We start from the raw sequence: 144179 nt of genomic DNA, 5'->3' as shown, positions 1-144179 counted from the left end.
ACTAGAGGTGAGATATCTGCATTATTATCAGGATTACAAGAAGAAACAACAACTAGAGGTGAGATATCTGCATTATTATCAGGATTACAAGAAGAAACAACAACTAGAGGTGAGATATCTGCATTGTTATCAGGATTACAAGAAGAAACAACAACTAGAGGTGAGATATCTGCATTATTATCAGGATTACAAGAAGAAACAACAACTAGAGGTGAGATATCTGCATTATTATCAGGATTACAAGAAGAAACAACAACTAGAGGTGAGATATCTGCATTATTATCAGGATTACAAGAAACGACAACTTCAGGTGAGATATCTGCATTATTATCAGGATTTCACATTTCTCATATTCATATTTTTGTGACATCACTTTTATTATTAAATAATATCTGCCTTTTATAGACTCTGTGGAAGAACCTTAAACTGGCTTTAAAAAGAGAGAAAGCAGAGATCAGAAGAGAGAGATTTACTACTGGTGGTGGACCACCAAAACAACACAACACTGATGAATTGAGTGACTTCCTGTCTGGAATAATAGAGCAGCAGCAACCTCTGGATGGTATACCAGATGATGACCAACCTCTGGATGGTATACCAGATGATGACCAACCTCTGGATGGTATACCAGATGATGACCAACCTCTGGACGGTATACCAGACGATGACCAACCTCTGGACGGTATACCAGACGATGACCAACCTCTGGATGGTATACCGGATGATGACCAACATCTGGATGGTATACCGGACGATGACCAACCTCTGGATGGTATACCAGACGATGACCAACCTCTGGACGGTATACCAGACGATGACCAACCTCTGGACGGTATACCAGACGATGACCAACCACTGGATGGTATACCAGACGATGACCAACCTCTGGATGGTATACCGGATGATGACTAACCTCTGGATGGTATACCGGACGATGACTAACCTCTGGATGGTATACCGGACGATGACCAACCTCTGGATGGTATACCGGACGATGACCAACCTCTGGATGGTATACCGGACGATGACCAACCTCTGGATGCTATACCAGACGATGACCAACCTCTGGATGGTATACCAGACGATGACCAACCTCTGGATGGTATACCAGACGATGACCAACCTCTGGATGGTATACCAGACGATGACCAACAGGTTTGAAGAGCCAGCACACAGTGAGGGTGTAATGTGAACAGGTTGGAAGAGCCAGTACACAGTGAGGGTGGAATGTGAACAGGTTGGAAGAGCCAGTACACATTGAGGGTGTAATGTGAACAGGTTGGAAGAGCCAGTACACAGTGAGGGTGGAATGTGAACAGGTTGGAAGAGCCAGTACACAGTGAGGGTGGAATGTGAACAGGTTGGAAGAGCCAGTACACAGTGAGGGTGGAATGTGAACAGGTTGGAAGAGCCAGTACACAGTGAGGGTGTAATGTGAACAGGTTGGAAGAGCCAGTACACAGTGAGTGTGAACCCTCCATATCTGCTATAACATCCCTGAGAGAAGATGCTGCCACCACCTTTCAGCAGAGAACAAAGAAGACGACAATACATGAAACGTTAACCAGAGAATTTCATGAGAATAAAATGAAATATCTGAAGGAAGAACATGAAATGAGAATTCTACAGGTTGAATTGGATATGAAGTTGGATACATCTGCTTCAGTCATGGACACATCTGCCTCAGCCACATCTGCCTCAGCCATGGATACATCTGCCTCAGCCATGGGTACATCTGCCTCAGTCATGGGTACATCTGCTTGATGCTGATCATGGGAGGATCAGGACAGTCATGGGTACATCTGCTTGATGCTGATCATGGGAAGATCAGGACAGTCATGCTGCTTCAGGTAGTTGTGCAGCACAGCTGTAGCAATGATCACCTTGCAGCAACTTCTTGGCTTGAAACCAAATGTATTGCACACTGGAATCGATTTCTCCGTACTCCAAATATACTCTCGACCATCCCTCTCGTGTGGATATGAGCTCTGTTGTATCTTTGCTGCTCAGCTGTTGTGGGATGTATGTCTGGAATGAATAAAAAGTTACTCTGACCATGTTACTATATAGTAACTATTAGTAGACCATATTACAATGTAGTAACTATTAGTAGACCATATTACTATGTAGTAACTATTAGTAGACCATGTTACTATGTAGTAACTATTAGTAGACCATGATACTATGTAGTAACTATTAGTAGACCATGATACTATGTAGTAACTATTAGTAGACCATGATACTATGTAGTAACTATTAGTAGACCATGATACTATGTAGTAACTATTAGTAGACCATATTACAATGTAGTAACTATTAGTAGACCAGGTTACTATGTAGTAACTATTAGTAGACCAGGTTACTATGTAGTAACTATTAGTAGACCATGTTACTATGTAGTAACTATTAGTAGACCATGTTACTATGTAGTAACTATTAGTAGACCATATTACTATGTAGTAACTATTGGTAGACCATGTTACTGTGTAGTAACTATTAGTAGACCATGTTACTGTGTAGTAACTATTAGTAGACCATGTTACTGTGTAGTAACTATTAGTAGACCATGTTACTATGTAGTAACTATTAGTAGACCATGTTACTATGTAGTAACTATTAGTAGACCATGTTACTATGTAGTAACTATTAGTAGACCATGTTACTATGTAGTAACTATTAGTAGACCATGTTACTATGTAGTAACTATTAGTAGACCATGTTTCTATGTAGTAACTATTAGTAGACCATATTACTATGTAGTAACTATTAGTAGACCATGTTTCTCACCCTAATATCCACTGTCACCAGGTAGTTGTCCACTATGTTGTCCTCTCTGAAACTGAGACCAATGAAGAGTTGAGGGAAATCCTTCAATCCTGAGTTGCACCTTTCCAACGGCCAACAATGTTTGACAACTATAAATGAGGAGTTCATCCACCCTGAACATTGATGGAAAACCAGTTGTTATGGTTACGGTACTCCTCAGCATCAGGAGTTGATGGAAAACCAGTTGTTATGGTTACGGTACTCCTCAGCATCAGGACTTGAAGGTAAACCAGTTGTCATGGTTACGGTACTCCTCAGCATCAGGAGTTGATGGTAAAGCAGTTGTTATGGTTACGGTACTCATCAGCATCAGGAGTTGATGGAAAACCAGTTGTTATGGTTACGGTACTCCTCAGCATCAGGAGTTGATGGACACTTGATGGGAACATGACATCCATCTAACCAGCCAATCACTCCTGGGAACTGCCCACATTCAGATATTCATATTGCACTTTATAGTTGGCTTGACCAGCAGCATCAGGAAACTAGATGTAAAGACTCCTCCTGCAGACTTTATAGTTGGCTTGGCCAGCAGCATCAGGAAACTAGATATAAAGACTCCTCCTGCAGACTTTATAGTTGGCTTGGCCAGCAGCATCAGGAAACTAGATGTAAAGACTCCTCCTGCAGACTTTATAGTTGGCTTGGCCAGCAGCATCAGTAAACTAGATGTAAAGACTCCTCCTGCAGACTTTGTGAACTATTAAACACACAGTTGCTTCACTGGCACCGACACAAATCACCAGTTTCACAATGAAAGATTCCAGATGCCAAAAACCTCAGTGATCAGAACTTGGAGAGAATTGGGTGAAGGCCTTCCTCTTTGAGACAGAGAGGAAAGTCTAGGCTCAAGCAGAGATATTATCTCCAATGCATTTTCTTTGTACATACTAAAGCGGTCTCTAAGTAATGTAATGGATTCCTCCTATCCACAAGTACTGGTCTGGCTGGCCTCTGTAGTGCATGTTGGTCTTCATTTAGACATTCCACATAGTCCAGGCTCCCTCACAAACAGCACTAAACAGAAGTTAAACCTGCCTCTTTGAAAGATTCATTTAATCTTCCATTTAGTCCTGGAGTAGCTCTAATCCTCCCTCTTGCAATCGGCTTTGATTAGTCCAGAACAGGCTAAATCGACCACTATTTTAAGATAAGTCTGTGCAAATCGCTTTGAGTTAAGACAGCTCAAACAAGCATTTTAGTCTGGGACTAAGCTTAAGCCTTGTCTGTGAAACCGGCCCTGAGTGTTTTATATAATATGACTAAATGTGTTTATTTCTGTGTTGCAGGGGCAGTCAAGAAATGGAACAGCAAGGCCACAGAACATGACATAAGCAGAGCTGTGGGAGACCACCTCAAGCCCCTGGTAGAGCCGGGGGTGGTGTTTACCACTCCACCACACCTTCAGCAGGCTGGAAATGTGGGATTGATCTGGTTGATCCATTTGTTTGTTTCAGTTTCTAGTAGTTGAATCCTTTGACATATTGTTGATTTCAACATTTTTAATTTTCAACAAATGCACTGGGTTGGTTGAAAAGTGATACTAAACTTACATACCATGCACTATATTGACATTGTGGAAGATTTGTTTATATTTTGTTGGTATATAAACGTTTTTATTACGGACAATGCCATTCATACAAAACAAAACCATCAATATTCCAAACAAACTCAAATATAGGCATTTTTTAATTCAAAACTAAACAAAAACCCGATATCAAAAAACTCAGGGGAGCATCTTCCCTCCCCTTCATGCCTACAAACTACATTTCTAAAGCCCTACCTTCCCCTATCTCCCAGTCACTATTCTATCCCCTTAAATCATCTAAATTAACCCCAGCCCTAAACCTCCCTTCCACCTCTGCCGGGCAGCATGCTGCCCCCACTTCCTCTTCATCCTCACCCTCAAATTCGCTTCCACCCTCCTCACTATCCCCTCCATCCACCAATCTCTCCCTGTCTTGACCATGTCCTGCCTGGCTTCCCACAGCCCCCGTTTAAAGAGGCTTATGAGAAGCCGGAGCAGAAACCTGTCCCTGACCGTCCCCCTCGCTCTCCCTACACCTCTCTCTACCCTAGCCCAAGTTAAAACAAAATTCCCTTTCACCCTACCTAACAACAGCCGTGCCCATACTACTCCAGCAAAGGCACAGTCCCAAAAGGTGCACTGTCTCCTCCACACCACAAGATGGTCTTGGACAGGTGGGGGATCGCGCCAAGCTATGCCGGTACATGATGGAACGTACCGGCAAGCACTTGTGGAGGCTCAACCAATTCAGGTCCTTGAGCTTGTTGTCCATACCTTACCTTAACTAAATCCCACCACTCTAACACCCCCTCACACATGGAACGGAGGTCTTCAATCCCCCGAAACTAACCAGTAAAGGCTTCAATGAAAGCTCATCCAGCACATCCCGATCTAATTTCCAGTACCCCCTACCGAAGAGGCTGACTGGTGACCTCACCTGCAGGAGCAGCCCGTCGGGATCCGAAAATAACACAGGCAACAGCTGCCTAGACAACTGACCCAAGGACCTGGACAGAAAAATATAGTCAGGCCTTCATCAACCCCCCGGGAGTTGCACCAAGTGGAACCAGCCATTGTAGGAGTAGTGTGCAGGCCTCCAGCAACCAGACCATGGAAGCCATTAGCCCGGTGATGGCGCCTGCACTGCTATCCCCCCCACCCCTAAATCTATATTAAAATCCCCCCCACCCCTAAATCTATATTAAATCCCCCCCTACCCCTAAATCTATATTAAAATCCCCCCCACCCCTAAATCTATATTAAAATCCCCCTACCCCTAAATCTATATTAAAATCCCCCCCTACCCCTAAATCTATATTAAAATCCCCCTACCCCTAAATCTATATTAAAATCCCCCTACCCCTAAATCTATATTAAAATCCCCCCACCCCTAAATATATATTAAAATCCCCCCCTACCCCTAAATCTATATTAACATCCCCCCCACCCCTAAATCTATATTAAAATCCCCCCCACCCCTAAATCTATATTAAAATCCCCCCTACCCCTAAATCTATATTAAAATCCCCCTACCCCTAAATCTATATTAAAATCCCCCTACCCCTAAATCTATATTAAAATCCCCCTACCCCTAAATCTATATTAAAATCCCCCCCACCCCTAAATATATATTAAAATCCCCCCTACCCCTAAATCTATATTAAAATCCCCCCACCCCTAAATATATATTAAAATCCCCCCCTACCCCTAAATCTATATTAAAATCCCCCCTACCCCTAAATCTATATTAACATCCCCCCCACCCCTAAATCTATATTAAAATCCCCCCCACCCCTAAATCTATATTAAAATCCCCCCCTACCCCTAAATCTATATTAAAATCCCCCTACCCCTAAATCTATATTAAAATCCCCCTACCCCTAAATCTATATTAAAATCCCCCTACCCCTAAATCTATATTAAAATCCCCCCCACCCCTAAATATATATTAAAACCCCCCCCTACCCCTAAATCTATATTAAAATCCCCCTACCCCTAAATCTATATTAACATCCCCCCACCCCTAAATCTATATTAAAATCCCCCCACCCCTAAATCTATATTAAAATCCCCCCCCTACCCCTAAATCTATATTAAAATCCCCTACCCCTAAATCTATATTAAAATCCCCCCCACCCCTAAATATATATTAAAATCCCCCCTACCCCTAAATCTATATTAAAATCCCCCTACCCCTAAATCTATATTAACATCCCCCCCACCCCTAAATCTATATTAAAATCCCCCCACCCCTAAATCTATATTAAAATCCCCCCTACCCCTAAATCTATATTAAAATCCCCCCTACCCCTAAATCTATATTAAAATCCCCCCTACCCCTAAATCTATATTAAAATCCCCCTTACCCCTAAATCTATATTAAAATCCCCCCCCCCCCCTAAATCTATATTAAAATCCCCCCACCCCTAAATCTATATTAAAATCCCCCCTACCCCTAAATCTATATTAAAATCCCCCTACCCCTAAATCTATATTAAAATCCCCCCCCACCCATAAATCTATATTAAAATCCCCCTACCCCTAAATCTATATTAAAATCCCCCTACCCCTAAATCTATATTAAAATCCCCCTACCCCTAAATCTGTATTAAAATCCCCCACCCCTAAATCTATATTAAAATCCCCCCTATCACCACTTGCCTATTTGTGGCGCAAAGGGGCACCAAACAGTCCACCACCTCCTTCCTGTCTGCCGCCACCTGTGGCCCGTACACCCCCACTAATCTATATCTGCAATTCCTTAAGGTGACATCCACCCCCAAAACCCTCCCCTGCAATACCACAAATGAACCCTCAACCTTTACCTCCCTGTGCCCACACAAAATCCCTACCCCCGATGAGTGCAACCCCCCTATACCCCAAACTGACTCACCTTGTCCCGCTCCCTCCTAAATCTATTAACATCCCCTCCATCCCTCCCCCCTACACCCCAAACTGACTCCCCTTGTCCCGCTCCCTCCTAAATCTATTAACATCTCCTCCATCCCTCCCCCCTATACCCCAAACTGACTCCCCTTGTCCCACTCCCTCCTAAATCTATTAACATACCTCCCCCCTATACCCCAAACTGACTCCCCATGTCCCACTCCCTCCTAAATCTATTAACATCTCCTCCATCCCTCAGGTGAACCTCCTTTAAAAAACAAAAGTCAAAACCCACACCCTCTAAATAACTAAAAACCTTCCTCCTCTTAACAAAATCCCTTAAACGCTTCCATTTAAACTAACAAAAGTTATAGTAGGCTCCATGAAAAAAGTTATCAAATCAAAAACAACAATCCCCCAACTACTAACCCCCCCAGGAGTCTCACCCGATGCTCCCCTGCTCCATCTCCACCGGCAGGGACGCCGTCTCTCCTCCCGACGTCCCCCCCGTCTTCCTCCATCTCACCAACCCAGGATGCAGGAAGGGTGTTTGGCTCTTGAGTGCTCTGCATCGTGGGTTGACCACCAAACTTCTCCACTTCCCCAGCCCTGTATCTGGTTGGGTAGAGAGTAGGGGAGCCCGTGTCCCCAAACAGGAACTGCGACCCCCCCTCAGTTGACCAGCCCTGAGCCATGCTTGGTGTATCAAGCTCCACCAGGAGTTGAGGGGCTGGGGAAGCCAGCGAGGACACAGAAGTTTCTCCCGCCCCATCACTCGCTTGGCCACCCCCATACCCCCTTCCCTCTCGCTGTCCGTCGAGAGCCCCTTCCTCTTCCCTCTCTTCTTTGGCGATGGCGGTAACAGGGAGACATCACCCCCCTCCCCGCAAGCTCCTCCACCATTCCCCCCATCTCTTCCACGAGGGCGCTCGACATTCTGCTGTCCCCCCACTCCCTCTCCCCCTCTCCCCCCTCCTCCACTGGTCCTGCCACCGACTCCTTCTCCACCACCTCTCCCTCCATTGCTGCCCTCTCTGGCTCCTCCACTCCCTTGCTTCCTTCCACCTCTTTTCCCTCCTCTCCTCCCAATTCTGCTGCTCCCGTGCCTTCTCTGTCCCCCTCTCCTCCTCCTGCTGCCGCTCTTTGCTCCTCCTCCTTCCGTGAGGCCGTCCTCTCTGGGCCTGTGCTCGGTTCTTGGTCTGGGCCTCCTCCCCTTCTTCCCCCATCCCCCGCTCCTGCTCCCCCCCCCCCAGCCGCAGACACGTTTGTCCTCTGACGAGCCGGGCATTCCTGGGACAGGTGTGCTGACGAGCCATACCCGTGGCACGCCTTGAGCTCGTCACAGTCCTTCGCCTTGTGCTCCCCAGATCCACAAAATCTGCACTTTCTTGTGCTGCACGAGGATAGGATGTGGCCGTAGGCCATACAACGCCTGCAAAACGGGGGCTGACATGCATAAAACAACGTCCCCCTGTCAGCCCCCAGGGAGAACAGAGCTGGAGGATGAAGGTAGCCGCCCAGTCCCTTTGGGTCCTCCCTGAGGAGGGCCTGGAAGTCTCTCCTCCCATTCCAAAAACCCAGGGAGTCCTTGAGGTGCCTTGCTGAGGAGATGTCATCCATGTATCTCCCCAGAAAGCCCCTCACCTCCTCGTCCTTGACGGACGGGTTATAAATGTTCACAGTTACAATCCTGAAATTTTTTGCTGTTTTTTGCCAAGCTGGTTACCTCGTAGTGACACATCGGCCTCGCACCTCCCACTTCTCTCACCTTTTTCAGGATCTCTTCGTGTTTTTCTTCTGTGTGTAAAGCCACATCATAAGTTCCCTTCAACGGGTAACCTTGGAGGCAAAACACATCCTTCCCTGTCAGTTTAAGGATCCACATCAAGATAGTCCTTCCAAAAGTTTCACGTCCAAATGGCTCCATCTCCTTGTCCTTCCACGCAAAGCGAACCGTATTCGCCAGTCCGATCCCAGGGACCGACCTATTTGAAGAATGTTGCACCATCTCCACTCCCACTCTCTTCCAAAAAATGGAAAACTGAAAAGAAAAGCAAAAACGGCTGAGAATCGTTATCCCCCAAAAACTTTTTTACCGGCCTCCGGGCTTCAGCTTTCAGCTAAGAGGTTACGGTACCTCAGTACCCAACTTGAACTTAGCCACACAGGAGAGAAGCCTTATAGCTGTGATCAATGTGACAAGAGATACTCTCATTCATGTGGTCTGATTAAACATCAGAAAATATATGCAGGAGATCCACAGAGTGTAGAATGACCTCCAACACCAGACCTGGGTAGTAGAACACAGAGTGTAGAATGATCTCCAACACCAGACCTGGGTAGTAGAACACAGAGTGTAGAATGACCTCCAACACCAGACCTGGGTAGTAGAACACAGAGTGTAGAATGATCTCCAACACCAGACCTGGGTAGTAGAACACAGAGTGTAGAATGACCTCCAACACCAGACCTATATACATCAAATCACATTTTATTTGTCACATACACTTGTTTAGCAGATTTTATTGCAGGTGTAGCAAAATGCTTGTGTTTCTAGCTCCAACAGTCCAGTAGTATCTAACAAGTAATATCTAACAATACACACAATATAAAGGAATGGAATTAAGAATATATAAATATTTGGATGAGTGATTTCAGAGCGGCATAGACTAAGATACAGTAGAATAGAATACAGTATATACATATGAGATGAGTAATACATAGACAGATACAGTAGAATAGGATAGAATACAGTATATACATATGAGATGAGTAATACATAGACAGATACAGTAGAATAGGATAGAATACAGTATATACATATGAGATGAGTAATGCATAGACTAAGATACAGTAGAATAGGATAGAATACAGTATATATTAACTTCCGGTTTGGAGCGAGCAGCCGCACCACGCTTCGCTCCACAGGTAATATTACACTTCACTACATTACAACGGCTTGATTTGTTTGATCTGAGCAATTCTTCTTAGCTAGCTACATAGCCGTCTTTGTATCAAAGATAATTGTGTAGTTTAGAGTAACTGAGTAATTATCGAGGCTAGCTATCTTCGTCCTCCTAACGTAGTCAACACTGCTAGCTGCTAGCTAGCTAGTCATCACTGCTAGCTAGCCAACTTCTACCGACTAGCAGCACTGCAGAAACTATTACATCGTAACGACTAGATTAGTGTGGTGTTAGTGTTAGTTAGCCAGCTACATAGTTGTCTTTGCTGTCTCTGTATCTAAGATAATTGTGTAGTTTGAGTTTGAGTATTATCGAGGTGAGCCAGCCAGCCGCGACGCGGCGCCAGACTTACTCAACACACCATTACTCAACACACCATCATTAACCCACTGCCAGCTAGCCAACCGTTACTGACTAGCAGCGCTGTAGATACTAATACTTTACAACGGAACGATTTGACTAGTGCAGTGTTACCTAGCTAGCTACTTAGTTGTCTTTGTCATAGCTTGATAATTGTTAGCTAGCCAGCCATCGAGGTTAGCTAGCCAGCTATTTCCGTCCCCCGCGACGCCATTTTTCCTAACCCAGCCAACTATTACCGACGAGCAGCATTGTTGAAACTAAATACACTACAAGGAACGTCTTGATTAGTGTTATGTTAGCTAGCTAGCTACAAAGTTGCTTTGTATCATGACAAGGTGTAGTACTGAAACTACCGAGGTTACCTAGCCAGCTACACGTTCAAAGTCAACAACGCAGCCACTGCTAGCTAGCCTACTCCACCAGCCAGCAGTACTGTATCATTTTAGTCAATAAGATTTTTTGCAACGTAAGCTTAACTTCCTGAACATTCGAGACGTGTAGTCCACTTGTCATTCCAATCTCCTTTGCATTAGCGTAGCCTCTTCTGTAGCTTGTCTACTATGTGTCTGTCTATCCCTGTTCTCTCTCCTCTGCACAGGCCATACAAACGCTCCACACCGCGTGGCCGCTGCCACTCTAACCTGGTGGTCCCAGCGCGCACGACCCACGTGGAGTTCCAGGTCTCCGGCAGCCTCTGGAACTGCCGGTCTGCGGCCAACAAGGCTGAGTTCATCTCAGCCTATGCTACCCTCCAGTCCCTAGACTTCCTGGCGCTGACGGAAACATGGATTACCACAGATAACACTGCTACTCCTACTGCTCTCTCCTCGTCTGACTACGTGTTCTCGCATACCCCTAGAGCATCGAGCCAGCGGGGTGGTGGCACTGGAATCCTCATCTCTCCCAAGTGGACATTCTCTCTTTCTCCCCTGACCCATCTGTCTATCTCCTCATTTGAATTCCATGCTGTCACAGTTACCAGCCCTTTCAAGCTTAACATCCTTATCATTTATCGCCCTCCAGGTTCCCTTGGAGAGTTCATCAATGAGCTTGACGCCTTGATAAGTTCCTTTCCTGAGGATGGCTCACCTCTCACAGTTCTGGGTGACTTTAACCTCCCCACGTCTACCTTTGACTCATTCCTCTCTGCCTCCTTCTTTCCACTCCTCTCCTCTTTCGACCTCACCCTCTCACCTTCCCCCCCTACTCACAAGGCAGGCAATACGCTTGACCTCATCTTTACTAGATGCTGTTCTTCCACTAATCTCATTGCAACTCCCCTCCAAGTCTCCGACCACTACCTTGTATCCTTTTCCCTCTCGCTCTCATCCAACACTTCTCACTCTGCCCCTACTCGGATGGTATTGCGCCGTCCCAACCTTCGCTCTCTCTCTCCCGCTACTCTCTCCTCTTCCATCCTATCATCTCTTCCCTCTGCTCAAACCTATCTCCTGATTCTGCCTCCTCAACCCTCCTCTCCTCCCTCTCTGCATCCTTTGATTTCCTCTGTCCCCTATCCTCCAGGCCGGCTCGGTCCTCCCCTCCTGCTCCGTGGCTCGACGACTCACTGCGAGCTCACAGAACAGGGCTCCGGGCAGCCGAGCGGAAATGGAGGAAAACTCGCCTCCCCTGCGGACCTGGCATCCTTTCACTCCCTCCTCTCTACATTTTCCTCTTCTGTCTCTGCTGCTAAAGCCACTTTCTACCACTCTAAACTCCAAGCATCTGCCTCTAACCCTAGGAAGCTCTTTGCTACCTTCTCCTCCCTCCTGAATCCTCCTCCCCCTCCCCCCTCCTCCCTCTCTGCGGATGACTTCGTCAACCATTTTGAAAAGAAGGTTGACGACATCCGATCCTCGTTTGCTAAGTCAAACGACACTGCTGGTCCTGCTCACACTGCACTACCCTGTGCTTTGACCTCTTTCTCCCCTCTCTCTCCAGATGAAATCTCGCGTCTTGTGACGGCCGGCCGCCCAACAACCTGCCCCTTCTGAAAAAACCTACACTCGATCCCTCCGATGTCAACAACTACAGACCAGTATCCCTTCTTTCCTTTCTCTCCAAAACTCTTGAACACGCCGTCCTTGGCCAGCTCTCTTGCTATCTCTCTCAGAATGACCTTCTTGATCCTAATCAGTCAGGTTTCAAGACTGGGCATTCAACTGAGACTGCTCTTCTCTGTGTCACGGAGGCTCTCCGCACTGCTAAAGCTAACTCTCTCTCCTCTGCTCTCATCCTTCTAGACCTATCTGCTGCCTTTGATACCGTGAACCATCAGATCCTCCTCTCCACCCTCTCCGAGCTGGGCATCTCCGGCGCCGCCCACGCTTGGATTGCGTCCTACCTGACAGGTCGCTCCTACCAGGTGGCGTGGCGAGAATCTGTCTCCGCACCACGTGCTCTCACCACTGGTGTCCCCCAGGGCTCTGTTCTTGGCCCACTCCTATTCTCGCTATACACCAAGTCACTTGGCTCTGTCATATCCTCACATGGTCTCTCATATCATTGCTATGCAGATGACACACAATTAATCTTCTCCTTTCCCCCTTCTGACAACCAGGTGGCGAATCGCATCTCTGCATGTCTGGCAGACATATCAGTGTGGATGACGGATCACCACCTCAAGCTGAACCTCGGCAAGACGGAGCTGCTCTTCCTCCCGGGGAAGGACTGCCCGTTCCATGATCTCGCCATCACGGTTGACAACTCCCTTGTGTCCTCCTCCCAGAGTGCTAAGAGCCTTGGCGTGACCCTGGACAACACCCTGTCGTTCTCCACCAACATCAAGGCGGTGACCCGATCCTGTAGGTTCATGCTCTACAACATTCGCAGAGTACGACCCTGCCTCACACAGGAAGCGGCGCAGGTCCTAATTCAGGCACTTGTCATCTCCCGTCTGGATTATTGCAACTCGCTGTTGGCTGGGCTCCCTGCCTGTGCCATTAAACCCCTACAACTCATCCAGAACGCCGCAGCCCGTCTGGTGTTCAACCTTCCCAAGTTCTCTCACGTCACCCCGCTCCTCCGCTCTCTCCACTGGCTTCCAGTCGAAGCTCGCATCCGCTACAAGACCATGGTGCTTGCCTACGGAGCTGTGAGGGGAACGGCACCTCCGTACCTTCAGGCTCTGATCAGGCCCTACACCCAAACAAGGGCACTCCGTTCATCCACCTCTGGCCTGCTCGCCTCCCTACCTCTGAGGAAGCACAGTTCCCGCTCAGCCCAGTCAAAACTGTTCGCTGCTCTGGCACCCCAATGGTGGAACAAGCTCCCTCACGACGCCAGGACAGCGGAGTCAATCATCACCTTCCGGAGACACCTGAAACCCCACCTCTTCAAGGAATACCTGGGATAGGATAAAGTAATCCTTCTAACCCCCCCTTAAAAGATTTAGATGCACTATTGTAAAGTGGTTGTTCCACTGGATATTATAAGGTGAATGCACCAATTTGTAAGTCGCTCTGGATAAGAGCGTCTGCTAAATGACTTAAATGTAAATGTATATATATATATGAGATGAGTAATACATAGACTAAGATACAGTAGAATAGGATGGAATACAGTATATACATATGAGGTGAGTAATACATAGACAGATACAGTAGAATAGGACAGAATACAGTATATACATATGAGAAGAGTAATACATATACAGATACAGTAGAATAGTATAGAATAAAGTATATATATATGAGCTGAGTAATACATAGACTAAGATACAGTAGAATAGGATGGAATACAGTATATACATATGAGGTGAGTAATACATAGACAGATACAGTAGAATAGGACAGAATACAGTATATACATATGAGATGAGTAATACATAGACAGATACAGTAGAATAGTATAGAATAAAGTATATATATATGAGATGAGTAATACATAGACTAAGATACAGTAGAATAGGATAGAATACAGTATATACATATGAGATGAGTAATACATAGACTAAGATACAGTAGAATAGGATAGAATACAGTATATACCAGAGGTGGGACCCGGTCATTGTTTTACAAGTCATAAGTAAGTCTCAAGTCTCAGCACTCAAATCAAGACAAGCTATGGGGAGCAATCGGGTGGTGTAGGCTTGTACACAATCACCCAACCTTAACACACACACACCCTCTCTGTGTGTGGTTACAGTAGGCTAACACATGTCAATGGTTTTAGGAACAGCAGTAACATCAGGCAGGATTTATACCAACAGCCTAGCCAGTTGTAGCTCAATCTTGGGTGCAATGTTCACGTTCCTGCACTGACTGACTGTGTGGAGGCTCATTGATTTAATGTTACGTTAGCCTACATGCTATACTAGCAACAAAAACATTTATATAGCTGTCGGCTATATTAGCCACGACTTACCGTTCTTTGTGCAGCTTCAAATGTCTAACATAGTTGGAATTTGTTGCGCCTCCGTCTGTAATTTTCTTCCCGGATGTGTTGCAAACCGTTTTTTGTTGATACAGTGTGCTGCCATCCTGTTAGAAGGTAACAGATAATTTTATTACAATGGTTAAGATGGATTTTCATTGTGTTCCATGGTGTTATTTTCCCCCTAGTGGAGCTTTCTAGTACTTAGACTGTACGCAAACAGGAAGTACAGAATTCGTTCTGCGCGCAGAGAAGCAGCTAAAAACAATGAACGCTACGGTGCAGGTCTTTCAGTGTAGCTATTTCTTGTCACGCTTCAGCCTCGGAAAATATTGGTTTGTAAGTTCGATTCAAGCATTTAGCTGGTGATGATAATATTGTTATTGATAGAGTTGCTTACATATCAATGTTGGTTGGTTGCATTTACTCACACAAATTGCTATGCTTTTCACGTATGTCGTCAGTTGTATTACTTTGCTCGTGCGTCATGCAAACGAATTGTAAAACATACAATACTGAAGTTTGTTACTGTTTCTAGTGTATATGCCTTGTTATTCTACAGAGATGGTTGTACATTATTAGAGTAATGGAAAATAGTTATCCAATTACCATATGAGTAACAGTTAGCTACATGGTTTGGCGTCATGCCAGATGCATGGTACCTTGGCACGTGCTTTGTATTTTCATGCAACTTCAACTTGAAATGTCTAATGTACAGCTACAGTATGTCGATTTGAATTGAATACTAAAGTATATTCTTTTCTGTATTTTGCAGTTTCACAGCATAAACGTTTTCAATATTAATTCAAGAACAGTCACGCCTTGGGAGTTTTACTGAAGACTTAGTTGTTAGCTATCTGTCTAGTTTTGCATGGGAACGCAATTCAAGGGCAGAATATACAGCGTCGTCCTTATATCCGAAAATAATAATTACATCAAGTGTTCCAATGGTAAAACGTTAGTTCATTGTGACACGGTCACTTTGCCTGCTGTTTATTGCCACGTTGGGATGCAACCTTTTTTTAATATCCTTTTTTTTAATATAAATATAATTTTACCCACGTTTTTTCTCCTCAATTTCAATCTTGTCTCATCTTTGCAACTCCCCAACAGGCTGGGGAGGCGAAGGTCAAGTCATACGTCCTCAGACACACATTATAGCAAATACATTTTGGGTCTAAGTTAAAGGAGCTACAATTAGAATTGAATTTTAAAAAAATTAAGAACATCTCGGTAATATCTGCATTAATAGTGGAATGATCGTGTTTCACAATATTCCTTGACAAAAATATATATTTTGGGGTCAATAAAAAATCTCTTTCTGTTTGACAACAAAAGCCAGACTGGCTTCTGTTGTGAAGATGTGAAAACCCTCCCTCTCTGCCATCGGTGTCACTAAAAGCCGTGGTCATCTCCTTCTCAACCAACAATGGCAGACTGGGGCAAGTAGCCAATGGAGAAATCTAATCTTCAATCAATTTCAGTTTATGTGAGAAAACAAGTACTGAATAATGTAGGGAATTATTGTACCATCTAAATCGGTGTGAAATATATTTTCAATAAAAAAGTAGTTTTTACCGCTGTTTGAAGTTGGTGGACGAAACTGAAAGTAAAATAGTCTCCACTATAGTCCGTGCTATCTGGGATCCTTCAGACGTCCCTACCCCAACTGACCTCTCCACCATGTTACAGGGAAGTGTGATGGGGGAGTTTGGAATGCAGACTAGTTGATGCAGTTCACCATGTTACAGGAAGTGTGATGGAGGAGTTTGGAATGCAGACTAGTAGATGCAGTCCACCATGTTACAGGGAAGTGTGATGGAGGAGTTTGGAATGCAGACTAGTTGATGCAGTCCACCATGTAACAGGGAAGTGTGATGGAGGAGATTGGAATGCAGACTAGTTGTTACAGTCCACCATGTTACAGGGAAGTGTGATGGAGGAGTTTGGAATGCAGACTAGTTGATGCAGTTCACCATGTAACAGGGAAGTGTGATGGAGGAGATTGGAATGCAGACTAGTTGTTACAGTCCACCATGTTACAGGGAAGTGTGATGGAGGAGTTTGGAATGCAGACTAGTTGATGCAGTTCACCATGTTACAGGGAAGTGTGATGGGGGGAGTTTGGAATGCAGACTAGTTGATGCAGTCCACCATGTTACAAGGAAGTGTGATGGAGTTTGGAATGCAGACTAGTTGTTGCAGTTCACCATGTTACAGGGAAGTGTGATGGGGGAGTTTGGAATGCAGACTAGTTGTTACAGTCCACCATGTTACAGGGAAGTGTGATGGGGGGGAGTTTGGAATGCAGACTAGTTGTTGCAGTCCACCATGTAACAGGGAAGTGTGATGGAGTTTGGAATGCAGACTAGTTGATGCAGTTCAGCATGTTACAGGGAAGTGTGATGGGGGAGTTTGGAATGCAGACTTGTTGATGCAGTTCACCATGTTACAGGGAAGTGTGATGGGGGGGAGTTTGGAATGCAGACTAGTTGATGCAGTCCACCATGTTACAGGGAAGTGTGATGGGGGAGTTTGGAATGCAGACTAGTTGATACAGTTCACCATGTTACAGGGAAGTGTGATGGGGGAGTTTGGAATGCAGACTAGTTGTTGCAGTCCACCATGTAACAGGGAAGTGTGATGGAGTTTGGAATGCAGACTAGTTGATGCAGTTCAGCATGTTACAGGGAAGTGTGATGGGGGAGTTTGGAATGCAGACTTGTTGATGCAGTTCACCATGTTACAGGGAAGTGTGATGGGGGGGAGTTTGGAATGCAGACTAGTTGATGCAGTCCACCATGTTACAGGGAAGTGTGATGGGGGAGTTTGGAATGCAGACTTGTTGATGCAGTTCACCATGTTACAGGGAAGTGTGATGGGGGAGTTTGGAATGCAGACTAGTTGATGCAGTCCACCATGTTACAGGGAAGTGTGATGGGGGAGTTTGGAATGCAGACTAGTTGATACAGTTCACCATGTTACAGGGAAGTGTGATGGGGGGAGTTTGGAATGCAGACTTGTTGATGCAGTTCACCATGTTACAGGGAAGTGTGATGGGGGAGTTTGGAATGCAGACTTGTTGATGCAGTTCACCATGTTACAGGGAAGTGTGATGGGGGAGTTTGGAATGCAGACTAGTTGATGCAGTTCACCATGTTACAGGGAAGTGTGATGGAGGAGTTTGGAATGCAGACTTGTTGATGCAGTTCACCATGTTACAGGGAAGTGTGATGGGGGAGTTTGGAATGCAGACTTGTTGATGCAGTTCACCATGTTACAGGGAAGTGTGATGGGGGAGTTTGGAATGCAGACTTGTTGATGCAGTTCACCATGTTACAGGGAAGTGTGATGGGGGAGTTTGGAATGCAGACTTGTTGATGCAGTTCACCATGTTACAGGGAAGTGTGATGGGGGGAGTTTGGAATGCAGACTAGTTGATGCAGTCCACCATGTTACAGGGAAGTGTGATGGGGGGAGTTTGGAATGCAGACTTGTTGATGCAGTTCACCATGTTACAGGGAAGTGTGATGGGGGAGTTTGGAATGCAGACTTGTTGATGCAGTTCACCATGTTACAGGGAAGTGTGATGGGGGAGTTTGGAATGCAGACTAGTTGATGCAGTTCACCATGTTACAGGGAAGTGTGATGGAGGAGTTTGGAATGCAGACTTGTTGATGCAGTTCACCATGTTACAGGGAAGTGTGATGGGGGAGTTTGGAATGCAGACTTGTTGATGCAGTTCACCATGTTACAGGGAAGTGTGATGGGGGAGTTTGGAATGCAGACTTGTTGATGCAGTTCACCATGTTACAGGGAAGTGTGATGGGGGGAGTTTGGAATGCAGACTTGTTGATGCAGTTCACCATGTTACAGGGAAGTGTGATGGGGGGGAGTTTGGAATGCAGACTAGTTGATGCAGTCCACCATGTTACAGGGAAGTGTGATGGGGGAGTTTGGAATGCAGACTTGTTGATGCAGTTCACCATGTTACAGGGAAGTGTGATGGGGGAGTTTGGAATGCAGACTAGTTGATGCAGTTCACCATGTTACAGGGAAGTGTGATGGGGGGGAGTTTGGAATGCAGACTAGTTGATGCAGTTCACCATGTTACAGGGAAGTGTGATGGGGGAGTTTGGAATGCAGACTAGTTGTTGCAGTCCACCATGTAACAGGGAAGTGTGATGGAGTTTGGAATGCAGACTAGTTGATGCAGTTCAGCATGTTACAGGGAAGTGTGATGGGGGAGTTTGGAATGCAGACTTGTTGATGCAGTTCACCATGTTACAGGGAAGTGTGATGGGGGGGAGTTTGGAATGCAGACTAGTTGATGCAGTCCACCATGTTACAGGGAAGTGTGATGGGGGAGTTTGGAATGCAGACTTGTTGATGCAGTTCACCATGTTACAGGGAAGTGTGATGGGGGAGTTTGGAATGCAGACTAGTTGATGCAGTTCACCATGTTACAGGGAAGTGTGATGGGGGGGAGTTTGGAATGCAGACTAGTTGATGCAGTTCACCATGTTACAGGGAAGTGTGATGGGGGGAGTTTGGAATGCAGACTTGTTGATGCAGTTCACCATGTTACAGGGAAGTGTGATGGGGGAGTTTGGAATGCAGACTTGTTGATGCAGTTCACCATGTTACAGGGAAGTGTGATGGGGGAGTTTGGAATGCAGACTAGTTGATGCAGTTCACCATGTTACAGGGAAGTGTGATGGAGGAGTTTGGAATGCAGACTTGTTGATGCAGTTCACCATGTTACAGGGAAGTGTGATGGGGGAGTTTGGAATGCAGACTTGTTGATGCAGTTCACCATGTTACAGGGAAGTGTGATGGGGGAGTTTGGAATGCAGACTTGTTGATGCAGTTCACCATGTTACAGGGAAGTGTGATGGGGGGAGTTTGGAATGCAGACTTGTTGATGCAGTTCACCATGTTACAGGGAAGTGTGATGGGGGGGAGTTTGGAATGCAGACTAGTTGATGCAGTCCACCATGTTACAGGGAAGTGTGATGGGGGAGTTTGGAATGCAGACTTGTTGATGCAGTTCACCATGTTACAGGGAAGTGTGATGGGGGAGTTTGGAATGCAGACTAGTTGATGCAGTTCACCATGTTACAGGGAAGTGTGATGGGGGGGAGTTTGGAATGCAGACTAGTTGATGCAGTTCACCATGTTACAGGGAAGTGTGATGGGGGAGTTTGGAATGCAGACTAGTTGTTGCAGTCCACCATGTAACAGGGAAGTGTGATGGAGTTTGGAATGCAGACTAGTTGATGCAGTTCAGCATGTTACAGGGAAGTGTGATGGGGGAGTTTGGAATGCAGACTTGTTGATGCAGTTCACCATGTTACAGGGAAGTGTGATGGGGGGGAGTTTGGAATGCAGACTAGTTGATGCAGTCCACCATGTTACAGGGAAGTGTGATGGGGGGAGTTTGGAATGCAGACTTGTTGATGCAGTTCACCATGTTACAGGGAAGTGTGATGGGGGAGTTTGGAATGCAGACTAGTTGATGCAGTTCACCATGTTACAGGGAAGTGTGATGGGGGGGAGTTTGGAATGCAGACTAGTTGATGCAGTTCACCATGTTACAGGGAAGTGTGATGGGGGAGTTTGGAATGCAGACTAGTTGTTGCAGTCCACCATGTAACAGGGAAGTGTGATGGAGTTTGGAATGCAGACTAGTTGATGCAGTTCAGCATGTTACAGGGAAGTGTGATGGGGGAGTTTGGAATGCAGACTTGTTGATGCAGTTCACCATGTTACAGGGAAGTGTGATGGGGGGGAGTTTGGAATGCAGACTAGTTGATGCAGTCCACCATGTTACAGGGAAGTGTGATGGGGGGAGTTTGGAATGCAGACTTGTTGATGCAGTTCACCATGTTACAGGGAAGTGTGATGGGGGAGTTTGGAATGCAGACTAGTTGATGCAGTTCACCATGTTACAGGGAAGTGTGATGGGGGGAGTTTGGAATGCAGACTAGTTGTTACAGTTCACCTAACTTCCACATGGGGAGACATTCTACATGTAGCACCTTTAGTGCTGAATGAAACAGAGGTTCAGGTACATTTACCACATATGAAACATATACTAGTTGGCTGCTGCTACAGGCCTCCTTGTGCTGATGGGAAATATCTTGATGGAATCTGTCACATGTTGGATAAAGTATCTGATGAAAACAGGAAAATGTATTTTTGGGGTGATTTGAATATTGACTGGTTTACCACCACCAACTGTCCACTGAGGAAAAAGCTTCTTTCTGTGGCCAATGGTGGTAACATAACCCAAGGTGACACTACCAACCAGAATGTTCACTAAGTCTGATACCACATCATCAACCTGTATTGATCATATTTTTACCAACATGGCTGAACATTATTCTAAAGCTGTATCAGTGGTGATCAGAACTTGGTGACACTCAGAAAAACACAAATACCAAAGACTGATCCTAAAGTAATCTACCCAAGACCCTACAACAGGTTCAGTCAGGACTCATATACCAAAGACTGATCCTAAAGTAATCTACCCAAGGCCCTACAAGAGGTTCAGCCAGGACTCATATACCAAAGACTGATCCTAAAGTAACCTACCCAAGGCCCTACAAGAGGTTCAGCCAGGACTCATTTGTGGATGAGGTTCAGAATGTGCGATGGCTGGAAGTGTGTAGTGAGGATGATCCTGAAAGTGTGTTTATGAAATGATTTATGAGGCCCAAAACAGACTGACGTCAAACGATGCCCCAGGGATTGATGAGCTGAGAAATGTAACGGTTCAACATAATGATACCAAAAAGGTAGCGGACAGATCTGTCTGATGAGAAAAGTTATTGTAAATGAATCCTTCTAGTGACCAAGCTAGACCAGTTATTGTAAATGAATACATCTAGTGACCAAGCTAGACCAGTTATTGTAGATGAATACATCTAGTGACCAAGCTAGACCAGTTATTGTAGATGAATACATCTAGTGACCAAGCTAGACCAGTTATTGTAAATGAATACATCTAGTGACCAAGCTAGACCAGTTATTGTAAATGAATACATCTAGTAGATCTGGTGACCAAGGTAAAAAGAAAGGATATTATCATCACTAAATCAAGGCTGATGGAAAACATCTATGGACATCTTTGATTCAACACAAGTGGTAGACATGTTTGAATTCCTACCCATTATAACATTCATTACCAAAACCACCTGACATTGCAAATTACTTTAATTACTATTTGACGGGTCAGGTGGACACATTGAGAAATGAGTCCAACTGACGGCTCCCTGAATCGGACCGCAGAGTGAAGGAAAAGCAGCCAACAAGTGCTCAGCATATGTGGGAACTCCTTCAAGACGGTTGGAAAAGCATTCCAGGTGAAACTGGTTAAGAGAATGCCAAGAGTGTGCCAAGCTGTCAATAAGGAAAAGCGTGGCTATTTGAAGAATTTCAAATATAAAATATATTTTGAATTGTTGAACCCTTTTTTGGTTACTACATGATTCCATATGTGTTATTTCATAGTTTTGATGTCTTCGCTATTATTCTACTATGTAGAAAATAGTAAAAATAAGGAAAAACCATGAATGAGTAGGTGTTCTAAAACTATTGACCAGTAGTGTATGTAATAACACAAAAACATAACTGTTTGTCATTATAGGGAACCATATCGTGACTACAACTCAGTTACTAAGTCTTTAACCACACTGTGTTGTTACACTGGTGAGTAAAAACTACACCTACACTTTAACTTGTTGTCTGAAAATTAAAATGTACATTTTACTCAGCTGCGTTACCCACTCCAGTCAGCAGATGGCGGTGTGGGAATTTAAGGTAATGCTGTTAGTGTGACGTATAATCTAGTGGACGGAACGCTTCTTTCAACAGCAGCAACAGTTATTCAGCCACCTCGGTAGCTTGCTAGACAAAATAGCCAAACCAATAAAGCTCTTTAGACGCTTTAGTGTATATTAGCCACTGTGTTTTAAACCCACTTCTGTCGTCTAGTTAGTTATCCGTTTTAATTTAATATTTACTGTGTTTTTATTAGTCCGCTAGCGGGCTAGTTAAGTTAGCATTAGCCTAGCTAGCTAACTGTTAGCTAACATTCCCGACCATGAGCTCACTAAGCTACTCTCCTGCTAGATGGAGAAAGAAGCTCTCGTCAAAGCGGAGGAGGAAGAGGAGGCTGTTTCAATACAAAAACAAGTAGAGGGTGAGGCTGTTACAGTGAAAGAGGAAGAGAAAGACTTTTCAGTGAAAGAAGAGGCGTTCAGAGTGAAAGAAGAGGATGTTACAGTAAAAGGAGAGGGGGATGCAGTTTATGGAGTAAAAGAGGAAGAGGGGGAGGTGACTGTTACATCCAAAAAGGTGGAAGAAGAGGAGGAAACTGGATATCTGGGCCCGGTTTCCCAAACGCATCTTAAGGCATCCAATGGTTCTAACGGTGAACTTAGCCATAAGATGGTTTTGAGAAACCGTTCCCTGATTAACACTAGTAAGTACTGTCTTAAGTACAGAGGCACAAACTCTGCAGTTGTTGAACTGATGTGTGGTGTTAAAGGGGAAATCTGCAATTGCTACATCCATATCTAGACTTTATAATTGTTTATTTATAGCCATTGATTCTTGAAGAATATAACGCATGCCTTTTGAGTTGAGTTCAACTGTAATACCCCAGGCCTCCCGGGTGGCGCAGTGGTCTAAGGCATCACATTGCTGGCTGTGCCACCAGAGATTCTGGGTTGGTGCCCAGGCTCTGTCGCAGCTGGCCACGACCGGGAGGCCCATGGGGCGGCGCACCTGACCAGGTCACCAGGTGTACGGTGTCCTCCGACACATTGGTTGCGGCTGGCTTCTGGGTTGGATGTGCATTGTGTCAAGAAGCAGTGCGGCTTTGTTGGATTGTGTTTCGGAGGACGCATGGCTCCCAACCTTCGCCTCTCCCGAATCCATAAGGGAGTTGCAGTGATGAGACAAGACTACTACCAATTGGATACCACGAAAAAGGGGTAAAATCTAAAAATAAAAAAAACTGTCATTCCCCATCAGAACCCCAAATAAGCATTTTTTTACTCCAATGTTTATAAACTGACGTGGAAATATTCTGTCATTCCCCAAATAGACTTTATTACAAAGTAACAAGCCGAGCTGGTCCGTGGAACAACTGCCGGACTCAGTCTCAGTCCTATTATACAGTTTCATGCTTATACAAGTGTCATAGTCCCTCCCCTTTATGCTAATAACCATATCCCTTCAGCTTTACTCCACCATTGTTTCCAAATCTAAGTTCTTTCCTCTAGGGGGGGTTTCCCCTCCCCTCTAGTTCCTTGGATCAATTATATTGGTGTCGCGCCTATACATTATTTCCAGAAAATAATAAGTACAGATTACTATAGGCAATTATAATATTAATACAGATTACTATAGGTCATTATAATATTAATACAGATTACTATAGGCCATTATATGTTTAAGTACAGATTAATATAGGCCATTATAATATTAATACAGATTACTATAGGCCATTATAGGATTAATACAGATTACTATAGGTCATTATAGGATTAACACAGATTACTATAGGCCATTATAGGATTAAGTACAGATTACTATAGGCCATTATGGCTCAGTTGGTAGAGCATGGTGTGTGCAACGCCAGGGTTGTGGGTTCGATTCCCACGGGGGGCAAGTACAAAAAAAAATGTATGAAATGTATGTATTCACTACTGTAAGTCGCTCTGGATAAGAGCGTCTGCTAAATGACAAAAATGTAAAATGTAATCATAGGATTAACTACAGATTACTATAGGCCAATTATAGGATTAAATTGGGTCCTACAGTTGTTCTATGTTGATTTTTGATGAGGTTATGGGTCCTACAGTCAGTTTGTTGTTAGGTGAAGATATGGGTCCTACAGTAGGTCTGTGTTATTGCTAGGTGAAGTTATGGGTCATACAGTAGGTCTGTGTTGTTAATTGAAGATATGGGTCTTACAGTCGGTCTATGTTGTTAAATCAAATTTCATATCCAATCAAATGTATTTATGTAGCCCTTCTTACGTCAGCTGATATCTCAAAGTGCTGTACAGAAACCCAGCCTAAAACCCCAAACAGCAAGCAATGCAGGTGTAGAAGCACAGTGGCTAGGAAAAACTCCCAAGAAAGGCCAAAACCTAGGAAGAAACCTAGAGAGGAACCAGGCTATGAGGGGTGGCCAGTCCTCTTCTGGCTGTGCCGGGTGGAGATTATTACAGAACATGGCCAAGATGTTCAAATGTTCATAAATGACCAGCATGGTCAAATAATAATAATCACAGTAGTTGTCGAGGGTGCAACAGGTCAGCACCTCAGGTGTAAATGTCAGTTGGCTTTTCATAGCTGATCATTGAGAGTATCTCTACCGCTCCTTCCGTCTCTAGAGAGTTGAAAACAGCAGGTCTGGGACAGGTTGCACATCCAGTGAACAGGTCAGGATTCCATAGCCGCAGGCAGAACAGTTGAAACTGGAGCAGCAGCATGGCCATGTGGACTGGGGACAGCAAGGAGTCATCATGCCAGGTAGTCCTGAGGCATGGTCCTAGAGCTCAGGTCCTCCGAGAGCGAAAGAAAGATAGAATTAGAGAGACCATACTTAAATTCACACAGGACACCGGATAAGACAGGATAACTACTCCAGATATAACAGACTGATCCTAGCCCCCCGACACAAACTACTGCAGCATAGATACTGGAGGCTGAGACAGGAGGGATCAGGAGACACTGTGGCCCCATCCGATGATACCCCTGGAAAGGGTCAAACAGGCAGGATATAACCCCACCCATTTTGCCAAAACACAGCCCCCACACCACTAGAGGAATATCTTCAACCACCAACTTACCATCCTGAGACAAGGCCGATTATAGCCCACAAAGATCTCCGCCACGGCACAACCCAAGGGGGGGGCGCCAACCCAGACAGAAAGACCACGTCAGTGACTCAACCCACTGAAGTGACGCACCCCTCCTAGTGACGGCATGGAAGAGCACCAGTAAGCCAGTGACTCAGCCCCTGTAATAGGGTTAGAGGCAGAGAATCCCAGAGGAGAGAGGGGAACCTGTCAGGCAGAGACAGCAAGGGCGGGTCGTTGCTCCAGTGCCTTTCCGTTCACCTTCACACTCCTGGGCCAGACTACACTCAATCATAGGACCTACTGAAGAGATGAGTCTTCAATAATGACTTAAAGGTTGAGACTGAGTCTGCGTCTCTCACATGGGTAGGCAGACCATTCCATAAAAATTGAGCTCTATAGGAGATAGCCCTGCCTCCAGCTGTTTGCTTAGAAATTCTAGGGACAATGAGGCCTGCGTCTTGTGACCAAATCGGAAAGATAGGTAGGAACAAGCCCATGTAATGCTTTGTAGGTTCGCAGTAAAATCTTGAAATCAGCCCTTGCCTTAACAGGAAGCCGGTGTAGAGAGGCTAGCACTGGAGTAATATGATCAAATGTTTTGGTTCTAGTCAAGATTCTAGCAGCCGTATTTAGCACTAACTGAAGTTTATTTAGTGCTTTATCCAGGTAGCTGGAAAGTAGAGCATTGCAGTAGTCTAACCTAGAAGTGACAAAGCATGGATGAATTTTTCTGCATCATTTTTGGACAGAACATTTGATTTTTGCAATGTCACGTAGATGGAAATAAGCTGCCCTTGAAAGTCTTTATGTTCGTCAAAAGAGAGATCAGGGTCCAGAGTAACGCCGAGGTCCTTTGTCACGAAAATTTTGCTATCTCAATGGTTGAACTCAACTATCACTCAAGCTTTGACCAATTCCCAGAGGTTGTAAGGCTCTGGTTAATGAAGAATTATACAAAGTCTCAGTCTGCAATAGATCAGTCCTTTATTCAGAGAGCTCTCTGAAAATCATACAATGCACATAGCCTTTTATACCTCACATTTGGTTATATCATACACTTTATAAATGCCCCTCCTCACTAACTGTCGCAATGTTCTACTTTGATAGCTCTTTCTGTCTAACCGGGTTCCTCTATCTTCATGTCCGCAACTGACAAGTCTAGCTCAAAACCTCTGTGGTTTCGCAACGCCTGGCTTACTTCCCTTCTCGGAGCTCAGTCTTGCCTATTTCTTCAGAGAAATAGATCAACTTGTTTCCTACAAACCCACACACATGTTCCCTCCTAACCATCAATATTTCTCTAACCTACTTTGAAACACACTCACAAATGTTGAATGTTCCCTTCTATTATTCAACATTAACTCAATAAATGAATACTATTTACAAGTCTTCTCCAACACACACACATCATTATAGTCTTAACACGTCATACAGTTCTACAGTTTTCAGGGTGGAATACTTTAAACACAATTTATTCTATCAACAGTTGGTCTATGTTGTTGGGTGAAGTTATGGGTCCTACAGTAGGTCTATGTTGTTAAGTGAAGTTATGGGTCCTACAGTACATTTACATCATTTAGCAGTTGTTGTTAGGTGAAGTTATGTTAAACACTTAGTGGACAAACACTCATTGTCAGGCTGATGGCAAAGCTAGCCAAATAGCATTTTAAGTGTTTTTTTTAAGTATAAAGCAGTTGATTTTCAACAATAACAAACATATTCAGCAGGACATTCAAACGAGCCTTACAATTGTAATGTGAAATACACTCATAAGCAACCTGTAAATGGAGGCTATTTTTGCTGTCAGCCTATGAGAACTCCCCTGAGTTTTCCCCCATGGTGGTGAATAGACGCAGAACTTAATGTGATTTCCCTTGAGTAGCACTCCTGATCTTGCACTGATAATGCGCTGTAATATTCAGAATACCTTATGAAAACGAAAATCTTCGCTCACCATTTTTGCTCCATGCAGATACACTACATCCATAACTAGTGGTTTCCTCATTAGCATGGAGGAGTTTCTACAACCAGATTGCATGTGCATCGCCCTCGTGCTGCAATTTTAGCTAACACAGAAAGGGACCTATATTGGAGACCAAAAGTCATCTGGCACACTGCTTAGGATTTCAACAACTTTAATAACTTATTTCTAGCCTACAATCATCGATGTTACTACTAATGTGAAAACATGACAAAATATGATTATTGTTGCTCACTGTATAAAGACAATTGTCAAATTTAACAGACGTCAGTTGTTGTACAACTTCGCTCTTGGCATCGCTTTTTACTGTGGATTTCTGCTGTTGTGGACCTTTAACCATCTGTATGACTTTGTTGTTCACACAGGAGAGAGACGTGACTATCGTGGATCCTCTGGGGAGCCTCAACATCATGATGCTGACGAGGCAGAGAAGAGTCTCTCCAGTTCAGAACACCTCAAGAAACAACAGCAGAAACCCACAGGGAAGAAGTATCACCACTGCTCTCACTGTGGGAAAAGTTGCAAATCTTCATCAGAACTTAAAATACACCTGAGAATTCACACAGGAGAGAAACCTTTTGGCTGTGATCAATGTGGGAAGAGTTTTACTCAGCCAGACAGCCTGATATTACACCAGAGAACACATACAGGAGAGAAACCATATAGCTGTAATCAATGTGGGAAGAGTTTGTCAGCTAAACAACCTGATAGTACACCAGCGGACACACACAGGAGAGAAACCTTATGGCTGTGATCAATGTGGGAAGAAATACTCTGGTAAAAGATCTCTGATTAAACATCAGAAAATACATACACAAAGGAGTTGTTTCATGATATCAATGAAATAATGTCACAATGTAGAATGTTTTAACATTGTAGAAGGATTATTAGCCTCAGAGGAAAGATCCAGGCTCTGAATTGAGAGAGAACTATTTATGAGATTTAACAAAAAGTGACTAACAAAAAAAGTTACACTTACCACATTGGCGACTGTTGCGTTCCCTCTTTCTAGAGGCGTGCGTAACACCCTGCTACAACTTAACTCTCCATGGTGTGAAAAAGGTATGGGAGTGTAGGTGTGAGTAAGGATGACAAAAGGCAGAGAAATACCGTTTACAGGGAATTTATTCCTTTGCACGGTAAGTTTGGGGAAAAGGGGTTGGACGGAACCAAAGCAAAGAAAGTAAATATCAAAGCCCCCTCTCCTACCTTACCTGTCTACCCACTACTTACCTATCTAGCACCACCTGGTGCACTAACCAAAATACAGGGGATGGTCCGCCCAGCTCTTTCCTAGTGTGCATAGACAGCAAACTACTACGGGTAATGTATGCCCGCGGGCCTCTTACCTAAGCACTCCTTAGGTACCCCTGGGAACAAATGAAACAGAATAACACAAATGTACAAACTACTTCACAACAAAACCTGAGAAAACACTAACCCAGGACATTAAAGAAAACTCTGAGCACCAAACACAGAACATAACAATAAGCTTCCTCAGCAACTACTAACTCAGTACATACCCAATTCTCTTTCTGAGAAACGACCAAGATAGAGATATATATATATATCCCTCTGCCATCAACCTCCTCTCTCAGCAAATATCTCTCTGCAATCATCTCTCAGTGGTCATCTCCCTCTCTGAGGGACAGAACACTGGCTTATATAGCTGGAGAAGGAGTTGTTAATTGGAGACAGCTGCGTCCTGACTCAGCTCTCCAATCAGCAATGGGGCCGACCAATCAGCTGCTTGGAGAACTTCAGGAATCCATTACCTGAAACACACTCACAAATACACAAACTACAACACAGAAACTGGGGAACGTAACAGCCACACTCAAGGTACTAAAAGATATCATAACCGCCATTAATAAAACACAGTACTGTGCAGCCGTCCCCATTCACATCAGAATACATTGTGAAAAACTAAAATCTTTGCTCACCATTTTTGCTCCAGGCAGATATACTATATCCATAACTAGTGGTTTCCTCATTACCAGATATACTACATTCATAACTAGTGGTTTCCTCATTACCAGATATACTACTACATCCATAACAATCGGTTTCCTCATTAGCAGGGAGGAGTTTGTGCAAACAAATTGCCCTCGTGCCGCAATTTTATTAAACACAGAAAGGGGCCTATATTGGAGACCAAAAGTTGTCTGGCACACTGCTTAGAGTTTCAACAACATGAATAACTTATTTCTAGCCTACAATCATCAATGTTACTGCTTATGTGAAAACAAGACAAAATATGACTATTCTTGCTCATTTTAAGACAATTGTCAAATAATTTTAACATTCATTACAGACGTCAATTGTTGTACAACATCATGGCTACGCTTTTGGCATCAGCTTTTACAGTGGATTACCGCTGTTGTGGGCCTTTAATCATCTGTCTGACTTTGTTCACACAGGAGACAAACTTAACTATCGTGGATCCTCTGGGGAGCCTCAACAACCTCATGATGCTGAAGAGGCAGAGAAGAGTCTCTCCAGATCAGAACACCTCAATAAACACCTGCAGAGATCCACAGGGAAGAGAACTCACTGCTGCTCTGACTGTGGGAAGAGATTCACCTCATCAGGCATTAAAATTCATCAGAGAACACACACAGGAGAGAAATCTTATAGCTGTGATCAATGTGGGAAGAGTTTTGGTCAATCTGGAGAGCTGACAGTGCACCGGAGAACACACACAGGAGAGAAACCTTACAGCTGTGATCAATGTGGGATGAGTTTTACTACATCTGGCTCTCTGACTCTACACCAGAGAACACACACAGGAGAGAAAGCTTATAGCTGTGATCAATGTGGGAAGAGTTTTGGTCAATCTGGCCATCTGGTATCACACCAGAGAACACACACAGGAGAGAAATCTTACAGCTGTGATCAATGTGGGAAGAGATGTACTACATCTGGCTCTCTGACTCTACACCAGAGAACACACAGGAGAGAGAACTTATAGCTGTGATCAGTGTGACGAGATACTTTGATAAAAGATCTCTGACCAAACATCAGAAAATACATACATGAAGGAGTTGTTTCATGGCATCAATGAAAAAATGTCACAATTTTTAACATTGTAGTTGGAGTATTTTAAGGTTTTTCACAATGTAGAACCCTAAACGTTTGTCCCCTGTTCTATTGATTTCAACATGATATGGATATTAGCCTCAGGGGAAAAATCCAGCCTCTGAATTGAAAGAGTACTATTTATGTGATTTAACAAAAAGTGCCTAACACAAAAAGAGCTGTGTTACACTTACCATGTTGGTGACCCACTGGAATCAAAATGCAACACCTGAAAATGTAGCTAGCTGTTTTCTACAAATTGTCCTCTAACCAGTGATGTACACATTATTCCCAGATTCCGTGTGTTTTTTGAGCTGTTAGTTTTAACAGGAAGTGCAACCTCATCTCCCTTCTGTCACACAAATGATTTTAGCATGATATTGATGAGTGAGTGATGACAAATAAGTGTTGTGTTCCTTTGTTTAGCCACCCCTTCATTTAAATGCATCACTCCAAAATGTAGCTGACTGTCTTCTGCAGGTTGTCCTCTAACCAGTGAGGTAAAATATATCTCCCATTTCCATGTGTTTTTTTAGTTGTTTTAGTTTCAACAACACATGAACAACCTGATTTCCCCCCTAATGGATATCAGTGATTTATTGCTACTTGTCAAAACAACAGCATTTCTGGTGCTTGTGCAGTTTATAAGGAGCTTGTTTTAAAAATTACAAGTAATATGATTATTGTGGCAGATGTTTGTGTATATAGCACATTTTTTGTTTAGGTTTTCAATGTACCACAAACTGCATATTGGTTATTGATTTAGACACGATAAAACTGTGTATTGACATTGGGGATATCCCACCTAGCAACATGTAATTGATAAGACGTTGAAAATAAGACTATGCATCCAAATATTTCATATTTACTGTTCGTGTAACATTTAGTAATGATAATTATTTATGCAACCAACTGACAATTTTTTGTACAATTATATTGACATTGTTGCCCTGCTTTTAGAATATCAGGGTTCATTCTCAGATGTGCCAACCCAAATGTACTAGAGCATGACATTGGGGACTGGGCCCCGATCCAACAACATGCCTATCGAATTAACCCTGAAAAGAGAGAGAAGCTCCGCGGTGAGGTGGAAAGTTACTACGGATATTGCAGGAGTTTCCTCTTGAAATCAGACATGTCTGTGGTAAGGACAACTTGGTTGCTGATTGCCTCAAGGGTGGACAGTCAAAAAGTTTTGTGTTTTGCGTTTAGCTAGTGCGTTGCCATGGATCAAAATGTATTTTGACTGCACGTTTGTCCGTATTGGAGATGAGTTTTGTTTGGGCTCGTTCCAAGGGGACGAGAGTTCTAGAAGCTAGTGAGTTTTAGGAAGACGAGAGTTCTAGAAGCTAGTGAGTTTTAGGAAGAGGAGAGTTCTAGAAGCTAGTGAGTTTTAGGATTCTATAGAAAGAAAAAGGAGAAAAGATACGATTGTATATTATTATTATTTTTAATTGTTGACAGCCAGTAGACACCATGTTTATATTGTAGAATGTGAAGCATTGTAGTTGATTATAATGAGAAATGGAAGTTGGTGGTGAGCAAACTTGTCCAACAAAAATATAGGATATATTTGTTGTCTTAAAACCTCTTCACTATAGGAGGCAGTATTTTCACGGCCGGATAAAAAACGTACCCGATTTAATCTGGTTACTACTCCTGCCCAGAAACTAGAATATGCATATAATTAGTACATTTGGATAGAAAACACTCTGGGCAAAGAACAGCAGCAGAGTTTGTGAGTGGTCAGCCTGGGGACAGTGAGACTGAGATGCGCGTTCACGAGAATTCTCAATTTTTTTCTTTCAGCCTTTGAATGAATACAACGTTGCCCGGTTGGAATATTATCGCTATTTTACAAGAAAAATAGCATAAAAAGTGATTTTAAACAGCGTTTGACATGCTTCTAAGTACGGTAATGGAATATTTTGCATTTTTTTGTCACGAAATGCGCTCGCGCGTCACCCTTCGGATAGTGACCTGAACGCACGAACAAAACGGAGCTATTTGAATATAACTATGGATTATTTGGAACCAAAACAACATTTGTTGTTGAAGTAGAAGTCCTGGGAGTCCATTCTGATGAAGAACAGCAAAGGTAATCTAATAGTAATTCTGAGTTTACTGAGCCTCGACGTTGGCGAGTGTCTGAATAGCTAGCCTTGATGGCCGAGCTATGTACTCAGAATATTTCAAAATGTGCTTTTGCCGAAAAGCTATTTTAAAATCTGACACCGCGATTACATAAAGGAGTTCTGTATCTATAATTCTTAAAATAATTGTTATGTATTTTGTCAACGTTTATGCTGAGTAATTTAGTAAATTCACCGGAAGTTTTCGGTGGGTATGCTAGTTCTGAACATAACATGCTAATGTAAAAAGCTGGTTTTTGATATAAATATGAACTTGATTGAACAAAACATGCATGTATTGTATAACATTATGTCCTAGGAGTGTCATCTGATGAAGATCATCAAAGGTTAGTGCTGCATTTAGCTGTGGTTTGGCTTTGGCTGGGTACTCTCCTGACATAATCTAATGTTTTGCTTTCGCTGTAAAGCCTTTTTGAAATCGGACAACGTGGTTGGATTAACGAGAGTCTTATCTTTCAAATGGCGTAAAATAGTCATATGTTTGAGAAATTTAAGTTATAGCATTTTTAAGGGTTTTGTATTTCACGCCACGGTCTGCCATTGGATATTGGAGAGGCGTTCCGCTAGGATATTATTAAGGGGGAAGGTGTTACAGGCTTTGGTTTTTCCATTTATGTTTTGAGGTTGGACTTTAGCACGTCTAGCTCATTAGCACGTCTAGCTCGTTAGCACGTCTAGCTCGTCAGCACGTCTAGCTCGTTAGCACGTAGGACGCACTGATTGGTGTCACCTTGTTAGTTAGTATGTGTTACACCTGTGCTGGCTTGTCCATCTCGTCATGGTTGATTATTGCATCCAATTGTTAATATTTTAATCAATGGATTTTCCTCAGAATGTTCATTAGTCTTTCAGTTGTTAATCTTCTGTTTGTTGTGGTAAATATTTCTGTTTATTTTCATAGTTTTTTCCTGTGAAGCCATTGTGTTTCATCCATGTCTGAAATTTGCTATATAAATAAAGCTTGAATTAAATAAAGCTTGATTAAATAAAGCTTGATAAAAAAAGCTTGAACTCTTGCTAAACCAATGAATAAATATGTGCAAAAACAACATTTCTTGGTCCATCTTAGTATGAAAAACAGTATAAATTCATTATATCTTCCGCTATGTCAAAATAGTGCATGGTATGTAAGTTTAGTATCACTTTTCAACCAACCCAGTTCATTTGTTGAAAATGAAAAATGTTGAAATCAACAATATGTTGAAGGATTCAACTACTGAGAACTGAAACAAACAATTGGATCAAACAGATCAATCCTACTGGACATTGGGTTTGATTCAGACCCTGCCAGCATGGCCAGAGATGTAACTTATAACCACGGAACCACCCCAGACCTTTCATGCCTGACTAAAAGCACGTAAGTATTAGATTTACTGCCATGGTCTAGTATGTCACCGCCTCAGACACCATTCCCAATGCTGGCTGAGGTACGAGTAAAACATGACATATTATTTCCTAATCATTCACAATGCTGGCTGAGGTACGAGTAAAACATGACATATTATTTCCTAACCATTCACAATGCTGGCTGAGGTACGAGTAAAACATGACATATTATTTCCTAACCATTCACAATGCTGGCTGAGGTACGAGTAAAACATGACATATTATTTCCTAATTGTAAAAAAATCCCCACTCTTTAATCAACTAGTCTCTCTCTGTTTAACCAGAATAACAGGAGTTGTGACTTTCAAGCTGTTAGACTGTTAGTCCATAATCAACTAGTCTCTCACTGTTTAACCAGAATAACGTGAGTTGTGACCTTCAAGCTGTTAGACTGTTAGTCCATAATCAACTAGTATCTCACTGTTTAACCAGAATAACGTGAGTTGTGACCTTGAAGCTGTTAGACTGTTAGTCCAAAATCAACTAGTCTCTCACTGAGACAGCTTTGATGGCCCAATAAAAAAACAGTAAGTTTCTGCCAGCCAATGTGATAATTCCAGTGCAGTGCATGTGTAGAGGGATAATTCCAGTGCAGTACATGTGTAAAGGGTGTAGAGGGATAATTCCAGTACAGTACATGTGTAGAGGGATAATTCCAGTGCAGTACATGTGTAGAGGGATAATTCCAGTGCAGTACATGTGTAAATGGTGTAGAGGGATAATTCCAGTACAGTGCATGTGTAGAGGGATAATTCCAGTGCAGTACATGTGTAAATGGTGTAGAGGGATAATTCCAGTACAGTGCATGTGTAGAGGGATAATTTCAGTGCAATACATGTGTAGAGGGATAATTTCAGTGCAGTACATGTGTAAGGGGATAATTCCAGTGCAGTACATGTGTAAAGGGATAATTCCAGTGCAGTACATGTGTAAAGGGTGTAGAGGGATAATTACTGGAGACTTAAAATGCTGAAAACAGGTCCCTAGTGTAATGACAACAACATGGCTGCTTGTTAAAGAAGAGATGGAGAGAGAGAGAGAGAGACAGAGATAACCATATACATTGCACATGGACCATAAGAAATCCTGAATGTATTGAAATGCCTGGGCTCGCAGGGGATGTGTTAATTCATAACCCATCATTTATACCTGTTAATCCATAACCCATCATTTATACCTGTTAATTCATAACCCATCATTTATACCTGTTAATCCATAACCCATCATTTATACCTGTTAATCCATAACCCATCATTTATACCTGTTAATTCATAACCCATCATTTATACATGTTAGTTCATAACCCATCATTTATACCTGTTAATTCGTAACCCATCATTTATACCTGTTAATTCATAACCCATCATTTATACATGTTAGTTCATAACCCATCATTTATACCTTTTGCTCGAAAGGGGTGGTTCAGGCAGGCTGGCACGCTCCCTGACCTTACTTCTTACTTGGCAGGAACTAATGGCGATCCTTAATAAACCCCAGGAAGAGTAGCTGCTGCCTTGGCAGGAACACAGTCATGTGATACGTGGTATAGAAAAGTCCAATCTTAGGAGAGTACATGGGAGGCACTATACTCTGTGTCTGCAGGTGTCAATCTGGTCAAAACCACTGATACAGGAGCCCTTCCACCCTCTGGTGGGATGGATCATGTCTACAGAGAAACCTAGCTTCAAATACTTAGATTTGTGTCGGAGATAGAACCACAAGTTCAGGCGATGCTGCCAGTGTGACGTATAATCTAGTGGACGGGACGCTCCTTCAACAACAACAGCTAGTCAGACACCTCGGTAGCTTTCTAGCAAACATAGCTACAACATTCACGCTCTTTACACTGTTTTGGTGTATATTAGTCGCTGTGTATTAAACACACTTCTGTTGTATGTACTTGTTGGCCCATTTAATTATATATTTACGTTGTTTGTCAGCTAGCTGGTTTGCTAAGTTAGCTTAGAACTAGGCTAGTCGCTAATGCTAGCTAGCTAACATCCCCGACCATGAGTTCACTAAGCTACTCTCCTCCTGTTAAAGAGGAGGTCTGCTGGACGGAGAAAGAAACTCTAGTGAAAGTGGAGGAGGAAGAGAAGGATGTTACAATACAAAAATAAGTAGAGGGTGAGGCTGTTACCGTGAAAAAGAAGAGAAAGACGTTTCAGTGAAAGAAGAGGAAGACGAGTTCAGAGTGAAAGAGGAGGAGGAGAAAGAGGAGGATGCAGTTTTTGGAGTGAAAGAGGAGGGGGAGATGACTGTCACATTGGAGGAAGAAGAGGAGGTTGGAGATCTGTTTAACACCAGTAAGTACCGTCTCTGCAGTCGTTGAACCAATATGCAGAAAAGGGTTCTACACTTTAATGTTGTTCTGTAGGAATGGCTGAAGCTACACTGTAACGTGTAGAACATCAAGAGTGGACCATCAACAAAACGTTAACAATTGATCAAATGCATCCAATAACAATGCCTGAAATACTGTAGTCCTCAATATCTCCTATTAGATTAGCCCAATATGTTCTCTTAAAGGGGCAATCAGCAGTTACATCCATTTAGGGACTTATACATTAATGATATGTACCCATCTGTTTCTTGAAGAATTCACTTAGAAATGCCTCATGACATTAGTTCAACTGTTGTACCCCATCAGAACCCAAAATATAGGCTTTTATTTACTCCAATGTTTGTCAGTAAATATAAACAAACACTGTATATCCTCAAAACATGGTTAAAACTAGAATGTTGATATCATGGATGGTTACATTTCTCCAGCCCCATCCCTCAGCTTTTTACCCGAAACGGGCAGGGAGTACGCTTTGTTATTGTTTCTACTGCTGATTTCTGCCCCCGTTACTCCTCAAGGTCCAAGGACTGTATGTTATTTTCAGAGGTAGACTGGCTCTGGCAGCCAAAATAGTCAAATATTCCATCTAAATGTGAATCGATTCTCAATTGCGATACGTTTCTAGAAACATAAATCGCTGTACTTTCATATCACATCAAAATAATTTCACATAATACTTTCATATCACATCGTAACAAGTAACGCCACAAACGGTAAACCAAATTCATTTCTCGTCATTTCTCCTTCCTTCTGGCTTCTTTTTCTTCTTTGGACTGGGGTGTGGACCTCAGTTCATCTTTCAATCACCCACATGGGTATATACCAAGACAGTCGTGACGAGGGCACAACAAAACCTTTTCCATGGGTCCCCAGATCCTCAAAAGGTAATACAGCTGCACCATCGAGAGCATCCTGACCAGTTGCATCACCGCCTGGTATGGCAACTGCTCGGCATCTGACTGTAAGGCACTACAGAGGGTAGTGCGAACGGCCCAGTACATCACTGTGGCCAAGCTTTCTGCCATCCAGGACCTATATAATAGGCGGTGTCAGAAGAAAGCCCACAAAATTGTCAGAGACTCCAGTCACCCAAGTCATAGACTGTTTTCTCTGCTACCGCACGGCAAGCAGTACCGGAGCGCCAAGTCTAGGACCAAAAGCCTCCTCAACAGCTTCTACCCCCAAGCCTTAGGACTGCTGAACAATTCATAAAATCGCCACCGGACAATTTGTGCACTGCTGCTACTCGCTGGTTGTTTGTTACCTATGCATAGTCACTACGGCCCCACCTTCATGTACAGATTACCTCAACTAGCCTGTACCCCCACACACTGACTCGGTACCGGTGCCCCCTGTATATAGCCTCGTTATTGTTATTCTCATTGTGTTACTTTTATTATTACTTTTTATTTTAGTCTACTTGGTAAATATTTTCTTCTTCTTGAACTGCACTGTTGGTTAAGGGCTTGTAAGTAAAGCATTTCACGGTAAAGTCTAAGTTGGTGTCTTGACAGATTTGTAAAAAACGGTTTATCATAAAACACTATATATGTATTTTTAAATGTTGCTGACACCCCTCCCCAGGGGTGTCTCATTATTGGGATTCATTGCTGATTCCTACCTGTAGCTCACTATGAGGTGTCTAGTGATACAGGTTAAGGGCCCTGTTGGAGATTGGTGGTTGGTAGCGGAGTCGAGGGAACAAGCAGGGTTGGACACGGCCATGTTATTATCCCACACACAGTCTCTGTGGTTCATATGAACCCCATTCCTGGGAATTAGATTTGATTACAAATCTCCCCTGTCTGTTACCACAGAAGGGTTCCGTCTGTCCCATTCCCAGCTAGGTTACGAGGTGCTTTGTCACCAGTACCTATGACTGGTTGATAGGGGAGTGGTTTCAGTCTGTCCCATTCCCAGCTAGGTTACGAGGTGCTTTGTCACCAGTACCTATGACTGGTTGATAGGGGAAACCTCCATGCTTATTATAGAAAAAGTAATTAGGGGGAAACTATTTAGAAAACTGAAATAAAATAACAAACCTGTTTGAAAAATGAAAACTGTTCCAAAACTATCTTTGACTCCAAAACTAAATAGCCTAAAATAATAACCAGCATGAATTATGTTCAGTTTGAATAATTTATATCTTAACTTTGGGCAAAAATAGAATTGTGTTTTAACAAGTTTTTATGTGGTTATAAATCTTCTGAATCTGGTGGCTGGTAAATGCTGCCATGGGATGGCAATGTTTCAAATAGACCTAGCTTGTGTATCACTATCACTAGCTATCACCAGAAATACTTTAAGAAATGAGGATATTGGAAACTCCTTTCGTATTAACAGCTTAAAGAAAAGAACATTGGCATGAATTACCCTCCGTGAACAAGAAGCACAACATTACAAATATTTTCAGAGATGTGAGATAATTAACTTGTTCTCTGTAATATCGTATAGCTTTGCAATCGTAACATTACGTACTTTCAAGGATAATAGGCATGTTTCTCAACTCATAACCTTACTTTACAAAGGGATTTTGTGAGAATTAGCATGACAGCATGACAATGTGAACACGATTGGTCGACAGTCTCTTGGACGGGCGTTATATACGCTTTGACATTTTCTGAAATACTTTTTATTTGAAAAAGTTTTGTTTACTTGCCTGCCTATTGTATTTGGAATGCACTGTACTGTTCATCTCTGAAACTCACTGAGATAATTCCTTTGATACAGCAGTAGCAACACAGGGATATAACATCTACAGAAAAGACAGGAATGCTTATGGGGGAGGTGTTGCTGTATACAGTGCATTCGGAAAGTATTCAGACCCCTCGAATTTTTCCACATTTTGTTACGTTAAAGCCTTATTCTAAAATTGATTAAATTCTCCCCCCCCCCCCCCCCTTTCATTTAGGTCATTTATTTGGCACACCTGCATTTGGGGAGTTTCTCCCATCCTTCTCTGCAGATCCTCTCTAGCTCTGTCAGGTTGGATGGGGAACATCACTGCACATCTATTTTCAGGTCTCTCCTGAGATGTTAGATCGGGCTCAAGTCTGGGCTCTGGCTGGGCCACTCAAGGACATTCAGAGACCTCTACCGAAGCCACTCCTGTGTTGTCTTGGCTGTGTGCTTAAGGTTGTTGTCCTGTTGGATGGTGAACCTTTGCCCCAGTCTGAGGTCCTGAGCGCTCTGGAGCAGGTCTTTCATCAAGGATCTCTCTGCACTTTGCTCCGTTAACATTTCCCTCGATTCTGACTAGTCTCACAGTCCCTGCTGCTGAAAAACTTCCCCACAGCATGATGCTGCCACCACCATGCTTCACCGTAGGGATGGTGCCAGGTTTCCTCCAGACATGAAGCTTGGCATTCAGACCAAAGCATTCAATCTTGGTTTCATCAAGCCAGAGAATCTTGTTTCTCATGGTCTTAGTCTTAAGGTGCCTTTTGTCAAACTCCAAGCAGGCTGTCATGTGCCTTTTACTGAGGAGTGGTTTCCATCTGGCCACTCTACCTTAAAGGTCTGATTGGTGGAGTGCTGCAGAGATGGTTGTCCTTCTGGAAGGTTCTCCCATCTCCACAGAGGAACTCTGGAGCTCTGTCAGAGTGACCATCAGGTTTTTGGTCACCTCCCTGACCAAGGCCCTCCTCCCCAATCGCTCAGTTTGGCCGGGTGACCAGCTCTAGGAAGAGTATTCCATTTAAGAATGATGGAGGCCACTGTGTTCTTGGGGACCTTCAATGCTGCAGAATTTTTTTTGGTACCCTTCCCCAGATCTGTGCCTCGACACAATCTTATCTCGGAGCTCTAAGGACAATTCCTTTGACCTCATTGCTTGGTTTTTGCTCTGACATGCACTGTCAACTCTGCGACCTTATATAGACAGTTGTGTGCCTTCCAAATCATGTCTAATCAATTGAATTTACCACAGGTGGACTCCGAATAAGTTGTAGAAACATCTCAAGGATGATCAATGGAATCCGGATGCATCTGAGCTCAATTTCGAGTCTCAGTAAAGGGTCTGAATACTTATGTAAATAAGGTGTTTCTGTTTTTTACCTGTTTTCACTTTGTCATTATTGTGTGTAGATTAACCTCTCTGGACTAGGTGGGATGTTTGCGTCCCACCCTAGTCAACAGCCAGTGGAATCCCGTGGCGCGATATTCAAATACCTTAGAAATGCTATTACTTCAATTTCTCAAACATATGACTATTTTACACCATTTTAAAGATAAGACTCTCCTTTATCTAACCACACTGTCCAATTTCAACAAGGCTTTACAACGAAAGCAAAACATTAGATTATGTCAGCAGAGTACCCAGCCAGAAATAATCAGCCACCCATTTTTCAAGCTAGCATATAATGTCACAAAAACCAAAACCACAGCTAAATGCAGCACTAACCTTTGATGATCTTCATCAGATGACACTCCTAGGACATTATGTTATACAATACATGCATGTTTTGTTCAATCAAGTTCATATTTATATCAAAAACCATCTTTTTACATTAGCATGTGACTAGCATGTGACTAGCATTCCCACCGAACACTTCAGGTGAATTTACTAAATTACTCACGATAAACGTTCACAAAAAACATAACAATTATTTTAAGAATTATAGATACAGAACTCCTTTATGCAATCGCGGTGTCCGATTTTAAAATAGCTTTTCGGTGAAAGCACATTTTGCAATATTCTGAGTAGATAGCCCGGCCATCACAGGCTAGCTATTTTGACACCCACCAAGTTTGGTACTCACCAAACTCAGATTTACTATAAGAAAAATTGGATTACCTTTGCTGTTCTTCGTCAGAATGCACTCCCTGGACTTCTACTTCAACAACAAATGTTGGTTTGGTTCCAAATAATCCATAGTTATATCCAAATAGCGGCGTTTTGTTCGTGTGTTCAAGACACTATCCGAAGGGTGATGCGCCGGCACGTATCGTGACAAAAAAATTCCAAATATTCCATTACCGTACTTCGAAGCATGTCAAACGCTGTTTAAAATCAATTTTTATGCGATTTTTCTCGTAAAATAGCGATAATATTCCGACCGGGAGTCGTTGTTTTCGTTCAAAGACTGAGAAAGTAAAATGGACTCTTCATGTGCACGCGTGCACCCGTCTCATTGTTCTCAGATCGACCACTTACCAAATGCGCTACTGTTTTTCAGCCAGTAACTGCAGAGTCATCATTCAATGTTCTGGCGCCTTCTGAGAGCCTATGGGAGCCTTAGAAAGTGTCACGTTACAGCAGAGATCCTCTGTTTTGGAAAGAGATGACAAAGAAGGCCAAGAAATGGTCAGAAAGGGCGCTTCCTGTTTGGAATATTCTCAGGTTTTGGCCTGCCATATGAGTTCTGTTATACTCACAGACACCATTCAAACAGTTTTAGAAACTTTAGGGTGTTTTCTATCCAAATCAATTATATGCATATTCTAGTTACTGGGCAGGAGTAGTAACCAGATTAAATCGGGTACGTTTTTTATCCGGCCGTGCAAATACTGCCCCCTATCCCCAACAGGTTAATGAGGATTCAATTTTTTTACACCCTTTTTCAAATAAAGCTGTAACGTAACAAAATGTGGAAAAGGGGAAAGGGTCTGAACTTTCTGAATGAACTCTGTTTTATTTCATTTTTAAAAATGAAACCTTTATTTAACTCCCAATCACGGCCGGTTGTGACAGCCTGGACTTGAACCGGGGTGTCTGTAGTGACGCCTCAAGCACTGAGATGCAGTGTCTTGGACCGCTGCGCCAGTCAGGAGCCCCAAAATCATGTTCTAGTGCTGTCCCCAACTAGAGTCATCTGTTATTTCTACCAATCGATTGGTTGAAATGTTATATGTATTTTTCCATATATAGACACACCCCATGTGTTTTAATAAAATCAACTGTATGTACTGAACTGGTCTGATGCTTTAAGCTGTTTGATCAAATAATTAAGACACACAAATGACTGGAGGGAGCCAGAGATCAAGATAACCTAACCAGAAGGAGAAACATTCTGCCGTTATGCTCCTGAAGTTTCCAGTAATGGGCTACACCAGCGGTCAGCAACCTTTTCCATTTGGAGTGGCAATGTATCTTACCATTTCTACTGATCTGGTGCCAGTTACGATTTTCATATGTATATTTTACTGGAACAGTTTCATTTAATTTATAATAGTATCTCAAAATCATTGTCTGTAATTAATCTACATTTAATCTAAATCTGAATGAAAATTATACAAATCTAAAAGTAACTTTTATTGCCATTGCCAACTATGTAAAAATCGCCTACATAAAGCCAACAAATAAAAACATTTCACCCTGCAGGTAGAAAATATCTTATAAATCACATTTGCTGCACATGGCCTGTCTACAACGAACTGGAAACATCGTATCAACTATCAACTGGGTCGGCCCAAAACTTGAGATGGCAAGCTTGCAACATTGTATAAAATATTCTGGGCCCTCAGTTTCCCGTGCCAGTGAGTTCGGGACAGACACAGCTGTCGGCTATTTGTGTAAAGAATAAGAAGTAATCAGGTATTTTATGACATTTCCACTGGATCAGAGCATTACATTTTTCCCTTTCGTGCCAAGTGTTTATCGAAAGGGCGAGAGCTGGAAATATTTTACGAAAATACTTTGAGGAACTATTGTCATACGCAATTGATTTTGATTAGACTTTGTTTACTTGCTGTCTGAGGTGAAGAAAAAATTACTTTGAGAAGCTCCACAACTCATTAGTGGTGGTGCATTAAGACAATCAGAAATACTATCAGACATCCCCAAATAGGCACATTTATAGGCCTACATTTGCACACAGGCCAGGTAGACTAGTACTACTTCTATATACGTAATCAGGTGTGCGTCCTTACTCAACATTGACAGGAGTGTTTCAAACAAAGACAATGAATAAATTGACACAACTGACGCATCTTGTACGATCAGGTCTGGGTGGTCTGCCAGGGGCCATTTCATTTAGTATCCGTTTGGGTCGGCATGGAGAATGATTCTCTTTCCCCATAGTATTTTGTACTGAAGTTGAACGACTGAAAGGGAGTGTAACTTTGATTATAATTACTCTTCCATGAAGGAGGGAAACGAGGTACAACATCTGTTTGGCCCCACCCCTTCCTGGGTCGGTGAAGAGCGGTATTACATTTAAGGAATAAATCCGAGCCTCACTCTTATCACCTGTGGAAGGCGGGGCTTCCAGCGAGGTATGGACTTAATAGTATGTTGTACCTAGTTTCCCTCCTTCAGGGAACAGTAGTTATAGTCATAACATTAAGCTTGTCATTTGATAAACTTAAATACTGGATCTTGCTGTCGGACAGTTTTTTGTATTCAGATCTCTGAAATGCACTCTAACGACGTAACATTTAGTGTCTCCTTATGTTACGCTGGGAAAACAGTTTTCATGGGCACAGAAATCCTAAATCATTTCAGAGTTTGCTAAATCCAATGGTTCAAACTCAGTCACCTTAACTTTATTGACAACACCCAAATGGATACTGTGATTAACGTGGTTTTTCAATAATTACATAAAATACTTAATACTGTAGCTGTTAATTTATTGTCACATGTTCAACTATCATCAGCTGATCCAGGAAATCATTTTCTGAATGCCAGTCACATGACAAACATCACGACATGCAACAACAACCAAAGTGCTTCTTCATTCATTACTCTGGTAAAGACAGTTATGCTGTGCTCCACGTTGGATCCAACATCCCTAACAAATTGATGTTTATAATGTTATTGTCTGCTTGATTTACTGTAAGGTCTCGTTAGTCTGTTTGGACACAGAGATAATTAGCTCATAATGTGTAGAGAACTGTTCCTTGATGGATAGGCTATTGTACAACACACAGAGCTATTTTCCTTTATTCAGGACATTTAGAATGACAACACATTACAGAGTAGCCTAGTGGGATTATTCACAAAATGATCTGGTGATCAGGTTATGAAATGTCATGACAAAGACATTTTAGTTTCCATGTTTCAACTGAAATATGAAATGTTTTATCGTCCTCGGTCTATGTTGTTGTTAGGTGAAGTTATGGGTCCTACAGTAGGTCTATGTTATTGATAGGTGAAGTTATGGGTCCTACAGTAGGTCTATGTTATTGTTAGGTGAAGTTATGCGTCCTACAGTAGGTCTATGTTATTGTTAGGTGAAGTTATGGGTTCTACAGTAGGTCTATGTTGGTGTTAGGTGAAGTTATGGGTCCTACAGTAGGTCTATGTTGTTGTTTGGTGAAGTTATGGGCCAATGTTTTAAACACTTAGTGTCCAAACCCTCATTGTCAGGCTGATGGCAAAGCTAGCCAAAGAGCATTTTACTGGTTGAAGTGTTTAAATATAAATCAGTTGATTTGCGGCAATAACACAAAGTTAAATTGGAGATTCAAACGATCCTTAAAATTATAATCCAAAATAAATGTGAAATGCACTCATAAGCAACCTGTAAATGGAGGCTATTTTTGCTGTCAGCCTATGAGAACTCCCCTGAGTTTTCCCCCACGGTGGTGAATTAGTGAATAGACACAGAGCTTAATCTGAGTTTCCTTGAGTAACACTCCTGATCTTGCGCTGTAATATTCAGAATACATTGTGAAAAACTAAAATCTTTGCTCACCATTCTTACTCCATGCAGATATACTACATCCATAACTAGTGATTTCCTCATTACCAGATATACTACATCCATAACTAGTGGTTTCCTCATTACCAGATATACTACATCCATAACTAGTGGTTTCCTCATTAGCATGGAGGAGTTTCTACAAACATATATACTACATCCATAACTAGTGGTTTCCTCATTACCAGATATACTACATCCATAACTAGTGGTTTCCTCATTAGCAGATATACTACATCCATAACGATCGGTTTCCTCATTAGCAGGGAGGAGTTTCTGCAACCAAATTGTGTGTGCTTTTCCCTCGTGCCGCAATTTTAGCAAACACAGAAAGGGGCCTATATTCGAGACCAAAAGTCGTCTGGCACACTGCTTAGAGTTTCAACAACATGAATAACTTATTTCTAGCCTACAATCATCGATGTTACTACTAATGTGAAAACAAGACTAAATCTGACTATTGTTGCTTGACTGTCTTCATTTTCAAATTTAACAGACGTCTATTGTTGTACAACTTCATGGGTACGGTCTGGGCATCACCTTTTACCTCAAATAAACAGTGGATTTCTGCTGTTGTGGGCCTTTAACCTCTGCCACCCCTTCCCGTTCTGATCCCTGTGACAGGATTGCTTGACAAGATACATGGCGCAAAATTCAAAACAGCAAAAATCGAATAATTTCAATTTCTCAAACAATGAACTATTTTACACCATTTGAAACATAAACATCTCCTTAAACCAACCACGTTGTCCGATTTCGAAGAGGCTTTACGGCGAAAGCATAAAGTTAGATTATGTTAGGACAGTACATAGACAAAACATTACACACAGCCATTTTCAATGCAAGGACAGGCGTCACCAAAAGCAGAAAACCAGCTAAAATTATGCACTAACCTTTGACACTCTTCATCAGATGACACTCCTAGGACATTATGTTAGACAATACATGCATTTTTTGTTCCATCGAGTTCATATTTATATCCAAAAACAGCATTTTACATTGGCGTGTGACGTTCAGAAAATGTATTCCCACCAAAACGTCCGGTGAATCAGCATTACAATTTACAAAAATACTCGTCATAAACGTTGATAAAATATTAAACTGTTATTCAAAGAATTATAGATGAACATCTCCTGAATGCAACCGCATTGACAGATTACAAAATAACTTTACAGGGAAGGCACACTGCAATAATCCGAGTACTGTGTTCAGAAAAATACACCAGGCAATACAGATAGCCGCCATTTTGGAGTCATCTAAATGCATAAATAACATTAGAAATATTCACTTACCTTTAATAATCTTCATCAGAAGGCACTTCCAGGAATCCCAGGTCCACAATAAATGTTGTTTTGTTCGATAAAGTTCATAATTAATGTCCAAATAACTCCATGTTGTTAGCGCGTTCAGTAAGCTACTCAAAATGTAGGACGCGCGAGGAAAATGTCACGACGAAAAGTAAAAAAAAAAATCTATTTACGTTCGTTCAAACATGTCAAACGTTGTATAGCATCAATCTTTAGGGCCATTTTAACGTGAAACTCCAGTAATATTCCAACCGGACCATTCCTGTGTCTTGAAAAATGTTTTGGAACAGAGCTTCCTGTCTCGTGAATGCGCGCCACTGAAGTGATGTCCTTCCCTGGGTGACCAACTTCCCAGCCTTCTCATTCGGTCTCTGTTCATCATAGACGCCTCAAACAACTTTCTAAAGACTGTTGACATCTAGTGGAAGCCTTAGGAAGTGCAAAATGAACCCAAACTCACTGTCTGTTCGATTGGCAATGACTTGAAAAAAATACAGGCACCAGATTTTCATTTCCTGCTGGTATTTTTCTCAGGTTTCTGCCTGCCATATGAGTTCTGTTATACTTACAGACACCATTCAAACAGTTTTAGAAACTTCAGAGTGTTTTCTATCCAAATCTACTAATAATATGCATATTCTAGTTTCTAGGCCAGAGTAGTAACCTGTTCAAATTGGGTACGTTTTTCATCCGTCCGTGAAAATACTGCCCCCTAGCCCCAACAGGTTATAATTAACCATCTGACGTTGTTATTCACACAGGAGAGAGACGTGACTATCGTGGATCCTCTGGGGAGCTTCAAAAACCTCATGATGCTGAAGAGGCAGAGAAGAGTCTCTCCAGATCAGAACTCCCCAAGAAACACCTGCAGAGATCCACAGGGAAGAAATCTCACTGCTGCTCTGACTGTGGGAAAAGATTCAACTCTTCATCAAACCTTAAAATACATCAAAGAATTCACACAGGAGAGAAATCTTACGGCTGTGATCAATGTGGGAAGAGTTTTACTCTGCTACAAACCCTGAAATCACACCAGAGAACACACACAGGAGAGAAATCTTATAGCTGTGATCAATGTGGGAAGAGTTTTACTACATCTAGCAATCCAACTATACACCAGAGAACACACACAGGAGAGAAATCTTACGGCTGTGATCAATGTGGGAAGAGATTTATTCTGCTACAAACCCTGAAATCACACCAGAGAATACACTCTAAACCTTTTGGCTGTTGTCAATGTGGGATGAGTTTTTCTCAGCTAAGCAACCTGATAGCACACCGGCGGGTACACATAGGAGAGAAACCTTTTAGCTGTGATCAATGTGGGACGGGTTTTACTACATCTAGTTGTCTAACTATACACCAGAGAACACACACTGGAGAGAAACCTTATGGCTGTGATCAATGTGGGAAGAGTTTTACTCAGCTAAGCAACCTGATAGTTGAGAGAGAAGAGAGAGAAGCTCCGCAGTGAGGTGGAGAGTTACTACGGATATTGCAGGAGTTTCCTCTTGAAATCAGACATGTCAGTGGTAAGGACAACTTGGTTGCTGATTGTCTCAAGGGTGGGCAGTCAAAAAGTTTTGTGTTTTGCGTTTAGCCAGTGCGTTGCCATGGATCACAATTTATATTGACTGCACGTTTTTCCATATTGGAGATGAATTTTGTTTGGGCTCGTTCCAAGGCGACGAGAGTTCTAGAAGCAAGTGAGTTTTAGGAAGACGAGAGTTCTAGAAGCGAGTGAGTTTTAGGAAGACGAGAGTTCTAGAAGCTAGTGAGTTTTAGGAAGACGAGAGTATATATTTATTTAGAAATTTGTTTTTTCTTGTTTTTAATTGTTGACAGCCAGTAGACACCATGTTTATATTGTAGAAGGTGAAGCATTGTAGTTGATTATAATGTGAAATGGAAGTTGTTTTCTGTTGGTGGTGAGCAAACTTGTCCAACAAAAATATAGGATATATTTGTTGTCTTAAGGGGGAAGGTGTTACAGGCTTTTGGTTTTTCCATTTTATGTTTTGAGGTTGGAAGTAGGAAAGGGGGATACCAAGTCAGTTGTACAACTGAATGCATTCAACTGAAATGTGTCTTCGGTGCACTGATTGGTGTCACCTCGTTAGCACGTCTAGCTCGTTAGCAGGTATAGCTCGTTAGCACGTAGGACGCACTGATTGGTGTCACCTCGTTAGTCAGTATGTGTTACACCTGTGCTGGCTTGTCCATCTCGTTAGTGGGAAGGTGTTTCACCTGAGCTGGTCTTGGTTCTATTTAAGAGTGTCTGGCCCAGTGCTCCAGTTGTCTTGATACATGTGGAGAGTCAACACCTTTAGTTGCTCCACATTTTTGGTTTGCGTCCTGTCTTTAAGTTTGGTGTGGGTTTTTCTTTTGTTTTCCTCTTCTTGGGCAGATTTAGTGGGTCTCATGGTGGGTGTCTTTTAGGTCCAAGTTGTTGTTACTAGTCAACTTTCAGTGGACACCCCCATAGTGTCTTTCAGAGACCCTCCTAAAACCCCACCTGTTTAGTTGTGGTTGTTGTCAGTGACTCTTTGTTAGTCCCTCTTCAATTTAAGGGACATTTCTGGTTTTCCTGCGGGGGAATGTAACAACAAACAATGTAGTAAAACAAGCTTATATTTTGGGTTGGATATTGCATCCAATTCTTAGTATTTTAATCAATGGCATTTCCATAGGATGATCATTAGTCTTTCAGTTGTTAACCTTCTGTTTTTTATCCACTTATGTTTGTTGTGGTAAATAATAGTTTATTTTCGTTTTTTTCCTGTGAAGTCATTGCATTGCATCCATGTCTGAAATGTGCTGTATAAATAAAGCTTGTTTTGATTTGAACAAATTAATCCAATGACTGACCAATCAACAGACTCAAAATCAATGAACAAATACATGATAAAGAATAAATTCAGTGTATCTTCCTCTACGTCAAAATAGTGCTGTATGTATGTTTAGTATCACTTTTCAACAAACCCAGTTCATTTGTTGAAAATGAAAAATGTTGAAGTCAACTATACATCTAAGGATTCACCTACTGGAAACTGAAACAAACAAATGGATCAACTAGATCAATCCCACTTTTCCAGCCTGCTGAAGGCGTGGTGGAGTGGTAAACACCACCCCCGGCTCTACCAGGGGCTTGAGGTGGTCTCCCACAGCTCTGATTATGTCATGTTCTGTGGCCTTGCTGTTCCATTTCTTGACTGCCCCTGCAACACAGAAACACATTTAGTTATATTATATAAAACTCTCAAAGTAATGGATATGGAGCATCTATGGCCTCAGTTACACCTGGCATCTAAATGTGACTTCTGTTATCTGATCACTCCAAGCTGCATTAGGTTCAGATCTACCAGGATGATCCTTTGACAGAGTCTGGATGCAGTCAGGCCACTGAATATGCATCAGCAATGTAAAGAGATGGGGTGAATGAGTGGGGACAAGTACATTTGACACAAATTACCTTCATAATATCAAAGAACAAATGTGTGTGTCTGAGGGGAAATTAACTTTCATACAGCCAAAAGTGTTGAGAAATTACACCAATATCAGTGGACAATTTGCACTAATGTAAATAAACAGATGATGGAACATAAATATTTACAATCTAAACCATGTGTGACCTCTCACCTCTGGCTGTAGAAGTGTTCTTCCTAACCAGTCCCTCAACAGCTCTCTGACTGAGCTCCACCCTCACTGGGTCTTCAGAAGAGAGGAGGGCTGAGGAGGGATGGAAGGATGAATGGATCAGTCAGTCAATAAAGTGTAGAGCTGCTGTCTATGCTGTCTTCAAAATCACTATTTTAGTAGTTCATTAAAGTAAATTAGGTTTAATGACTGCTGAATACCAACTATCAATCACTTAGATCATGTATTTTCAGGTAGAGATACATCCTTGGGACATCCCTATCCTGTTGAAGTTTACATTTAAAATGGTTAAGGTAGGGGTTAAGGTTAGGGTTTAGGGTAGGGATGTCCCAAGGATCCCAGATAGCATTGACCATTGTGTATTCTTCTGTCTCTTTTACATAGCAGGTGATGGGTTCTGACTTCTGAACTTGAAAATATGAAATATCCTTATTATGTGAAATTGAATTGAAACAATAATGTCTGTTGATGCTAATATGATGTACAATATTCCATGATGTTTCTATATGATAACAATAGAGTAATATATTTAATATAATGTACAATATTCCATGATAACAATTGCGTAAAATATTTAATATGCCATATACAATTGTTTTAACAGTTTCACAAATTAATTTAATTTAACTTAATCATTATGATTCAACGTCCGTTCACCGTCTCACCTCATACTGTATTGCAGCAGCTGACTGCCCAGTTCAACATCAGTTCACCGTCTCACCTTATACTGTATTGGAGCAGCAGCAGCTGACTGCCCAGTTAAACATCAGTTCACCGTCTCACCTCATACTGTATTGGAGCAGCAGCAGCTGACTGCCCAGTTCAACGTCAGTTCACCGTCTCACCTCATACTGTATTGGAGCAGCAGCGGCTGACTGCCCAGTTAAACATCAGTTCACCGTCTCACCTCATACTGTATTGGAGCAGCAGCAGCTGACTGCCCAGTTCAACGTCAGTTCACCATCTCACCTCATACTGTATTGGAGCAGCAGCAGCTGACTTGATCGTTGATACTAATCATCATGTTTGAATCTGAGAGTAAATAGAGCCGACTACACTCTAAAAATGAAGGGTTAAACTGGAGTTGTTCTCAGATCCCCTAAGAACCGTAGGGTTCTTGGTCAATGAAAAACAGCCCAAAAAGGTTCTTCAAAGAACTTGTTAGAAGGTGGGTTCATCGAGGAACCTCCGTTGTTGCTGGACTTCTTGCGGGAACTCCGCAATTACAACTGAAAACGATGGTGACAGTTTGGATGCGACAACAGTTAAAAAGGTTAAGTTGGGTTGATGTTTGGCTCTGAATATGTCTCGAAATCATTTATTATAATAATATAACATACTAATAACGAATAACGAAGACAATGATGGTTTTCTGTGAATATCTTCCATAACATTACTATTTAACGTAAATATTAGAAAGCCGGGTTTGACCGTCGGCGTTGTATGAGCTACAGTACAGTACCGTTAGCTAGCTAGCTAACATTATGTCCTAACTAGGCACAACTAGGTTTGGATTATTTCCTCAACTATATTCTTTCCCATATATGCATCCATTATGGGTCAGCGGTCAAACGACCTCCACTCATCACTGTCAAACGCTCCCTGAAACATTTCAACGAGCAAGCCTTTCTAATCGACCTGGCCCTGGTATCCTGGAAGGATATTGACCTCATCCCGTCAGTAGAGGATGCCTGGTTATTTAAAAAAAAATGCCTTCCTCACCATCTTAAATAAGCATGCCCCATTCAAGAAATTTAGAACCAGGAACAGATATAGCCCTTGGTTCTCCCCAGACCTGACTGCCCTCAACCAACACAAAAACATCTTGTGGCGTTCTGCATTAGCATCGAACAGCCCCCGTGATATGCAATTTTCAGCAAAGTTAGAAACCAATATACACAGCCAGTTAGAAAAGCCAAGGCTAGCTTTTTCAAGCAGAAATTTGCTTCCTGCAACACAAACTCAAAAAACTTCTGGGACATTGTAAAGTCCATGGAGAATAAGAACACCTTCTCCCAACTGCCCACTGCACTGAGGATAGGAAACTCTGTCACCACCGATAAACCCACTATAATTGAGAATTTCAATAAGCATTTTTCTACGGCTGGCCATGCTTTCCACCTGGCTACCCCTACTGCAGTCAACAGCTCTGCACCCCCCACAGCTACTCTCCCAAGCCTTCCCCATTTCTCCTTCTCCCAAATCCATTTAGCTGATGTTCTGAAAGAGCTGTAAAATCTGGACCCCTACAAATCAGCCGGTCTAGACAATCTGGACCCTTTCTTTCTAAAATTATCTGCCGAGGTTATTGCAACCCCTATTACTAGCCTGTTCAACCTCTCTTTTGTGTCGTCTGAGATTCCCATAGATTGGAAAGCAGCTGCTGTCATCCCCCTCTTCAAAGGAGGGGACACTCTTGACCCAAATTGCTACAGACCTATATCTATCCTACCCTGCCTTTCTAAGGTCTTCGAAAGCCAAGTCAACAAACAGATTACCGACCATTTCGAATCCCACCGCACCTTCTCCGCTATGCAATCTGGTTTCAGAGCTGGTCATGGGTGCACCCAGGGGCGGAAATCCCGGGGGGGGGGGGGGGACGGGGGGGAAACGACCCCCCCATCCTGGGAAAAATATGATTTGTCCCCCCCAATATATCACTGTAAACATAACTATGTAATATAAATAATATTAATAATACGCAATGAAAGCAATTGTGCTGATTATAGACACTTAATAGGCATTTTTAAGTTTCAAAAGATTGCGACCCCCCCACTCTTTGCCTCACAATGGTTTGATCCACTGCCAGTTCCTTAGTTGTCAAGGTAACAGAGGGTTCGTATCTACTGTCTGAAAGGCACTCGATGCACGTAACTGACCGGAGGTTCATCCAGTCAATCGCGCCATAGCAATGTTTTGTTTTATGTTGGCAGGGTTCACACACACACTAGCTGAATTTGCAGAGCTAGCGTGCAAATATTAACTATTAAGCTAGCTAGTACCTATTCCATTTATGTGGTGTCGTCAAAGATAGAATCTTTGCTATCGTCAATTTATTCCAAGATCAGCATGCAGATGATGTAAGTTAGTGCTTCAAAGTCCCTGTGATAAGGTTAGCGATAAACTGAAGTCCAAACTGAGCAGAACTACACTCTCTTCTACCATTGTCTTAAATATATTTAATGGTCTCGTTGCAAAAGCTAAATTGTCGCAAGGGAACTTTTATTTATTTATTTTATTTCACCTTTATTTAACCCGTGTAGCAAAGATTATAGCAAACACCACTGAAACGGAATTGGTGCTCGCTAGCTTTGCGAATTCAGCTATTGTTGGAAGCCAGCCAATATGAAACAAAGTATTAAAATCACAAAAGGTTGCAGCATATGTTGTGTAAATGGTGAACTCATACAGCTGTCAACTCTTGTCACTGCAATCCGTTTCACATTTGCTAGCTACCTTTTAGATCGAAGCCCTAATAGAATGATAGAAGATAAGATGATAGAAGCCCATCTCCGACTGTAAATAACCTACACACTGCGTGTGTGTAGCCAGCCAGGTAGAAAAATGACAGAAAAAATTTAAAAGACGGACATCGGAGTATTTTTCAGTACACCAAAACGCAAAGTAAGAACCCTAGTAGCCTAATATCTCAAAGACTAGTTGATAAAATGTTCATAAGAATGAAGTGAAATGCTAATGGAAATGTTTCACGATGATGTCATTAGGCAGAGCAGGCAACAGATGGTACACAGACAGCAGAGCTGGGGACAGATATGCAGGGACAGACTGGCAGAGACAGGGAGTCTCAGGTAAGTTTGTTGAGTCTTTGTTTGGCAACATTATGAAAGCTTCTCAATTTTTTGGACTTGTAAAATAGGAACATAATTGGAAAATGCCATGGATACCCCCACTCTCAACTTAAACTGGTGACTGAACTAAGATTTGTTAAAGGCAATGGTATTGCTGTTGTGATTAGTTGTGTAGTTTTGGGTACCGGTAGATAGGAGTACGGCAAACACCTTATTTCTTTGGTTCCTCAATATAGATTTACCATATTACAATGTAGGCTATGTGTTACAGCACTACTTTTGGTGTTCCCCTCAGGAATTGCTCTTGAGAAATATTCATGTAATTGTCCCCTCCAAAGTTGATATCAGATTTTCGACCCTGGGTGCACCTCAGCCACGCTCAAGGTCCTAAACGATATCGTAACTGCCATCGATAAGAAACAATACTGTGCTGCCGTATTCATTGACCTGGCCAAAGCTTTCGACTCTGTCAATCACCACATCCTCATCGGCAGACTCAATAGCCTTGGTTTCTCAAATGATTGCATCGCCTGGTTCACCAAGTACTTCTCTGATAGAGTTCAGTGTGTCAAATCGGAGGGCCTGTTGTCCGGACCTCTGGCAGTCTCTATGGGTGTGCCACAGGGTTCAATTCTTGGGCCAACTCTTTTCTCTGTATACATTTCTCTGTATACATCCTCTGGCAGTCTCTATGGGGGGGCCGACTCTTTTCTCTGTATATATCAATGATGTCGATCTTGCTGCTGGTTAGTCTCTGATCCACCTCTACGCAGACGACACCATTCTGTATACTTCTAGCCCTTCTTTGGACACTGTGTTAACAACCCTCCAGACGAGCTTCAATGCCATACAACTCTCCTTCCGTGGCCTCCAACTGCTCCTAAATACAAGTAAAACTAAATGCATGCTCTTCAACCGATCGCTGCCTGCACCTGCCCGCCTGTCCAGCATCACTACTCTGGACGGTTCTGACTTAGAATATGTGAACAACTACAAATACCTAGGTGTCTGGTTAGACTGTAAACTCTCCTTCCAGACTCACATCAAACATCTCCAATCCAAAGTTAAATCTAGAATTGGCTTCCTATTTCGCAACAAAGCATCCTTCACTCATGCTGCCAAACATACCCTCGTAAAACTGACCATCCTACCGATCCTCGACTTCGGCGATGTCATTTACAAAATAGCCTCCAATACCCTACTCAACAAACTGGATGCAGCCTATCACAGTGCCATCCGTTTTGTCACCAAAGCCCCATATACTACCCACCACTGCGACCTGTACGCTCTCGCTGGCTGGCCTTCACTTCATAATCGTTGCCAAACCCACTGGCTCCAGGTCATCTACAAGACCCTGCTAGGTAAAGTCCCCCCTTATCTCCGCTCACTGGTCACCATAGCAGCACCCACCTGTAGCACGCGCTCCAACAGGTATATCTCTCTGGTCACCCCCAAAGCCAATTCCTCCTTTGGCCGTCGCTCCTTCCAGTTCTCTGCTGCCAATGACTGGAACGAACTACAAAAATCTCTGAAACTAGAAACACTTATCTCCCTCACTAGCTTTAAGCACCAGCTGTCAGAGCAGCTTACAGATCACTGCACCTGTACATAGCCCATCTATACTTTAGCCCAAACAACTACCTCTTCCTCTACTGTATTTATTTATTTTATTTATTTTGCTCCTTTGCGCCCCATTATTTATATTTCTACTTGCACTTTCTTCTACTACAAATCTACCATTCCAGTGTTTTTACTTGCTATATTGTATTTACTTTGCCACCATGGCCTTTTTTGCCTTTACCTCCCTTATCTCACCTCATTTGCTCACATTGTATATAGACTTACTTTTCTACTGTATTATTGACTGTATGTTTGTTTTACTCCATGTGTAACTCTGTGTTGTTGTATGCTGTCGAACTGCTTTGCTTTATCTTGGCCAGGTCGCAATTGTAAATGAGAACTTGTTCTCAACTTGCCTACCTGGTTAAATAAAGGTGAAATAAAAAATTAAATAAATAAATAAATATTGTATATCGTTTCCATAAAGCCAACATGGCTTTACACTCATTAATGTAAGTTTCCAATCTAGAGCAGTTCTCACTTTTGTGGTAATGAACAAATTAACGTTAGCTTCGTTAACCTCTTACATCTAGACGTTCCGCTAGCGGAACACCTGCTCCAATATCCAATGATAGGCGTGGCGAGAATAACAAATTCCTCAAAAATACAAAAACTTCAATTTTTCAAACATATGACTATTTCACAGCAATTTAAAGACAAGACTCTCCTTTATCTAACCACACTGTCCGATTTCAAAAAGGCTTTACAGCGAAAGCAAAACATTAGATTATGTCAGCAGAGTACCAAGCCAGAAATAATCAGACACCCATTTTTCAAGCTAGCATATAATGTCACAAAAACCCAGAAGACAGCTAAATGCAGCACTAACCTTTGATGATCTTCATCAGATGACACACCTAGGACATTATGTTATACAATACATGCATGTTTTGTTCAATCAAGTTCATATTTATATCAAAAAACAGCTTTTTACATTAGCATGTGACGTTCAGAACTAGCATACCCCCCGCAAACTTCCGGGGAATTTACTAAATTACTCACGATAAACGTTCACAAAAAGCATAACAATTATTTTAAGAATTATAGATACAGAACTCCTCTATGCAATCGATATGTCCGATTTTAAAATAGCTTTTTGGTGAAAGCACATTTTGCAATATTCTAAGTACATAGCCCAGCCATCACGGGCTAGCTATTTAGACACCCGGCAAGTTTAGCACTCACCAATATCAGATTTACTATTATAAAAGTTTGATTACCCTTTGTTGTCTTCGTCAGAATGCACTCCCAGGACTGCTACTTCAATAACAAATGTTGGTTTGGTCCAAAATAATCCATCGTTATATCCGAATAGCGTCGTTTTGTTCGTGCGTCCCAGACACTATCCGAAATGGTAAATCAGGGTCGTGCGCATGGCGCAATTCGTGACAAAAAAAATCTAAATATTCCATTACCGTACTTCGAAGCATGTCAACCGCTGTTTAAAATCAATTTTTATACCATTTTTCTCGTAAAAAAGCGATAATATTCCGACCGGGAATGTCCATTTAGCTAAACAGAGGAAAGAAAACAAAGCTTTCGGTTGACGTGGGCACGAGCCTGAGTCTCACAGTACTGTAACCAGCCACTACCCAAACGCGCTACTTTTTTTCAGCCAGAGCCTGCAAAGCCACGATTCAGCATTTTGCCGCCTTCTGAGAGCCTATGGCAGCCGTAGGAAGTGTCACGGGACAGCTAAGATCCTCACTCTTCAATAAACAGAGACAAGAAGAACGACACCTTGTCAGACAGGCTACTTCCTGCATGAAATCTTCTCAGGTTTTTGCCTGCCATATGAGTTCTGTTATACTCACAGACACCATTCAAACAGTTTTAGAAACTTTAGGGTGTTTTCTATCCAAAGCCAATAATTATATGCATATTCTAGTTACTGGGCAGGAGTAGTAACCAGATTAAATCGGGTACGTTTTTTATCCAGCCGTGAAAATACTGCCCCCTAGCCATAACAGGTTAACTAACTAACTAACTAACTAACTAACTAACTAACTACGGACGGTGACCTGTCCAGACAAGATGTTACAACGAACTGAATCGTCAATGGAGGTCTTCCTCTTTATATAGCCTGCTACAGCATGCAATACTATTAACTCACAAGGGGACATAACGTTACATGTACAATACTATCCCATTTTGGAAACGTTACATGTACAATACTATCCCATTGTGGAAACGTTACATGTCCGCCCCCTTGTGGAGGGAAATTCATATCTTAGATGGTAGCTGTAGATGGGATTCAAATGCATAATGGTATTAATACAGTGTCTAGACTACCTCTTTTGTGTAAATGCCCTTCAGAATCCAAACACAGTATTGCCACGCAGCAAAATGTGGAGTATAATCTTTCAAGTCAGCCTGATAAAATATTGAACAATTTGTGTACAAAGATATCTTGAAATGTGATATTAGGCCTGTATGGCAGTACTGTTACTGTATGGCAGTACTGTATTGGCTAGTGCTTTCTCCAATTTCACATTCAATTGTATGTCGATGCCATTTATCTTTCAATATTTATTTAATATATATATATATATATATATATATATATTTTAACGCTTGCAAGACTTTGACACATTTTCTCTTCATTTAAAATTCTTATAGGACAGAACATGGACACAATGCAATTGGGATCAAGAAGAAGGTACAGATATGTTGTAGGACAGCTGCATTTGAAGTGTACATTTAACCTACATAGCAGTCAATACAAACTGACATCTATTAGCATACAAATGTGTGCAAATGATATTTTCAGATCTTCTCAGAAATGAATCAGGTCCATGGAATGGATATAGACAAAAAGAGAATTCAAGGACTATCAGAGGTAGAGAGGCGAGGCAGGGTTGAGGACATCATCCTGCTATTTTGACAGTCCCTGAAGGACAATACAGAAGAGGGATTTGCTCTTATTCCTTCCCTTTCTCTAATGTATTTTGTATTAAAATTAGCAAGTGTAGTAAGAACATTGCTTTACTTTACTAGGACTGGAGACCACAGCAGCGATTCTGCTCTTGCCCTACCTCTTCAATGAGGACCCGAGTGGCCTTTATGTCCGTGACAAGGTATGCCTATGCACCAATCATCTGTTTCTTCATAAACATAGGTGTGCATGCTTATATAAAACTACAGCTGAACATTTGTTATGTTCTTTGTTAATTGTATGTGTATTAATCTTTTCTTACTTTTGTTGACACAGATTTCACCGCTCTTCACTCCTTTACTGCACATCAGCATAAATCCATTTCACCATGAGAGTGAAATCCTGCTGGCCTTTGATGGGGAGAACATCCATGCCCTCGAGGACGTCCCCATGGGACTTGGGGCTCTGCTATGGCTGGATTTTTTATTTTCCGTTAAATTTCCCAAAAATGTCAGAAAAACACTTATGTTGTTAAGTTACTGTGTTCTGGGGATCAGAGAAGTTGGGGTGAAGTTACCAGGGCCGGTCATAAAGATGGAAAACTTCCTAACATAACTAAGTGGATACGATATACACACTAAAGCTGAAAAATCTGTATTTAGCATCAAGTCTACAATATTGTTAGTTTACCATTTTTAATGTTGTTTTTATTGTACATAATTATTTTAAAAATGTTATGAAAAGCACTATACAAAGTAAATGTATTATTTATTATGGTCTGACATGTCTGCAGAAATGTTGCAATTTTGGAATGTGTTTTGTTTGGTAAATTGTTTTGTAAATATTAATTGACATTTGTGGTGCCACTAAATAAACAATAAATTATTTAAATCCATATTGTGAATATTATTATTAAAATATTTTTTTATAATGGAGGGAGGGTGGACAGGGAGTTAAAAAAAAATGAACCCCAAAAGGTTGTTTGAGGAACCATGATAAGGGGTTCTTCGGAAAACTTAAGGGTTCCCACAAAGTTTCAATTTGAAGAACCCCTAAAGGATACTCCAGGAACCTTTACTTTTTAGAGTGTACATTGATAAAAGTCACCTTGTCCGAGAGATGGTTACACAAAGCCCAATTTGGGATTACTATTTTGGGGCGAAATAGCGGCCACAACAGACAGACCTGATATCGACCATAATTCAACGTCCTTGGACGTCACGTGCTGAGTGGGTGTGACCAAAGTTATTCTGTTTAGCTACACTGTAGTACATTTTTACACTATAATAAATGTTTCTGATGCCACATCGCCCGTTTTCGAAGGGAGTCGTTGGTTTTTCAGGGGCAGTCGCTTTTGAGCTTTTTGTCTGAAAGTATTTTCTCAACTGCGATACCAACTCCAGTCAGCAGGTGGCGATGTGCGTCTTTCAGGTGATTCTGCCACTGTGACGTATAATCTAGTGGACGGGACGCTTCTTCAGCATCAACAGCTAGTCAGCCACCTTGGTTCACTCTAACTTTATGGAAAAAGGTTTATTCAATAAATCCAGCAACTCCTCTCATACTGGGAAGAACCCCCCCAGGCCTTCAGGGCAGTTTTATTTCAAATGTAGTACCCGGATGGAGAAAATCCAATAAGCGTTTTATAGTTACATCGTTAGGGTAACTTAACCTAAAGTGGACACACTCCCATCAGTTTCTGAGACAACTGGCCAGACTTTGTAGACTGTTTAATAATGCTTAACCCTCATCTTTATCAAATGATCCATTAAAGATACCAACTCAAAACCTACGTTCGTCTACATATGGGTTGTTTAAATCGTATCTAATTATATTCCCAGTATTACTTTATCAAATCTCTAGTAATCGATTATACACACATACAATTCGTCATATTTTCATATATTCACAGAATCCATATAAAACCTAAGTAATTCTCAGGTAGTCACGACAACCATTCCATTTGCTTTTTCAAGGACTCTCCACAGCTACGAAGCAGCTCTCCAAACATACTCCCAGCAGAACAAAAAATAAACTTTTGTTTCCCGGACAATGACCATGGGATCCTCAACGGTTCTCTAACCTCCCAGAGACCACAGCAAAATCAAGCCTCCCAGGAACTATAGACCTTCCGCTGCTTTCTAAAATATCATCCCGCTTATTATCCACATTACAATCATCTGATTAAGCATATTTCTATATGTTACTATCCAGACGACAGATTAAGACTCATTTCCACATTCACACAACTCCCATATCACATTCACACAACTCCCATATCACAGTCACACAACTCCCATATGACAGTTACACAACTCCCATATCACAGTCACACAACTCCCATATGACAGTTACACAACTCTTATATCACAGTCACACAACTCTCATATCACAGTCACACAACTCTCATATCACAGTCACACAACTCTCATATCACAGTCACAACTCTCATATCGCAGTCACAACTCTCATATTGCAGTCACAACTCTCATATCACAGTCACACAACTCTCATATCAGTCACACAACTCTCATATCAGTCACACAACTCTCATATCACAGTCACACAACTCTCATATCACAGTCACACAACTCTCATATCACAGTCACACAGTGCTATTCCCAAACATACCTAATCAATTAGTTGTTTTTCAACAATATTTTAACCTGCAGGAATATTTTCACATTTCTATCTCATGGTTAGTTCCTAGGATAATGTAACTCATACATTTACATCTTTCAATACTTCTAAAATGGTGTCCAGGTTTAAAATAATTACAGGTGCACCGTACTATCTTATACTATATCATAAATGGTCTTAACTAGTAAACACAGATTCTAGTTTTCATCCAGTTCACACAGATAGCTGACTCAGCCTCAAAGCCTCCAGACTGGGCCCTGTTTACACCTCCACACAGGAACACACACTCAGAGCCTCCTGACTGGGCCCTGTTTACACCTCCACACAGGAATACACACTCAGAGCCTCCTGACTGGGCCCTGTTTACACCTCCACACAGGAACACACACTCAGAGCCTCCTGACTGGGCCCTGTTTACACCTCCACACAGGAATACACACTCAGAGCCTACGAGGCTTTTCTAAAAACTCCACTTTGCATGTTTCGCTCACCTTTCTTTTTTTTAAACTACGTTTGAGATGTGGTATCCACGCGGCTCGCTGCCTCTCAGAACAAAGGTGGGTCCATTTGCTCCGTTCCCGAAGTGTGGTTTCCCTGAGATCCCAAGTTAGAGGGATCCCTGGTGCACCATTTACCCAGGTCATCAGGAGCGGTCACCAAGTCAAGATTCACATCCCCGTCGTCAAATGTGGTTAATTTCTTTAATATCAAATGAGGAGAGACAAACTTATCACACAAGTCAGAGTTACTCTAAAACTAAATCTTTATTCACTTATTAATAAGGGAGCAGGTCAATACAACACACAAATATAGGGTGAATCAATTGAGTGCTCTACGATAATGATGGCTGGTCGACGAATGACCCCCAGATGATTCGTTGAGAGCCACGAGACAAAAGTACAAAGGTCTTTTACAGCCAAGATACACCCCTTTCAACCTACATGACGAACAACAGATGTATAGAATGGGTCACAAGGTTAAGATTTGAAAGATACTTATAATTCTCAGCAGACAGTATCTGCTGTATAAACAGTACTCTTTGTGTAGAGACCAGGGTCTGGCCCTGGGGTCATCTCTCCCTGGTACCATATAGAACAGAAACATTAACTCATGCTCTGGAATGCGGTCTCTTTAGGTTTTATCACCCAAAAGACATTGTAAATCTCCTGTCAGTGTATTCTCCCAGAGGCCCATCCTCAGTAGAACACACAGACACAATAAGAAGCCTCTATTCTGTTGAATAAAACCACCATTTGATGCAATAAAAGTATTATATCATAATCTTGCAATTTTGCTCTCAGTGTCCACTGAAAGTTGACTAGTAACAACAACTGGGACCTAAAAGACACCCACCATGAGACCCACTAAATCTGCCCAAGAAGAGGCAAACAAAAGAAAAACCCACACCAAAGACATGAAGCAAACCAAAAAGGTGGAGCAACTAAAGGTGTTGACTCTCCACATCTATCAAGACAACTGGAGCACTGGGCCAGACACTCTTAAATAGAACCTGGACCAGCTCAGGTGAAACACCTTCCCACTAACGAGATGGACAAGCCAGCACAGGTGTAACACATACTGACTAACGAGGTGACACTAATCAGTGCGTCCTACGTGCTAACGAGCTATACGGCACGTGCTAACGAGCTATACGTGCTAACGAGCTATACGTGCTAACGAGCTATACGTGCTAACGAGCTATACGTGCTAACGAGCTATACGTGCTAAAGTCCAACCTCAAAACATAAAATGGAAAAACCAAAGAATAACACTTTAGAAGTTTGTTTACCATCAACAGAAAACAACTTCCATTTCACATTATAATCAACAACAATGCTTCACCTTCACTAATATAAACATGGTGTCTACTGGCTGTCAACAATTAAAAACAAGAAAACATTTTTTTTTCCCCCCACTAGCTTCTAGATCTCTCGTCCCCTTGGAACGAGACCAAACAAAACTAATCTCCAATACGGAAAAGCGTGCAGTCAAAATAAATTGTGATCCGTGGCAACGAACTGGCTAAACGCAAAACACAACACTTTTTGACTGCCTACCCACGTGAGAATTAACCCTGATATTCTAAAAGCAGGGCAAGAATGTCAATATAATTGTACAAAAAAATTGTCAGTTGGTTGCATAAATAATTATCATTACTAAATTTTACATGAACAGTAAATATGAAATATTTGGTTGCATCATCTTATTTTCAACGTCTCTTCAATTACATGTTGCTAGGTGGGATATCCCCAATGTCAAAACACAGTTTTAACTTGTCTACATCAATAACCAATATGCAGAAACAGTTTGGGATAAATTGAAAAACTAAACATAAAATGTGCTATATGCACAAACATCTGCCACAATAATCATATTACTTGTAATTTTTAAAACAAGCACCTTTATAAACTGCACAAGCACCAGAAACGCTGTTGTTTTGACAAGTAGCAATAAATCACTGACATCGATTAGGGGGGGAAATCAGGTTGTACGTGTTGTTGAATCTAACACAACTAAAAAAAACACATGGAAATGGGAGATATCTTTTACCTCACTGGTTAGAGGACAACCTGCAGAAGACAGTCAGCTACATTTTGGAGTGATACATTTAATGAAGTGGTCGCTAAACAAAGGAACACAACACTTATTTGTCATAACTCATCGATATCATGTTGAAATCAATTGTGTGACAGAAGGGAGATGATGTTGCACGTCATGTTAAAACTAACAGCTCAAAAACCACACAGAATCTGGGAATAATGTGTACATCACTGGTTAGAGGACAATTTGTAGAAAACAGCTGGCTACATTTTGAAGTGTTGCATTTTGATTCAAGTGGGTCACCAACGTGGTAAGTGTAACACAACTCTATTTGTGTTAGTCACTTTTTGTTAAATCACATAAATAGTAACTCTTTCAATTCAGAACCTGGATTTTCCCCCTGAGGCTAATATCCATATCATGTTGAAATCAATAGAACAGGGGACAAATGTTTAGGGTTCTACATTGTGACATCATTAAAATACTCCAACTACAATGTTAAAACATTCTACATTGTGACATTAATTCATTGATATCATGAAACAACTCCTTCATGTATGTATTTTCTGATATTTGATCAGAGATCTTTTATCAGATTATCTCTGGTCACAGCTATAATATTTCTCTCCTGTGTGTGTTCTCTTGTGTACAGTCAGCTGCCCCGATCGACCAAAACTCTTCCCACATTGATCACAGCTATAAGATTTCTCTCCTGTGTGTGTTCCCTGGTGGTATATCAGGCTGCTTGACTGAGTAAAACTTTTCCCACATAGATTACAGCAATAAGGTTTCTCTCCTGTGTGTGTTCTCTGGTGTGATATCAGGTTGCATTGCTGAGTAAAACTTTTTCCACATTGATTACAGCTATAAGGTTTCTCTCCTGTGTGTGTTCTCTGGTGCACTGTCAGATATCTAGATTGACAAAAACTCTTCCCACATTGACCACAGCTATAAGGTTTCTCTCCTGTGTGTGTTCTCTGGTGCACAGTCAGATCTCTAGATTGACAAAAACTCTTCCCACATTGACCACAGCTATAAGGTTTCTCTCCTGTGTGTGTTCTCTGGTGTAAAGTCAGAGCGCTAGATTGACTAAAACTCTTCCCACATTGATCACAGCTATAAGGTTTCTCTCCTGTGTGAATTCTCTGGTGTAAAGTCAGAGAGCCAGATTTAGTAAAACTTTTCCCACATTGATCACAGCTATAAGATTTCTCTCCTGTGTGTATTCTCTGGTGTAAAGTCAGAGAGCCAGATGTAGTAAAACTCTTCCCACATTGATCACAGTTATAAGGTTTCTCTCCTGTGTGTGTTCTCTGGTGTAAAGTCAGAGAGCCAGATGTAGTAAAACTCTTCCCACATTGATCACAGCTATATGGTTTCTCTCCTGTGTGTATTCTCTGGTGTAAAGTCAGAGAGCCAGATGTTGTAAAACTCTTCCCACATTGATCACAGCTATAAGGTTTCTCTCCTGTGTGTGTTCTCTGGTGCACTGTCAGATCTCTAGATTGACAAAAACCTTTTCCACATTGACCGCAGCTATACGGTTTCTCTCCTGTGTGTGTTCTCTGGTGCACTGTCAGATAGCGAGATTGACTAAAACTCTTCCCACATTGATCACAGCTATAAGATTTCTCTCCTGTGTGTATTCTCTGGTGTGATATCAGGCTGGTTGACTGAGTAAACCTCTTCCCACATTGACTACAGCTATAAGGTTTCTCTCCTGTGTGGATTCTCTGATGAATTTTAATGCCTGATGAGGAGGTGAATCTCTTCCCACAGTCAGAGCAGCAGTAAGTTCTCTTCCCTGTGGATCTCTGCAGGTCTTTCTTGAGGTGTTCTGATCTGGAGAGACTCTTCTCTGCCTTGTCAGCATCATGAGGTTGCTGAGGCTCCACAGAGGATCCACGATAGTCCCGTATCTCTCCTGTGTGAACAACAAAGTCAGACAGACGGTTAAAGGCCCACAACAGTGGAAATCCACTGTAAAAGGTACAACAATTGACGTCTGTAATGAATGTTAAAATTATTTGACAATTGTCTTAAAATGAGCAAGAATAGTCATATTTTGTCTTGTTTTCACAGTAGTAGTAACATAGATGATTGTAGGCTACAAATAAGATATTCAAGTTGTTGAAACTCTAAACAGTGTGCCAGACAACTTTTGGTGTCCAATATAGGCCCCTTTCCGTGTTTGTTAAAATTGTGGCACAAGGGCAATTTGATTGCAGAAACTCCTCCCTGCTAATAAGGAAACCGATCGTTATGGATGTACTATATCTGCCTGGAGCAAAAGTGGTGAGCAAAGATTTTAGTTTTTCACAGTGTATTCTGAATGTGAATGGGGGAAAACTCAGGGGAGTAACCTCCATTTCCAGGTTGCTTATGAGTGCATTTCACAATACTTTGGATTATAATTGTAAGGCTTGTTTGAATGTCCTGTTTAAAATAATGTTTGCTAAAGTATTATGAATTATGTGTAATTATTGAAGAACTGCGTTAATGACAGTATCCATTCGGGTGTTGTCAATAAAAGTTAAGATTTGATTTTTAATTTCACCTTTATTTAACCAGGTAGGCCAGTCGAGAACAAGTTCTCATTTACAACTGCGACCTGGCCAAGATAAAGCATAGCAGTGGGACAAAACAACAGAGTTACACGTGGGATAAACAAACGTACAGTCAATAACACAATAGAAAAATCTATATACAGTGTGTGCAAATGGAGTAAGGAGGTAAGGCAATAAATAGGCCATAGTAGCGAAGTAATTACAATTTAGCAAATTAACACTGGAGTGATAGATGTGCAGATGATGATGTGCAAGTAGAAATACTGGGCAAAAAAAGTAAATAAAAACATGGGGATGAGGTAGGCAGTTGGATGGGCTGTGTACAGCTGCAGCGATCGGTAAACTGCTCAGATAGCTGATGCTTAAAGTTAGTGAGGTAGATATAAGTCTCCAACTTCAGCGATTTTTGCAATTCGTTGCAGTCATTGGCAGCAGAGAACTGGAAGGAAAGGCGGCCAAAGAATGTGTTGGCTTTGGGGATGACCAGTGAGATATACCTCCTGGAGCGCGTGCAATGGGTGGGTGTTGCTATGGTGACCAGTGAGCTGAGTTAAGGCGTCCTAGCAAAGACTTATAGATGACCTGGAGCCAGTGGGTTTGGCGACAAATATGTAGCAAGGGCTAGCCGACGAGAGCATACAGGTCGCAAAGAGCGGTAGGATAATCAATTTTACGAGGGTATGTTTGGCAGCGTGAGTGAAGGAGGCTTTGTTGCAAAATAAGAAGCCAATTCTAGATTTAATTTTGGATTGGAGATGTTTAATATTACTCTGGAAGGAGAGTTAATAGTCTAACCAGACACATAGGTATTTATAGTTGTCCACATATTCTAAGTCAGTACCATCCAGAGTAGTGATGCTGGAAGGGCGGGTGCGGGCAGCGATCGGTTGAAGAGCAAACATTTAGTTTTACTAGCGTTTAAGAGCAGTTGGAGGCCACGGAAGGAGTGTTCTATGGCATTGAAGCTCGTTTGGAGGTTTGTTAACACAGTGTCCAAAGAAGTGCCAGATGTATACAGAATGGTGTCGTCTGCGTAGAGGTGGATCCAGGAATCACCCCGCAGCAAGAGCAACATCGTTGGTATATACAGAGAAAAGAGTCGGTCCGAGAATTGAACACTGTGGTACCCCCATAGAGACTGCCAGAGGTCCGGACAACAGGCCCTCCGATTTGACATACTTAACTCTATCTGAGAAGTAGTTGGTGAACCAGGAGAGTCAGTCATTTGAGAAAGCAAGGCTGTTGAGTCTGCCGATAAGAATACGGTGATTGACAGAGTCGAAAGCCTTGGCCAGGTCGATGAAGACGGCTGCACAGTACTGTCTTTTATCGATGGCGGTTATGATATCGTTTAGTACCTTGAGCGTGGCTGAGGTGCACCCGTGACCAGCTCGGAAACCGGATTGCACAGCGGAGGAGGTACGGTGGGATTCGAAATGGTCAGTGATCTGTTTGTTAACTTGGCTTTCTTAGACTTTAGAAAAGGCAGGGCAGGATGGATATAGGTCTGTAACAGTTTGGGTCTAGAGTGTCACCCCCTTTGAAGAGGGGGATGACCGCAGAAGCGTTCCAATCTTTAGGAATCTCGGACGATACGAAAGAGAGGTTGAACAGACTAGTAATAGGGGTTGCAACAATGGCGGCGGATAATTTTAGAAAGAGAGGGTCCAGATTGTCTAGCCCAGCTGATTTGTACGGGTCCAGGTTTTGCAACTCTTTCAGAAAATCAGCTATCTGGATTTGGGTGAAGGAGAAATGGGGGAGGCTTGGGCAAGTAGCTGCGGGGGGTGCGGTGCTGTTGGCCGAGGTTGGGGTAGCCAGGAGGAAAGCATGGCCAGCCGTAGAGAAATGCTTCTTGAAATTCTCGATTATCGTGGAGTTATCGATGGTGACAGTGTTTCCTAGCCTCAGTGCAGTGGGCAGCTGGGATGAGGTGCTCTTATTCTCCATGGACTTTACAGTGTCCCAGAACTTTTTGGAGTTAGAGCTACAGGATGCAAATTTCTGTTTGAAAAAGCTAGCCTTTGCTTTCCTAACTGACTGTGTGTATTGGTTCCTGACTTCTCTGAAAAGTTGCATATCGCGGGGACTATTCGATGCTAGTGTAGTACGCCACAGGATGTTTTTGTGCTGGTCGAGGGCAGTCATGTCTGGAGTGAACCATGGGCTATATCTGTTCTTAGTTCTACATTTTTTGAAAGGGGCATGCTTATTTAAGATGGTGAGGAAATTACTTTTAAAGAACAACCAGGCATCCTCTACTGACGGGATGAGGTCAAAATCCTTCCAGGATACCAGGGCCAGGTCAATTAGAAAGGCCTGCTTGCAGAAGTGTTTTAGGGAGCGTTTGACAGTGATGAGGGGTGGTCGATTGACCGCGGACCCATAACGGATGCAGGCAATGATCGCTGAGATCCTGATTGAAAACAGCAGAGGTGTATTTGGAGGGCAAGTTGGTCAGGATAATATCAGCGAGGGTGCCCATGTTTACGGATTTAGGGTTGTACCTGGTGGGTTCCTTGATAATTTGTGTGAGATTGAGGGCATCTAGTTTGGATTGTAGGATGGCCGGGGTGTTAAGCATATCCCAGGTTAGGTCACCTAATAGAACGAACTCTGAAGATAGATAGGGGGCAATCAATTCACATATGGTGTCCAGGGCACAGCTGGGAGCTGAGGGAGGTCTATAACATGCGGCAACAGTGAGAGACTTATTTCTGGAGAGATTAATTTTTAAAATTAGAAGCTCGAACTGTTTGGGCATGGACCTGGGAAGTATGACAGAACTTTGCAGGCCATCTCTGCAGTAGATTGCAACTCCTCTCTTTTTGACAGTTCTATCTTGATGGAAAATGTTGTGGTTGGGGATGGAAATTTCAGAATTTTTGGTTGCCTTCCTAAGCCAGGATTCAGACACGGCAAGGACATTAAGGTTGGCGGAGTGCGCTAAAGCAGTGAGTAAAACAAACTTAGGGAGGAGGCTTCTGATGTTAACATGCATGAAACCAAGGCTTTTTCGATTACAGAAGTCAACAAATGAGAGTGCCTGGGGACACGCAGGGCCTGGGTTAACCTCTACATCACCCGAGGAACAGAGGAGTAGGATGAGGGTATGGCTAAAGGCTATCAGAATTGGTCGAATAGTGCGTTGGGAACAGAGAATAAAAGGAGCAAAATTCTGGGGGTGGTAGGATAGTTTCAAGGCATAATGTACAGACAGGGGTATGGTAGGGTGCGGGTACAGTGGAGATAAACCTAGGCATTGAGTGACGATAAGAGAGGTTGCATCTCTGGAGGAACCAGTTATGCTAGGTGAGGTCACCGCATGTGTGGGAGGTGGGACAAAAGATCTCTCTGAGCCATGTTGAGTGGGACTAGGGGCTCCGCAGTAAAATAAAACAATGATTACTACCCTAAACAACAGTATACAAGGCATATTGACATTAGAGAGACATAAAGCGAGGCATAATGCAATCACAGGTGTTGATTGGTAGAGCTAGCTAAGACAACAACGGGTAAGACAACAACAACAGGTAAAATGGTGATGAATGGGCAGAGAGGGTCAGTTAACTACACACAGGGCCTGAGTTCGAGGCTGGGGCCGACAGATAAACAAAATAAATAAAATGGAGATCCGTGATTAATGAACAGTCCAGCAGGCATCAGCTATGTAGCCAAGTGATCATAGTGTCCAGTAAACAGGAATATATGAACCAGGGAAGCAGTTAGGTAGTCATTACTACGCTAGCCGGGAGATGCGCCTGGCTCGAGGCTAACTGGTGCAAACTTCGGGACAAGGGTGTCACCGACGTCCTGCAAAGGCCGGTTGAGGGCACATCGGACAGAATTACGTCGGCAGACCAGTCGTGATGGATCGGCGGGGCTCCGTGTTGAGAAAGGGTCCAGGCCAATTGGCAAAAGAGGTATTGTAGCTGGAGTAATTTTGTTTGCTAGCCGGGAGATACACCTGGATCGAGGCTAACTGGTGCTAGCTTCAGGACAAGGGCGTTAGCCACTATAGCCACTCTGGTGCAAAGGTCCAGAGCTTACAGCAGGAATCCGGTGATGTAGTGGCTTCTAGTCGTCTTAGTGAAGAGTCTGGGAGGCATCAGCTGTGTAGCCGAGTGATCATAGGGTCCACTGAGCAGGCCGGGAGATGGGCCTGGCTCAAGGCTGGCTTCGGGACTGGGCCACTCGGTGGCAGCTAGCTAGCTGTGATTATCCGGTGTAATGGTCCAGAGCTTACGGCAGGAATATGGTGATGTAGTGGAGAAAAACAGTCCGATATGCTCAGGGTTGATATCGCGCTGTGCAGACTGGCAGGTATAATCCAGGCTAAAAGCGGCTGGTGCCTGAGCAGAGGGTAAAGGCCGCTAGCAGTGGCTAACAATGACTAAATAGCTAGTAGCTAATTAGCTGGTTAGCTTCTGATTGCTAGCTTCTGATGGAGGTTCTAGCTATAAGGTCTAAAAAATAGCAGATCCGTATCACATTGGGTGAGATGTGTTGCCGGAAGGTATATTTCATTTATGGGAAAAAATGGAAAAGGATTGCAATATATACAAAAAAAGACTAAAAAAACAGAACATTTACAACAAACACGTCTTAATGCTACGCCATCTTGGATTACAAGATGACTCTTAGTTAAAAACCATTGGATTTAGCAAACTCTGAAATTATTTAGTATTTCTGTACCCACGAAAATAGTTTTCCCAGCGTAACATAAGGAGACAAAAAATGATACATAGTTCGAGTAAATTTCTTTTTCTATAATAAGCATGGAGGTTTCCCCTATCAACCAGTCATAGGTACTGGTGACAAAGCGCCTCGTAACCTAGCTGGGAATGGGACAGACTGAAACCACTCCCCTATCAACCAGTCATAGGTACTGGTGACAAAGCGCCTCGTAACCTAGCTGGGAATGGGACAGACGGAACCCTTCTGTGGTAACACACAGGGGAGATTTGTAATCAAATCTAATTCCCAGGAATGGGGTTCATATGAACCACAGAGACTGTGTGTGGGATAATAACATGGCCGTGTCCAACCCTGCTTGTTCCCTCGACTTCGCTACCAACCACCAATCTCCAACAGGGCCCTTAACCTGTATCACTAGACACCTCATAGTGAGCTACAGGTAGGAATCAGCAATGAATCCCAATAATGAGACACCTCTGGGGAGGGGTGTCAGCAACATTTAAAAATACATATATAGTGTTTTATGATAAACCGTTTTTTACAAATCTGTCAAGACACCAACTTAGACTTTACCGTGAAATGCTTTACTTACAAGCCCTTAATCAACAGTGCAGTTCAAGAAGAAGAAAATATTTACCAAGTAGACTAAAATAAAAAGTAATAATAAAAGTAACACAATGAGAATAACAATAACGAGGCTATATACAGGGGGCACCGGTACCGAGTCAGTGTGTGGGGGTACAGGCTAGTTGAGGTAATCTGTACATGAAGGTGGGGGCGTAGTGACAATGCATAGGTAACAAACAACCAGCGAGTAGCAGCAGTGCACAAAAGGGAGGGGGGTGGGGGGGGTCAATGTAAATTGTCCGGTGGAGATTTTATGAATTGTTCAGCAGTCTTATGGCTTGGGGGTAGAAGCTGTTGAGGAGGCTTTTGGTCCTAGACTTGGCGCTCCGGTACCGCTTGTCGTGCGGTAGCAAAGAAAACAGTCTATAACTTAGGTGACTGGAGTCTCTGACAATATTGTGTGCTTTCCTCTGACACCGCCTAGTATATAGGTCCTGGATGGCAGGAAGCTTGGCCACAGAGATGTACTGGGCCGTTTGCACGACCCTCTGTAGCGCCTTACGGTCAGATGCCGAGCAGTTGCCATACCAGGCGGTGATGCAACCAGTCAGGATGCTCTCGATGGTGCAGCTGTACTACCTTTTGAGGATGTGGGGACCCATGCCAAATCTTTTCAGTCTCCCGAGGCGGAAAAGGTTTTGTTGTGCCCTCTTCATGACTGTCTTGGTATATACACACGTGGGTGATTGAAAGATGAACTGAGGTCCACACTCCAGTCCAGTTAGTGGTGGTAATGCACCTTAAAGTTGGTTGCCAACCGCCATATAAAGTCCAAAGAAGAAAAAGAATCCTGAAGGAAGGAGAAATGACGAGAAATGAATTTGGTTTACCGTTTGGGGCATCGCAACTGGTTACCTATTTTGATGTGATATGAAAGTATTATGTGAAATTATTTTGATGTGATATGAAAGTACAGCGATTTATGTTTCTAGAAACGTATCGCAATTGAGAATCGATTCACATTTAGATGGAATATTTGACTATTTTAGCTGCCAGAGCCAGTCTACCTCTGAAAATAACATACAGTCCTTGGACCTTGAGGAGTAACGGGGGCAGAAATCAGCAGTAGAAACAATAACAAAGCGTACTCCCTGCCCGTTTCGGTAAAAAGCTGAGGGATGGGGCTGGAGAAATGTAACCATCCATGATATCAACATTATAGTTTTAACCATGTTTTGAGGATATACAGTGTTTGTTTATATTTACTGACAACCATTGGAGTAAAAAAAGCTTATATTTTGGGTTCTGATGGGGTACGACAGTTGAACTAAGTGTTACGTTCCCCAGTTTCTGTTGTGGTTTGTGTATTATCATGTATGTATTTCAGGAGATGGATTCCTGAAGTTCTCAACGAGCAGCTGATTGGTCAATCAACATTGATTGTTTGGAGAGCTGACCCCGCCCCCCCTCCTCAGGACGCAGCTGTCTCCAATTACTAACTTCTTCTGAAGCTATATAAGCCCCAGTTCTGTTGCTCAGAAGGGAGATGATTGCTGAGAGACAAGGCTAATGGCTGAGGGTTATAGCATGTTGGTTGTTTCCAAGAATTTTGGTATGTACTGTGTCCGTTGTTGCTGAGGGAGCTGATTGGTTGTGTGTGTCAATAGGATGCAGTGTTTTGATTATTGACTTACATTTGTGTAATTCTGTTTCATTTGTTCCCAGGGGGGAAGGGGAAGGCACCTAGGGAGTGTTTAGGCAAGAGGCCCGCGGGCATACATATACCCGTAGTAGTTTGCTGTCTATGCACACTAGGAAAGACCTGGGCGGACCATCCCCTGTATTTTGGTTAGTGCACCAGGTGGTGCTAGATAGGTAAGTAGTGGGTAGTCAGGTAAGGTAGGAGAGGGGCTTTGATATTTACTTTCTTTGCTTTGGTTCCGTCCAGCCCCTTTTTCCCAAACCTTATCACGTGAAGGAATAAATTCCCTGTTAACGGTATTCTCTGCCTATTCGTCATACTTGTTCACACCTACACTTCCCTACCTTATTCACAACAAGGAGAGTTGAGTTGTAGCAGGGTGTTGCGTTCCCTCTTTCTAGAGGCGTGCGTAACATAATGGGGGCTCATCCGGGATACCATTAAACCCCCCCCGGACCCTGCTGCACTGAGATTTCTGTGATTTGTGAGTATGGGTGACTAGTTTAGTTTGTGGTTAGTTCAGTGTTGAGCGTCATAGCATTAGCTATTTGTTGGCTCTTGTGTTTGGTGTAGTAGTTTACAATGGCTACTTTTGATGTACAATCCTTTTTGGATAACCCGTCGTGGGAGGTGTTTAATAAGTGTCGTAAAAGTGATTTAATGACCTTGGCTGACCATTATTCATTGTCTATTTCGCACAAATTAGTTAAGGCGGAGGTTAAGAAACTAGTGTTAAATGTATTGTTAGAAGAGCAGGTGCTTGTGTTACCGCTGCCTGAACCTACTACCCCTGTAGGGGATGTTGCTGCTCCTGTAAGCCCGTCGGTTTCTGAGACCGAAGGCGAGGCTAAAGCTCCAGCCACATTGCCCCGTTTTGATCCGCTCTCCCCACTGTCAACTGGTGATGCCAGAAGGGATGTCCGTTCTATACAGTTTCAACTGGAAGCGGAAGAGAGAGCCCAAATTAGGCGAGAAAATCTCCAGTTAGAAATCTGTAAAATAGAGGCTGAAAAAGAAAGAGAACAGCGGCAGTTGGAAATCTGTAAAATAGAGGCAGAAAGAGAACAGCGGCAGATGGATTTCAAAATGCGCCAAATGGAATTGGAGGCAGAGACAGCGAGGCTAGCCTTTGTTCCTACTGTGCCTGTTAGTGAGTCGTCCTCACCAGCTGGAGCTTCCAACACGTTTGACATTAGTAGGCAGATTGCCTTAGTACCTTTGTTTAGAGAATCAGAGGTTGACTCCTATTTTTGTGTGTTTGAACGTATAGCCGTAGCCTTGAAATGGCCTGAAGAAGTATGGTGCTTATTACTTCAGTGTAAATTAACTGGAAAAGCCCAAGAGGTTTTATCAGCGCTACCTTTGGAAGATAGTTTGAACTATGAAGTGGTCAAAGCTACCGTTCTTCGTGCTTATGAGCTTGTGCCTGAGGCATACCGACAGAGATTTAGGTCTCATAGAAAGTCTCCTAGTAAGACTTATGTGGAATTTGGTAGAGACAAGGGAAATCTGTTTGATAAATGGCATGCTGCTAGTAAGGTAACTGATTTCAACTCTCTCCGGGAGTTAATTTTGTTGGAAGAGTTTAAAATTGCTTACCCGAACGCATTGTAGTATACCTAAATGAACAGAAAGTATCCTCCCTGTCAGAAGCGTCTGTGTTGGCAGACGAGTTTGTGTTGACGCACAAGAGTGTGTTTTCGGCTCATACTGAGAGTAGAGCTACTGAGTTGCCTACTTTTAGTCCCAGTCGGCCCACAGTATATCAAGCACGCCAGAAAAATGAGCGTCCCTGTTTCTATTGTCATAAAGTGGGACATGTGATTAATGATTGCTTCCTACTAAAACGCAAACAAGGGATGCCTTTTCATGCCAAGCCGCCAACAGGTGTTGGGCTAATTCGTACTGTTGTGAGGTCTGAAACAAAACAGGTGCCTCAGAGTAAATGTAGTTTGAAAGTCTCAGTACCCGACCGCAGTTACGAACCGTTCATTTTTGAGGGGTTTGTGTCCATAGCGAATGACGAAGCATCTCAGCGCCCTGTTAAAATCCTTAGAGATACAGGGGCGGCGCAGTCATTTATATTGTTTGATGTGTTGCCCTTATCCGACAATACATACTGTGGTTCCAGTGTGTTAGTTCAGGGTATTGAAATGGGTTTTGTCCCAGTGCCGTTGCACTTTGTGAATGTACACTCTGAGTTAATCAGTGGAATATTCAGAGTAGGGGTACGTCCTAAGTTGCCAGTAGAAGGTGTGACCTTTATAATGGGTAACGATATTGCTGGAGGAAAGGTAGTACCCGTATTGGAAGTGTTGGATAAAAGTGACCACTCTCTCTCCAATGAGTTGGCACAGAGTTATCCCCATGTGTTCCCCGCTTGTGCTGTCACTCGTGCTCAGGCAAGACAAATGGGTGACGTGATAGATTTGTCAAAAACTGTTTTGTTTAAAGAAGTTGATCAAGAGGATGGGTTGTGTACTACCTCTAAGAAGCTGATCACCTCTGACAAACAGCCCAGGGGAAGTGAAATCGCGCCCCAATTACATGACATTCTTTTGACTGTCACCCCCGAGAAGGTGATTGAATGTCAAAAGGGAGACATCAGTCTTCGCAAGTGTTTTGCTTCGGTAACTTCCATTGAGGAAGCTAAAACTAAAGAGACTGCCTACTTTATGGAAGCAGGAGTTTTGATGCGTAAATGGGCAGCTCATGACACCGTTAGTGACTGGAGTGAAGTGTGTCAAGTGGTTGTTCCTACACCATTCCGACAGCAGGTGCTGTCACTCGCCCATGACCAGGCGTGGTCCGGACACTTAGGGATCACGAAGACTTATAACCGAGTCCTTCGACATTTTTTTGGCCAGGTTTGAAGTCTGACGTTGTCCAATTCTGTAAGACATGCCACGTATGTCAACTCACTGGGAAAGCGAATCAAACAGTTCCACGTGCGCCGCTCTGCCCGATTCCTGTGGTGGGGGAACCGTTTGAAAAAGTGATAATTGATTGTGTAGGTCCATTGCCGAAAACCAGGTCAGGTAACCAGTTCTTACTAACAATAATGTGCAGTGCTACTCGATACCCAGAGGCTATTCCTCTACGGACAATAACGGCTAAGACTGTGGTGAAGGCATTAGTGAAGTTCTTCTCTACGTTTGGACTCCCTAAAGTAATCCAAACTGACCAGGGATCCAACTTTATGTCAAAGCTGTTCTCTAGTGTGTTAAAGACGCTGTGTATTTCCCATCAGGTCTCCAGTCCGTATCATCCAGAGAGTCAAGGGGCTCTCGAACGCTGGCATCAGACGCTGAAGGCAATGCTACGCAAGTATTGCATGGATACCAGTACTGATTGGGATGAGGGGGTGCCGTTTGTCTTATTTGCTATTAGGGAAACAATACAAGAGTCCTTAGGGTTCAGCCCTGCTGACCTTGTGTTTGGACACACCCCACGGGGTCCGCTAAAGGTTTTGAAGGAGCATATCTTATCTCCTACACCCAGTAGCGCCCCTAAAAATGTGTTGGATTATGTCAGTAAGATGCGGGAGAGACTGCACGCTGCAGGTGCATTAGCCCAAAAGTCTCTCTCCTCTACTCAAAAAACGCATGAAGTTGCATTATGACAAAAAGGCTGTTGGCCGTTCTTTTGCACCAGGTGATCAAGTTTTAGTTTTGTTGCCAATCCCTGGCTCATCTCTGTCAGCACGTTTTTCTGGACCATATCTTGTGGAAAAGAAACTCAGTGACACCAATTATGTGATAAAGACCCCAGATCGGAGGCGTTCTTCCCGAATGTGTCATGTTAACATGCTGAAAGCATATTATATGCGTGATTCTCCCAACAGCTCCTCAAGAAAGCCTGTCCAGCCCGCCGTTTCCAGTGTGGCTGCGGTGGTGCTGAAGCCTGGCTGGTATCTAGAGGAGGATAAGGAGGATGGGTTGGAGTTACGCCATACGTTACAGCAGTGTGAACGCTTATGTAATTCAGAGATGCTGAAAAAGTTACCATCTCAAATGGAACATTTGGATAAAGACCAAACTAAGGATCTTATCTTATTGATAAACAGTTTTCTCACTGTGTTTCAGGATGTTCCAAGTCGCACGTCCATCTTGGAACATGACGTGGATGTGGGGGACGCTGTTCCTATAAGTCAGCATCCGTACCGGGTTAATGCAAAGAAAAGGGAGGTAATGAAAAGTGAGGTAGCTTATTTATTACAGAATGACATGGCAAAACCCAGTAACAGCTCCTGGAGTTCCCCGTGTATTCTTGTTCCTAAGCCTGACGGTACGTCTCGCTTATGTACGGACTATCGTCGAGTAAATGCCGTTACAAAGTCTGATTCTTTTCCTCTACCTCGCTTAGATGACTGCATTGATAGAATTGGCTCTGCTGCTTACGTTAGTAAATTAGATTTGCTAAAAGGTTATTGGCAGGTGCCTTTGACCTCTCGAGCTTCTGACATCTCGGCTTTCATTACGCCAGATAACTTCGTACAATATTCTGTGATGCCCTTTGGAATGTGTAAAGCACCTGCTACTTTTCAGCGGTTAGTTAACATTGTTTTTGCCGATGTACCAAATTGTACTGCTTATCTTGACGATGTGGTAATACATTCGTCTACTTGGGCTGATCATTTCGCCACCTTGAAAAGTGTGTTTCAGCGGTTGGCGAATGCTTCTTCAACCCTCAATTTGGCCAAGTGTGAGTTTGGGAAGGCTACAGTGACTTACTTAGGGAAACAAGTGGGACGAGGTCAAGTGCGCCCAGTAACTGGCAAAGTGGAAGCAATTGTTGCTTTTCCTGCTCCCACGACTCGCTGCCAGTTGCGCAGATTCCTGGGGATGGTAGGTTACTATCGTACTTTCTGTAAGAATTTCTCGACGGTAGTAGCTCCCCTTTCATCTCTGCTTAGTCCGAAGGTACCATTTAAGTGGTCCCAGGACTGTAACTATGCTTTTGAGTCCGCTAAAGCGCTACTTTGTAGTGCCCCAGTGCTTGCCGCCCCAACTTTGACAAACCTTTTAAGTTGGAGGTAGACGCTAGTATAGTGGGGGTGGGTGCGGTTCTCTTGCAGGAAGATGAAGATGGAGTGGATCGACCCGTCAGTTTCTTCTCCCGTAAGTTCAACTCGTGTCAGTCAAGGTACTCCACAATTGAACAGGAAACGCTGGCTTTATTGCTAGCATTACAGTTCTTTGAGGTATATGTGGGTTCCAGTGCCTTGCCTGTAATGGTCTTCACGGACCATAATCCTTTGGTGTTCTTAAAGCAAATGTACAATCAGAACCGCCGCCTTATGCGGTGGGCTCTGATTGTACAAGGATATAATGTACAGATAGCCTATGTGAAGGGCTCGGCAAATGTGGTTGCCGACGCTCTATCACGGGTTTAGTAACTGGGGAAGCGTTGATTTTTGTTATTGCAAACTGTATGTTTGCATTTTTTGTGTTGGGCGTGTTACGTTTCCCCAGTTTCTGTTGTGGTTTGTGTATTATCATGTATGTATTTCAGGAGATGGATTCCTGAAGTTCTCAACGAGCAGCTGATTGGTCAATCAACATTGATTGTTTGGAGAGCTGACCCCGCCCCCCCATCAGGACGCAGCTGTCTCCAATTACTAACTTCTTCTGAAGCTATATAAGCCCCAGTTCTGTTGCTCAGAAGGGAGATGATTGCTGAGAGACAAGGCTAATGTCTGAGGGTTATAGCATGTTGGTTGTTTCCAAGAATTTTGGTATGTACTGTGTCCGTTGTTGCTGAGGGAGCTGATTGGTTGTGTGTGTCAATAGGATGCAGTGTTTTGATTATTGACTTACATTTGTGTAATTCTGTTTCATTTGTTCCCAGGGGGGAAGGGGAAGGCACCTAGGGAGTGTTTAGGCAAGAGGCCCGCGGGCATACATATACCCGTAGTAGTTTGCTGTCTATGCACACTACGAAAGACCTGGGCGGACCATCCCCTGTATTTTGGTTAGTGCACCAGGTGGTGCTAGATAGGTAAGTAGTGGGTAGTCAGGTAAGGTAGGAGAGGGGGCTTTGATATTTACTTTCTTTGCTTTGGTTCCGTCCAGCCCCTTTTTCCCAAACTTACCGTGCAAAGGAATAAATTCCCTGTAAACGGTATTCTCTGCCTATTCGTCATACTTGTTCACACCTACACTTCCCTACCTTATTCACAACAAGGAGAGTTGAGTTGTAGCAGGGTGTTGCGTTCCCTCTTTCTAGAGGCGTGCGTAACACTAAGCTCATGAGGCATTTATAAGTGAATTCTTAAAATAACAATGGGTACATATCATTAATGTATAAGTCCCTAAATGGATGTAACAACTGCTGATTGCCCCTTTAAGAGAACATCTTGGGCTAATCTAATAGGAGATATTGAGGACTACAGTATTTCAGGCATTGTCATTGGATGCATTTGATCAATTGTTAACGTTTTGTTGATGGTCCACTCTTGATGTTCTACACGTTACAGTGTAGCTTCAGCCATTCCTAGAGAACAACATTAAAGTGTAGAACCCCTTTACTGCATATTGGTTCAACGACTGCAGAGACGGTACTTACTGGTGTTAAACAGATCTCCAACCTCCTCTTCTTCCTCCAATGTGACAGTCATCTCCCCCTCCTCCTCTTTCACTCCAAAAACTGCATCCTCCTCTTTCTCTTCCTCCTCTTCTTTCACTGAAACGTCTTTCTCTTCTTCTTTCACTATAACAGCCTCACCCTCTACTTGTTTTTGTATTGTTACAGCCTCATCTTCTTTAGCAAGAGGAGAGAAACTTAGTGAACTCATGGTTGGGGATGTTAGCTAGCTAGCATTAGCGACTAGCCTAGTTCTAAGCTAACTTAGCAAACCAGCTAGCTGACAAACAACGTAAATATATAATTAAATGGGCCAACAAGTACATACGACAGAAGTGTGTTTAATACACAGCGACTAATATACACCAAACCAGTGTAAAGAGCGTGAATGTTGTAGCTATGTTTGCTAGAAAGCTACCGAGGTGTCTGACTAGCTGTTGTTGTTGAAGGAGCGTCCCGTCCACTAGATTATACGTCACACTGGCAGCATCGCCTGAACCTAAAAGACGCACATCGCCATCTGCTGACTGGAGTGGGCAACGCAGTTGAGGAACCAAACGTTTATTTTTCATTTCTTTCAGAAAAGTTTAATATTATATTAAGTCGTTCAAAGAGAAGCATGTGTTGATTGATTCGTGTTTAATGAGTGAGAATTTAAAACAAACTTTACACCCACTACATATTTGCATCGAACCATACTTCTGACATGGATCATTTTGACCCCAGAGTCATATCTTTTATCATAGCCAAAATGTGGTTTATTCAATTCTTCCAATTTTTCATGACTTTGTTAATCAACTTGTTCTTAATAAATCTAAATCATGGTTTAGTGTTTCTGTATCAATATGGACTTATAACAAATTCAAATCCTTTGGAGTCATTTTGACCCCAGCCAAAAGCACCTTTGATAAATAGGACGTTTATTTCAAATCAAAATCAAATCATATTTTATTGGTCACATACACATGTTTAGCAGATGTTATTGCGGGTGTAGCGAAATGCTTGTGTTTCTAGCTCCGACAGTGCAGTAATATCTAACAAGTAATATCTAACAATTTCACAACATATACACACAAATCTAAGTATTTGAATGTAGGTTTCTCTGTATACATGATCCATCCCACCAGAGGGTGGAGGGGCACCTGTATCAGTGGTTTTGACCAGATTGACACACAGTATAGTGCCTTCCATGTGCTCTCCTAAGATTGGACTTTTCTATGTCACATGACAGTGTATAAACTTTGATTTAATTTGATCATGTACAAAACTGCGGTAGAAAAGTAAAGTATTCAGACCCCTTCACTTTTTCCATATTTTGTTACGTTACAACCTTATTCTAAAATGTAATATTTTTTCCCGCTCAATCTACACACAATACCCCATAATGACATCACAATACCCCATAATAACAGCACAATACCTTAATAATGACATCACAATACCCCATAACAACAAACCAAAAACAGTTAAGACATTTTGGCACATTTATTAACTTAAGTATTCAGACCCTTTACTATGAGACTCCAAATTGAGCTCAGATGCATCCTGATTCCATTGATGATCCTTGAGATGTTTCTACAACTTTATTGGAGTCCACTTGTGGTAAATTCAATTGATTGGACATGATTTGGAAAGGCACACGTCTGCCTATATAAAGTCCCACAGGTAACAGTGGATGTCAGAGCAAAAATCAAGCAATGAGGTCAAAGGAATTATCTGTTGAGCTCTGAGACAGGATTGTGTCGAGGCACAGATCTGGGGAAAGGTACCAAAACATTTCTGCAGCATTGAAGGTCCCAAGAACACAGTGGCCTCCATCATTCTTAAATGGAAGAAGTTTGGAACCACCAAGACTCTTCCAAGAACTGGCCGCCCAGCAGAACTGAGCAATTGGTGGAGAAGGGCCTTCGTCAGGGAAGGGACCAAGAACCCGATGGTCACTCTGACAGAGCTCCTCTGTGGAGATGGGAGAACCTTCCAGAAGGACAACGATCTCTGCAGCACTCCACCAATCAGGTCTTTATGGTAGAGTGGCCAGACAGAAGCCACTCCTCAGTAAAAGGCACATGACAGCCAGCTTGGAGGTTGCCAAAAGGCATTCAGGCCAAAGAGTTCATTCTTGGTTTCATCAGACCAGAGAATCGTGTTTCTCATGGTCTGAGAGTCCTTTAGGTGCCTTTTTGGCAAACTCCAAGCAGGCTGCCCTATGCCTTTTACTGAGGAGTGGCTTCCGACTATGGTAGAGTGGCCAAAGGCCTGATTGGTGGAGTGCTGCAGAGATGGTTGTCCTTCTGGAAGGTTCTCACATCCCCACAGAGGAACTCTAGAGCTCTGTCAGAGTGACCATCGGGTTCTTGGTCACCTCCCTGACAAAGGCCCTTCTCCCCTGATTGCTCAGTTTGGCCGGGTGGCCAGCTCTAGGAAGAGTCTTCCAAACTTCTTCCATTAAAGAATGATGGTGGCCACTGTGTTCTTGGGGACCAATGCTGCAGACATTTTTTGGTACCATTCCCCAGATCTGTGCCTCGACACAATCCTGTCTCGGAGCTCTAAGGACAATTTATTCAACCTCATGGCTTGGTGTTTGCTCTGACTTGCATTGTCAACTGTGGGACCTTATATAGACAGGTGTAATCATAAACAATATGATTTCATGCGGCATAAACAAAAACACAAATTCTCAGTCAAAAATATAAGTCAGAATACAGCCTTTCTATTCTCTCATTTGATTTCAGGTTCTCTGAATGTCCTTCCACACAGAGAGAGAGCAGTGGTAGGACTTTTATCTTGTGTGTCCTCTTATGCTCCTTCAGGCTCCCTACCTAGGTAAAACTCTTTCCAGACTGGGAGCATTAGAAAGGCTTTTCTCCTCTCTATCCTCTCATGAGCTTTTAGGTCCAGTATTCGTGAAAATCTATATTTACACTGGGAGCAGAAAATGCTTTCCTCCTGTGTGTATTCTCTCATGAGCTTTCAGGTGCCCTATCTGAGTAAAACTCTTTCCACTTTGGGAACATTGGAAAGGCTTTTCTCCTGTGTGTATTCTCTCATGCCTTTTCTGGTTAGCTAACACGGCAAAACTCTTTTCACACTGGGAACATTGGTAAGGCTTTTCTCCGGTGTGTAGTCTCGCATGCTTTTTTAGGTTTCCTACAGTAAAACTCGTTCCACAATGGGAACATTGGAATGGCTTTCCTCCTTTGTGTATTCTCTCATGTTCTTTTAATTGCCCTATCTTAGTAAAACTCTTTCCACACTGGGAACATTGGAAAGGCTTTTCTCCTGTGTGTATCCTCTTGAGCTTTTAGGTCCCCATCCTGATTAAAACTCATTCCACATTGGGAACAGTGATAAGGCTTTTCTCCTGTGTGTATTCTCTCGTGCCTCTTCAGGTTAGCTAACACAGCAAAACTCTTATCACACTGGGAACATTGGAAAGGCTTTTCTCCAGTGTGTGTCCTCTCATGCAGTTTTAGGTTCCCTAACCAGCGAAAACTCTTTTCACAGTGGGAGCAGTGTTGTTGTCTCACTGGTTTGGGCGTCTCTGGGTCTGGTTCCCCTGAAGGACTCTTCCCGCTGTCAGAGTGAGAGTCTGGTATCTCTCCTGCCAAAGACAAACAGAGTATCCCGTTAAACAGAGACCTGAATGAAACCTCCACATGATAAAACTGTCTTCCTATGAGGTTTAATCTAGACTAGATCCCTCAATAAAAGAGCAGAACTGGTCATCACAGAGTGGCTGTAGTGCTTTGTAGGCTGGGTAAATCCATTTGAATTCAATACATTTTTGGCAGCATCCCTTTTGATTTAAAAAAAAAAAAAAAGCTTTCCTTACATGTTGGACTATGGAAGAAGTGGTAAGAAAGTGACTTTTTGTAACTGAATGTAAAAACATTCATGAGATGTACAGTACCAGTCAAAAGTTTGGACACACCTAGTCATTCATGGGTTTTTCTTTATTTTTACTATTTTCTACATTGTAGAATAATAGTGAAGACATGACAACTATGAGTATCTCGTTAAACAGAGACCTGAATGAAAATTCCACATGATAAAACTGTCTTCCTATGAGGTTTAAACACATGGGGTGTGTCTAAATGAAAAGATACACGTCATAACATTTCAACCAATCAATTGGTAGAAAGAAAATACTATTTTTTTTTTATATCTGGGACATACAACATACATGCAATCAGACCGCTTTTTACACATTTTGTTACGTTACAGCCTTATTCTGATATGGATGACATTTTTTGTAATGATCAATCTTCACACAATACCTCATAATGACATAATAATACCCCATAATGACATCACAATACCCCATGAAAGTCAGAAGAAAGTTTAGAAATGCTTGCATACCAGTAGGTTGTATCTCTGTAGGACATGCCAGTAGGCTACAGTAGGTTGTACCTCTCTAGGTTATGCCAGTAGGTTACAGTAGGTTGTATCTCTCTAGGTCATGCCAGTAGGTTACAGTAGGTTGTAACTCTCTAGGTCATGCCAGTAGGCTACAGTAGGTTGTAACTCTCTAGGTCATGCCAGTAGGCTACAGTAGGTTGTATCTCTCTAGGTTATGCCAGTAGGTTACAGTAGGTTGTAACTCTCTAGGTCATGCCAGTAGGCTACAGTAGGTTGTATCTCTCTAGGTCATGCCAGTAGGTTACAGTAGGTTGTAACTCTCTAGGTCATGCCAGAAGGTTACAGTTGGTTGTATCTCTCTAGGTCATGCCAGTAGGTTACAGTAGGTTGTAACTCTCTAGGTCATGCCAGTAGGCTACAGTAGGTTGTAACTCTCTAGGTCATGCCAGTAGGTTACAGTAGGTTGTAACTCTCTAGGTCATGCCAGTAGGTTGTATCTCTCTAGGTCATGCCAGTAGGTTGTATCTCTCTAGGTCATGCCAGTAGGTCACAGTAGGTTGTAACTCTCTAGGTCATGCCAGTAGGTTGTATCTCTCTAGGTCATGCCAGTAGGTCACAGTAGGTTGTATCTCTCTAGGTCATGCCAGTAGGTTACAGTAGTTTGTATCTCTCTAGGTCATGCCAGTAGGTTACAGTAGGTTGTATCTCTCTAGGTCATGCCAGTAGGTTACAGTAGGTTGTAACTCTCTAGGTCATGCCAGTAGGTTACAGTAGGTTGTATCTCTCTAGGTCATGCCAGTAGGTTACAGTAGGTTGTATCTCTCTAGGTCATGCCAGTAGGTTACAGTAGGTTGTAACTCTCTAGGTCACTCTATAGAGGTTGTCTCCAGATCGCTACGCATATTCATGCTAGTAGCTTAGCATCTCTAGTAGCTAGTAGCTTAGCATAATCCATCATTATATCCAAACAGCGGCGTTTTGTTCGTGCGTTCTAGACACTATCCTAAAGGGTAAATAAGGGTGGCGAGCATGGCGCAATTCGTGACAAAAAAATTCTAAATATTCCATTACCGTACTTCGAAGCATGTCAACCTCTGTTTAAAATAAATTTTTATGCCATTTTTCTCATAAAAAAGCGATAATATTCCGACCGGGAATCTGCTTTTAGGTAAACAGACAAAGGAAAAGAACGCATTCGGTCGAAGCGGGCACGCGCCTAAGCCCATAGTACTCTGAGTGGCCACTTGCCAAAAGCGATAAAGTGTTTCAGCCAGAGCCTGCCTCGATATCGTTCAGCTTTTTCCCGGGCTCTGAGACCCTATGGAAGCCGTAGGAAGTGTCACGTTATTGCACAGATCCTGAGTCTTCAATAAAAAGAGCCAAGATGAAACACTACTTCTCAGACAGGCCACTTCCTGCTTGAAATCTTCTCAGGTTTTGGCCTGCCATATGAGTTCTGTTATACTCACAGACACCATTCAAACAGTTTTAGAAACTTTAGGGAGTTTACTATCCAAAGCCAATAATTATATGCATATTCTCGTTACTGGGCAGGAGTAGTAACCAGATTAAATCGGGTACGTTTTTTATCCAGCCGTGTCAATACTGCCCCCTAGCCCTAACAGGTTAAGTCACTTTTTAGGAACGGAACGGAGAAGACAAGGGGTAGCTTGTTCTCTACGTCGTCTGATTCTAGACATATCAGTCATCATCCCAGGGCCCTCTGTTGAAGAGGTATTGACGAGCCAACTCCGAATATCCAAAGTTAAAAACGAATTGAAGACGGTACTTACTGGTGTTAATCAGATCTCCTGTCTCCTCCTCTTCATCTTTCAATGTGACAGTAATCTCTCCTTCCTTCCTTCACTCCAAAAACGGCATCCTCCTCTTTTACTCTGAACGCATCTTCTTCTCTTTCACTGTAACGTCTTCCTCTTCTTTAACTGTAACGTCTTTATCTTCTTCTTTCACTGTAACAGCCTCACCCTCTACTTCTTGTTTTACTGTAACATCCTCCTCTTCCTTCTCCTCTTTCACGACAATGTTCAGGCCCAGAGCGTTTTTCTCCGTCCAGCAGACCTCCTCTTCTTTAACAGGAGGGGAGTAGTTTAGTGAACTCATGTTCGGCGATGTTAGCTAGCTAGCTATCATTAGCGACTAGGCTAATGCTAACTTAACCAGCCAGCTACTATAGCTGACTAATACAAAATAACGTAATATTAAATAGGTTTACAAGAATATACGACAGACGTGTGTCTAAAACACAGTAGATAATATAGACCGAAAGCGTCTAAATAGCTTGAATCTTTCGGCTATGTTGGCTAGCAAGCTACCGAGGTGGTTGACGAGCTGTTTATGAAGAACCGTCCACTAGATTATACGTCACGCTGGCAGCATCGCCTGAAAGACGCACATCGCCGTCTGCTGACTGGAGGGAAACGCAGTTTAGGATCAGATTTTATTTTCAGACAAAGATTATTTTAAATGGATTTAATTAAATAACACAATTATATTGAGACGTTCAAAGACCTGAATGTGTTGATTGATTAGTGCGACAATTTTTTTTTTTACTACAGCACATTTAAGCCAGTTTCATTCAGTCAAACTAAATCTAAATAAGTTGCCAGCTACTGTCGGTCTATACTGCTCCTACATGGTGTAACAATACATCATGTAGATGTATATAATGAACAGACTAGGTCTATACTGCTCCTACATGGTGTAACAATACATCATGTAGATGTATATAATGAACAGACTAGGTCTATACTGCTCCTACATGGTGTAACAATACATCATGTAGATGTATATAATGAACAGACTAGGTCTATACTGCTCCTACATGGTGTAACAATACATCATGTAGATGTATATAATGAACAGACTAGGTCTATACTGATCCTACATGGTGTAACAATACATCATGTGGTGCATTAAGGCGATGCCGTTAGTGTGACGTATAATCTAGTGGACAACAGCAACAGGGGATTTGTAGATCAGTCAGTCGGCTGCAGTGTCGAACATGCCCAATACCAAACCAATCAGTACATCCCTGCTGACAACAAGGCAGCAGAGTCTACCGTGCTAATGCGTTCCCACTAGATATCACAACCACACAGTATATGAAAGCATGAGGTGTGGCTGACGTTGACAAGCTTGAGCTAGATACCGAGCTAGCATACAAACTCTGTAGCACATAGTGCATTGTGGGTAGTTTAGAAGCTATCCGGAAATAAGTGAAGAAATATATAACAACGCAAAAACATACCTGTTTGTACTTATAGGGAACCAGATCGTGACTACAACTAAATTACTAAGTCTTTAACCGCACTGTGTTGTTACACTGGTGAGTAAAAACTCATGCTTCCTACCCATTAACTTGTCTGAAAATAGAATATACATTTTACTCAACTGCGTTACCCACTCCAGTCAGCAGATGGCGGTCTGGGAATTTAAGGCAATGCTGTTAGTGTGACGTATAATGTAGTGGACGGAACGCTTCTTTCAACTGCAGCAACAGTTATTCAGCCACCTCGGTAGCTTGCTAGACAAAATAGCCGAACCAATAAAGCTCTTTAGACGCTTTAGTGTATATTAGCCACTGTGTTTTAAACCCACTTCTGTCGTCTGGTTAGTTATCCGATTTAATGTCATATTTACGGTGTTGTTGTTATTAGTCAGGTAGCGGGCTGGTTAAGTTAGCATTAGCCTAGCTAGCTAACATCTCCGACCATGCGGTCACTAAGCTACTCTCCTCCTGCTAAAGATGATGTCTGCTGGACGGAGAAAGATGGTCTGTGGCTGAACGTTGTCGTGAAAGAGGAGGAAGAGGATGTCACAATACAAAAACAAGTAGAGGGTGAGGCTGTTACAGTGAAAGAAGAAGAGAAGGACACGTTCAGAGTGAAAAAGAAGGAGGAAGAAGAGGAGGAAACTGGATATCTGGGCCCGGTTTCCCAAACGCATCTTAAGGCATCCAATGGTTCTAACGATGAACTTAGCCATAAGATGGTTTTGAGAAACCGTTCCCTGATTAACACTAGTAAGTACTGTCTTAAATACAGAGGCACAAACTCTGCAGTTGTTGAATTGATGTGTGGTGTTAAAGGGGAAATCTGCAAATGCTACATCCATATTTAGACTTTTCAAATGATTTATTTATAGCTATTGATTCTTGAAGAATATAACACATGCCTCATGAGCTTAGTTCAACTGTTGGGTCCATCAACCAGGGTCCATCAGAACCCCAAATAAGCTTTTTTTACTCCAATGTTTAGAAACAATGTAAACCAACACTGTATAGCCTCAACATGGTTAAAACTATAATGTTTATCATGGATGGTCAGTCCTTGCATCCATCGGTCTGTATTAATTTGAGAGTAGTTACATTTCTCCAACCCCATCATCTTATTACCAAAACAGTGTTTGAACTGCAGGTTGGTTGGTTGATTGACTTGTGTTTTTTTTTAAACTTCAACAAAATGGCTGCCCTGAGACTTGGTTTGGTAAACAGCTGAGGGATGGGGGCTGGAGAAATGTAACCACTCTCAAATTCATAGAGAAGCTATTGTAGCAACCGTAACCCAAAACCTAGCGACCTCGTCAAGAAGTTAAGACATGTTGACGTAACAGTTATAAAGTGTTGGCGAAACATACCTAGATTCAATTATATTAATGAATTGTTTTGAAAGCTTTGTTTTAAACCCTTCTCAAAGTTGGTGCCTTGACGGATTTGTAAAAAACAGTTTGTCATAAAACACTATTTTTTATTTATTTAAATGTAACCTTTGATTAACTAGGCAAGTCAGTTAAGAATAAATTCTTATGTACAATGACTGCCTACCCCAGACGACGCTGGGCCAATTGTGCGCCGCCCTATGGGACTCCCGATCACGGCCGGTTGTGATACAGCCTGGATTCGAACCAGGGTGTCTGTAGTGACGCCTCAAGCACCGAGATGCAGTGTCTTAGACTGCTGCGCCACTCGGGAGCCCCAAAATCATGTTCTAGTGCTGTCCCCAACTAAAATCTTGGTCAACCAAGAGTCATCTGTTCTGGCTCAGTTGGTAGAGCATGGTGTTTGCAACGCCAGGGTTGTGGGTTTGATTCCCACAGGGGGCCAGTACGGAGAAGGAAAAAAAAGAGAAGAGAAATGTATGCATGTAAGTCACTCTGGAAAAGAGCGTCTGCTGAATGACTAAAATGTAAATGTTCTTTCTACCAATCGCTCCATGTGTTTTAATAAAATCAACTATATGTAAGTAACTTGTCTGATGCTTTAAGCATGCTGTTTGATGAAATAATTACAGATACACAAGTTACTTGAGGGAGCCAGTCATCAATATAACCTGACCAGAAGAAGATGAAATTCTTCCCGACTGCCGTTATGCTCCTGAAGTTTTCAGTAATTAACTACACCAGCGGTCATCAAACTTTTTCCATTTAGAGTGCCAATGTATCTTACCAGGGTGGGTATAATTTGTGGAACGTTCCAACAGGAATCCGTTCCAAAAGCTCCGCAAATGTCTAGGCTGCCAACCAACAACGCATACAAAGTCGTATAACGGTAGAATGAGATACCAGGTAGGGAGTGAGCAATGTAATAATGTTTTTCACTCACCACGTTTATCCCGAAAAATGTCTCTTCGTTCTGGTAGCCTCCACCATTCCTCGTTCGTTGGTTTAGTTATTATTTCCGGTGTTCCTGCATTCGCCGGTGAACTCTGTTGCGCCTCAATTAGGGAATCGCTATGGTTGAAATGTAACTAATGACTGCCAGCCCCAGTATTTTATTAGCTAGGTGGATTGTACACAATTGTTACCGATGATACTGTATATACCAGCCTACTCGTATTACAGAAACATACATTGTATTTTGCCATGTTCTCTCTGTGTTAATCCTGGTTCCCAAATATCAGCTAACTTGTGTCTGTGTCGATGTTGTTTAGTTCAACTTGCCAAGTTAAATAAAGATTAAATAAAATAGAACGTATACAATATGCTTTGACCAATTTCAGGTAACCTAAAGATGCTTGATTCACTATAGTTGCTTTTGAAGAACTTTCCAGTCGTTTGTGCTTTACATTACGATTTTTGAACGTCTGTTTATTGGACATATATATTAGTGTCTTATAAAAAAGGGCAACGAATGTAAAGCATCCCATCTGTTTTAAGGTTATAGTGTGTATGTGTGTGGTGTAGTTCCTCTTGATGTCCAGTAGGTGTCATCACAGCTTCAATAATGTCACACCAGGGTCACAACATGTTTTCATGTGTAACCTTACAGTGAAATGCTGACTGACAAGCCCTTAACCAACAATTTCGTTTTAATAAAGAAAAATATGTGTTAAGTAAAATATAAGAAATAAAATTAACTAATAATTAAAGAGCAGTAGTAAAATCAAAATAGCGAGGCTTTATACATAGGTACCGGTTTGTCGAGGTAATTGAGGTGTTCCTTTCAATTCCAGTGGTGTAAATTACTTAACAAAAAATGTTTTTAAACTACTCCACTACATTCCGTTTATATATCTGTTGATTTTGTATCTGTACTTTTACTCTTTCTGTTTCTTTACAACTTGAAGTTTTACTTCACTACATTTCTTAATAAAAAAATGTATTTTTTACTCTATACAGTTTCCCTGGCACACAAAAGTACTTGATCATTTCAAATGCTGAGCCGGACAGGAAAATGGTCCAATTCACACACTTATCAAGACAACATCCTTGGTCATCCCTACTGCCTCAGATCTAGCGGACTCACTAAACACATGCTTCATTTGTAAATTATGATTGTTGGAGTGTTCCCCTGGTTATTTTTTAAATAAAATAACAGAATCGTGCTGTCTGGTTTGCTTAATATATGGAAGGTCAAATAATTGATACTTTTACCACTGATACTTAAGTATATTTTAGCAATGACGTTTAATTAGTATTTTACTGGGTGAATTTCACTTTTACTTGAGACATTTTCTATAAACGTCGTCATAATATTGTAACTTTTTCCCTTCATTTGCCTACTACTGTCTATAAGCTATCATACCATGTGGGTTTTTTCTTGGGGACCAGGTATCGGAACGCCTTTGAAGGGTCTACAAAGCATGCCCCCCAGGTAAAAGTTGCCTTTTGCAGACAAGGATTGTATTGTTACTCCACGACATAATATGTTATCACAACTCTATTAAAAGGACATTTCACACAAGGCGTCACTTCATTCCTTCTATTTGATGGGAACGAGCCCCTACACACCTCAAGTTTGCTCTTTCATGCCAACAAAAGGCAACATTAAAAATGGGTCACTGTTAATTGTTCCTCGGGGATTTGAACTCCCAAACTCTGGTTTGGGGAGCAACCACCATAACCACTACTCTACCAGACAGACAGAGGGAGAATGTTGAGGGGAACTAGAAAATGCACACATTCAACACAACATTTCAGAGGTTGGAGAACGGTGTGGGGGCTTGTACTTCTTGGACCTATCAACCGTTCCTCAATCTTCTTCTGATGACTACAATCTGAGATTATGAATCTTCAAAACCTACACTATAGGATGGATGTGTTTAGGAATGGGGGACGAAATTCCAAAGGGACCTGTTTCCAATTACCAGCAAATAGACCCTAAAAATGTTATACCATGATCTTAATATTGTTACTTTTTCCCTTCATTTGCCTACTACTGTCTATAAGCTATCATACCATGTGGGTTTTTTCTTGGGGACCAGGTATCGGAGCGCCTTTGAAGGGTCTTCAAAGCATGCCCCCCAGGTAAAAGTTGCCTTTTGCGGAGATATTTTGTATCAAATCCATCTTAAAGGTTGTTACTCCGTGACATAATCTGATATCACAACACTACTGAAATGACATACCTTACAATGTGACTGGAGTCTTAGACCATTTTTTTTGCCCATCCTCTGACACTGCCTAGTATATACAGTAGATCCTGGATGGCAGTAAGCTTCTAGTCAATGATGTACTCGGCCGTACGCAATCAAATTTTATTCATTAAGTCCTTTCAACATCAGCCGATGTCACAAAGTGCTGTACAGAAACCCAGCCTAAAACCCCAAACAGCAAGCAATACAGATGCACGGTGACTAGGAAAAACTCCCTAGAAAGGCAGGAATCTAGGAAGAAACTTAGAGAGGAACCAGGCTCTGAGGGGTATCCAGTCCTCTTCTGGCTGTGCTGGGTGGAGATTATAACAGAACATGGGCAAACATTCATAGATGACCAGCAGGCTCAAATAATTATGGTTCAAGAGGGTGCAACAGGTCAGCATCTCAGGAGTAAATGTCAGGTCTGGGACAAGGTAGCACGTCCGGTGAACAGGTCAGGGTTCCGTAGCCGCAGGCAGAACAGTTGAAACTGGAGCAGCAGCATGACTAGGTGGACTGGGGACAGCAAGGAGTGATCAGGCTTAGGTAGTCCTGAGACGTGGTCCCAGGGCTCAGGTCCTCCAGGATAGAAGGGAGAAGGAGAGAGTGAATTAGAGGGAGCATACTTAAATTCACACGGGACACGACAGGATAAATACTCCAGGTATATCTGACTGACCCTAACCCCCCTACACAAACTATTGCAACGTAAATAATGGGGGCTGACACAGGAGTGGTCGGGAGACACTGTGGCCCCTTACAATGATACACCCTCAGTAGCGCCTTACGGTCAGATGCCGAGCAGTTGCCATAACAGGAGGTGATGCAACCTGTCAGGATGCTCTCGACGGTACAGCTGTAAATCCCTTTGAGGATCTGAGGATCCATTCCAAATCTTTTCTGTCTCCTGAGTGGGAATATGTTTTGTCGCACCCTCTTCACAACTGTCTTGGTGTGCTTGGACCATGTTCGTTTGTTGGCGATGTGGACACCAAGGAACTTGAAGCTCTCAACCTGCTCCACTAGAGCCCCATCGATGAGAATGGGGGCATGTTCGGTCATCCTTTTCCTGTAGACAACAATCGCCTCCTTTGTGTTGGTCACGTTGAGGGAGAGGTTGTTGTCTTTGCCCCACACGGTCAGGTCTCTGACCTCCTCCCTATAGGCTGTCTCATCGTTGTCGGTGATCAGGCCTACCACTGTTGTCATCAGCAAACATAATGATGGTGTTGGAGTCGTGCCTGGCTGTGCAGAATTGAGTGAACAGAGTACAGGTGGGGACTGAGCACGCACCCTTGAGGGGCCCCCGTGTTGAGGATAAGCGTGCCGGATGTGTTAACTATCCTTACCAGCTGGGGGCGGCCCGTCAGGAAGAATCCAGTTCCAGAGGGAGGTGTTTAGTACCAGGGTCCTTTGCTTAGTGATCAGCTTTGTTGGCACTATGGTGTTGAACGCTGAGTTGTAGTCAATGAGCAGCGTTCTCACAGAGGGGATCCTTTCGTACAGGTGATAGGGTAGTGTGGAGCGCAATAGAGATTGCATCATCTGTGGATCTGTTGGGCCAGTATGCCAATTGGAGTGGGTCTAGGGTTTCCAGCATGATTGCTTGATGTCAGCCACTACCAGCCTTTCAAAGGACTTCATGGCTACCAATGTGAGTGCTACGGGGCGCTAATCATTTAGGCAGGTTACCTTTGCTTTCTTGGGCACAGGGACTATGGTGGTCTGTTTGAAAGATGTAGGTATTACAGACTCGGTCAGGGAGAGGTTGAAAATGTCAGTGAAGACACTTGCCTGGTAATCAGTCTGGGCCCGCGGCTGTGGGAATGTTTACCTGTTTAAAAGTCTTGCGCACATCGGCTATGGAGAGCGTGATCCCACATTCATCCAGAACAGCCAGTGCTCTCGTGCATGCTTCAGTGTTGCGTTGCTCGAAGTGAGCATAAAAGGCTTTTAGCTCATTTGGTAGGTTCTTGTCACCGGCCAGCTCGTGGCTGGGTTTCCCTTTGTAGTCATGAATATTTTCCAAGCCCTTTCACATCCAACAAGCATCAGAGGCAGTGTAGTAGAATTCAATCTTAGTCCTGTATTGACACTTCAGGACAAGTCTCTGAATTTCCTTGAGTGGGCCAGCCAGAACTGTGACTTGAACCCAATCGAACATCTCTGGAGAGACCTGAAAATAGCAGTGCAGCAACGCTCTCCATCGAACCTGTCAGAGCTTGAGAGGAATGGGAGAACCTCCCCAAATACAAGTGTGGCAAGCTTGTAGCATCAGACCCAAGGCTGTAATCGCTGTCAAAGGTGGTTCAACAAAGTACTGATTAAAGGGTCTGTATACCTATGTAAATTTGATCAAATTTTGATTTAATAAATTGGAAATCATTTCTAAAAGTCACACCCTGATCTGTTTCACCTTTCCTGTGATGGTCTCCACCCCCTCCAGGTGTCGCTTATTATCCCTAGCCTCTGTGCCAGTTCGTCTTGTTTGTCAGGTTAAGCAGCGTTTTGTGTCTCAGCTCCTGCTTTTTAAAGTGTCTCTTCTTCTCGCCCTCCTGGTTTTGACGCTTGCCTGCCCACCTGAACACTCTGCCTGCCCCTGAGCCTGCCCACTCTGCCTGCCTGCCCCTGAGCCTGCCCACTCTGCCTGCCCCTGAGCCTGACCACTCTGCCTGCCCCTGAGCCTGACCACTCTGCCTGCCTGCCCACTCTGCCTGCCTGCCCCTGAGCCTGCCCACCTGACCACTCTGCCTGAGCCTGCCTGTGACCTGGACCTTTGCTTCCCGTTTGATTTCTGACCTCTGCCTACCCCTACCCTGAATCTGCCATCTGGTACCATTGCCCCACCTCTGGTTACTGACCAGCCATACCCGGGCGTTGGACATGCTGCTAGAGCAATTCCGCGGGTTCTCTGGAGGGCAGCCTGCCACGGGGGTAACCCCACCGCTCCTCAGTCACTCGCCGGTTAGCAGCGCCGTCCCACCGGCCACTACCTTCCCGGGAACCCCGGGTTACCTCCTCCAGAACGCTTTAATGGAGAGCCGAGCACCTGTCAGGCGTTTTTAGCCTAGTGTGCCCTCATTTTCGCGCTTCAGCCCTCCTTCCCCTCAGATCGCTCCAAAATAGCCTACCTCATCACGTATAAGTCTGGAAGGGCTCTCACCTGGGCTACCGCCGTATGGGAACAGCAGCCAGCCATATGCATGAGCCTGGAGGGGTTCGTGGGAGAGGTGAGGAAGGTTTTTGATGACCCGTTCTCCAGGACAGAAGCAGCCTGTAAGCTAATTGATCTCCGGCATGACGCCCGCAGGGTGGCCGACTATGCAGTGGATTTCCGCACGTTGGCAGTGGAGAGTGCATGGAACCCGGAAGCACTGTTTGACATGTTCCAGCACGGCGTCTCAGAGGAGGTTAAGGACAAGCTTGCTGCTGGGGAGTTACCCACTGGTCTTGACTCTCATCGCTTTGACATCCCTACTCAGCCCCTCTTTATTCCCATTGATGTTCGAGCATTGAACGTGCGCTCTATATGTCGGGTCACCCATAACACCACTCCCATCAACCTATGGGTGTCAGGGAATCACAGCGAGGCCATTCAGTTCCTGCTCATTAAGTCCCCCCAGATTCCCGTGGTTTTGGGATTCTCCTGGACCAAACGGCACAATCCACTCATCAACTGGTCTACTGGTGCTATCATGGGCTGGAGTCCGTTCTGCCACGGCCATTGTCTGAATTCGGCACAACCAGGGAAGGCTTCCTGGGTCCTCATAGGTGGTTACGGACCTCTCCGTCATTCATGAAGAGTACCGGGACCTCTGGGAGGTTTTGAACAAGTCCCGGTCCACTTCCCTTCCGCCGCACCGCCCCATGACTGCGGGATTGACCTTCTCCCTAGCACCACGCCGCCCCGGGGACGTCTGTACTGGTTGTCGGGACCAGAGACGAAGGCTATGGCGAACTACATTGGGGACTCTCTAGCTACAGGATTTATCCATCCCTCTTCCCTCCCACTGACACAGGCTTGTTCTTCATGGATCAGACCCTGTGCCCGTGCATTGACTACAGGGGACTCAATGTCATTACTGTTAAGAACCGATGTCCGCCACCACTCATTTCCTCGCCCTTCGATCCTTTCCAGGTGGAAACTGTATTCTCCAAGCTGGATCTACGAAACGCCTACCACCTGGTGGGGATACGAGAGGGGGACGAGTGGAAGACTGCCACTAAGAATATCTGGTCATGCACTTTAGCATCACCAACTCCCCTGCCGTGTTCCAGACTCTGGTGAATGACGTTATCCGTGACATGCTGAATCGGTTTGTCTTCGTCTACCTTGATAACATCCTTGTCTTCTCCCGCTCCCCTCAAGAACACATGCTTCATGTCCAGTAGGATCTCCAGCGCCTTCTGGAGCAATTTCCATCACTCCACATTCCCTTTCTGGGCTACATGATCTCTGCTGGGAGTGTCCAGATGTATCCCGAGAAAGTGAAAGCGGTGGTGGATTGGCCTCCGCCTGAGTCCAGGATGCAGCTGAACACCTCCTGGGGTTAGCCAACTTTAATCGCCGCTTTATCTGGGATTACAGCATCCTTGCCTCCCCCTGTCTGCCCTCACCTCTACCAAGGTTCAGTTCACGTTGTCCACGGCCGCTGACCGGCGTTCCGGGACCTGAAAAAGCGATTCACCACAGCTCTGATCTTGGTTCATCCGGACCCTTCCTGTCAGTTTGTGGTGGAGGCAAATTCTTCTGATGTCAGAGTGGGGGCTGTTCTGTCGCAACGTTCTGCCCTGGATTGGAAGTTGCATCCTTGCGCTGCCTTCTCCCACCGCCTCAACGCCACAGAGGAATAATGATGTGGGGAATCGGGAGCTTCTAGCAGTGAAGATGGCAATGGAGGCACTGGCTTGAAGGGGCGGAGCATCCGTTCATTGTGTGGACAGACAACAAAAATCTGGAGTATCTCCGCACCGCCAATCACCTCAACTCCAGGCAACTGAAATGGGCACTGTTTACCCAGTTCTACTTTCCCCCTCCTACCAGCCAGGGTCCAAGAACGTCAAGCCAGATGTTTTGTTTCACCGCTATAACCCCACGGCTAGCACCCCGGAGCCCGAGACAATCCTTCCTACCTCTTGCCTGGGGACGGCACTCAGCTGGGGTATAGGGGAACAGGTCCGTGAGGCGCAGCGGTCGTATCCGAAACCTGGCGGGGTCAAGATAACCAGATGTTCGTGCCTGAGGTTGTCCGCTACGCGGTCCTGGAGTGGGCCAATTCCTCCAGGCTAGCCTGTCACACTCACCGTCCCTGGTCCAACATATCTCTGGATTTTGTCACGGGTCCCCCCCCCCCCCCGGTCTGAGGGCTACACTGCAATCTTGACTGGTCGACCGGTTATCCAAAGCAGCCCACTTCATTCCTCTCCCCAAACTACCCTTGGCCAAGGAGACGGCCCAGCCCATGGTGTAGCACGTCTTCCGGATCCATGGACTGCCCGTGGACCTGGTCTCCGACCGGGGGCCTCAGTTCTCATCCCGGGTCTGGAAGGCATTCTACGCCCTCATTGGATCGTCGGCCAACCTGTCCTCTGGGTTCCACCACCAGTCCACTGGCAAGTGGGAGCGAGCAAACCACGATCTAGAGACTACTCTGCACTGCCTGGTCTCCGCCAACCCCACCACCTGGAGCTAGCAGCTGGTGTGAGTCGAGTACGCCCGCAACACCCTACCCTGCTCTGCCATGGGCCTATCTCCGTTCGAGTGTTCCCTGGGGTATCAGCCTCCGCTTTTCCCCGAGCAGGAGGAAGAGGTCGGCATACCTTCTGCCGAGATGTTTGTCCGCCGCTGTCGTCTAACCTGAAGGAGAGCCCGATTGGCCCTCCTCAATACCACCTCAAGGTATCGAAGACAAGAGGATTGCAATCAGACCACAGCTCCCCAGTATCGGCTAGGGCAGAAGGTATGGCTGTCCACCCGGGATCTGCCACTCCGGGTGGATCTCGCAAACTCTTCCCCCCCCAGGTTATTGGCCCATTTCCCATCTCCAAGATTATTAGGCCCTCTGCTGTTCATCTTCTGTTGCGCCGTACTCCTCGTATACATCCCACCCTTTAATGTGTCCTGAGTTAAAACCATGTCTCACAGCTCTTTGTCTCCTGTTTCTGACCTCTGCCTACCCAGAACCTGAGCCTACCTGTGGTCTGGTACCGTTGCCACACCTCTGGTTACTGACCCCTGTCTGCCTTGTACTGTTAAATCAAATCTTATTAGTCACATGCGCCGAATACAACAGGTATAGACCTTACAGTGAAATGCTGAATAAAACAGGTGTAGACCTTACAGTGAAAGGCTTACTTACGAGCCTCTAACCAACTCTGCAGTTTCAAAAAAGACAGATAAGAGTAAGAGAAAAGTAATTAAAGGGCAACATTAAAATATAACAATATATACAGGGGATGCTGGTACAGGGTGAATGTGCGGGGGCACCAGTTAGTTGAGGTAGTATGTACATGTAGGTAGAGTTAACTAAAGTTACTATTGCTTGCCCCTGTGAGTATTAAACTATTGTTTCATTGACGTGGTCTGCATCTGGGTCTTACCTTCATACCTGATAAATATGGTAAGATTTGCGAAGTGGAGGGCGAGCTTTGTACGCATCTGTGTGTGGAGTAAAGCTGGTCTCGAATTTGTTTCCCTCTGGTTGTGCGTTTAACATGCTGATAGAAATGAGGTGACTATTTTTTTTTTTAAAAACACATGTCTTTGTTGCAACCAATTAAATTACCTCCTACAGTACATTTGCTGCTTCTCCCTTAAATTGAAAGGAACAGGTAATGTGTGAAAACATTAAGGTAACAGAAACTGAAAAAATATGAAAGGCATGTTGGATTTTGAAAACTACTTTTACTCAGTACTTTGTCATTTATATACTTGTAGTTTAGTTTTTTTTATTTAACATTTTTTTGTTTTTCAACCAACAAAACACATTCCACATTCACAGATGTGACAGACTTAAAACATATATTATTTATAAAAACTAACAATAATAAAAAAGACAAATATTTTTGATATAAAGATTAATTATTCAAATAGAAATTATATATATACGAGCAAATCTTTAGTTTTTACAGCACCTTACACAACATGTTTCTGCTCATTTTCCTAATCAGCCCATTCACTGTGTCCAATTTGAAATATAGTTGAGTAGTGGAGACCGGAGTCTATCAAACTTGGGCTGTCTCTTGCTGAGGTCATAAGTGAGCTTTTCAAGAGGGAGAAAGTCAACACTCTGGTCAATCCACATTTTCATGAGCTCATTTTCTTTGTCAGGATCAAGAACAAAGTCCTGCTGGGCATTAAGAAGATAGATACACGGGATCATATCAAACTGTACATCTAGTATTTTGTGTGCAGCAGTATGTATAGATTACCAAAATCTGGCAATCTCTCTACAGCTCCAAAAGAAATGCATATAGGTTCCATTTTTAGAGGTACATCTTCTACGGTTAGGAAAAATGTCTGTTTTCATTCTGTGGAGTGTCATTGGAATGTAATACAATTTGTAATTAGATTCTTTCATTTTTACATTAGTAGAGGAGCAGTATACCCTGTCGCAAACCTCCGTCCATAACTCATCACTGATAGTCAGACCAAGGTCCCTTTCCCAGATTATTTTCAAAGGAGTAAAGGAGGAGCCTCCTTTCTCAGAAAGGAGTCTATAGATATAAGATATTTTTCCTTTAATGGATTGTGCTGTGACAAGAAGGGTTTCAACCTCATTCAGCTGAGCTCTAAACCTCCTCTTGGAAGTAAATGAGTGAATGACATGTCTAATTAGATTATATATTTTTTTTGGCACATTGAATTCACTGCAGAACTCTTGAAAGGATTTCAGTGTAGTGATTTTCTGATGAAATAGGTCTGAAAAGGTCCTGATTCCAACAGTATGCCAAAGATCAAAGTTGGCATCACTCTGGGCTTTTGGCAAGTCTGGGTTGCCTACTATAGGTGAGTGAGAACATATTTTGGAGGAAATGCCCAGGTATTTCTTAATCCCTCCACGCTAGTAGGGTGCTGTAAATCAAAAAGGTTTTGGCTATGTTGCCCACTTCACTAAAGTTATTAATGAATATAATTGAGCTTAGGGGCAATGAACCACAGGATTGGGCTTCTATCTGAATCCACGTTGACTCTTGTCAGTTTGTGATCCATGTTAGCATGTTGTGGATTTGGGTAGACCAGTAGTACAATTGAAGGGAGGGAAGGGCAAGACCACCCTTAGATTCAGGTTTCGATAGAGTGGAGCAGTTGATCCTAGTTTTTTTTTATTGCCCCATATAAATTTGGTGAAGCTTTGGTTAGTTGTTTTGAAAAAGGAAACTGGGTGATAGCATGGGAGCATGTGAAATAAATAGTTCAGTCTACGGAGGATGTTCATACGGATGACATTAATTCTTCCGACTAGGCTAATTGGGAGGGAGATCGTTCTTGATTCGATCTAGGAGTGGAAGATAATTTTCCTTAAAGGCTATTCAGACCTGGTGTTATGAGATCCCAAAGTATTGAAACCCCTGTCTTCCATTGAAATTGACATAGTGTCTTCATAGAGCTGGTGAGTGTAAGATTGAGAGGGCAGACGGTGGATTTGCTAAAATGTATCTTATAACCTGAAAACTTGCCATACTGAGCAATTGTGTATAAAATGGGAGGCAGGGATTTCTCAGGGTTGGATATGTAGAGCAAGATAACATCCACGTAAAGCGAAATCTTGTGCAGCAGGCCGCCTGCAGAAACACCCATAATACTTGGATTGCTCCTTATCAACTCTGCCAGAGGCTCCGCCCCCAACAAATAGAGCAGGGGGGGACAGAGAGCATCCTTGTCTTGTGCCCCGTCCCAAAGGGAATCTGTTTGGGCCCATATTGAACTTTTCTAAGACTGAGAACAGAAAGCTCCACTCCGTCCTGTCGAACGCCTTCTCAGCATCCACTGAAGCCAGCAGGACAGGGGTCTTCTGTGCGTTTACTTGATCAATAATATCAAAAAGACAGCGACTGTTATCAGAAGAGTATCTGTCTCTAATAAATCCAGTTTGGTCCGCTTGTATTATTTTGGGAAGAAGAGTGTTTAGTCTTTTGGCGAGCAATTTGGTAATTATTCTGTAGTCGTAATCCAACAAGCTTATGCGCCGGAAGGACGAGCAGGATAGAGGGTCAGTTTTTGTAAAAATCATCCAGCATTGGCATGAAAATAGGGCTAAGCTGGGGCCAAAAAGCTTTGTAGAACTCTCTGGGGAATCCATCTGGGCCTGGGGACTTATTAGGTGGCATGGAGGTAATTGCCTCCAACATCTCAGGAGTGAAGGGGGAGATGAGATCTTCTCGGTCGGTCTCTGATAGTTTAGGTAGCGAGATTCCCTCTAGGAAGGAGTGGAGTTCTGCCTCCGTATGTTTTCTCTCAGAGGTATATAGTTTGCAGTAAAAATCATGAAAGTTACATTTATCTTTTTTGGGTCATATGTGACCTGGTCCTCTGCTGTTCGGATAGCCATGATTGTACACTCTGACTGCTCTTTTTTTTAATTGGCAAGCAATCTACTTGGCCTATTGCTATACTCATGGTATTTCTGTTTAGTGAAACTTTTTTTTATCTCCCGAGTATAGTCCAAATTCAGCTTTGGCTGCTTTAAGGTGACTCCAGGAGGTGCTGTCGGGATTGTTTATGTACTTTTTCATAGTGTTCCAGCTCCCTCTCAAGATCTAGCCTGTGTGCTTCCATTGCTTTTTTCTTAGAGGAAGCATATACAATTAGATGACCTCTTAGTGTGGCTTTGGCAGCGTCCCACATTGTGGCCGGAGAAACAGCAGAATCTTTGTTGTCTTGTGTGTAGTTGTCTATCCATGTAGTTACCAATGTATGGAACTCTTCGTTTGATAACATGGAGGTGTTGAATTTCCAGCTCTTTGACCTTGGAATGTTGTTGCAGAGGTGGACAAAAGCGTGATCTGAAAGTGCTATGGGTCCGACTGTGCACGTGGCTGAATTTATGAAACTCTTTGGGATGATATACATGTAATCTATATGGGAGTAGGTGTTATGGACATTACAGTAGTATGTATAGTCCATAGATGAGCTATTAGTCTCTCTCCAGATATCTATCAGTCCCATCTCTTTAGTAAGAGACTTCAACATCTTTACATTTAAGTCATTTAGCAGACGCTCTTATCCAGAGCGACTTACAAATTGGTGCATTCACCTTATGATATCCAGTGGAACAACCACTTTACAATAGTGCATCTAGATCTTTTAAGGAGGGGGGGTTAGAAGGATTACTTTATCCTATCCTAGGTATTCCTTAAAGAGCTGGGGTTTCAGGTGTCTCCGGAAGGTGGTGATTGACTCCGCTGTCCTGTCGTCGTGAGGGAGCTTGTTCCACCATTGGGGTGCCAGAGCAGCGAACAGTTTTGACTGGGCTGAGCGGAAACTGTGCTTCCTCAGAGGTAGGGAGGCGAGCAGGCCAGAGGTGGATGAACGCAGTACCCTTGTTTGGGTGTAGGGCCTGATCAGAGCCTGAAGGTATGGAGGTGCCGTTCCCCTCACAGCTCCGTAGGCAAGCACCATGGTCTTGTAGCGGATGCGAGCTTCAACTGGAAGCCAGTGGAGAGAGCGGAGGAGCGGGGTGACGTGAGAGAACTTGGGAAGGTTGAACACCAGACGGGCTGCGGTGTTCTGGATGAGTTGTAGGGGTTTAATGGCACAGGCAGGGAGCCCAGCCAACAGCGAGTTGCAGTAATCCAGATGGGAGTTGACAAGTGCCTGGATTAGGACCTGCGCCACTTCCTGTGTGAGGCAGGGTCGTACTCTGCGAATGTTGTAGAGCATGAACCTACAGGATCGGGTCACCGCCTTGATGTTAGTGGAGAATGACAGGGTGTTGTCCAGGGTCACGCCAAGGTTCTTAGCACTCTGGGAGGAGGACACAATGGAGTTGTCAACCGTGATGGTGAGATCATGGAACAGGCAGTCATTCCCTGGGAGGAAGAGCAGCTCCGTCTTGCCGAGGTTCAGCTTCTCGCCACACCACCTGGTAGGAGCGACCTGTCAGGTAGGACGCAATCCAAGCGTGGGCCGCGCCGGAGATGCCCAACTCGGAGAGGGTGGAGACGAGGATCTGATGGTTCACAGTATCAAAGGCAGCAGATAGTTCTAGAAGGATGAGAGCAGAGGAGAGAGTTAGCTTTAGCAGTGCGGAGAGCCTCCGTGACACAGAGAAGAGCAGTCTCAGTTGAATGACCAGTCTTGAAACCTGACTGATTTGGATCAAGAAGGTCATTCTGAGAGAGATAGCAGCAGAGCTGGCCAAGGACGGCACGTTCAAGAGTTTTGGAGAGAAAAGAAAGAAGGGATACTGGTCTGTAGTTGTTGACATCGGAGGGATCGAGTGTAGGTTTTTTCAGAAGGGGTGCAACTCTCGCTCTCTTGAAGACAGAAGGGACGTAGCCAGCGGTCAAGGATGAGTTGATGAGAGAGGTGAGGTAAGGGAGAAGGTCTCCGGAAATGGTCTGGAGAAGAGAGGAGGGGATAGGGTCAAGCGGGCAGGTTGTTGGGCGGCCGGCCGTCACAAGACGCGAGATTTCATCTGAAGAAAGAGGGGAGAAAGAGGTCAAAGCACAGGGTAGGGCAGTGTGAGCAGGACCAGCGGTGTCGTTTGACTTAGCAAACGAGGATCGGATGTCGTCGACCTTCTTTTCAAAATGGTTGACGAAGTCATCCGCAGAGAGGGAGGAGGGGGGAGGAGGATTCAGGAGGGAGGAGAAGGTGGCAAGAGGCAGATGCTTGGAATTTAGAGTGGTAGAAAGTGGCTTTAGCAGCAGAGACAGAAGAGGAAAATGTAGAGAGGAGGGAGTGAAAGGATGCCAGGTACGCAGGGAGGCGAGTTTTCCTCCATTTCCGCTCGGCTGCCCGGAGCCCTGTTCTGTGAGCTCGCAATGAGTCGTCGAGCCACGGAGCAGGAGGGGAGGACCGAGCCGGCCTGGAGGATAGGGGACATAGAGAGTCAAAGGATGCAGAAAGGGAGGAGAGGAGGGTTGAGGAGGCAGAATCAGGGGATAGGTTGGAGAAGGTTTGAGCAGAGGGAAGAGATGATAGGATGGAAGAGGAGAGAGTAGCGAGAGAGAGCGAAGGTTGGGACGGCGCAATACCATCCGAGTAGGGGCAGAGTGAGAAGTGTTGGATGAGAGAGAGAGGGAAAAGGATACAAGGTAGTGGTCGGAGACTTGGAGGGGAGTTGCAATGAGATTAGTGGAAGAACAGCATCTAGTAAAGATGAGGTCAAGCGTATTGCCTGCCTTGTGAGTAGGGGGGGGAAGGTGAGAGGGTGAGGTCAAAAGAGGAGAGGAGTGGAAAGAAGGAGGCAGAGAGGAATGAGTCAAAGGTAGACGTGGGGAGGTTAAAGTCACCCAGAACTGTGAGAGGTGAGCCATCCTCAGGAAAGGAACTTATCAAGGCGTCAAGCTCATTGATGAACTCTCCTAGGGAACCTGGATGGATGTTAAGCTTGAAAGGGCTGGTAACTGTGACAGCATGGAATTCAAAGGAGGCGATAGACAGATGGGTCAGGGGAGAAAGAGAGAATGTCCACTTGGGAGAGATGAGGATTCCAGTGCCACCACCCCGCTGGCCAGATGCTCTCGGGGTATGCGAGAACACGTAGGCAGACGAGGAGAGAGCAGTAGGAGTAGCAGTGTTATCTGTGGTAATCCATGTTTCCGTCAGCGCCAAGAAGTCGAGGGACTGGAGGGTAGCATAGGTTGAGATGAACTCTGCCTTGTTGGCCGCAGACCGGCAGTTCCAGAGGCTGCCGGAGATCTTTGCAGACCTAGGATTTGTGGTGGGGACTTGAGATGATTTGTCCAGGGTTGGGTTGAGGGTACAATTAAGATCTCCGGCCAGCCCTCCAAAGGAAGCACAATGCTCATTGAGCAGGGTTATCATTTTTGACATGAAAGCAGGAGTATCTGTATTAGGGGCGTATATGTTTAAGATAGTAATTGGTTGCCAATAAAGTGACCCAGTTTTCTAAATAAATCTCCCCTCCGGATCAGATATGTTTTTGTCAATTATGAATGGAACATGCTTATGGATAAGTATGTCTGTACCTCTACTGTTTGATTTGAAAGATGGGAAATACACCAGTCCCACCCAGGCTCTGCGGAGTTTGGCATGTTCGGCATCACAGAGGTGTGTCTCTTGTAATAGCGCAATGTCTGCTTTTTCCCTTTTTTTAGAGCAAATAGTATCTTTTTCCGTTATATTGCATGACCTAGACCATGGCAGTTCCATGTCAAGAGATTTAAGGTACTAGTCATCGTCATCGAACATTAGTGCAAGTCATCTCTGGGTAAAGGTGGATAATAGTTACAGCTGCGTTCACATAAAATAACAATCTCTGAACACCCCAGCCGAGTTCCCAAACAACTCGACATATCCCGTTGGATCTATACTCCCCCCGCTCAGTCTCAATTCTGTTCCCCAAAAAAAGGGAACAGTTAGCAACGCACAACGTCTCCCCCACCCACCAAAGAAATGCCTCATCCTCTCCTCTCCGCCCCGCATTGAGTAAATTACAACGTAGCCCCCATCCAGACCACATTAAAAGAGGGAGAAAATAAAATCTATAGCCTAGCCTACATATACCTCCCCCAAGGGACATAGTAATAATAGCACCAAAAAAGGGAAATAAAAGTAGGCTGAAACGTTAGTAGGCCTAGGTCAGGCTATAGAGCCTATCCCTCTCAGCTAAAGGAAAATAAATATAGATTAGACGGCTATAATGACATTTAGCGGGGCGCGTGGGTCTTTGGATGTCGGCTATATGTTGTCTTCCCTCCTTTAGTAATAACAATAATCGCATTTAGTCATTGGTCCATTTCTCATTGACCAGGATTGTCTTTCTAAAAACGTTTTGCCTCCTAGAGTTTTGAAGTGTCGCAGGGCTCCTTGGTGAAGAATCCTGAGCTCGTTCGGGTATTTGAATCCCCTAAAGATGCCTCGGTCAATGGAGTATTTCTTCACCCCGTCAAACTCTCGGCGTATTCCAGCTGACAGGTCCTGGTGTAAAGTGAGTTTGGCATTTCCCACTGTCATGGTGTTGATTCTCGCCGCCTGTAGGACTCGTTCCTTGTCGGTGAATCTCAGGAAACGTATGGTGATTGGGAGCGGTGGTTGTCTGGCTGCTGGTGGGGGCCTCAGTGCTCGGTGAGCTCTCTCGTTCTATGGGCCTGTCGGTGGACAGGTGGAGCCACTCGGGGAGTTTGTCTTGTAGGTAGCGGATCATTGGCATGTTTCTCTTCTTTTTCAGCCTGGTTTAATAGAGCCCTGTTATTCCTTCGCCCGCTGTTTTCCAGGTCCTCTGTTTTCTCTTCCAGATGCTCTATTTTGTTTTTAGCATATGCTATTGTTTCCATGGCGTCTGTCAGTAAGTTTTCCATGGATAGGATTCGCCCCTCTGCCTCGTCCAGGCGCCCCGCGTTGATGGTTCTTGTTGTTGATGTCAGGCCAAGCATTTTCCAGGATTGTCACGTTGCACCCTATGGCACTGAGCTGAGTGTTAATGGCATCTAATTTAATGTTGAGTTCTGTACGTTGGGATCTCAGTTCAGAAAGGATGTCTTCGACAGAGTGCGAGGTTGGGCCTTGTGGGGGAACGGGTCCTCTTGCTCCTGGCTAATTGCGCTAGCTTTTTCTAAAGCTAGCTGCTTCTTGGAGTCTTTTTCCGCCGCTAATGCTCGAGTCAGGGTAAAAATGTCACTTGTAACATCGCCTTTTGTAGGCGCCATGACTTTCTGACTAAAGCTAAAGGAGTTTTAACTTGAAGTGGAGGTAAGATTAGGAATTGGAAACTACTTCTGCGGAGCTCTTAGTTCATGCAGCCATCTCGATCAAGGGTCACGTGATTTCCCCCCGGTAATTTTTTTATAGTTAAATGTAATTAAAGTAACAGTACCCCGATAATGCCATAATATTGCTATACTGAACTGTATAGATGGGTTATGGTTAAGCTGGCATAAGCGAATGATAGTGGATTTCAGTGAACTTGTTTTTTGGTTTCGTTTTGAGTTATCTGACTGAAATTTACCTCTAGCTTCTTAGAGAAATGCACATGCTAGTTTAATTTGTAATTTAAAAAACAACCTATTCTTATGTTTTTTTGAGTGACAATTGGCAGCCAGCAGGAAGCCTACATAGCTACAGTAGGTATTTTCCTTTCTGCAACTTCTACAAAGAACGTTAACCATTATATTGATGAAAAATGAATTTTGTGTTTACCATCAGTGGCATTAAAAAGCCTTAATTATCATAATGGTATTAAGATATTGACTCTTGATTAATCTAATGTATTGGAAGACTGTACTAAATGTCCTGGGTATGATGGGATAAGTTATACTATCCTGACTGTATTAGTCTCAACCTACCATTTCTGAATGTAACTATATGGTTTAAAACATATTTGGTACTGTTGGGTTCGCGTCAATTCGAATCTGGTATCAGAACAAAAATAGTCAGCACAGAGTAACTTCTGATTTCTTTGTACTTTAATTAATGCAAACACTTGAATGGTAAATATGATGTTCGTATATACGGGCTCACTGTGACACCACGCAGGGTAGACAGAGAACTGGAATGACATCACAAGTTTTTCTTGAAATACTTCTTGACAGACTTAGTTCCCTCTCCCTGAGGGCCTGTCATAGTAGAGGCTTGGGTGTGGTTTAGACTTACTCCAGCCTATCGTTGGCGTGCAGCCTGTAGACGCATCTTTGTTGCCAAGCATAGTTGTCTTCTAGCTTATCTTCGTGTGTGTACCCGAGAGTCAGACACCCAAGGACAGTGCCTGTTCTTATGCCACAGCCATTTTCCCCTCTATCAGTTCCTCACATACACCTGTCCTTGAGCGGCCCCACAACCAGGCATTGTGTGTGTGTGTATGTGTGTCACGAGTCTACTCGGCCTACACTCCAGTAACCCTCCAGTTAGTCATACATTATTATATGTAGCTCAATCCATGTTAGTACAATACAAACCTGTTATGTTTAACATTAATTTACTCATAACCTATGCATCACATTAAGTTTAAGAAAATATAACCCAACAGTACAAGGTGACTTATCAATATTTACAGTGCTTCGGAAAGTATTCAGACCCCTTGACTTGTTTGACATTTTGTTAAGTTACAGCCTTCTACAATTGATTACATTGGTTCTCTCATCAATCTACACACAATAGCGAACAATGTCAAAGCAAAAGCAGGTTTAGTATAAGAGCACAAAGCGAGACCCAGATGCAGACACGGGAGGCAGATGGTTTGTCTTGATATTTATTAAACAATCCTAAAGGGCTAGGCAAGAGTGGTCGTGGAAAGGCGAAATGTCAACCAGTTCAGAGTCCAGGAGGTACAGAGTGGCAGGCAGGCTTGAGGTCAGGGCAAGCAGAATGGTCAGGCAGGCAGGTATGGAGTCCAGAAAACAGGCAAGGGTAAAAAAAACGTGAGGACTAGCAAAAGAGAATAGGAGCAGGAGTAAGGGAAACGCTGGTTGCCTTTAAAAGCATACAAGACGAACTGGCACAGAGGCTAGGGATAATAAGCGACACCTGGAGGGGGTGGAGACCATCACAGGAAAGGTGAAACAGATCAGGGTGTGACATTTAAATGAATTGCAATTTATTCAATCAAAATTTGATCACTTACATAGGTAACAGACCCTTTACTCAGTACTTTGTTGAAACACCTTTGGCAGCGATTACAGCCTTGGGTCTGATGCTACAAGCTTGCCACACTTGTATTTGGGGAGGTTCTCCCATTCTTCTCTGTAGATCCTCTCAAGCTCTGACAGGTTCGATGGAGAGCGTTGCTGCACTGCTATTTTCAGGTCTCTCCAGAGATGTTCGATTGGGTTCAAGTCACAGTTCTGGCTGGCCCACTCAAGGAAATTCAGAGACTTGTCCTGAAGTGTCAATACAGGAATAAGATTGAATCCTACTACATCGGCTCTGATGCTTGTTGGATGTGAAAGGGCTTGGAAAATATTCATGACTACAAAGGGAAACCCAGCCACGAGCTGGCCGGTGACAAGAACCTACCAAATGAGCTAAAAGCCTTTTATGCTCGCTTCGAGCAACGCAACACTGAAGCATGCATGAGAGCACCAGCTGTTCTGGATGAATGTGGGATCACGCTCTCCATAGCCGATGTGCGCAAGACTTTTAAACAGGTAAACATTCCCACAGCCGCGGGCCCAGACTGATTACCAGGCAAGTGTCTTCACTGACATTTTCAACCTCTCCCTGACCGAGTCTGTAATACCTACATCTTTCAAACAGACCACCATAGTCCCTGTGCCCAAGAAAGCAAAGGTAACCTGCCTAAATGATTAGCGCCCCGTAGCACTCACATTGGTAGCCATGAAGTCCTTTGAAAGGCTGGTAGTGGCTGACATCAAGCAATCATGCCGGAAACCCTAGACCCACTCCAATTGGCATACTGGCCCAACAGATCCACAGATGATGCAATCTCTATTGCGCTCCACACTACCCTCTCACCGGGACAAAAGGATCCCCTCTGTGAGAATGCTGCTCATTGACTACAACTCAGCGTTCAACACCATAGTGCCAACAAAGCTGATCACTAAGCAAAGGACCCTGGTACTAAACACCTCCCTCTGGAACTGGATTCTTCCTGACGGGCCGCCCCCAGCTGGTAAGGATAGTTAACACATCCGGCACGCTTATCCTCAACACGGGGGCCCCTCAAGGGTGCGTGCTCAGTCCCCTCCTGTACTCTGTTCACTCAATTCTGCACAGCCAGGCACGACTCCAACACCATCATTATGTTTGCTGATGACAACAGTGGTAGGCCTGATCACCGGCAACGATGAGACAGCCTATAGGGAGGAGGTCAGAGACCTGACCGTGTGGGGCGAAGACAACAACCTCTCCCTCAACGTGACCAACACAAAGGAGGTGATTGTTGTCTACAGGAAAAGGATGACCGAACATGCCCCCATTCTCATCGATGGGGCTGTAGTGGAGCAGGTTGAGAACTTCAAGTTCCGTGGTGTCCACATCGCCAACAAACGAACATGGTCCAAGCACACCAAGACAGTTGTGAAGAGGGTGCGACAAAACATATTCCCACTCAGGAGACAGAAAAGATTTGGAAAGGATACTCAGATCCTCAAAAGGATTTACAGCTGTACCGTCGAGAGCATCCTGACAGGTTGCATCACCTCCTGGTATGGCAACTGCTCGGCATCTGACCATAAGGCGCTACTGAGGGTGTATCGTTGTAAGGGGCCACAGTGTCTCCCGATCACTCCTGTGTCAGCCCCCATTATTTACGTTGCAATAGTTTGTGTAGGGGGGTTAGGGTCAGTCAGATATACCTGGAGTATTTATCCTGTCGTATCCAGTGTCCCGTGTGAATTTAAGTATGCTCCCTCTAATTCACTCTCTCCTTCTCCCTTCTATCCTGGAGGACCTGAGCCCTGGGACCACGTCTCAGGACTACCTGGCCTGATCACTCCTTGCTGTCCCCAGTCCACCTGGTCATGCTGCTGCTCCAGTTTCAACTGTTCTGCCTGCGGCTATGGAACCCTGACCTGTTCACCCGACGTGCTACCTTGTCCCAGACCTGACATTTACTCCTGAGATGCTGACCTGTTGCACCCTCTTGAACCACTGTGATTATAATTATTTGAGCCTGCTGGTCATCTATGAATGTTTGCCCATGTTCTGTTATAATCTCCACCCGGCACAGCTAGAAGAGGACTGGATACCCCTCAGAGCCTGGTTCCTCTCTAGGTTTCTTCCTAGGTTCCTGCCTTTCTAGGGAGTTTTTCCTAGCCACCGTGCATCTGTATTGCTTGCTGTTTGGGGTTTTAGGCTGGGTTTCTGTACAGCACTTTGTGACATCGGCTGATGTTGAAAGGACTTAATGAATCAAATTTGATTGCGTACGGCTGAGTACATCATTGACTAGAAGCTTACTGCCATCCAGGATCTACTGTATATACTAGGCGGTGTAAGAGGAAGGGCAAAAAAAATGGTCGAAGACTCCAGTCACATTGTAAAGTATGTCATTTCAGTAGTGTTGTGATATCAGATTATGTCATGGAGTAACAAACTTTAAGATGGATTTGATTCAAAATATCTCTGCAAAAGGCAACTTTTACCTGGGGGGCATGCTTTGTAGATCCTTCAAAGGCGTTCCGATACCTGGTCCCCAAGAAAAAACCCACATGGTATGATAGCTTATAGACAGTAGTAGGCAAATGAAGGGAAAAAGTAACAATATTAAGATCATGGTATAACATTTCTAGGGTCTATTTGCTGGTAATTGGAAACAGGTCCCTTTGGAATTTCGTCCCCCATTCCTAAACACATCCATCCTATAGTGTAGGATTTGAAGATTCATAATCTCTGATTGTAGTCATCAGAAGAAGATTGAGGAACGGTTGATAGGTCCAAGAAGTACAAGCCCCCACACCGTTCTCCAACCTCTGAAATGTTGTGTTGAATGTGTGCATTTTCTAGTTCCCCTCAACATTCTCCCTCTGTCTGTCTGGTAGAGTAGTGGTTATGGTGGTTGCTCCCCAAACAAGAGCATGTGAGTACAAAGCCCCGAGGAACAATTAACAGTGACCCATTTTTAATGTTGCCTTTTGTTGGCATGAAAGAGCTAACTGGAGGTGTGTAGGGCGGTAGGGGCTAGTTCCCATGAAATAAAAGGAATGAAGTGACACCTTGTGTAGAATGTCCTTTTAATAGAGTTGTGATAACATATTATGTCGTGGAGTAACAATACAATCCTCGTCTGCAAAAGGCAACTTTTACCTGGGGGGCATGCTTTGTAGACCCTTCAAAGGCGTTCCGATACCTGGTCCCCAAGAAAAAACCCACATGGTATGATAGCTTATAGACAGTAGTAGGCAAATGAAGGGAAAAAGTTACAATATTAAGATTACGTTTATAGAAAATGTCTCAAGTAAAAGTGAAATTCACCCAGTAAAATACTAATTAAACGTCATTGCTAAAATATACTTAAGTATCAGTGGTAAAAGTATCAATTATTTGACCTTCCATATATTAAGCAAACCAGACAGCACGATTCTGTTATTTTATTTAAAAAATAACCAGGGGAACACTCCAACAATCATAATTTACAAATGAAGCATGTGTTTAGTGAGTCCGCTAGATCTGAGGCAGTAGGGATGACCAAGGATGTTGTCTTGATAAGTGTGTGAATTGGACCATTTTCCTGTCCGGCTCAGCATTTGAAATGAACAAGTACTTTTGTGTGGCAGGGAAACTGTATAGAGTAAAAAATACATTTTTTTATTTAGAAATGTAGTGAAGTACAATTTCAAGTTGTAAAGAAACAGAAAGAGTAAAAGTACAGATACAAAATCAACAGATATATAAACGGAATGTAGTGGAGTAGTTTAAAAACATTTTTTGTTAAGTAATTTACACCACTGGAATTGAAAGGAACACCTCAATTACCTCGACAAACAGGTACCTATGTATAAAGCCTCGCTATTTTGATTTTACTACTGCTCTTTAATTATTAGTTAATTTTATTTCTAATTTTTTACTTAACACATATTTTTCTTAAAACGAAATTGTTGGTTAAGGGCTTGTCAGTCAGCATTTCACTGTAAGGTTACACATGAAAACATGTTGTGACCCTGGTGTGACATTATTGAAGCTGTGATGACACCTAGTGGACATCAAGAGGAACTACACCACACACATACACACTATAACCTTAAAACAGATGGGATGCTTTACATTCGTTGCCCTTTTTTATAAGACACTAATATATATGTCCAATAAACAGACGTTCAAAAATCGTAATGTAAAGCACAAACGACTGGAAAGTTCTTCAAAAGCAACTATAGTGAATCAAGCATCTTTAGGTTACCTGAAATAGGTCAAAGCATATTGTATAAGTTCTATTTCATTTAATCTTTATTTAACTAGGCAAGTTGAACTAAACAACATCGACACAGACACAAGTTAGCTGATATTTGGGAACCAGGATTAACACAGAGAGAACATGGCAAAATACAAGGTATGTTTCTGTAATACGAGTAGGCTGGTATATACAGTATCATCGGTAACAATTGTGTACAATCCACCTAGCTAATAAAATAGTGGGGCTGGCAGTCATTAGTTACATTTCAACCATAGCGATTCCCTAATTGAGGCGCAACAGAGTTCACCTGCGAATGCAGGAATACCGGAAATAATAACTAAACCAACGAACGAGGAATGGTGGAGGCTACCAGAAAGAAGAGACAATTTTCAAGATAAACAGGGTGAGTGAAAAACGTTATTACATTGCTCACTCCCTACCCGGTATCTCATTCTACCGTTATACGACTTTGTATGCGTTGTTGGTTGGCAATCTTGACATTTGCGGAGCTTTTGGAACGGATTCCTGTTGGAACGTTCCACAAATTATACCCACCCTCATTTTTCCTTTATGGTCAGGGCGTGACAGGTGGTTGTTTTGGGTTGTTTTGTGTTTTCTGTTTCTATGTGGGGTTTTTCTAGATTTCTATTTCTATGTTTTGGCCGGGTATAGTTTCCAATCAGAGGCAGCTGTCTATCATATTGTCTCTGATTAGAAGCCATACTTAGGCAGCCTGTTTTTCAGGTAGTTGTTTTCCGTTTTGTATAGTGTCCTGATGGAACTGTTTGGCTGTCGTTTTTTAATGTTTTTTTATTAAGTGTTTCATTAATAAATTAATATGAGCACTCTACAACCTGCGCCTTGGTCTCCTTTAGACGACCCCTGTGACAATATCATGGATGGTTGCATTTCTCCAGCCACATCCCTCAGCTTTTTACCGAAACGGGCAGGGAGTACGCTTTGTTATTGTTTCTACTGCTGATTGCTGCCCCGGTTACTCCTCAAGGTCCAAGGACTGTATGTTATTTTCAGAGGTAGACTGGCTCTGGCAGCTGGAATATTTGACTATTTTATCTAAATGTGAAACGATTCAAAATTGCGATACGTTTCTTGAAACATAAATCGCTGTACTTTCATATCACATCAAAATAATTTCACATAATACTTTCATATCACATCAAAATAGGTAACCAGTTGCGACGCCCCAAACGGTAAACCAAATTCGTTTCTCGTCATTTCTCCTTCCTTCAGGATTCTTTTTTCTTCTTTGGAAGAAACTGGACTGGAGTGTGGACCTCAGTTCATCTTTCAATCACCCACGTGTGTATATACCAAGACAGTCATGAAGAGGGCACAACAAAACCTTTTCCGCCTCGGGAGACTGAAAAGATTTGGCATAGGTCCCCAGATCCTCAAAAGGTAATACAGCTGCACCATCGAGAGCATCCTGACCGGTTGCATCACCGCCTGGTATGGCAACTGCTTGGCATCTGACCGTAAGGCGCTACAGAGGGTAGTGCGAACGGCCCAGAACATCACTGTTGCCAAGCTTCCTGCCATCCAGGACCTATATAATAGGCGGTGTCAGAGGAAAGCCCACAAAATTGTCAGAGACTCCAGTCACCCAAGTCGTAGACTGTTTTCTCTGCTACCGCACGGCAAGTCTAGGACCAAAAGCCTCCTCAACAGCTTCTACCCCCAAGCCTTAGGACTGCTGAACAATTCATAAAATCACCACCAGACAATTTACATTGACCCCACCCCCCTCCCTTTTGTGCACTGCTGCTACTCGCTGGTTGTTTGTTACCTATGCATAGTCACTACGCCCCCACCTTCATGTACAGATTACCTCAACTAGCCTGTACCCCTGCACACTGACTCGGTACCGGTGCCCCCTGTATATAGCCTCGTTATTGTTATTCTCATTGTGTTACTTTTTTATTATAACTTTTTATTTTAGTCTACTTGGTAAATATTTTCTTCTTCTTGAACTGCACTGTTGGTTAAGGGCTTGTAAGTAAAGCATTTCACTGTAAAGTCTAAGTTGGTGTCTTGACAGATTTGTAAAAAACGGTTTATCATAAAACACTATATATGTATTTTTAAATGTTGCTGACACCCCTCCCCAGAGGTGTCTCATTATTGGGATTCATTGCTGATTCCTACCTGTAGCTCACTATGAGGTGTCTAGTGATACAGGTTAAGGGCCCTGTTGGAGATTGGTGGTTGGTAGCGGAGTCGAGGGAACAAGCAGGGTTGGACACGGCCATGTTATTATCCCACACACAGTCTCTGTGGTTCATATGAACCCCATTCCTGGGAATTAGATTTGATTACAAATCTCCCCTGTGTGTTACGACAGAAGGGTTCCGTCTGTCCCATTCCCAGCTAGGTTACGAGGCGCTTTGTCACCAGTACCTATGACTGGTTGATAGGGGAGTGGTTTCAGTCTGTCCCATTCCCAGCTAGGTTACGAGGTGCTTTGTCACCAGTACCTATGACTGGTTTATAGGGGAAACCTCCATGCTTATTATAGAAAAAGTAATTTGGGGAAAACTATTTAGAAAACTGAAATAAAATAACTAACCTGTTTGAAAACTATTCCAAAACTATCTTTGACTCCAAAACTAAAATAGCCTAAAATAATAACCAGCATGAATTATGTTCAGTTTGAATAATTTATATCTTAACTTTGGGCAAAAATAGAATTGGGTTTAAAATATTTGTTATGTGGTTTTAAAGCTTCTGAACCTGGTGGCTGGTAATAGACCTAGCTTGTGTATCACTATCACTAGCTATCACCAGAAATACTTTAAGAAATTAGGATATTGGAAACTCCTTTCAATTCGTATTAACAGCTTAAAGAAAAGAACATTGGCATGAATTACCCTCCGTGAACAAGAAGCACAACATTACAAATATTTTCAGAGATGTGAGATAATTAACTTGTTCTCTGTAATATTGTATAGCTTTGCAATCGTGACTTTCCGTACTTTCAAGGAAAATAGGCATGTTTCTCGACTCATACCCTGACTTTAAAAAGGGATTTTCGTGAGAATTAGCTTAGGAACTGCGTGTCACATGACAATGTGAACGCGATTGGTTGACAGTCTCTTGGACGGGCGTTATATACGCGTTGACATTTTCTGGAATAGTTTATTTTAAAACGTTTGTTTACTTGCCTGCCTATTGTATTTGGAATGCACTGTAATGTTCATCTCTGAAAATCACTTAGATAATTCCTTTGATACAGCAGTAGCAATACAGGGATATAACATCTACAGAAAAGACAGGAATGCTTATGGGGGAGGTGTTGCTGTATACAGTGCATTCGGAAAGTATTCAGACCCATTGACTTTTTAAACATTTTGTTACGTTAAAGCCTTATTCTAAAATGGATTAAAATCTTTTTTCCCCCACTTTCATTTAGCTAGTCTAGTTGGCACACCTGCATTTGGGGAGTTTCTCCCATCTTTCTCTGCAGATCCTCTCAAGCTCTGTCAGGTTGGATGGGGAACATCACTGCGAAGCTATTTTCAGGTCTCTCCAGAGATGTTAGATAGGGCTCAAGTCCGGGCTCTGGCTGGGCCACTCAAGGACATTCAGAGACTTCTACTGAAGCCACTCCTGTGTTGTCTTTGCTGTGTTCTTAAGCTCGTTGTCCTGTTGGACGGTGAACCTTCGCCCCAGTCTGAGGTCCTGAGCACTCTGGAGCAGGTCTTTCATCAAGGATCTCTCTGCACTTTGCTCTGTTAATATTTCCCTGGATCCTGACTAGTCTCCCAGTCCCTGCTGCTGAAAACATCCCCACAGCATGATGCTGCCACCACCATGCTTCACCGTAGGGATGGTGCCAGGTTTCCTCCAGACGTGATGCTTGGCATTCAGGCCAAAGAGTTCAATCTTGGTTTCATCAAGCCAGAGAATCTTGTTTCTCATGGTCAGTGTCCTTTGGGTTCCTTTGGGCAAACTCCAAGCAGGCTGTCATGTGCCTTTTACTGAGGAGTGGCTTCCTTCTGGCCACTCTACCATAAAGGCCTGATTGGTGGAGTGCTGCAGAGATGTTTGTCCTTCTGGAAGGTTCTCCCATCTCCACAGATGAACTTTGGAGCTCTGTCAGAGTGACCATCAGGTTTTTGGTCACCTCCCTGACCAAGGCCCTTTTCCCCCAATCGCTCAGTTTGGCCTGGTGACCAGTTATAGGAAGAGTATTCCATTTAAAAATGATGGAGGTCACTGTGTTCTTGGGGACCTTCAATGCTACAGACTTTTTTTGGTACCCTTCCCCAGATCTGTGCCTCGACACAATCCTGTCCTGGAGCTCTACGGACAGTTCCTTCGACCTCATGGCTTGGTTTTTGCTCTGACACGCACTGTCAACTGTGTGACCATATATAGACAGGTGTGTGTGTGCCTTCCAAATCATATCCAATCAATTTAATTTACCATAGGTGGACTTCGAAGAAGTTGTATATACATCTCAAGGATGATTAATGGAAACAAGATGCACCTGAAAGCAAATTCGAGTCTCATAGCAAAGGGTCTGAGTACTTAAATAAATAAGGTATTTCTGTTTTTTTTACCTGTTTTCACTTTGTCAATATGGGCTATTGATGACACCCCTCTGAATATAGATAGCCTAACCATCAGAAAAAAAACTCTTCCTTATAGCCTTCTCCTCCCGCTGCTGCTGGCCTTCGTAAATTCTGTCGTTATGCTCCTATAGTTTCTGGTAATGGGCTACACCAGCAGTCGTTAAGCTCCTATAGTTTCTGGTAATAGGCTACACCAGTAGTCGTTATGCTCCTATAGTTTCTGGTAATAGACTACACCAGCAGTCGTTATGCTCCTATAGTTTCTGGTAATAGGCTACCCCAGCAGTCGTTATGCTCCTATAGTTTCTGGTAATAGGCTACACCAGCAGTCGTTATGCTCCTATAGTTTCTGGTAATAGACTACACCAGCAGTCGTTATGCTCCTATAGTTTCTGGTAATAGACTACACCAGCAGTCGTTATGCTCCTATAGTTTCTGGTAATAGACTACACCAGCAGTCGTTATGCTCCTATAGTTTCTGGTAATAGACTACACCAGCAGTCGTTATGCTCCTATAGTTTCTGGTAATAGGCTACACCAGCAGTCGTTATGCTCCTATAGTTTCTGGTAATAGGCTACACCAGCGGTCGTTATGCTCCTATAGTTTCTGGTAATAGACTACACCAGCAGTCGTTATGCTCCTATAGTTTCTGATAATAGTCTACACCAGCAGTCGTTATGCTCCTATAGTTTCTGGTAATAGACTACACCAGCAGTCGTTATGCTCCTATAGTTTCTTGTAATAAGCTACACCAGCAGTCGTTATGCTCCTATAGTTTCTGGTAATGGGCTACACTGCAGTCGTTAAGCTCCTATAGTTTCTGGTAATAGGCTACACCAGTAGTCGTTATGCTCCTATAGTTTCTGGTAATAGACTACACCAGCAGTCGTTATGCTCCTATAGTTTCTGGTAATAGGCTACCCCAGCAGTCGTTATGCTCCTATAGTTTCTGGTAATAGGCTACACCAGCAGTCGTTATGCTCCTATAGTTTCTGGTAATAGGCTACACCAGCAGTCGTTATGCTCCTATTGTTTCTGGTAATAGACTACACCAGCAGTCGTTATGCTCCTATAGTTTCTGGTAATAGACTACACCAGCAGTCGTTATGCTCCTATAGTTTCTGGTAATAGACTACACCAGCAGTCGTTATGCTCCTATAGTTTCTGGTAATAGGCTACACCAGCAGTCATTATGCTCCTATAGTTTCTGGTAATAGGCTACACCAGCAGTCGTTATGCTCCTATAGTTTCTGGTAATAGGCTACACCAGCAGTCGTTATGCTCCTATAGTTTCTGGTAATAGGCTACACCAGCAGTCGTTATGCTCCTATAGTTTCTGGTAATAGGCTACACCAGCTGTCGTTATGCTCCTATAGTTTCTGGTAATAGGCTACACCAGCTGTCGTTATGCTCCTATAGTTTCTGGTAATAGACTACACCAGCAGTCGTTATGCTCCTATAGTTTCTGGTAATAGACTACACCAGCAGTCGTTATGCTCCTATAGTTTCTGGTAATAAGCTACACCAGCAGTCGTTATGCTCCTATAGTTTCTGGTAATAGGCTACACCAGCAGTCGTTATGCTCCTATAGTTTCTGGTAATAGGCTACACCAGCAGTCGTTATGCTCCTATTGTTTCTGGTAATAGACTACACCAGCAGTCGTTATGCTCCTATAGTTTCTGGTAATAGACTACACCAGCAGTCGTTATGCTCCTATAGTTTCTGGTAATAGACTACACCAGCAGTCGTTATGCTCCTATAGTTTCTGGTAATAGGCTACACCAGCAGTCATTATGCTCCTATAGTTTCTGGTAATAGGCTACACCAGCAGTCGTTATGCTCCTATAGTTTCTGGTAATAGGCTACACCAGCAGTCATTATGCTCCTATAGTTTCTGGTAATAGGCTACACCAGCAGTCAGCAACCTTTTCCATTTGGTGCCAATTTCTGACCATTTCTACTGATCTGGTGCCAGTTAAGATTTTCATATTCACATTTTACTGGAACAGTTTCATTTAATTTATAGTATTAATAATAATTATAATAGTCTTTGTATCTCAACATCATTCTCTGTGGTTAATCTACATTCTATTTAAATTAAAATGATAAATAAATAAACATTTTTATTGCCATTGCTAAGTTTTTTTTTAAAATAACCTACATAAAGCCCAAACATTTTAACATTGCAGGCTGCAGGTAGAAAATATATCCTGATAAAAATAAATACCAAATACTTATTTCCCTCATTAAAATGCAAATCATTTTATAACATTTTTGACATGCGTTTTTCTGTATTTTTTTGTTATTCTGTCTCTCACTGTTCAAATAAACCTACCATTAAAATTATAGACTGATCATTTCTTTGTCAGTGGGCAAACGTACAAAATCAGCAGCGGATCAAATACTTTTTCCCTCACTGTATACTACATCCATAACTAGCGGTTTCCTCATCACCAGATATACTACATCCATAACTAGTGGTTTCCTCATTACCAGATATACTACATCCATAACTAGTGGTTTCCTCATTACCAGATATACTACATCCATAACTAGTGGTTTCCTCATTACCAGATATACTACATCCATAACTAGTGGTTTCCTCATTACCAGATATACTACATCCATAACTAGCGGTTTCCTCATTAGCAAGGAGGTGTTTCTGCAATCAAATTGTGTGTGCATCACCCTCGTGCTACAATTTTAGCAAACACAGAAAGGGGCCTATATTGGAGACCAAAAGTTGTCTGGCACACTGCTTAGAGTTTAAACAGCATGAATAACTTATTTCTAGTCTACAATCTTAGATGTTACTACTAATGTGACAACATGACTATTCTTGCTCATTTTAAGACAATTGTCAAATAATCATTACATTCATTACAGACGACAATTGTTGTACAACATCATGGCTACGCTGTTGGCATCACCTTTTACAGTGGATTTCTGCTGTTGTGGGCCTTTAACCATCTGTCTGACTTGTTGTTCACACAGGAGAGAGACGTGACTACTGTGGATCCTCTGGGGAGCCTCAACAACCTCATGATGCTGACGAGGCAGAGAAGAGTGTCTCCACATCAGAACACCTCAAGAAACACCTGCAGCGATCCACAGGGAAGAGAACTCACTGCTGCTCTGACTGTGGGAAGAAATTCACCTCCTCAGCAGGCATTAAAATTAATCAGAGAATCCACACAGGAGAGAAACCTCATAGCTGTGATGAATGTGGGAAGACTTATTCATCCAGCCTGATAACACACCAGAGAACACACACAGGAGAGAAACCTTATAGCTGTGATCAATGTGGGAAGAGTTTTACTATATGCGCAATATGACTCTTCACCAGAGAACACACACAGGAGAGAAACCATATAGCTGTGATGAATGTGGGAAGAGTTTTACTACATGGGGCAATCTGACTCTTCACCAGAGAACACACACAGGAGAGAAACCCTATAGCTGTACTCAATGTGGGAAGAGTTTTTCTCAGTCACACAGCCTGATATCACACCAGAGAACACACACAGGAGAGAAACCTTTTATCTGTACTCAATGTGGAAAGAGTTTTGATACATTTAGCTATCTTATTGTACACCAGAGAACACACACAGGAGAGAAACCTTATAGCTGTGATCAATGTGGGAAGAATTTTACTCAGCTATGCAACCTGATATCACACCAGAGAACACACACAGGAGAGAAACCATATAGCTGTAATCAATGTGGGAAGAAATACACTGATAAAAGATCTCTGATTAAACATCAGAAAATACATGAAGGAGTTGTTTCATGATAAAATCCAGGCTCTGATTGTGTTCCACTTACCACGTTGGTGACCCACTTGATACACCAGAGAAGTCACAGAGGAGAGAAATCTTATATCTGTACTCAATGTGGGAAGAGTTTTGTTCAATCTGGAGAAAGGAAGAAACACCAGAGAACACACACAGGAGAGAAACTTCGTGGCTGTGACCAGAGATACTCTGATAAAAGACTTCTGATCAAATATCAGAAAATACATACATGAAGGAGTTGTTTCATGATATCAATGAAATAATGTCACAATGTAGAATGTTTTAACATTGTAGTTGGAGTATTTTAATAATGTCACAATGTAGAAGCCTAAACGTTTGTCCCCTGTTCTTTTGATTTCAACATGATATGGATATTAACCTCAGGGGGAAAATCCAGGCTCTGAAATGGAAGGGTACTATTTATGTGATTTAACAAAAAGTGACTAACAGAAAAGTTGTTACACTTACCACGTTGGTGACCCACTGGAATCAAAATGCATCACTTCAAAATGTAGCCAGCTGTTTTCTACAAATTGTCCTCTAACCAGGGATGTACACATTATTCCCAGATTCTGTGTGGTTTTTGAGCTGTTAGTTTTAACATGACATGCAACCTCATCTCCCTTCTGTCACACAATTGATTTCAACATGATATCGATGAGTTATGACAAATAAGTGTTGTGTTCCTTTGTTTAGCGACCCCCTACATTTAAATGTATCGCTCCAAGATGTAGCTGACTGTCTTCTGCAGGTTGTCCTCTAACCAGTGAGGTAAAAGATATCTCCCATTTCCATGTGTTTTTTAGTTGTGTTAGTTTCAACAGCACGTACAACCTGATTTCCCCCCTAATCGATATCAGTGATTTATTGCTACTTGTCAAAACAACAGCATTTCTGGTGCTTGTGCAGTTTATAAGGTGCTTGTTTAAAAAAAATACAGGTAATATGATTATTGTGGCAGATGTTTTGTGTATATAGCACATTTTTATGTTTAGGTTTTCAATTCATCCCAAACTGTTTCTGCATATTGGTTATTGATTTGGACACGTTAAAACTGTGTTTTGACATTGGGGCTATTTCATATTTACATTTCATGTAACATTTAGTAATTATATTTTTTCAAGCAACCAACTGACAATTTTTTGGTACAATTATATTGACATTGTTGCCCTGCTTTTAGAATATCATGGTTAATTCTCACATATGCCAAACCAAATGTACTAGAGCATGACATTGGGGACTGGGCCCCGATCCAACAACTATCTAGTGAACCCTGAGAAGAGAGAGCAGCTCCGCAGTGAGGTGGAAAGTTACTACGGATATTGCAGGAGTTCAGACAGGTAAGGACAACTTGGTTGCTGATTGTCTCAGGGGTGGGCAGTCAAAAAGTTGTGTGTTTTGCGTTTAGCCAGTGCATTGCCATGGATCACAATTTATAGAAGCTAGCGGGTTTTAGGAAGACGAGTTCTAGAAGCTAGTGGGGGAAAAATGTTTTTTTCTTGTTTTAATTGTTGACAGCCAGTAGACACCATGTTTATATTGGTGAAGGTGAAGCATTGTTGAATATAATGTGAAATGGAAGTTGTTTTCTGTTGGTGGTAAGCATTCTCTTAAGGTGTTAGTCTTTTTGGTTTTTCCATCTTATGTTTTTAGGTTGGACTTTAGCACGTCTAGCTCGTTAGCACGTCTAGCTCGTTAGCACGTCTAGCTCGTTAGCACGTCTAGCTCGTTAGCACGTCTAGCTCGTTAGCACGTCTAGCTCGTTAGCACGTCTAGCTCGTTAGCACGTAGGACGCACTGATTGGTGTCACCTCGTTAGTCAGTATGTGTTACACCTGTGCTGGCTTGTCCAGCTCGTTAGTGGGAAGGTGTTTCACCTGAGCTGGTCCAGGTTCTATTTAAGAGTGTCTGGCCCAGTGCTCCAGTTGTCTTGATACATGTGGAGAGTCAACACCTTTAGTTGCTCCACCTTTTTGGTTTGCTTCCTGTCTTTAAGTTTGGTGTAGGTTTTTCTTTTGTTTGCCTCTTCTTGGGCAGATTTAGTGGGTCTCATGGTTGGGTGTCTTTTAGGTCCCAGTTGTTGTTACTAGTCAACTTTCAGTGGACACCCCCATAGTGTCTTTCAGAGCCCCTCCTAAAACCCCACCTGTTTAGTTGTGGTTGTTGTCAGTGACTCTTTGTTAGTTCCTCTTCTGTTTGAGCAATTTAGATTTTTGTTGCTGGAGAACGTAACAACAAACAATGTAGTAAAACAAGCTTATATTTTGGTTTGGATATTGCATCCAATTGTTCATATTTTAATCAATTTTATTTCCTTAAAATGAATTAGAATGCTCATTAGTCTTTCAGTTATTGTTTTTTATCCTCTAATGTTTGTGTAAATGTACTAAATATTTCTGTTTATTTTCTATGTTTTTATGTTTTATTCTGTGAAGCCATTGTGTTGCATCCATGTCTGAAATGTGCTGTATAAAGCTTGATTTGAACATATTGTAAAACAAATGAACCCAATGACTGATTAATCAACAGACCCTTGTAAAACCAATGAGGAAATCTGTGCAAAAGCAACATGTATCTTTGTCCATGTTAGTATGAAAATCAGTATATTTTACTGTCAAAATAGTGCATGGTATGTACATTTAGTATCACTTTTCAACGAACCCAGTACATTTGCTGAAAATGATAAATGCCCCTGCAACAGAAACAAATTTAGTCATATTATATAAAACACTCAAAGTAATGGATATGGAGCATCTATGGCCTCAGTTACACCTGGCACCTAAATGTGACTTCTGTCATCTGATCACTCCAAGCTGCATTAGGTTCAGATCTACCAGGATGGGCCTTTGACATAGTCTGGATGCAGTCAGGCCAACGAATATGCATAAGCAATGTAAAGAGTAGTGGGGAAAAGTACATTCTACACAAATTACCTTCATAATAGCAAATAACTAATGTGTGTGTCTGGGGGGAAATTAACTTTCATACAGACAAAATGGGTGAGAAATTACACCAATATTGAGTTTATTTTATTTTTACAGGGACAGTGCACATTAATCAACGTTTCAGTAAAAGTGCCAGTTTTAGCCAGCCGGCTAATTTTCAACCGCATTCCCTGGGCAGGTTATTAAAAACAATTACAATATAGACAATCATTGAACAGTGAGCACACGCAGAGTAACATAGGACAAGCAAGACCTAGCATACAGACAGAGCAACATAGGACAAGCAAGATGTAGCATACAGACAGAGCAACATAGAACAAAAAGCCATGTCTTCATGCAATTTGTGAAAGTGTGATATGTGGTGCAGTTATGTGTGTCTGATGGCAGTGTATTCCAGACATGAGAATCTCTCACAGAGAAACGGATTTACTAAAGGTGCTTTTCCTAACCTGTTGGTGATACCCCTTCCCGTTCGGATCCCGTTAACGGGATTGCTTGACAAGATACAATGCGCGAAATTCAAAACAGAATAAATCGAATGATTTAAATTTCTCAAACAATCAACTATCTTACACGCTTTGAAAGATAAACATCTCCTTAGTCTAACCACGTTGTCCGATTTCAAAAAGGCTTTACGGCGAAAGCATAAAGTTAGATTATGTTAGGACAGTACATTGAAAATAGCTGTGTGTAATGTTTTGTCAATGCAAAGACAGGCGTCACCAAAAGCAGAAAACCAGCTAAAATGATGCACTAACCTTTGACAATCTTCATCAGATGACACTCCTAGGACATTATGTTAGACAATATATGCATTTTTTATTCTATCCAGTTCATATTTATATCCAAAAACAGCATTTTACAGTGGCGGTGAAATTCAGAAAATATTTTCCCTCAAATGCTGCCGGTGAAGCAGCGCTACAATTTACAAAATTACTATTCTAAAACATTGGTAAATTATAATATTGTCATTCAAAGAATTATAGATTAACATCTCGTGAATGCAACCGCATTGTCAGATTTCAAAATAACTTTACTGGGAAATCACACTTTGCAATAAACGAGGTGCTATGCTAAGAAAAATAGGCTAGGCGATACATGTTAGCGCCATCTTGGAACCATCTAAAATCAAATACACTATTGTAAATATTCACTTACCTTTGATTATCTTCATCAGAAGGCACTTCCAGGAATCCCAGGTCCACAACAAATGTAGTTTTGTTCGAAAAAGTTAATAATTTGTCCCAATAGCTCCTTCTTGTTAGCGCGTTCTGTAGGCTACTCAAAATGTACTGAAGCCCGCGGGACTTGTCGCCACGAAAGAGCAAAACATTTTTTTTTACGTTCGTTCAAACATGTCAAACGTTGTATAGCAGAAGTCTTTAGGGACTTTTTCAATCAGAACTTCAATAATATTCAAGGCGGACGATTGCATTGTCTTATAAAACGTTTCGGAAAGAAAGGGTCCCCACACGCATGCGCATCATAGTAGACATGGCCATCCGCCTATGACCAACTTTCCAGGCCTCTCGTTCGGTCAGTTTTTACAGGAGAACACTCAAACCACTTTGTAAAGACTGTTGACATCTAGTGGAAGCCTTAGGAAGTGCTAAATGAATCCTAACTCACGGTGTGTTTCATAGGCAAAGTGTTGAAGGTGATTCCACAAATCAGATTTCCACTTCCTGCATGGAATTTCCTCAGGTTTTTGGCCTGCCATATGAGTTCTGTTATACTCACAGACACCATTCAAACAGTTTTTGAAACTTTAGAGTGTTTTCTATCCAAATCTACTAATTATATGCATATTCTTGTTACTGGGCAGGAGTAGTAACCAGATTAAATCGGGTACGTTTTTTATCCGGCCGTGCAAATACTGCCCCCTATCCCCAACATGTTTTAAGGGAACTATACAGTCACCTCTCATGGCAGACCTTGTGGATCTGCTGCCATATGTTTGGGTTTTCTGTTTAACAAAAATACTGAGTGGAGGGGGAGCTAGGCCATTTAGGATCTTGAATACAAGACATGCGTCGGTGTATTGCACAAGATTTTCCCAACTCAGGAGCTCATGCTTTCTGAGAATGTAACAGTGATGATGGCTATTGGGCTTCCTATCGAGCACTTTGAGAGCCTGTTTGTAGACAGACTGAATAGGTTTTAATGTTGTATAGCAAGCTTGGGCCCAACTAGTCAAGCAGTATTTTAAGTGGGGGAGTATCATCGATATCGAAGTACAGTCTTGCTACCTCTGTGGTCAAACAATTTCGTATAAATCGGAAATTAGCTAGGTTGAATTTGCTTATTTGAATTACCTTTTTCACATGCTTTTTAAAAGAGAGGTTGGAATCAAGTATGATGCCAAGGTACTTAAAATCAGATACCACCTGGAGCTTCTCCCCTGACACATAGACATCTGGCTCAGTAGTATCAGTTGCCCTCTTTGTGAAGAACATGCAAACAGTTTTTTTCACATTGAGATGCAAACACGAGTCACTGAGCCACTTTGTAACCTTGACCATTACCATAGTGAGTTCTTGTGCAGCTTGTTGTTTGCTCTTTGCATGCACATATATCACTGTGTCATCTGCATACATTTGAACTTCAGACCAAGTGCAGACAGAAAGCAGATCATTAATGTACAGGCTGAACAGGATGGGCCCCAGTATTGACCCTTGGGGCACGCCCACATCATAGCTAAGAGTGGGCGACTGCTCATTGCTCACTCTGACACACTGAGTTCTGCCTTCAAGGTATGATTTCATCCATCTCAAGGCATCGGGGGAAAAATTGAACTTGGACAATTTTGTGATGAGAATCTCATGGTTAACAGTATCAAAAGCCTTCCTTAGGTCCAGAAACACAGCCCCAACAACGCCCCCTTTGTCCATCTTGGACTTCACATTTTCCAGAAGAAAGCAGTTGGCCGTTTCTGTGGAGTGTTTCGCTCTGAAGCCAAACTGCATGGAGTGTAATGTGAAGGGGCTGTTGTTGAGGTGGGAAATCAGTTGTTCTGCTACACACTTTTCAACAACCTTCGACACTACAGGTAGTATACTAATGGGCCTGTAGTTACTCACGTCAGCAGGGTCGCCCGATTTAAAAATGGCTGACTTCCATACCCTTGGAAACACCCTTGGAAACACCCCCAGACCAATAGATGTGTTGGTGACCTTAGTAATTGGGCCAATGAGTGACTCTTTGTAGTTTTTAAGAAAGGTAGAGTCCAGCCCAAACACATCTTTGGGATTTAGAGTTCTTTAGTGAGCTAATCACCTTGTTCACCTTTGACTCAGAAACCTCCCTTATGATGAAGACAGGTTGAGCGTCATTCACTAACACTGAGCCCAATAAACCAGTGGAGGGGTTCTGTGTCAGTACCCTGACAGAGTCAATAAAGTAGGAATTGAAGGCTATTGCTATTTCGACTGCATCCTGTGTTAGATTGTTATTCACCATGATTTCTAGTCTTTTTGCAGTGTTACTATGGTCTTTCCCTGTTAACTTTTTTAGATTCTCCCAGATCAATTTAGAATTTCCCTTTGCCTCACCAATTATGTTAATAAAAAAGTTTGCCTTGGCCTGTCTGATTTCTTTCGTCACCTTATTTCTCAAAATGGTAAACCTACGTCTGTCGTGCTCTAATTTGGATTTTAGAGCTGTTTTTAGAGCATAATCTCGTTCTTTCATCAATTTCCAGATTTCTCCATTTAGCCAAGGAAGAGTGCTCATTTGGCCAGGTTTGGATTTGATTTTCTTTAGGAAACCATTTATTGTAGTCTGGATTGTGGATAGAAAAACCTGACTATCAGCTTCCACGTCTGTATAGGACAAGAGATCATTCCAGACTGAACATATTAGCAAACGTCTGTGAGTTTGTAAGTCTTCAAAACAAAATAAATTTTTTGAAGGAAAGGTGTGGCTAAACAAAAAACTATAATTTAGAGAAGATAGTAATGTCCATTATTACTTTAGAGATGAAGTGAGACACCAACAAAATGTTATTAACAATGGATCAACTGCAGCCTGGAATAGTAATATATATTATTATAGAGCTCTGATCAGCCTATAAACATGACATTATCTATTATTATAGAGCTCTGCTCAGCCTATAAACATGACATTATCTATTATTATAGAGCTCTGTTCAGCCTATAAACATGACATTATCTATTATTATAGAGCTCTGCTCAGCCTATAAACATGACATTATCTATTATTATAGAGCTCTGCTCAGCCTATAAACATGACATTATCTATTATTATAGAGCTCTGATCAGCCTATAAACATATTATAGAGCTCTGCTCAGCCTATAAACATGACATTATCTATTATTATAGAGCTCTGTTCAGCCTATAAACATGACATTATCTATTATTATAGAGCTCTGCTCAGCCTATAAACATGACATTATCTATTATTATAGAGCTCTGCTCAGCCTATAAACATGACATTATCTATTATTATAGAGCTCTGCTCAGCCTATAAACATGACATTATCTATTATTATAGAGCTCTGCTCATCCTATAAACATGACATTATCTATTATTATAGAGCTCTGATCAGCCTATAAACATGACATTATCTATTATTATAGAGCTCTGCTCAGCCTATAAACAAACATGACATTATCTATTATTATAGAGCTCTGCTCAGCCTATAAACATGACATTATCTATTATTATAGAGCTCTGCTCATCCTATAAACATGACATTATCTATTATTATAGAGCTCTGATCAGCCTATAAACATGACATTATCTATTATTATAGAGCTCTGCTCAGCCTATAAACAAACATGACATTATCTATTATTATAGAGCTCTGCTCAGCCTATAAACATGACATTATCTATTATTATAGAGCTCTGCTCAGCCTATAAACAAACATTACATTATCTATTATTATAGAGCTCTGCTCAGCCTATAAACATGACATTATCTATTATTATAGAGCTCTGCTCAGCCTATAAACATGACATTCCCTGAGAGATTAGATTTGGAGCTCTTCATCATTTGTTTTTAAATCTCACCGTCACCAAGTTTATTATTAATGATGTAATGTTGTAAAAACTGACCTCAGGGTATTGAGGGATCTAGTCTAGATTAAACCTCATAGGAAGACATTTTTATTTAATGTAGGTTTCATTCAGGTCTCTGTTTAACTAGATACTCTGTTTGTCTTTGGCAGGAGAGAGACCAGACTCTGACAGCAGGAAGAGTTCCTCAGAGGAAACAGACCCAGAGACACCTAACCATTACCACTGCTCCCACTGTGGAAAGAGTTTTAGGTGGTTAGGGAGCCTGAAAATGCATGAGAGAATACATACAGGAGAAAAGCCCTACCACTGTTCCCACTGTGGGAAGAACTTTACTCAGTTAGGGGCCCTGGTTGGGCATGAGAGAACACACACGTGAGAGAAGCCTTATCACTGTTCCCACTGTGGAAAGAGTTTTAGGTGGTTATGGGTCCTGAAAAAGCATGAGAGAATACACACGGGAGAGAAACCTTATCACTGTTCTCACTGTGGAACCAGTTTTAGGTGGTTAGTGAGCCTGAAAACGCATGAGAGAATACACACAGGAGAAAAGCCTTTCCAATGTTCCCAGTGTGAAAGGAGTTTTAGGTGGTCAGGGAGTCTGAAAAAGCATGCGAGAAAACACACAGGAGAAAAGCCTTTCCAACAGACTAATACACAGGAGGAGAAGACATACCACTGTTCTCATTGTGAAAAGACATTTTCCCAGTCAGAGGACCTGAAATCACACGAGAGAATAGAGAGGCTGTGTTCTGACTTATGTTTCTGACTGAGAATTTGTCCACGGCCAGGATTCATAGGGCCAGGGTGTCCGCTATGGACACCTGGAAAAAATCAGCAGTGGACATTTCTGAACATTTTTCCAACAGACCTGTACATCCATGAATGGATCTCTATAATGTGTAACTATTTCTGATGTATGTGTTGTGATGTATTGTTTAATAGATGTACTATGTTAGGTATATTTATCTGTGGTTTAATTTCAACAGATTTTACTGATGCTATTAGATTGCAACGAAATGTGGGACAAGTCAAGGGGTGTGAATACTTTCTGAAGGCACTGTATATATAAAACTCCCCCCACATTTCGTTGTGTTACAGCCTAAATGTAAAAATTATTTGTATTTATTTTTATTTCACCTTTATTTAACCAGGTAGGCTAGTTGATAACAAGTTCTCATTTGCAACTGCGACCTGGCCAAGATAAAGCAAAGCAGTTCGACACATACAACAACACAGAGTTACACATGGAATAAACAAACATACAATCAATTATACAGTAGAAAAATCTATATACAGCATGTGTAAATGAGGTCGGATAAGAGAGGTTAGGCAATAAATAGGCCATGGTGGCGAAGTAATTACAATATAGCAATTAAACACTGGAATGGTAGGATGTGCAGAAGATGAATGTGCAAGTAGAGACACTGGGGTTAAATGGATTCAATACCCCATAATGTCAAAGTGGAATTATGTTTTTGGAAATGTTTACAAATTTAATTAAAAGCCTAAATAAGTTCAGGAGTAAAGATTTTGCTTAACAAGTCACATAATAAGTTGCTTGGACTCACTCTGTGTGCAATAATAGTGTTTAACATGATATTTGAATGAATACCTAATCTCTGTACCCCACACATACAATTATCTGTATTGTCCCTCAGTCGAGCAGTGAATTTCAAATACAGATTCAACCACAAAGACCAGGGAGGTTTTCCAATGCCTCGCAAAGAAGGGCATGTACATTTACATTACATTTAAGTCATTTAGCAGACGCTCTTATCCAGAGCGACTTACAAATTGGTGCATTCACCTTATGATATCCAGTGGAACAACCACTTTACAATAGTGCATCTAAATCTTTTAAGGGGGGGGGGGTTTAGAAGGATTACTTTATCCTATCCTAGGTATTCCTTAAAGAGGTGGGGTTTCATGTATTGGTGGATGGGTAAAAAAAAAGCAGACATTGAATATCCCTTTGAGCATCGTGAAGTTATTAATTACACTTTAGATGGTGTATCAATATACCCAGTCACTAACTCAGTTGCTGGAGAGGAAGGAAACCGCTCAGAGATTTCACCATGAGGCCAATGGTGACTTTAAAATAGTTACAGTGTTTAATGGTTGTGATATGAAAACTGCGGATGGATCAACAACATTGTAGTTACTCCACAATATTAACCTAAATGACAGAGTGAAAAGAAGGAAGCATTCCCAGTCAGAGGACCTGAAATCACATGAGAGAATAGAGAGGCTGTTGGCACTAAAGTAATACTACAAAAGAATGTGGCAAAGAAATTAACTTTATGTCCTGAATACAATACGTTATGTTTGGGGCAAATCCAACACATCACTGAGTACCACTCTTCATATTTTCAAGCATGGTGGTGGCTGCATCATGTTATGGGTATGCTTGTCATTGGTGTCACTAGAGGCGTAACTACAGTCCCTGGTTCTAATCCAGGCTCTATCACAACCGGCTGTGATCGGAAGTCCCATAGGGCGGCGCACAATTGGCCCAGCGTCGTCCAAGTTAGGGGAGGGTTTGGCCGACCGGGACGTCCTTGTCCCATCGCGCTCTAGCGACTCCTTGTGGCGGTCAGCATGCACGCTGACTTCGGTCGCCAGCTGGACAGTGTTTCCTCCGACACATTGGTGTGGCTGGCTTCCAGGTTAAACGAGCAGTGTGTCAAAATGTGCAGTGCGGCTTGGCAGGGTCATGTTTCAGAGGACGCATGGCTCTCGACCTTCGCCTCTCCCCCGAGTCCGTAGGGGAGTTGCAATTGGATATCATGAAATTGGTGAGAAAAAAATATATATATATACACTCGTAATGAAATTAGATTTTTTGATGACCTGGCAGATGTGAAAACCATGTAAACACCTGCAAGACTTCGGTTGTAAGTGAATCACCTGCCTGGACATCCTAAGAAGCACACAGAGACCTGCATGTTGAAGTGGGTTTAATAATACTTGTGAAACTGACTTCAGGTGATTAAGGGATCTAGTCTAGATTAAACATCATAGGAAGTTTTATCATGTGGAGGTTTCATTCAGGTCTCTGTTTAGTTAATTAAATAATCTGTTTGTCTTTGACAGGAGAGAGACCAGACTCTCCTTCTGACAGCAGGAAGAGTCCTTCAGAGGAACCAGACCCTGAGTCGTCCAAACCAGCAGGACGACATCACTGCTCCCAGTGTGGAAAGAGTTTTACTCAGTTAGGGAGCCTGAGAACACATAAGAGAATACACACAGAAGAGAAGCCTTACCACTGCTCCTACTGCGGAAAGAGTTTTAGGTGGTTAGGGAGTGTGGAAAGGCATGAGAGGACACACGCAGGAGAAATGCCTTTACAATGTTCTCATTGTGGAAAGAGTTGTACGCAGTTAGGGAGCCTGAAGGAGCATGAGAGAATACACAGGAGAAAAGCCTTACCAATGTTCCCATTGTGGAACGCATTTTGCCCAGTTAGGAAACCTAATCCAGCATGAGAGGACACACACAGGAAAAAAGACACACCACTGCTCCCACTGTGGAAAGAGATTTATCCGGTTAAGGTACCTGAAAGAGCATGAAAGAATACATACAAATACACAAGAGGAGAAGACATACCACTGCTCTCATTGTGGAAAGACATTTTCCCAGTCAGAGGACCTGAAATCACATGAGAGAATAGAGAGGCTGTGTTCTGACTTGTGTTTTTGACTGAGAATTTGTGATTCTGTTTGGACCGTCAGACTTGAGTTCACTTTGTGTAATGTTAGTGCACTCTTTTTTTAATCGCGATTAATCCATTGTCTGGAAGGGTTAAAAATACACTGAAAACATCCAAAATACATCCTGTGTACTGTTAAAATCTACAATGCCATGTAAAAACAAGATGACATTGAGGTTAAATAAAGGGTGCTTTACCAATGTAACATATTTTGACACGTCCACTGTGGGGCTCTGTAGAGTCATAATATCCATAACAACTACAGGTCAAACAGGGAAATGGTTCACATCGTTTTTCCACCATTCATTTCCCCCATAGGGCTGTGTTTTGTTTAGGCTCACAGTGGTGTGACGTTTTGATAACCATGTAAATCTCTCTAGGTCAAGGTGACTGAGGACACACAGTGTGTTGTGAATTTATTGTAATGTTTTTAAAATGGTATAACTGCTTTTATTTTAGCTGGACCCCAGGAAGAGTAGCTGCTGCCTTGGCAGGAACTAATGGGGATCCATAATAAATACAAATACTTTATCAATATATTTGTCTCTCTTTACTCTTGGATTCTAAAATGCTAATTAACATCAAAGTAGACGACATGCAAGACTACAAATCCCTACAAGCTCCTGCATGTCATCTCTAGCCGACACCTTTCACAGAACAGTTCACTGAATTGTCCATTGAAATACATTTTGACAATTTAATCATTGCTACATTAAGGCCTGATTGGTGGAGTGCTGCAGAGATGGTTGTCCTTCTGGAAGGTTCTCCCATCTCCACAGAGGAACTCTGGAGCTCTGTCAGAGTGAACATCGGGTTCTTGTTCACCTCCCTGATCAAGTCCCTTCTCCCCCGATTTCTTAGTTTGTCCAGGCGGCCAGCTCTAGGAAGAGTCTTGGTGGTTCCAAACTTCTTCCATTTAAGAATGATGGAGGCCACTTTGTTCTTGGGGACCTTCAATGCTGCAGACATTTTTTGGAACCCTTTGCCAGATCTGTGCCTCGACACAATCCTGTCTCAGAGCTCTATGGACAATTCCTTTGGACCTCATGGCTTGGTTTTTGCTCTGACATGCACTGTCAACTGTGGGACCTTACATAGACAGATGTCTGCCTTTCAAATCATGTCCAATCAATTGCATTTACCACAAGTGGACTCCAATCAAGTTGTAGAAACATCTCAAGGATAATCAATGGAATCAGGATGCATCTGAGCTCAATTTCGAGTCTCATAGCAAAAGGTCTGAATACCTAAGTAAATACATTTGCAAAAATCTCTAAAAACCTGTTTTCACTTTGTCATTATGGGGTATTGTGATGTCATTATGGGGCATTGTGATGTCATTATGGGGTATTGTGATGTCATTATGGGGTATTGTGTGTAGATTGATGAGGGGGGAAAAAAGTAAATTTTAGAATAAGGCTGTAACGTAACAAAATGTGGAAAATGTGAAGGGGTCTGAATACTTTACTTTTCTACCGCAGTTTTGTACATGATCAAATCAAAGTTTATACACTGTCATGTGATACGTGATATAGAAAAGTCCAATCTTAGGAGAGTACATGGGAGGCACTATACTGTGTGTCTGCAGGTGTCTATCTGGTCAAAACCACTGATACAGGTGCCCCTCCACCCTCTGGTGGGATGGATCATGTCTACAGAGAAACCTAGATTCAAATACTTAGATTTGTGTGTATTGGGTATATGTTGTGAAATTGTTAGATTTTACTTGTTAGATATTACTGCACTGTCGGAGCTAGAAACACAAGCATTTCGCTACACCCACATGAATATCTGCTCAACATGTGTATGTGACCAATAAAATGTGATTTTGATTTGAAATAAACGTCCTATTTATCAAAGGTGCTTTTGTCTGGGGTCAAAATTACTCCAAAGGATTTGAATTTGTTAAAAGTCCATATTGATACAGAAACACTAAACCATGATTTAGATGTATTAACAACCAGTTGATTGACAAAGTCATGAAAAATTGGAAGAATTGAATAAAATACATTTTGGCTATGATAAAAGATATGCCTCTGGGGTCAAAATGATCCATGTCAGAAATATGGTTCAATGCAAATATGTAGTGGGTGTAAAGTCTGTTTTAAATTCTCACTCATTAAAAACGAATCAATCAACACATGCTTCTCTTTGAACGACTTAATATAATATTAAACATTTATGAAATAAATGAAAAATAAACGTTTGGTTCCTCAGCTGCGTTGCCCACTCCAGTCAGCAGATGGCGATGTGCGTCTTTTAGGTTCAGGCGATGCTGTCAGTGTGACGTATAATCTAGTGGACGGGACGCTCCTTCAACAACAACAGCTAGTCAGACACCTCGGTAGCTTTCTAGCAAACATAGCTACAACATTCACGCTCTTTACACTGTTTTGGTGTATATTAGTCGCTGTGTATTAAACACACTTCTGTCGTATGTACTTGTTGGCCCATTTAATTATATATTTACGTTGTTTGTCAGCTAGCTGGTTTGCTAAGTTAGCTTAGAACTAGGCTAGTCGCTAATGCTAGCTAGCTAACATCCCCGACCATGAGTTCACTAAGCTACTCTCCTCCTGCTAAAGAAGAGGAGGTCTGCTGGACGGAGAAAGAAGCTCTAGTGAAAGAGGAGGAGGAGGAGAAAGATGTTACAATACAAAAACAAGTGGAGGGTGAAGCTGTTACCGTGAAAGAAGAAGAGAAAGACGTTAGAGTGAAAGAGGAGAAGGATGTTACAGTAAAAGAAGAGGCGGCAGAGAAAGAGGAGGATGCTGTTTTTGGAGTGAAAGAGGAAGAGGGGGTGATTGTCACATCGATAAAGGAGGAGGAAGAAGAGGAGGAAACTGGACATCTTGGTCCGGTTTCCCAAACACATCTTAAGGCGTCCAATGGTTCTAACGATGAACTTAGCAATAAGATGGTTTTGAGAAACCGTTCCCTGATTAACACTAGTAAGTACTGTCTTAAATACAGAGGCACAAACTCTGCAGTTGTTGAACTGATGTGTGGTGTTAAAGGGGAAATATGTAATTGCTACATCCATATTTGGACTTTCAATTATTAATTTATAGCCATTGATTCTTGAAGAATATAACACATGCTTCGTGAGCTTAGTTCAACTGTTGTACCCCATCAGAACCCCAAATAAGCTTTTTTTACTCCAATGTTTAGAAACAATGTAAATCAACACTGTATAGCCTCAACATGGTTAAAACTATAATGTTGATATCATGGATGGTCAGTCCTTGCATCCATAGGTCCGTCTATTAATTTGAGAGTAGCTACATTTCTCCAGCCCCATCATCATCTTATTACCAAGACAGTGATGGAATTACAACTTTGTTATTGTTTCAACTGCAGATTGATTGGTTGATTGTGTGGCTTGTTTAAAGGGACAACCTAGGATTTAAACAGAAACAAAATGGCTGTCCAGAGACTTGGTTTGGTAAACATCTGAGGAATGGGGGTTGGAGAAATGTAACCACTCTAAAATTCATAGAGAAAGCTATTTACATTTACATTTAAGTCATTTAGCAGACGCTCTTATCCAGAGCGACTTACAAATTGGTGCATTCACCTTATGATATCCAGTGGAACAACCACTTTACAATAGTGCATCTAAATCTTTTAAGGGGGGGGTTAGAAGGATTACTTTATCCTATCCTAGGTATTCCTTAAAGAGGTGGGGTTTCAGGTGTCTCCGGAAGGTGGTGATTGACTCCGCTGTCCTGGCGTCGTGAGGGAGCTTGTTCCACCATTGGGGTGCCAGAGCAGCGAACAGTTTTGACTGGGCTGAGCGGGAACTGTGCTTCCTCAGAGGTAGGGGGGCCAGCAGGCCAGAGGTGGATGAACGCAGTGCCCTTGTTTGGGTGTAGGGCCTGATCAGAGCATGAAGGTATGGAGGTGCCGTTCCCTTCACAGCTCCGTAGGCAATCACCATGGTCTTGTAGCGGATGCGAGCTTCAACTGGAAGCCAGTGGAGAGAGCGGAGGAGCGGGGTGACGTGAGAGAACTTGGAAAGGTTGAACACCAGACGGGCTGCGGCGTACTGGATGAGTTGTAGGGGTTTAATGGCACAGGCAGGGAGCCCAGCCAACAGCGAGTTGCAGTAATCCAGACGGGAGATGACAAGTGCCTAGATTAGGACCTGCGCCGCTTCCTGTGTGAGGCAGGGTCGTACTCTGCGAATGTTGTAGAGCATGAACCTACAGGATTGGGTCACCGCCTTGATGTTAGTGGAGAACGACAGGGTGTTGTCCAGGATCACGCCAAGGTTCTTAGCACTCAGGGAGGAGGACACAAGGGAGTTGTCAACCGTGATGGCGAGATCATGGAACGGGCAGTCCTTCCCCGGGAGGAAGAGCAGCTCCGTCTTGCCGAGGTTCAGCTTGAGGTGGTGATCCGTCATCCACACTGATATGTCTGACAGACATGCAGAGATGCGATTCGCCGCCTGGTTATCAGAAGGGGGAAAGGAGAAGATTAATTGTGTGTCGTCTGCATAGCAATGATAGGAGAGACCATGTGAGGATATGACAGAGCCAAGTGACTTGGTGTATAGCGAGAATAGGAGAGGGCCTAGAACAGAGCCCTGGGGGACACCAGTGGTGAGAGCGCATGGTGCGGAGACAGATTCTCGCCACGCCACCTGGTAGGAGCGACCTGTCAGGTAGCACGCAATCCAAGCGTGGGCCGCGCCGGAGATGCCCAACTCGGAGAGGGTGGAGAGGAGGATCTGATGGTTCACAGTATCAAAGGCAGCAGATAGGTCTAGAAGGATGAGAGCAGAGGAGAGAGAGTTAGCTTTAGCAGTGCGGAGAGCCTCCGTGACACAGAGAAGAGCAGTCTCAGTTGAATGCCCAGTCTTGAAACCTGCCTGATTAGGATCAAGAAGGTCATTCTGAGAGAGATAGCAGGAGAGCTGGCCAAGGACGGCACGTTCAAGAGTTTTGGAGAGAAAAGAAAGAAGGGATACTGGTCTGTAGTTGTTGACATCGGAGGGATCGAGTGTAGGTTTTTTTCAGAAGGGGTGCAACTCTCGCTCTCTTGAAGACGGAAGGGACGTAGCCAGCGGTCAAGGATGAGTTGATGAGCGAGGTGAGGAAGGGGAGAAGGTCTCCGGAAATGGTCTGGAGAAGAGAGGAGGGGATAGGGTCAAGTGGGCAGGTTGTTGGGCGGCCGGCCGTCACAAGACGCGAGATTTCATCTGGAGAGAGAGGGGAGAAAGAGGTCAAAGCACAGGGTAGGGCAGTGTGAGCAGGACCAGCGGTGTCGTTTGACTTAGCAAACAAGGATCGGATATCGTCAACCTTATTTTCAAAATGGTTGACGAAGTCATCCGCAGAGAGGGAGGAGGGGGGGGAGGGGGAGGAGGATTCAGGAGGGAGGAGAAGGTAGCAAAGAGCTTCCTAGGGTTAGAGGCAGATGCTTGGAATTTAGAGTGGTAGAAAGTGGCTTTAGCAGCAGAGACAGAAGAGGAGAATGTAGAGAGGAGGGAGTGAAAGGATGCCACGTCCGCAGGGGAGGCGAGTTTTCCTCCATTTCCGCTCGGCTGCCCGGAGCCCTGTTCTGTGAGCTCGTAGTGAGTCGTCGAGCCACGGAGCAGGAGGGGAGGACCGAGCCGGCCTGGAGGATAGGGGACAGAGAAAATCAAAGGATGCAGAAAGGGAGGAGAGGAGGGTTGAGGAGGCAGAATCAGGAGATAGGTTGGAGAAGGTTTGAGCAGAGGGAAGAGATGATAGGATGGAAGAGGAGAGAGTAGCGGGAGAGAGAGAGCAAAGGTTGGGACGGCGCAATACCATCCGAGTAGGGGCAGAGTGAGAAGTGTTGGATGAGAGCAAGAGGGAAAAGGATACAAGGTAGTGGTCGGAGATTTGGAGGGGAGTTGCAATGAGATTAGTGGAAGAACAGCATCTAGTAAAGATGAGGTCAAGCGTATTGCCTGCCTTGTGAGTAGGGGGGGAAGGTGAGAGCGTGAGGTCAAAAGAGGAGAGGAGTGGAAAGAAGGAGGCAGAGAGAAATTAGTCAAAGGTAGACGTGGGGAGGTTAAAGTCACCCAGAACTGTGAGAGGTGAGCCATCCTCAGGAAAGGAACTTATCAAGGCGTCAAGCTCATTGATGAACTCTCCAAGGGAACCTGGAGGGCGATAAATGATAAGGATGTTAAGCTTGAAAGGGCTGGTAACTGTGACAGCATGGAATTCAAAAGAGAGAATGTCCACTTGGGAGAGATGAGGATTCCAGTGCCACCACCCCGCTGGCTCGATGCTCTAGGGGTATGCGAGGAACACGTGGGCAGACGAAGAGAGAGCAGTAGGAGTAGCAGTGTTATCTGTGGTAATCCATGTTTCCGCCAGCGCCAGGAAGTCTAGGGACTGTATAGTATATATAATAGTAGGAATATAGTAGTATAGTATAGTATATATAACAGTAGCAATATAGTAGTATAGTATATATAATAGTAGGAATATAGTAGTATAGTATAGTATATATAACAGTAGCAATATAGTAGTATAGTATATATAATAGTAGGAATATAGTAGTATAGTATATATAATAGTAGGAATATAGTAGTATAGTATATATAACTGTAGGAATATAGTACTATAGTATATATAATAGTAGGAATATAGTAGTATAGTATATATATAACTGTAGGAATATAGTAGTATAGTATATATAATAGTAGGAATATAGTAGTATAGTATATATAATAGTAGAATGACCCAACTAGCATTTATTTTTATCACTATGCATTTATTTTGGGATTCCACCGTGGAAACGTAATTTGCCGAAGCGAGATTAGAGAAGGAGAGTCATTTTATACAAACACATTTTCATCAAGTTTGCCTCTCTTCGATTACCTTTGACCTTTTTCAAGAGAAGGCCAGAAAGGATGGAGGAGCAACTCTAATTGAGAAAAGGCCTTAGACTTCGAATGCTTATTACAGCGCATCCCATGGGACACTCTGTTCCCTTGTTGTTGTCTGAGTAGTGTTTTTTTTTACCATTAATCCGTTAAGAGATTAATGAGAAGAAATCCATCAAAACAATAGGTTTGATTACATCAGATCTCTATAATAAAGACAGAAGACTACAGTATTATGATCATGCTCTCATGAGAGCTCTTTAATAATACATAATGTCATGTTTATAGGCTGAGCAGAGCTCTATAATAGTAGATAATGTCATGTTTATAGGCTGAGCAGAGCTCTATAATAATAGATAATGTCATGTTTACAGGCTGAGCAGAGCTCTATAATAGATAATGTCATGTTTACAGGCTGAGCAGAGCTCTATAATAACAGATAATGTCATGTTTATAGGCTGAGCAGAGCTCTATAATAACAGATAATGTCATGTTTATAGGCTGAGCAGAGCTCTATAATAATAGATCATGTTTATAGGCTGAACAGAGCTCTATAATAATAGATAATGTCATGTTTATAGGCTGAGCAGAGCTCTATAATAATAGATCATGTTTATAGGCTGATCAGAGCTCTATAATAATAGATAATGTCATGTTTATAGGCTGAGCAGAGCTCTATAATAATAGATAATGTCAGGTTTATAGGCTGAGCAGAGCTCTATAATAATAGAGAATGTCATGTTTACAAGCTGAGCAGAGCTCTATAATAGATAATGTCATGTTTACAGGCTGAGCAGAGCTCTATAATAACAGATAATGTCATGTTTATAGGCTGAGCAGAGCTCTATAATAATAGATAATGTCATGTTTACAGGCTGAGCAGAGCTCTATAATAATAGATAATGTCATGTTTACAGGCTGAGCAGAGCTCTATAATAATAGATAATGTCATGTTTACAGGCTGAACAGAGCTCTATAATAATAGATAATGTCATGTTTATAGGCTGAGCAGAGCTCTATAATAATAGATCATGTCATGTTTATAGGCTGAGCAGAGCTCTATAATAATAGATAATGTCATGTTTATAGGCTGATCAGAGCTCTATAATAATAGATAATGTCATGTTTATAGGCTGAGCAGAGCTCTATAATAATAGATAATGTCATGTTTACAGGCTGAGCAGAGCTCTATAATAGATAATGTCATGTTTACAGGCTGAGCAGAGCTCTATAATAATAGATAATGTCATGTTTACAGGCTGAACAGAGCTCTATAATAATAGATAATGTGATGTTTATAGGCTGATCAGAGCTCTATAATAATAGATAATGTCATGTTTATAGGCTGAGCAGAGCTCTATAATAATAGATAATGTCATGTTCATAGGCTGATCAGAGCTCTATAATAATAGATAATGTCATGTTTACAGGCTGAGCAGAGCTCTATAATAGATAATGTCATGTTTACAGGCTGAGCAGAGCTCTATAATAACAGATAATGTCATGTTTATAGGCTGAGCAGAGCTCTATAATAATAGATAATGTCATGTTTACAGGCTGAGCAGAGCTCTATAATAATAGATAATGTCATGTTTACAGGCTGAACAGAGCTCTATAATAATAGATAATGTGATGTTTATAGGCTGAGCAGAGCTCTATAATAATAGATAATGTCATGTTTATAGGCTGAGCAGAGCTCTATAATAATAGATAATGTCATGTTTACAGGCTGAGCAGAGCTCTATAATAGATAATGTCATGTTTACAGGCTGAGCAGAGCTCTATAATAACAGATAATGTCATGTTTATAGGCTGAGCAGAGCTCTATAATAATAGATAATGTCATGTTTACAGGCTGAGCAGAGCTCTATAATAATAGATAATGTCATGTTTACAGGCTGAACAGAGCTCTATAATAATAGATAATGTGATGTTTATAGGCTGAGCAGAGCTCTATAATAATAGATCATGTTTATAGGCTGATCAGAGCTCTATAATAATAGATAATGTCATGTTTATAGGCTGAGCGGAGCTCTATAATAATAGATAATGTCATGTTTATAGGCTGAGCAGAGCTCTATAATAATAGAGAATGTCATGTTTACAGGCTGAGCAGAGCTCTATAATAGATAATGTCATGTTTACAGGCTGAGCAGAGCTCTATAATAACAGATAATGTCATGTTTATAGGCTGAGCAGAGCTCTATAATAATAGATAATGTCATGTTTACAGGCTGAGCAGAGCTCTATAATAATAGATAATGTCATGTTTACAGGCTGAACAGAGCTCTATAATAATAGATAATGTGATGTTTATAGGCTGAGCAGAGCTCTATAATAATAGATAATGTCATGTTTATAGGCTGAGCAGAGCTCTATAATAATAGATAATGTCATGTTTACAGGCTGAGCAGAGCTCTATAATAGATAATGTCATGTTTACAGGCTGAGCAGAGCTCTATAATAACAGATAATGTCATGTTTATAGGCTGAGCAGAGCTCTATAATAATAGATAATGTCATGTTTACAGGCTGAGCAGAGCTCTATAATAATAGATAATGTCATGTTTACAGGCTGAACAGAGCTCTATAATAATAGATAATGTCATGTTTATAGGCTGAGCAGAGCTCTATAATAATAGATAATGTCATGTTTATAGGCTGAGCAGAGCTCTATAATAATAGATAATGTCATGTTTATAGGCTGATCAGAGCTCTATAATAATAGATAATGTCATGTTTATAGGCTGAGCAGAGCTCTATAATAATAGATAATGTCATGTTTACAGGCTGAGCAGAGCTCTATAATAGATAATGTCATGTTTACAGGCTGAGCAGAGCTCTATAATAACAGATAATGTCATGTTTATAGGCTGAGCAGAGCTCTATAATAATAGATAATGTCATGTTTACAGGCTGAGCAGAGCTCTATAATAGATAATGTCATGTTTACAGGCTGAGCAGAGCTCTATAATAACAGATAATGTCATGTTTATAGGCTGAGCAGAGCTCTATAATAATAGATAATGTCATGTTTACAGGCTGAGCAGAGCTCTATAATAATAGATAATGTCATGTTTACAGGCTGAACAGAGCTCTATAATAATAGATAATGTCATGTTTATAGGCTGAGCAGAGCTCTATAATAATAGATAATGTCATGTTTATAGGCTGAGCAGAGCTCTAGATAATGTCCTGTTTATAGGCTGATCAGAGCTCTATAATAATAGATAATGTCATGTTTATAGGCTGAGCAGAGCTCTATAATAATAGATAATGTCATGTTTACAGGCTGAGCAGAGCTCTATAATAGATAATGTCATGTTTACAGGCTGAGCAGAGCTCTATAATAACAGATAATGTCATGTTTATAGGCTGAGCAGAGCTCTATAATAATAGATAATGTCATGTTTACAGGCTGAACAGAGCTCTATAATAATAGATAATGTGATGTTTATAGGCTGATCAGAGCTCTATAATAATAGATAATGTCATGTTTATGAGCTGAGCAGAGCTCTATAATAATAGATAATGTCATGTTTATAGGCTGATCAGAGCTCTATAATAATAGATAATGTCATGTTTATAGGCTGAGCAGAGCTCTATAATAATAGATAATGTCATGTTTACAGGCTGAGCAGAGCTCTATAATAGATAATGTCATGTTTACAGGCTGAGCAGAGCTCTATAATAACAGATAATGTCATGTTTATAGGCTGAGCAGAGCTCTATAATAATAGATAATGTCATGTTTACAGGCTGAGCAGAGCTCTATAATAATAGATAATGTCATGTTTACAGGCTGAGCAGAGCTCTATAATAATAGATAATGTCATGTTTACAGGCTGAACAGAGCTCTATAATAATAGATAATGTGATGTTTATAGGCTGAGCAGAGCTCTATAATAATAGATAATGTCATGTTTATAGGCTGAACAGAGCTCTATAATAATAGATAATGTCATGTTTACAGGATGAACAGAGCTCTATAATAATAGATAATGTCATGTTTATAGGCTGAGCAGAGCTCTATAA

The 144179-nt window shown here is 42.6% G+C and overlaps 2 pseudogenes; one reads left to right on the top strand and one right to left on the bottom strand.

The window, feature by feature from the left end:
* Positions 1 to 47782: 47782 nt before the first annotated feature.
* On the top strand, positions 47783 to 121554 carry LOC123732690 (zinc finger protein 180-like; annotated as a pseudogene).
* LOC123733245 (zinc finger protein 79-like) lies at positions 82484 to 87714 on the bottom strand (annotated as a pseudogene).
* Positions 121555 to 144179: the final 22625 nt, after the last annotated feature.

The sequence above is a fragment of the Salmo salar genome, chromosome ssa02, assembly GCF_905237065.1.
Source record: "Salmo salar chromosome ssa02, Ssal_v3.1, whole genome shotgun sequence".
Lineage (NCBI taxonomy): Eukaryota > Metazoa > Chordata > Actinopteri > Salmoniformes > Salmonidae > Salmo > Salmo salar.
The sequence above is the reverse complement of the archived record's forward strand: the minus strand, read 5'-3'. Positions and strand labels throughout refer to the sequence as shown.